The sequence below is a fragment of the Ambystoma mexicanum genome, chromosome 1q (assembly GCF_040938575.1).
Source record: "Ambystoma mexicanum isolate Mex_15411 chromosome 1q, UKY_AmexF1_1, whole genome shotgun sequence".
In the NCBI taxonomy this organism is placed as follows: domain Eukaryota; kingdom Metazoa; phylum Chordata; class Amphibia; order Caudata; family Ambystomatidae; genus Ambystoma; species Ambystoma mexicanum.
Window position 1 is genome coordinate 950,114,936 of NC_090922.1, and position 144,179 is coordinate 950,259,114.

The window sequence follows — 144,179 nt, forward strand, 5'->3', positions numbered from 1 at the left end:
AATGGCCGCCGGAAAGCATGCGGCTGGCTAGAAATCACCAATAATGCGCAGTGAAAACCTGACAGATAGGCCAACATCCACTTTGCCTCTGTCAGTGTTAATAAAGGAGACCATTGCCAGACCCTTTTTTTTGGCTGCACACAGAGCAAAATCAGTGCAAATTAATATAGTGCTGGTCAAAATCCGTTTTAATTGATGTCAAAAATTGCCAAAATCATGGCTCACAGAACCACTAAAAAGGTCCACCTCCTTGTTGGGGGGTCATCATCAATCTCCTGCAATAATCTACATTAATCTGAGGTCCACAGAAGTGCACCTATATTTGAACAAAGTATAATTTGAGGACTGCTTACTGGTAAGGCAGTTGTCAAAAATGGCTGCAATACCGGTGCTTGACACTAACCGGCGCTAGCGATCTAAATTCTGACAGGAGACTTGTATTTCAGAAGCTAAACAGCATCCTAAGTTAGCTGAGACTTCAAAAGGCTTGCTGGTCAATGAGAATTCTTAACACCTACTCTTCTCAGGCCCTACACCAACAGCACAGGATATCACAGGGTCCTGTTGATTAAAAAGGGAGGAGAGTTCCCTGCAGCCTGGAAGAAAGAGACAATGGATGCCTTCAGCTGAATAGAATATGCTGATTTTGGGTGTGAACTGTCAACAGTTGCTCTGGCAGGAAGACATCTGATCTCTCTGACTCACCAAGTTCCCGGGGGCGGGGACAACCAAATGGGTGTACTGCAGGAAAAGCAAATGTATGTTTTATTAAATTGCTTATAAAATATTGTATTAAGCGACTAAAATGTACAATTTGGAGATTCTTTATATGAAAAATGTACCCACAATTTTAGACTAAGCTCAACTCTGTGTGACGTTCTGAGACCAAACCCCGCGATTTATTCATATTGTAGACACTGGGTTTATGCTAGAAACATCATAACTTATAGTAATATGCTCAGGTCTGTGTAAAATCTGATGCAGAACCGACCATGGCAAAACCCATGAAAAGCGCAAAATGTTGTTGTTTCTGAACTCAAGCTCTTGGAAAGATCAGGGTTGGACAGAGACCTGTCTTAATTCATCTGTGATGTGTACATGTATTATGAACCACGTGTGTATCTGGGAAACCTGTTTGTTATGAAAAATGAATTTTCTAAGTGAAACCAAAGGGGCGTTTCTTCAATAGATTGTAAAATAGTAGCATCACTCTGACTCATAGCTCAGTTCTCCAGTCAGGCGACAGAGAATCCTCTAACCTATCAGGATCCTTAGTGTGTTGGGCATAGAAAGTCAGCCTTCCCACCCACTTTCAAAAGACATTAAAAGAAACACTGAAAGCCAGATAGGGACTGCTCTTTCCACTTTCTTGTGCAGCACTTTGCCGGACCAGACAATATCCAGAAGGACCATAGACTCCAGATAGAGTCCAGAACTTAAAGCAGAGGGGCCTGAACCACAAGCTGGATCCTTTTCAGTAGGCCTCAAAATCTTTTGCAAACTGATTCTCAACAGCCGGGCGAGCTGTTTTGCTTCTGGCTAGAACTCTGTGCTAGAACCAGACCCAGAAAGCAGAGCTGTATCCAGAACCCGTCAGACCCAGACCAGACCGCTGTGCAGCGCCGATAGCAGACCAGACCAGACCGCTGTGCAGTGCCAATAGCAGACCAGACCAGACCGCTGTGCAGTGCCAAGAACTTTTGCCAGACCAGAGTTCCAGACCAGCAGAGCAGAACTGACACAGATAGCTGTGACTTCAGAACCACTCTCCAGAAGTCCAGTCTAAACCTGTTGACCAGATCTTGACGGCCTATTTCAGATTTATAGTGTGAGTATCCAGACAGATCTGTACAGAACCAATCTCTTAGTTTAAAATAATATTATTTAAACCGTTTTAACCTGTCCAGAACTGCACCATAGAATTGTGTGTCCATTCTGTGATTTCAAAATCTGTCAAAGCGCAATTGTCATTCTGAAATCTTGATTTTATTTCTGAAAGTCTACCTCCACAAAAACGTCGTATCTTTTGAACCGTATGCGAGATTTAACTTTCATTTTAAAGCTAAGAACCTAAACTTTCCAATGAACCTAATACGACATCCCAACTCCTTGTAGTTTTTCCGTAATCGCGATCGACGCACTCAGAAAAAAAGCAGCAAATTGCAAACTAGCTCAATTTCACCACTTGTCAAAATAGCTGCTTCTTGCTTTCCACTGCTGAAATTCGTTTTCACTCTGATAATCATTCCTGAATCATTGTTAGTGTTGACCTGAACTAATTCAAAGTAGCTATCACCTACCCTGAATCTCCTATAGGAAATTAAAATCATTTTTAGCATATTTTTCACTTCATTGCAAATCACATGTCAAAGTATTTTTGACTGTTTAAAAGCATACCGGTTGCTCTAAGCTTGCAAGGGGGGAACTGAACTGCTTTTGATTGTATTCCTGAAAACCTGTGTGCCCTCATTTCCATCTCTTCATATTGCATAGGGGGGGAGTGAGTTGTCATAAAGAAAAAAGTGATCATCTTATCTATTGTTGAAACCCTATCAGTTTATTTCTGTGCTGCATTCTTTCCATCATTGCTTTTCCTTGAAACCACAAAAGTATTCTCTGCTACCTTATCCTTTCTATACCAACTCCTAAGTAATTAAAGCATTGTGCTACTGTAATATTACCCATTGTTGATCAACATTATATTCATAAGTGTGCTATCAAATATTAATTTATTCATAAAAGTGATATATATATATATTGTTTAATTTTTCAAATAAATCTTTTAATTTGCAAATCAAACCTACTTCTTGGCTCAGTGAGGTCAGGGAGATTCAAATAGAGGGGCGTTATGTAAGGGTTCATCATCCAGATTTATGAACTAGTCATAAAAATATATAAATAAGTGCTTCCATTGGGCATCCCAGACCAGGCATTGACTTAGTTGGATTGCTAGATTGGAGTCACTTACAGGCCAACTCTGTATCTGGTTAAGAACTTTGCATTGCAGCACTCACACCCCCACCCCACATCTCCCATCTTCAGCCTCTCACTTCCTCCTCTCGATCGAAGGTGGCATTATCCATCTCCCCAATCTTCTCCAACTGCTACTTATCCTCCCTCTCTCACAAAATCTGGATGGGAAAAAGCCTAGAAAAGACATCCTTGCTGCAAACCCCGGCCTCCCAATTGCAGGCACCTATTTCAGTGCTTTCTCAAGAGAAATCTTAACTGACATCCACTTTTTTGTCGCATCTCCTGACCTATGGACCATTCACCTCACTGCCACTCTCCCACCTTACTCTTCCACATCCATTATTGCTGGCACAAAATGGGAAGTCATCCTTTCAGGCTTCTTCTCATCCCACTGCTGCATCAATGTTTATCTCACAGGCACAGTCCTGGTTCAATGCCCTCAGGCCAACCTCCTTCTCTTTGACCGGATCCTGCCATCTCTCATCAATTTCCTTCCTGCCCCGGCCTCCCCCCTTCTATCCCCTCTGCCCCACCACTTCAGACTGAAGCCCCATGAACCTACACTCTGCATCAAAAAACCTTCAAATGCTGCCATCGTCTCCACCTTGCGAACCTCAACTCATGCTCTGCTGTCAAACACTCTGCTGACATCTGCCTTCTCCTTGAAGATACTGATCTGGACATACTTGCACTTACTGAAACCTGGTTCAATAACAGCTCAGTTACCTCCTTTAATTCACTCATACCTGACAGCTTTAAGATCACCTCAAAGCCTCAAACCCACCTTGCTGGCGGAGGAGTTGCCTTAATCTTTCCGGAGTGGTTTAATTCTTCCATCCTACCCACTCAGCCTTATTCATCCTTTGAGAGCCTAGCATGAAAATTGGTAATCTTTCCTACCACCGCTTGACCATTGCTACCATCTACTGGTCACCAGACACCTCTGCTCTCTTCCTTTCAGAGTGGGCAAACTTCTGTTCCTCCCCACTCTCTTCTACCTCCAACCTGTAACTACTAGGTGAAATCAACTTCCACCTAGAATCACTTTGCACAGCAATCACCCTATCCATTGACCTCTGTTCCTCTCTATGCCTCTCCTTTCTTTACTCTGGCCCTACCCATTCTGTTGGACACACCGTAGATGCCATCATCCACTCTAACCTCACTCTCTCTTCTCCTCTGGTCACCACTCTCTACTGGTCTGACTACTCTCTCCTCTCCCCACATCTAGGTAAATATGGCCTTGTGGCAACTCCTCATAAAGCTCTGCCAACCTTGTTCATGAACATCTGTCCAAGAAACAAGTGTCATCTGTTGCCTTCTCTTCCACGTTCATTCCTCCAAGCACACCCAACACAGACTCTACCACTGATTCTGCCCTCAGCAAACTCTATGTATCCATTACCAACACCCATGACATTCTTGCCCTAGTCATGAGGATCTGCCTGAAATCTGCCTATAAGTGTAACACCTGGTGCGACTTTGAACTTGCAGACCAACTGCCGCCTGACCCAGAGGCACTACAGACTCTCCATCCATGCCAGAAAAAAGAGCTCACATTCAGGCCTGAGTGTCCCATGCCTCCAACAACAGGGCTTCAAGATCTGCAGGGAACTTGCCAACCCGTCTGCATTATCTTCTGCCCCTACTCCTTCCCAGGCCCTATGCAATTCACTCGCCTCTCAATATATTTCCAAAACCCAAGACATACTGAACAGCCTTGTCAAACACACTTCAAACACAACCCTCCCCCTCTCCTTCCTTACCACCCACCCTCCTCCTTCTCATCCTTCGCTCCTGTCTCCTCTGAAGAAGTCACCATAGTTGTCAACCACATGAAGATCTCTTCCAAACAGGTTGCCCCCTGCTTTTCCAAAACCATCAAGGACACCATATCCTCTCTTTCCCATGCTCTTGCTGATCTCTGCAGCCACTCCTTTGATACTGTTTCCTCCCTCAAGCACTCCCTTGTGCCCCCTCCTTAAAAAAATCCTCTGTAGACCCTTCCTGCCAAGCCAACTATCGACCCATTTCCATCACCCCCTTCCTGGGGAAATTGCTTGAGAAGCTGGCCCTTCCTAAACTCAACTCTCATACCGAAATTGTTGGCGGTCTATACGACCACCAGTCTGGATTTGGAGCATCCAGAGGCACAGAAACTGCTCTTCTGAACAACTGTGAAGAACTACTTGCATTCCTTGACTCCAACTCCTCTGTTGTCCTCATCCGCCTTGATCTCTCTTAGGCATTTGACACAGTGAACCATTCCATCCTAATAAAAAGGAACCATGATACCCTTGGAATCTCAGATCGGGCACTGGACTGGCTCACCTCCTTCCTTACTGACCATTCCTCCAACACCATTCTGGGTGCTTTCTTCCCCCCTACTTCCTCAAACACCTGTGGCACACCCCAAGGGCTTCATTCTCTTGCGCTGGCTCTTTAACATATACCTTTCTCTGCTGGCACGCATCATTTCCTCCTTCTGCCCCAACTTCCAGTGCTATGCTGAAGCCACACAATTCTTATTCAAACTTTTCTGATGCCCTTGCACCTTCCTTCATCCCTGACTGCCTCTCTGCCATCCAGGCCTGGAGCACTGCTAATTGTAAAGACTTCAGGGGGGTATCTGTACTCCTGATCCTATATGGCAGAGCAGAGGCACAGAGCACCCCAGCCAAGATTCTCTGGGCCTGATCACGACTTTGGCGGTAACGCCGGTGGTATTACCGCTAGCGGTATTAGCCCTACCGCCGAACTCCCCGGCGCTAATACGCTAATAGCGCTGGATCACGAGTTCGGCGGTAATGTAATTCCCCATTTCCCCATTGGGCTCAATGGGGAAAATTCACGCTCTTACTGCCGGCGGATTTACCGCCGGTGGTAATAGCGCACATTTTCGGTGGATTTCCCCCCAACCAAGAGCTGGGGCAAAATCTGCCGAATTCCTGATTTGGCGGACCCTTAAATCCGGCGGTAATAGCGCGACCGCCGGATTTAAGGGTTACTGCCAAAGTCGTTATGAGGCCCTCTATCTGGTAAACATGAACGAGCAATCAAGGCTTAAGCTCTCATGAGGTCATGCAGGCTGGTTCTTAAGTACAATGTAGTCCTCAAGCACCCACAAAGGAATGGCCACACACTATGTTAGTGAAAACACAGTTCTTTATATAAATAAGGTGTTGATTATGTACACATACAATAACACACTTTGCACTCAGGCAATTCTAAAATGATAAATATATACAGGGCCTCATTACACGTTGTGCGGTAAGGGAATAACGGTACCGGTAAGCGATTACCGGTACCGCTAAATTCCCTAGCTAATTACGACCCGGACTTGCCGCTATTAGCGGAACCGGTGAGTACGGTGCCACTAATAACGACAAGTCCGTGGGCGAGCGCGCCCCAGACCGGAAATAGCAGCATGGCGCTAATTGCACGGCACCACAAGCCATGCGGACATGGCAATAGCGGACCAGCATAGCGCTAATACCGGCATCGCGAACCACCCGTTAAGAGACCTGAGCAGTGTTCACACCTGCCACAGGTGGACACATCCAGCACAGGTGGAGGCAATGGAGACTTACAGCACAAAACAGCACACCACACCCCTTCCCACACACCTTCCCACACCAAAATGGTTCCAATACTGGCAGCATTACATGGGCTGGAGGACACGATTGCAGTGTGGCAGCACCAACAACAGGCAGCACAGAGGAGATGCAGGAGGAGGAGGAGGAGGGTAAGACAGGCGCAGCAAGCACCACCAGGGCACCCAGAAATACCACAGAGCCAGCCACCAATACCCAGGATCCAAGTCAGTCCATTTAACCAAACACCTGAGCACATACATACCCCGTACCATCTGCACCGGGATACCATCACCAGCAAGGTGGATAAGATACATGATGACAGCGTGAGCCTCATAGACATCAGAACTGCAATCCCCCATCTACTGAAGGTGGTGACTGTGCACCACTTCCTGGCCACAGGCTCCTAGCAGCATACTGTGTGGCAGATGCATGGCATCTCACAACCAGTATTCCCATGCACGCCGAACCAGGCACACAATGCCCTCCTGAAGCTTGCACATAAACACATATTCCTGCCACGGACTGTCCAGGAGATTGCAAATACCAAAGTTGCCTTCTATTCACTTGCAACCATCCCAAGCAGCATCGGGGCCATCAACTGTACCCATGTGGAATTGGTGGTCCCACATCACAATGAAGTAGTCCAACGAAACAGAAAACAATTCCACTCCATCATTGTTTGAATGGCATGTGACGCAAACAAGATAATCACACATTGTTGCTCCAGACATCCCGGCTCAACCCATGATTCAATGGTCCTGTAGAACTCAACCACACCACGCAACATGGAGCGACAAGCCGGCCAACGATCGTGGCAACTTGGTGATTAGCAGGGCATGTACATGGCGGTGTGATTTGGGGGGGAGAGAAACATACACCAACTGGGAGTTGACTGTCGTGCGTGGGACAAATGGTCATACAGATGTACGCCAATGTCCATCGGGGAACGCCACAATGTACTTGAGAAGATCCCACATGAAATGTGAAGCTGCACAACATTGAAAACAATCCAACTTTCGAAAGATTACACATCTATCCACACCCACATTTCACATCATGCAACACCACATAATACACAAATCAGCAACATGCCGTCAAGACAGTCATACAGAATTTGGGCAGCACACCATCAATACAGCAATGTGCCCTAGAATGCATGCAAAGGGATCACCCCTAGCCATAGCATCTGACCACAAACCCATAGCACCACTGAAGTGATGCTTCACAGCATAGCAACATGGATGTTGGAATGGCAGTACACTGGCATTGCGGTACTAAATTTGCCTGGGCCCAAGGACACCTGAGACCTGGCCTCACCCAGGACATATCTATTACTGTTGAAGACATGATTCGGGCATGTCGACTTGCATGGTCAAGCTCAGCTTTGCACATTGCAGTCACACAGATCGTCTGCATGCATGCTGTCAGTTGTGATTTCCAATCACAATGCAAAGACGATTTGTGTGACATGTACATGCCGCACCAGAGGTGGCCGGTAACAGGTACCCATTCTTCGCCCCATACAGGCAAAGCCGGCTATCCACTGAAGAGGTGGCTCCTAACCCCTGTATGGAACCCACAGAACCAGCAGGAAGAGGACAACAATATTGCACATACCCATACCCGCGTCGTCATGGAGCAGACATTTGGCCTTTCAAACACACAGCTCTGGTGCCTAAGCGTGCCGGGTGAGGCTCTCCTGTACGGCCATGACAAAGTGCCGAAGATAACCATGACATGTGTGACGCAGCAAAAAATGTGCATCAGACGGAATATGCCTATGCCACCTGACATGCAACCACCAGATGAGGATGATGTGGATGGTGATGAGGATGGTTGAAATGGCCCGCCAGGACTTGTATCAGATTCCATGAGATACAAGGGAAAACTATTATGGATGGAGATGGGTATTGTTGCCCTGATGCATGTGGTGACTCCCACAAAGAACCATCTCCCCAATACAGTACACATACACAATGATGAAGACCAAGCCTGTATTTCAAATTCTCAACAGTGTATTGTGAACAAAATTCAAACAAAAAGTGCATGGCCCCAACTGTGCAAACGACCTCCCCCTCCTCCCCCCAAAACACTCCCAAGAACACCCTTACCCCCCTCCCCCCACAACACTCCCAAGAACACCATTACCCCCCCTCCCCCCACAACACTCCCAAGAACACCCTTACCCCCTCCCCCCACAACACTCCCAAGAACACCCTTACCCCCCTCCCCCCACAACACCCCCATGTGAGCCTCATAGTGTGTACGTGTCCTTCTCCACATGTGCAACCTAGTCCTTGCTGGCCCTAATTCTCAGTGCCTCCTCCGCCATTGGGTGGTTGGAATGTGGTGCGCCTCAGGTTGCGCAGAGAGTGGCTCAGGGGGCTTGTTTGCCGGGAACTCCCAGAGGAGGAGGTGCCCGGTTGATCCGGTGTTGTGGGTGGGGATTGGCGCTCAATTGCGTCCGCTATACGGATCACGGCCGGCCTGAGTTGGGCCATTTCATTGCAAATCCTGTTTGTGCAGACCTCCATGCCCTCCCTTGTCTGCCTTGCATACATGCAGAGGTCCTCCCTCAGACGGGTTGCCTCGGCCACATGCTGCCCTACCAGGCCAGTGATCTCTGCCTGCCTCTGGCTGATGGATGCAAGGTCATGTTGCGTGCTACGAGCAGGAGGGATGACTGCTGCGCCTTGGTCCATGCCTCTGGCATCAGGTGAGGACACCTGGGGGCTCCATGCCCCTTCCACGGTGTGGGTGGCTGATCCTCCATGGCTACCTGACCCTGATGACAACCTTGGGCTTGCCTCAATGGAGCATGTTGGGCTGGGGGTCTGGCTTCGCTCCACAATGTCAAGTGCTTCCTACTCGTCCGAAAGTGGAGCAGTGGCTGCTGCCTCATAGTTGAACTGGTGGCAGCAGAGTGTGTGCCCTCCGTGCTGATTTCACATGCAACGGGACACACTGCCGTGGGTACAACAATGGCAGCAGCCATGGCCTCAGGCTGCGTGGAACTTGTGCTCCTGCTGCCTTTGTCCCTCTGCTGCTGGACACTCCTCCCGGTTACCCTTGAGGTGGTGGCGGTGTCCCCTGTCTCATCTCTCCTGGGCTTTTTTGTAGATGGGGGAGCAGGTGTCGCAGTGCATGGGTCCTCAGTTTCTGTCTGTGATCCTGTAGGTGTGAGAAATGGGGAATATCATCGTTTATGGTTCTACCTGCCTTATGCTGAATGTTTACGTCATGCCGCTCTATGCATTGGGGCATCTTTATTGTGGATTCCGGTAATGGGGATGTCGGGTGGGTCATACATGAATGGGTCTGTGTTGCACGTGTATGTGGTGATGCATGCATGTATGTTTGTGGCTGGATCCATGGCCTGAATATGGACACATATTTGGGGGGCCCCTCACACTTCACTGCGCATTTTTTGATGTATACACTCACCTCCATCGGATGAAGTGGCCACACCATGCTCCATTTCTCCAACACCCTCTATCGATTCCACTCCAATTGTGGATGCACAGGTCTCCTCCCACTCACAGAGTTTCAGAGGTGAATCGCTGCCACCTCCTGTGCCCATTGCCAGCTTGCGGTTCACTGACAGTATATTTCTGACACAGAGTCGGAGGTCGTCCCACCTCTTACGGCAGTCCTTGACTGTGTGGGTGTTGGTGCCCACCGCACTGACTTTGTGGGCAACCTCTGCCCAGATGGCCTTCTTCTTGAGGATTGTCTCCCGCCGCATGTCATTGCTGAAGACTACATCTGCATTTGCCGATATTGTCTCTGTGAGCATGATCAGCTCCTCATCGCTGAATTTTTCCTTACGTTGGCGATCAGCAGTTTTTTTTACGGCCTTGGGCATCTTTGGGCTATCCGGGAGGGATTTGTGTCGTAATTTCCTTGAAAGGGGTCCTGGATGTGGAGGATGGCAATGGATTGTGTTTTTAAAGATGGCCGCCGTGCTCTTTCCCGTTCCTGTGCGATGACGCTATTTCCGGTTCCGATTTTTAACGGTGACCGCTAATAGCGGTGACCGCTAATGTCAGTGACCACTAATAGCTTTGACCGCAATTTACATGCAGCGTGAAGGCAGAGGTGCTATTAGCACTTTAGTCGAAACCGGTAAAGGACTTTTGGGGGACTTTTACGGCATGGCGGTAGGGCCATTACCGGCATGGCGCTATGCTCGTGTCTGTGTACTCGTAATAGTACGCAATTAGCGGCCTCTTGCGAGGGCGGAGACGGAAATAACGCCATGCCAGTAAATGGCTTTATTTACCGCACAACGTGTAATGAGGCCCATAGTCTCTATGAGGTACCACAATTACTCCTTTGATTCAATTAAAATACATCAACTGTAGATAGTTTTAAAATGGCATACACATCAACTAATAAAGTGAACCAACGATAGACTTGAGGAGGAAAACATGTTAGTTAAACTTTTGGCAGAATTCTGGCCCCTACCTGTAGACACAGTTCTGTGTGAGGATCCCCCCACCTGGACAACCTGAAAATAAATATATTAAACAAGCCCAGTCCATACATTGTTTGTAAGGTTCTTATTTCCTTCTACAAAGTTCTACCACCCTAATGTACCTGGTTTGGCAGAGTTCGATGTTGGTTCATCGACAGTTCCTTCTGGAGTGAACTCCCTTTAAGGCAGGAGCCACGTATCGTAGAGATCCCTTGAAGAAAAGGTGAACAACGGTGTTGAGGCAGCAGCTACGGTCCTGGTGGTGCTCATCGACAATCTGTCATGGACGTCCTGTGAAGATGAGGCGGGCGGTGCACCTCGACGATGATAGTTGTTGCCGCAAAGAGTCAATGAAGGACTGTGGCCCACCAAGGGTCTCAGGTCGTCGGTGTCTTTGTGGTCTTTGGGTGGCGGGAAACCCACCGGCGGATTCTCCTCGGTTCATTGTCGACCTTGACTTTCTCTGGCGGGACAAAGTAGTCGATGTTGATGATCAATGGAGTCCTGGATTCAAAGTCAATCAGGCTCACAGTGCATTCAGGCCATTCACTTCCCTCCAGACACTCACACAGGGAATGTGTATCAGGACAAGTACCCAGCCATTCAGCACTTCACACTGCATTCATACCATTTTCGGGCAGGACTGTCTCATTCATTGTGTTACATACCAAAAACCAGATACCCATAAAATGAAGTGCATAGTGATCACACACTCCATTCACCCGGTCCCACCCCAATGGTGTACCCACAGCATACAGTCATTGGGAAGGCTCCAGCGAGTCTGGCCTAGACTTCCACACAATACCACTTATGGAATTTCCACCCAACAGCCAGTCAGGGGAAGGGAGAGTGTCAGGGCTTCCCAGGACTTTGGGAACACAAGGTAACAGGCAATAGGAAGCAAGAGGCCACAGGCACCATCCTGTCTTCTATCAGGAATCAACTGATTCCAATGGCAGGGCTTGGGCATCCATAAATGGAGGATACTCAGAGCACCTGTCAAATTCAGCATGGAGCTGCCACCAGCTGATACCCTGCTCTGTGGGCCACAAACATGTGCCCAAAAACATACATTAGGGGTACAGTGGTGTACCCCCACCCATAGGTGCCATAAGGGTATCCCAAGGGTCTGTTCACCAAACCAAAAAGAGGAAGGGCTGCACTGCCAGGAGTCCCACATGGACTTCTGTGCAGATAATAACACATAACACACATGATAAAAGACTACAGGACAAGGATATGGAGGCCCTGTCCTTCCAATGCATTTCTATTATCACAGTCGCCCCCCCCCCCAGAGTGTGCTTAGGGTGGTCTAATATCCCACATGATTGACACCCTCATCCAGACAGTCAGCATACCTTCTGGAAAGGCCATCTGCATTATCATTGTATTGTATTGTGTTTTGTTTATATAGCGCACCGCGCCCTGAGACAACTGGGCATATTTCTTGGGTACATATGCAGATACATTAATACATTATTTACAGTTACAGTCATATCATACAGTGGAATATACAATTATGTACATAGGTTATACAGTTTACAGATGGTACTGTGTGACACAGGAAATTTACATAGTGGGAACAGAAGTAGGAGACATGAACTATTTTTCATTCACAGTGAGCTAAGTTCTGGCATCTATTCTGAATTTGTGGAGAGACGGTTCTAGTCTGATGTTGGGTGGTAGGGCATTCCATGTTTTAGCTGCGAGGACTGGGGAGCTTTTTCCTCCTGCTTTTTGCAACTTGTACATAAGTATGATGAGGTAGATGGATAGCGATGATATGGTTTGTCTAGTTGTGGAGGTTGAATTTATCGCTGAGGTATTTAGGTGTTTGGTTGTGTATATATTTGTGTGTGAGGGAAAGGGTCTTAAGCTTGATTCTTTGGTTGATTGAGAGCCAACGAACACTGCGTCTCTTTTCTGATATGTGCAATTTCCTAGGGAAGTTAGTTGCTGCTCTGATTGCATTGTTTTGATAAGTCTGAAGTTTGCATAGATTGTGCTGACTGGTGCCTAGGTATAATGTGTTGCAGTAATCTAGTTTGGCTAGTACAAGAGCCCTGGCCAGAGTGATAAAGTTGGCAGGTGTTAAGAAGGATCTGCAAGCGTTACTGAGCTTACAAGTGTAGGCCGTAGGAGATGATGTGGCATTGATATGTCTTCCCAATGCAAGAGTGGAGTCGATGTACATAGCTAGCGTTTTGACATCTTTGGAGACTTTAATGTTATTGCCGTCAATGATGAAGGTGTTAAATTTGTCATCAAGTTTGTTAATTCTAGCTTGGGTACCTACAAGGAGAAGCTCAGTCTTGTCGTCGTTGAGACAGAGGCCGTGTTGTGCTATCCATGCTTGGATGATGAGATAAATGTCGTTGAGTTGTTGAGAGTCTGTGTCATGATTGCCTGTGATGTGAATGAGGATTTGTGTGTCATCAGCGTAGTTTGTGTAAGAAATGTCTAGGCTGTCAAGTTTGTCGAATAGTGGTTTTGTAAATATATTGTAAAGTGTAGGGGAGACACAGTATCCTTGTGGTATGCCGCAGGTGACATTTGATGGGGATGCAGAAGCTGCAGGTGCTAACACTCTAATTGTTCTTTTGTTCAGAAAAGATTGCATCCAGGCAATGGCGTCATTGAAGAAGTGTGCTGCAGTGGACAGATGATTGCAAAGGGTTTTGTGGTCGACAAGGTCAAATTCCGCTGAGAGATCTAGAAAGAGCAAGAGGGCGAGGTTGCCTAAGTATTTAATGTATTCCATTTCGGTTACTAAGTCTACCAGGGCATATTCCATACCATGTCTTGGTCGGAATCCATTTTCTTAGCCCAAGCAGGTTGTTATCTTCCAGATGGTGCTGGATCTGCAAATAGGCTGCTCTGTCGATGATTTTCAGGAGGAAGGGTACTGTGGTGATTGGCCTATAATTCAAAGGGTTGTTAGGGTCTAGTGTTGGTTTCTTATGGAGTGGCATGACCCATGCGTCCTTAGGTTGGCCGGGATTGTGTTGGTCTTGAAGGTGGCGTTGATTAGGGTGGTGATAAATGGTGCAATCTCATTTGCTGTCTCTTTTATGATGGGTGCAGGGCAGGTGTCACCCATGCATCTGGATGTTTTAAGCTTAGGATAATATCTTCCACTTCTCTGACACTAAGTGAAGTGAATTTGAATAATATACCTTGGTCAGGAGGTTGTGAGGGCGTATCAGGAATAGGAGGGGTTATAGGCAGGCTGGCCTATTTGGACTTGATTTTTCTTTGTAACAACTCAATTTTGTCTGACAGTGCTTTTTGGATGTTCTGACACGAGGTAGAGTCCTTGGTGCAGTTTGGTGGGGAGGATGGAGACTCCAGCTCGCTAAGTATAGTAAATATTTCTTTAGTGTTGGATTTGGCATTGAGGATACAGTCGCTGTATGAGTCGGATTTAGCTAGGAAGATTGCAGATGTGTATGTAGCTAAGGCTGCTTGGAAGTTTTCCTTTTTGAGATCTAAAGGGAGCGTGTTCCACCTCGATTGAGCTGCTCTTTTTGTTTTTCACAGCGATCTCAGGTGTGGGGTAAACCACATATTTAAATGGGCGTGTGGTTTGGTTTTTTTGAAGCTTTTGTGGTGCCATTTTGTCAATAGCTTTAAGGATGGTGGTATTGTGTAGATTAACCAGCTCTACAGGGTCATGATTGGTTGTGGTGTCCACCTGCGAGAGTGGCTGCAGGAGTGGGAGTAGTTTAAGGACTGTTATATTCCTGGGGTTTCAAGCCAGTCTAGGTGGGGGCTATTGTTTTCTCTTGGGAGGGGGAACTTCTCGGAAGGGAGAAGAGGATGGAGTGATGGTCGGTCCAGGCAGGCGAGTGGTTAGCGGTGATGTGGTGTTGCAGTTGCAGTCAGCTATCCAATCTACTTGTCTCCCTTTAGAATGCATGGGTTGTGAGAGTCGTTGAGTAAGGCCTAGTTCAGCGATGCTGTTGCTGATTATTAGTTCATTTTTGTCATTGTTATTGTTGAGGCCAAGGTTAAAGTCCCTGAGGAGGAAAGTTTGTGAGCTCGGTTTAACATTGTTAGTTAGGAGTAATGTGATGTCATCTTCGAAGGAAGAGAGAGGGCCTGTGGGTCTGTAAATTAGGTGGGTTGTGATGGTTAGTGAGGGTGATAGAGGCAGTTTAAATGTTAGATGTTCTGTGGATAGGAGTGTTTGGCTAGGAACATGTCTAAGGCCTGGGGAGGTTTTGGCGATAATGGCAATGCCGCCGCCTTTAGAGGAGGTTCTGTCTTGTCTGTTAATTGTGTACTGGTCTGGGATGGCTAGTAATAATAAAGGGCCAGAGGCAGTGTGGAGCCAAGTCTATGTGATGGCTAGGAGGTCTAGGTCATTGGACGAAATGAGGTCATTGGTATCAAGTGCATGCGCTGTTAGTGATCTTGCATTAATGAGGCCTCCTCTTAGGGTTGCTGAGGTGTTAGTTAGTTTTAGTTGGTGGCTAGTGTTTTTTGTTGGAGTGTTGGTTGAGCTGTGTGGGCTACTTGGGATGTGGGCTATGTTGTAGTCAGCGTTGAGAGACTGTATCACGGCGTGGTTTAGGAGTGCCTTGGGGTGTCTTTTCAGGATATCTGTGACCTAGCCTTGAGTTCCTAATTGAGGTGGAGCACGATATGTTTGGAGTAGGTTTCCGGGCAAAGAGGTTAATCCATTGTTCTTTTGTGAGGTGTTTGTGAAGGGAAATGGGAGTATGTTTTACACTGGTTTGCTCAGCGATTGGTAGGAAGGTGGTAGGTTTGATGTTGGCTGAGCATGGTAGTGTTGTAGCTATAGACATAGTTTGGTTGCAAACTGCCTTGCCTAATGGGCAGAGGAATTTGGATTGATTCCTTAGTGGGCTGTTGACGGTTTGGAAATCCAGACCATTTAGTTGGGGTCTGCAGGTGTGTGTGTAGGCCGGTAGAATGAGAGTTAGTAGGATTGTCAGGCTTAGTAGAGTCCTGGCTGCTATAGTATGTGGCAATAGGGCCATGAGTATGTTGTCGCTGGCATAGGAGGCAACTGAGGTACTGCTGTTGGGCAGTAGATGTGGGCAGTAAGTGGGTTTTTGGTGTCAGGTGATTTGCTGTGAATGTGTGCTATGTTATGTGGTTGAGGCAGCCCTTATCAAGGAAGGTCAACTGGTGACTGAGTGGGCTAGAAGACTCTTGAAGCAGGGAGGTAAGAGTTTGTTTTCAGTGTTTTGGTAGTTTTGGCACAGTTAAAACATGTTTAGGCATACATTCTAGAGCCTGACACGTTGTTGAGCATTTGATTAAAACGTGCGCACATGCATATAGGGAATCGTAATACATCAGATGTAGTATTTAGCTAAGTACAGTAGGCAACGCGGATAGTTATGCAGGGCAAGGTTGTGCATGAACAAAGCTGAGGTATACGATTGAATCAGTAATTACTATCCATTGAACGTTAATATGGCATAGCTAGTTAGCATCAGCTTGTTAGTTGATAAGCGATAGAAAGCATTGTAATAGTATAGTAGTAGTTTTAGGTGCCCAATGCAATGATATCGACTTAATTAGATGATTAGAGAGCATGGGTCTAACAGGCAATAGAGTCTTTGTATTTGATACACTATTCAGTACCTGCTCAATCTCGATGCCGGTTTCAGTCTTGGTAGCGTCCTAGGCTGCACGTAGATAGTGAGTGTTCAGTGGCAGCATGGTCTCTCTGTAGGCGTACGTGTTCCCAGGCTGGAGTGAGCTAAAGCAAGAGAGTATGAACATAGGAACAATGGGGTAGGAGTGTGGGGAACAGGGGTGCAGGAACAAATAGTCTTCCCAGTGTCCTGCGCCGTACTGCCGGTGCGGACAGGTGCAGACAGGAGGGGCCTTGGTCTGCGTGGGCTTTAAGCGAGGTGGGCCGGCTTCCACCTCTGGCTCACCTTATAGCCTATGGGCACAATGAGGAAGGTGGCTAGGCAACCAATGTAATCACCAGCCGTGTGATTCGAACAGTGGCCATTTTAGGAGCAGGTAAGGCAGAGCAACGGCTCCTCGTGGCAAGTGGCTGGTACTGGCTGGTCCGTACCTTATAGTAGGGGTAATGGGCCTTCTCAGGGTTCCGCAATGCTGTAGATCCCGGCAGTGGAATATCAGGATCAGCTTGGCTGGATTGTGCATCAGGCACAGTTCGGGTGAAGTCTAGCTGCCCCTGCAGCATGACAACTTCACCGGAGGGCAGCGCAGCTCAGCGCAGCAGCTGCTAGGTGTTGCAGGCTCCGGCCCTGGGGAAGAGTGGGCTCATGTGCAGACAAGAGGGGCCTTGGTCTGCGTGGGCCTTAGGCGAGGTGGGCCGGCTTCCGCCTCCGGCTCACCTTACAGCCAGTGGGCACAAACGAGGAAGGTTCCTAGGCAACCAATGTAAACAACCGCCGTGTGATTCGAACGGCGGTCATCTTAGGAGCAGGTAAGGCAGAGCAACGGATCCTCGTGGCAAGTGGCTTGTAGTGTCTGGTCCGTACCTTAGAGTAGGGGTAATGGGCCTTCTCAGAGTGCCGTAATGCTGTAGATGCTAGCAGTGGAATGTCAGGATCAGCTGGGCTGGATTGTGTGTCGTGCACAGTTTGGGTGACGTCTAGCTTCCCCTTCCCTGGCCTATGCTCAATTGTTAAGTCTAGGCCTTGCAGGCTAATAGACAACCTGAGCAGTTTGGGGTTTTCACCCTTCATCTGCATAAGCCATTTTAAGGCCTTATGGTCTGTTTGGACCTTGAAGGTAGATCCCGTAAGGTAGGGCATAAAACGCCTAAGGCTCCAATCTATGCTAAAACATTCCTTTTCAACAGTAGCCCACTTAAGTTCTCTACCCTTGAGTTGTCTACTGATAAATATGATAGGATGTTCTCTCCCTTTGTCATCTAACTGGGACAAGACAGCTCCAATTCCAGTGTCGCAGGCATCAGTCTGAACAATAAAGGGTTTGCTGTAATCAGGTGCGCACAACACAGCTGCCCTACACAAACTATCCTTCAAGCCAGTAAAGGCCTTCTGACAGTCTTCCATCCAATGAACCTCCCTCTGTTGTTTGGGCAATGTCAGAGCTGTCAGAGGGGCAGCTATGGTTCCATAGTCCACCATGAAGTTACGATAATACCAGTGAGGCCCAAAAAGGCTCTCACCTGGGTTTGAGCAGTGGGAGTCTCCCAGTCATGTACATCCTGTACTAGCTGGGGAGAAGTTGGATTCGACCCCCCCTCCCACATCATGACCAAGATGACTTTCCATTGAGCTATATGGCACTTGGAAGTCTAGATAGTGAGGTTAGCCCTTTTCAAGGCCTGAAAAACCTTATTCAAATGAGTGAAATACTCTTCTCAGGTGGAACTGCAGATAGCAATGTCATCTAGGTAGGCCACACAAAAGACCTCCAGCCCACTGAGTGCATGGTTGAATAATCTTTGGAAGGTGGCAGTTGCATTCTTCAACCCAAAAGGCATGATTCTAAACTGGTAGAGCCCCTCAGGTGTTGGAAATGCAGTCTATTCCTTGACATGGTCCATCAGAGCTATTTGCTAATAGCATGAGGTGAGGTCAAAGGTGCTCACAAATCTGGCAGCACCTATGGTGTACACAAGCTCATCATCCCTGGGCAATGGGTGCGTATCAGTTTTGGTGACGGCATTGACCCCTCTGTAGTCCACACAGAACCACCAATCCTTGGTACCTGCCTGGGAACTTGCCTTGGGGACAAGTACCACTGGACTGGGGTTTCAATAACAACCAGCTCCAACATCTTGATGACCTCAACCTGGATGTGGTTCTTCACAGTGTCCGACATCCTGTAGTATCTGCTTTTGACAGGTACGATGTCACCAGCCTCAATTTCGTGCCTGTAACACGGGGTGAGGCCTGGCGTCAGCGAGAACAGAGGGGCATACTGCTGGAGCAAAGCACTGCAGGCTCTCTGCTCCTGTGGTGTCAGATCCGGTGAGAGATGCACTCCCTCCACTGAGGTTGCAATGAAGCAAATCAGGAAGGGGCTCATGCTTGTCCTCTTCTTGCTCTGAAGCTAGCAAGAGACATGAGACTTCTGCTCGCCTATGGAAAGGCTTGAGCTTGTTCACGTGGAATACCTGAGGGACTTCACCGGGAACTCCCATGCCAACCAGATCATTGAATTTGCCCATATTGCAGATGATCCTGAAGGGTCCAGAAGACTTATCTGCCAAAGCTCTAGGGTTGATAGGCTCTATCACAAGGATCTCCTGTCCTGGAGTCCGTTCCACTTGTGATACTTTAAGGTCATGCCAGTATTTGTTCAATTCTTGGCTTGCCTTAAGATTCGCTGTTGCTTGGCCCATCATCTGTGTCATCCTGCGTCTGAGGCCAAACACATAGTCCCCCACTTGCTTGGCAGGACCTGGAGGCGTGGCATCTGACCCTTCTCTGATCAAGGCAAGGGGCCCCCTCATGGGATGTCCAAAGTGTAACTCAAAGGGGCTGAAACCAACACTCTCTTGAGGTACCTCTCTGTAAGCGAACAGCAGGCATGGCACAAGGAGATCACAATTCCTCCTTAGGTGCTCTTCCAAATCACCCAGTATGGCCTTGTGAGTTTTATTAAATCTCTCAGCTAGACAATTGGTCTGGGGATGGTAGGAGGTGGAGAACTTGTTGTTAACTCTGCACTCTTTCCTCATCGTTTTCATGTAACGCGACATGAAGTTGGATGCTCTGTCAGAGACTACCTCTTTAGGGAATCCAACTCCGACTGAAAATGCCCAGGAGAGCCCTGGCAACCACCTTGGCAGTAACAGTCCCAAGGGGTATAGCCTCAGTGTACCTGGTGGCATGATCTACCAAGACCAGGATAAACAGATTTCCATCTGAAGTGGGAGGGTCAAGGGGACTGACAATGTCAATGCAAACCCTCTCAAATGGTGTGCCAACCACTGGAAATGGCTGCAGTGGGGGCAATGACTCTGACTCCAGTCTTGCCAGACAACTGACAAGTGGGGCAGGTCCTGCAGTGGGACCCTACTTCCACTCCTATCCGGGGCCAGTAGAAATATGCTGAGAGCCTCTGCCTAGTCTTCTTGGCACCAAGATGACCAGCTAAGGGCACCTCATGCGCCAACTGCAACAGGAAGAGCCTGTACACCTGGGGAACCACCAACGTCTTGAGGGCATCAGGTTCAGGCTTAGTGGGCTCACTACAAAGGAGCTCACTCTCCCTATAAATCTGGAATGATCAGGCACAATGTGCGAGGGCCTGTTTCCTTCCTCAGACCCTCAAGAGAGTGGCGTTCCCTCTGCCCCTTACGGAAGTTGCCCTTAGAGAGCCCCCCTTCAGCCAGCATGCATTCAAGGTCGGGGGGTTCCTCTGGGTTGAGCACCTCTCCTGCAGGAGGGTCTTCTGTCTCTTCTCCCTCTGGAGTTGAGCTTGGTTTTACCACTGGAACCAGTCAGTCTGGAGCATGAATCCCAGTGGGTGCAGCTGAAGCAGCAGGAAGAGAAAGTGCCACCTTCACAGAGGTGGCCTTCTTGCTCTTCTTTCTTGCCTTGGTTTTCCCCTTTGGCTTGGGAACCTGACTCAAAGTCATACCCGGTGTTACCTGTACCCTAGTGACTGCAGCAGCAGTCCGGGGGAGACCTTCAGAGATCAACCCCAACTCCACTAGATCATTGCCTAACAAAATGTTAGCAGGTACATTGTCCTGAACCAGGACAGGAAGCTTTGCTGTCTTGTCTCCAAGCATTATTGTGACTAGGGCTACAGGAGATAATTTGGGATGCCCACCAGCTAACCTGGTAGTTCTCAGAGAAGCATCTACATGGTCCTCTGGCATGATCAGGGTCCTGTCCACCACTGTCATACTTGCCCCAGTGTCTCTCAAACCAAACCAGTAGAAGGCTGGCCATTCAAAAGGATACTTCTCAAAAACGTACGGGTGTTCTGTGGGATTGTAGCCACTACTTCTGCGTACTGGTCCCAGGCCCCAAGGGACACTAGGGAGATCTCTGCAGGAGCAGCAAATGTGATTCCTGCAGAGGAGGCGAGGACAGTGGCCTCCACCTCAAGCATGGGGTAGTGGTGGGTCAGGTTGACAGTCTGGACTCCAAGTGCTTTACCTTTACACTTGGGGTCACCCTTCTTGTGGTCCAGGGCCCCACAATCGCATCAAGTGCCAGCAATGAGGGGTACGGTACTGGAGCCACTGGGAGCCTGCTTTGCAGCAGGAGGACCACTACTCTTACTCCCACCCACATAGGACTTATCCCCACTAGATTGTTGGGCCTTAGAAGAGGGAGGTTTTGGTTTACCCGACAGTGAGTGCTTCTGGGACTCCTCAGACTTCTGAGAGGTCCCCTTTTCTTTGTCCTTGTCCTTCCCACTGGGTTCCTTAGGGAGACCCACTTGTCAGCCAGCCTGTCCAGCTTAAAGGGATCTAAAATGGTCTGTTCCGCAATGTACGACACGGCGCTGGTGAACAGGCTTCAGAAAAATGCTCAAAAAGCAAAAAGTGGGACAATTCAACAAAAGTTTTCACTTTGTAACCATCAATCCACCCCATCATGTTCATATGTGCAACACTCACCCAGTCAATCAAAGACACATTCTCTTTTTTCTTATATTCCCTGAACATTTTAAGGTATTGGATAGGTTTCTTGCCAAACTTGGCAATCAAAGCAGATTTCATGCACTCATACTGATCCCTTTCTTCCACACTCAATTTCAGAAGACATTCATACCCAGTCTGAGGCACTCTGCTTATCAAACACTTAGCTCAATCTCTTTTATCAACATCATGGATTTCACAAACCATTTCAAATTCTTCAATCCACTGGAGGATATCAGAACCCTCCACATACACACCAACACAATCTTTAATGAGCTTTGTGGCAGGGGACCTGACATTCTCAACTGGTTTTGCCGAAATCTCCAGCTTTCGCCAACTGGATTCTTTGACATTCAGTGTCCCTATCTTTCAGTATCACTTGCTGTGCCAACTCCTATTTCTTAAGATCAGCTTCTGTTTCCAACTTTTTATATTCAAAGGCCAATGTCATCCTTAATATTTCAAGTTCCAAGGGATTCCCTGACGAAACATTGGTGGGGTTCGGAATATAGGCAGCAGGAGTGGTGGCACTCCCAGAAACAGATTTGGTAACAACCCTAGGGGCAGGGGCCTCAATGGTTGCACCCCCCCTTCATTAGGAGTACCACCATCATTCTTGTAGTCCACCAGGGCAGCTATCAGCTCAGCCCTAGACTTATCCTCAAAGTCTAACTGCCTGGCTTCACAAGCACTCTGGAGAGCCTCTAAGCTCATCCTAGTCAATTTTCTATTTGCAATAGATTCCATTGTTTGTAATGTAGTTATCTACTACACAAGTTCTCAGTTTAACAAAGTGTAGATATTTTGTAAGTGGCAAGGTTACACCCTGATTCTTAAAACCATTAGCATCCCACCGCTGCCACCAGTGTAAAGACTTGAGGGGAGTATCTGTTTCTCTGCTTCCTACATGGCAGAGCAGAGGCACAGAGCAGCTTAGCCAAGATTCTCTTTTTGGTAAACGTGGACAAGCAATCCAGGCTTAAGCTCTCAGGAGGTGATGCAGGCTTGTTCAGAAGTACACTGTAGTCCCTAAGCACCCACAAAGGAATGCCCACACACTGTTAGTGAAAACACAGTTCTTTATATAAATAAGGCTTTGATTACGTACACATACAATACCACACTTTGTGCTCAGGCAATTCTAAAATGATAAATATATACTGTCTCTATGTGGTACCACAATTACTCCTTTGATTCCATTAAAATGCCTCTACTGTAGACAGTTTCAAAATGGCATAAAAATCAATCATTAAAGTGAAATAACAGTAGACTTGAGGAGGAAAACAAGTTAGATAAACAATTGGCAGAATTTGGGTCCCTACCACTAGACACAGTTCTGTGTGAGGATCCCCACACCTGGGTAACTTGTAAATAAAGATATTCAACTAGCCCAGTCCATATATTGTTTATAAGAGTTTAATTTCCTTGGTACCTGGTTTAGCAGAGTTCGATGTCAGGCCGTCGACATATCCTTCTCGAGTGAACTCCCTTTAAGACACGAGCCACCCACAGATCATCGAAATCCCTTGAAGAAAATGTGAACAATGGATCCGAGGCAGCAGCTCCAGTCCTGGCGGTGCTCGTCAATGATCGGTCATGAACTTCCTGCTAAGATGAGGCATTTGGTGAACCTCGACGACGATAGTTTGTTGCTGCAAAGAGTCAATGAAGAACTTTGGCAGAGCAAAGGCATCGGGTCGTCGGCGTCTTTGTGATCTTCGTGTGGCTGGAAACTTACCGGTGGATTCTCCTCTGTTTGTCGACGACCTTGACTTTCTCCGGCGGGACAAAGTGGTTGACATTGATGAGCAAGGGAGTCATGGATTTAAAGTGTTCTTGAGCAATGGAGCGTTGCAGCTCCAGTCATCAGTGGCACAGTGTTAAGCTGTCCCTGCTTCTGGGAAACACACTTTGATGACCGTCCAGCGGTTACAGCGGTCCTCCGAACCCTGGGTGACGACGGTGGACGGATGTCCGGTTGCTTCTCTTCAGTTTCCTAGGCAGTCCCGATCCCTGGTCGGCAGCCTTTCGAGGACTGACTTGTAGGGAGCCTTGGTGAAGGTTAGCTGGTGCAAGACGGTCCCTTGTAACTCAGGAAGAGGTCCCCTAGCCAGGCCCTCTCTTAGATCAGTTTCTTGAAGACACAGCAGCTTTCAGATTGCATCGAAGGCAAACAATAGTTAACCTTTTTCTTGCGGCTCGGCATTCAGAATAGCATCAAGTTTCGTCTTCAGCTTCTGAACGATTTCCATCAGTGAGAGGTCCCCAGATATACTGTTTGGTCTCTCATGCCCTCTGCTGGGTCACACTCGGGCAACCAATCATTCAGAAGGGCATTCATGCAGGCAGGCAGCCAATCAGACTCACAGTCCATTTAAGCCATTCACTTCCTTCCAGACACTCACAACAAGGAATGTGTATCGGGATAAGTACCCAGCCATTCAGCACTCCACACTGCATGCATACCAGTTTTGGGCAGGGCTGTCTCATTCATTGTGTTACATACCAGAAACCAGACACCCATAACATGAAGTGCATATTGGTCGCAAAATCCATCTACCCAGGTCCCACCCAAAGGGCGTACCCAAACCATACATTCATTGGGAAGGCTCCAGCCAGTCTGGCCTGGACTTCCCCACAACACCATATATGGAACTTCTACCCACAGCCAGTCAGGCGAAGGGACAGAGTCAGGGCTTCCCAGGACTTTGGGAAAACAAGGTAACAGGCAATAGAAAGCAAGAGGCCACAGAGGTCATCTTGTCTTCTATCAGGAATCAATTGATTCCAATGGCAGGGCCTGGGTATCCCCAAATGGAGGATGCTCAGAGCACCTGTCAAATTCAGCATGGAGCTGCCACCAGCCCATACACTGCTCTGTGGGCCACACACAGGTGCCCAAAAACCTGCACTAGGGGTAGAGGGTTGTACCCAAACCCATGGGTGCCATAAGGGTATCCCAAGGGTATGTTCACCAAACCAAAAAGATGAAGAGCTGCACTGCCAGTAGTCACACATGGACTCCTGTGCAGAAAATAACACAGAGCACACATGATAAAAGTACTACAGGACAAGGACATGGAGGCCCTGTCCCACCAATGCATTTTCAGCATCACACTAATGACCTCTGCCTCAATGCCAGCAAAACATATATTCTCCCTAGTGGGTCCCCTGCACCCTATTTCTTCCCCTCACTCTTCCTCCATGGGCTCCTCCCTGCCCCCTCCTCTCTAGCTAGGAATCTCGGAGTCATCTTTGATCCCTCATATTCAGGGCATTGTCAAGAAGTCCAACTTTCAACTCTTCCTTCTCAAAGGAACTCTACCCTTCCTCACCTTTAGAAACTTTTATGATGTTGCCATCAATGACAAAAGATTGATATATGGGGTCGAGTTAATTGAGACGGGCCTGTGATCCAACTATCAGCAGTTCCGTCTTGTCATCATTTAAGCAGAGGCTATTTGGTGGCCATCCATGCTTGGATTTCAAGGTAGATCTCATTTAGCTTTGTAACATCCTCATCATAGCATCCTGAGAGCGCGATGAGGACCTGAGTATCCTCAGCATAGTTAGTATATGTGACTCGCAGGTCGTCAAGGTGGTCAAAGCTTAGTGAAGATGTTGTAAAGTGTAGGGGAGATGCAAAAACCTTGAGGGACTCCACATTGGATCGGGACAGGGTCCGCCGCGGCACCACCTGAAGGGCGAAGACCCTGGTTGTTCTGTACGAGAGGAAGGATCGAATCCACTTGGTGGCATCCTGGGAGAATGCAGCAGCTGAGGAGAGGTGTTTGGTGAATATTTGGTGGTCGAATAAGTCGAAGACCGCAGACAAATCTAACAGGAGCAAGATGGCCAGATTGCCCTTGTCTTTGGCTTTGTCCATTTGGATTTTTAGGTCCAAGAGAGCATTTCAGTCCCGTGCCTGGGTCTAAAGCCAGATTGTCGTAGGCCTAGAAGGTTGTTGTCTTCCAAATGTTGTTGTATTTGGAGGTAGGCTACTTTGTCTATTATTTTTAGAAGAAAGGGGACAGTCGTGATGGGTCTGTAGTTCGTAGGTGTATTGGGGTCATGGTTAGGCTTTTTTGAGTAAAGGTAGGACCCAGGCCTCTTTGAGGTTGTGTAGGACTACCAAATTTTTGAAGGAGGAGTTGATCAAGGCAGTGCTAAATGGGGCTAGTTCTTTAGCATAGGTCGCTTAGACAGTTAGCTAGGTTGCCTAGACAGTTAGATGGCTTTAGGCTGGCAATTATATTAATGACTTTGTCCTCTGTGACTGGCGAGAAGTGGAAGAGAGGGCAGTTAGTATGGTGTGAGCTAAGTGTGTGGTTTGTATGGTCTTTGGTGGCGAAATTGGCTTTTTTGAATTCTATTTTGGTTTGCAGGAGGGCTATATGATACAAAAGAGCTAGTTGGATGTTATTGAACCAGGTTTTGTCCTTGATGTAATCCTCAGTGGTGGGCACGGGAGATTCTAATTCTTTTAGGATGGAGAATAACTCTTTTTTGTTGGATTTGGCATTGTGGATTCTAGTATTAAAGATCTCTTTTTTGGCATTTGTGATAGCGGCTTTGTATGTAGCTGTTGTTGAAGAGAATTTTTCTTGAGTGGCCAATAAAGGGGCTTTTCTACAGATAAATTCATCTGTTCTCTTGAGGTTGCGGAGTGCTTTTAGTTCTGCTGAGAACCATTTATTCACATGGGCAGTTGGCTTGATCTGTCTTAGTCTTAGTGGTGCTATTTGGTTCAAGGCTAGTTCTATTGTGTCATTGTAGAGTTTGACTAGGGATGTGGTATCAGAGTTGGGGGTGGTAAGAGCAGCCGCTGTGATTGGGTGCAGTAGTGTTCTGAGGCACTCAATGGTGATTATGTGTTTGTTTCTGGCTAATGATTGCAGTGTGATGGAGAGGGGTGGACTTTTTTGTGTCGTTATAGGTATAGTAAGGCTGATAAAATGGTGGTCTGACCATGCGCATGGTGTGATGTTGGTCAGAGAAATGTTGCAGTTGACGTCAGTGAACCAGTCAAGTGTTCTGCCTTTGGCATGTGTTGGCATGTTAATGCGTTGTGTCAGGACTAATTGTGTGATGGTGTAATTGATCAGGGACGCATTAGTATCATTAGGGTCATGAAGGCCAAAGTTGAGGTGCCCAATAATATAATTTGTGATCCTGGTTTTGTATTGGAGGTCAATAGGTGAGAGATGTCCTCCTCAAAAGAGGAGATTGCGCCTGAGGGTCTGTACACAAGATGAGAAAGTATAGTTTTGACACTGTACAATGGGATTTTAAAGGATAGAAGTTCAGCAGAAGAAATGTCAGGGTTAGTGACTTCGCGGATATTGAGATTGGTTTTAGAAATGACGGCCATCCCAAGCTATCCCAAGAGTTCTGTCTGCTCTGATAATGGAGTAGTTTTCTGGGGTGGCAATTTAAATAGATGGTCCGGCAGAGGCATGTAACCACGTTTCTGTTACAGCAAGGAAGTCTAAATTGTTAGCTGTGATCACATCTGCGATATTCAGAGTATTGGCTATTAGAGAACGTGCGTTGATGAGTGCACCTTTGATAGTTGTGGTAGCGGGGGCCGCTGAGTTGTCATGTCAGAGATCACAAGGTGATGATGGCTAATTGTATAAGTGCCTAACAAATAACCAATAAATACATAAATACACAAATAGATATTTCCCTTCTGGCTATAAGCCTCTTAAAAGATGTGTGTTCATGGGATTCCTCTTTTTGTTATTGTAAATTGTATCTTTATCGATTTTGTCTTTGTGTTTTGTATTATGGATTGTTTGTATGCATTCATTTTGTCAACTAGATGTGCCAAGGACAAGTCAAAATGAAAATAAATACAACATAAGAAACAAGTATCTTTTCAGGATTTTAGTTGTGTTAGTTATACGATTTTAAACCTTTCACATTGTGATCACTTCAGGACATCAGTGTGCCTGTTTAGCAGCATGCACTTTTCTGCTGTAGAGAAACCACCTTCAGTTTCCACAGCCAAAATGAACTGTACTTTTGGAAGAGCTTTTTTTTTTTCATTGCACAATTGAGACATACATTTTAAACTATGTGACTCTCACAGCTGTGAGAACCCTTAAATCTCATGTTCTCATATGGTATGGGACTTTAGTATTTGATGCATTGTTCTAGATTACACACCTTCCCCTAACATGATCCGAAGTACGTTCAAATCGTTTGTAAATTATGCTTTCATATCATGAACTGTAAACTCTTCCATGTATTTGGGAAGCATATGGCCTCTAATGATTGATGAATCCATCATTCTTTTTCTTTCCACTTCTGCATCCTGACAGACATATCCATCATGGTATACAACAGATTCTCTTGAGCTATTCTGCAGGGTTTACGATTACAGTTACATCTGATAGGAGGAGGCAGGTTGCAATGAGTTAAACTGTTTTGTAATAGAGCTCGTTCGGCTTGTGTGCAACACAGTTACTGTAACCCTCGGGCTCTCTGCAGTGCGTTAGTAGGTTGCTTGATACACACAGGTCTCGATGTTCCCATGGAGTTTGAAATGAATGCTATCATTGAACAGAATAATGATCACAGAAGAGAAAAGTGCTCTCAGGCAATATGCTAAATAAAGCTGTTTGAATATGTCAAGTGCTGCTCCAAGAATAATTTAATAAAGCCAGAAAATGTTCAAATCAATTTAAAAAATGTGTATGTGCTGTGTTGACTAACAATCGTTCTGCGGGTTTTAAACATATGTTAGGAATATTACATTTTCTGAGAACGTGTATATTGACATTTTGCAGAGAAATGTTTCACTTTAAGGATTGACACTTGTCTAAATGTATTATTTGGACATTCTTAGACTCCATGAAAAGCCTCTGCTGTGCATAATATTTCGATGCATTCTAGGTACTAAATTGATGTGGGCTCTTCTCAGAATTAAGTATATATCCACATGTTCCGATTCCTTCTCCATATTTTTTAGGCATAATGGGACGTAACTGATGGAAAACATGCACTCATCTGATCATGCAAGAACTGTCAGCGCAGAACAGTACTTTTGACGCATGCACCATATTTACATCAGCAGCGTGCATGCTTTGCATGTGTTGGCTGATTTAGCACCCTTGTCATATAAAGTGCACAATCTGTTTGTACCATAGAGGCTCAAATTAAAATCATACCAACCATATACCTAGAGACCTTTAATGTAAGGTAGAGGAACACACTCTAGCAATCACTTTCCTAATCGTGTTGTGCCGAATTGAATATCTGCCATTGTTAGAGACACTGCTTGTATTCAGCGTGCTTGTATACCTGCATCCAAAAAAATGTCAATTACTGCGATTCAGACTCGGGCCAGTGAAGACCAGTTATTCTGTTTTAATCAGGGGTGGGTGGCATGGAGCATTTGGCCCCAACTGCAAACACAAAAAAAAAAATGGAATCCATGCAGTGCTTTGGTTGTTGAACCTCTTAGATACATCACAAAATAGCCTGCAGAATGACCGAGTAACGTGTACAACTTAAACACTTCAGGCACTGGGATACGTAAGCAATGGCAGACGAATTCCTAATCCAGGTCAAATATCACAGAGCAACAGTCAGGAGCTAGAGGGTCTGACGATAAAGAAAGTGATTATTTGCCTTCATAAATGATTGAATGTCCTCTGAGACTCATTGTACCACAACGTCTATCTCTTGGGTATAGCTTCTCACTTTTCAGAGATAAGTGCCATAAAAAACCAAATCAAAAAGCTGCATTTCAGAATAATGTTTTAAATAAAAAAAATAGATTATTGAAGAAGTTGGTCATGACAAAAAATAAAAATAAAACGTACATATCATTAGACAATGATTACACGTATACAGTTCCACATCAGGATAACTTCGGGTTAAAACGTTTCAGCATGGTGTAAAGAGCTTCCATTGTGAATGTTGCCATTGCAAAACATATCGACATAGGACAATGACAAAGATAGAAAAGAGACAGGTGGCATTTTAAAACTCCTGAAGATAAATGTCCTTGCCCTGGATTTAGAGAATGCCAATAGTTTTGGCGTTTACTGCCGTTCTTTGCATTATGCGTTTATAGGCATCAGGGTACAAGGAAGAGAGTGCAACGTTTCAAAGGAGGATGCGATAAGGAGTTCAGCTGTGCACTAGAATGAGAAGGGGAGTATAGCAAGGGAGGAAGCCATTGATGGTGCACTCGATGATGTGCAAGAGGAAATATGAGTGAGAAAGGGTGAGAGTGTGAGAAATAAAGCAAGACTAAGAGAGGAAGGATGAACGTAGAGGGGGTAAGGTGGGTGGATGAATGGAGGGAGTAGAGCAGGTGGGGGAACAAGTGGGTGTGACTAGAGGGAGGGAGTAGGGTGTATGGTGGGATAAATAGAGAGGGGGTATGGTTTGATTAGAGAAAGAGGGGTTAGGATGGGTTGTGGTAGAGAGAGTGGGGTAGGGTTGTTGGGGTAGAGAGAGTGATGGTACTATGCCTTGGGGTAGAGAAAGTGGGGGTAAGGCAGGAGAGGGTAGAGAGAGTGAGGTAGGGTGTGTGGTGGTAGAGTGGAGTGGGTGAATGTAGACAAAGTGAGGGTAGGTTGGGTGTGTACCGCTATAGAGAGTGGGGGCGGAGGGATTGCTGGGGGTAGAGAAAGTAGAGAAGCGTGCGTGGGTGTGGTTGGAGCAATTGGGTTGAGGTGGGTTTCCGTGGGTTGAGCGAGTGGAGGTATGGTGGGTGGGGGTTGAGAGAGTGGGAGTAGAATTGGTGGGTGGGTTTAGAGACAGTTGGTGTATGTAGAGCGAGTGCGGATAGGGTGGGTGGGTACGGATAGAGTCGGGCTAGGGTGGCAGGGAGTGGGGGTAGAGTGAGTTGGAGTAGAGTGGGTGGAAGTAGAGAGAGGGGGTTAGGGTGGATGGGAGGTGGTAGAAAGAGAAGGGGTATGGTGGGTGTTCTTGGGTAGAGCGAAAAGGGGTAGGGTGGGTGGCGATAGAGAATATTAGGATGCAGTTCCAACACCCTAAACGTGGAGGGAAGTACAAGCTGTGGAAATTCTATTAGCATCAGGATTCCGTCATTTTTAGTGTCAGTGTTTCTGTCATTTGTCTCAGCATTTCAGACCATTTTTGAATTGTATTTGTTTTGCCACATTCTAGAGAGCACTAGGCTACAGAGTATGTGGTGGTATGATGGGCATCAAAAGATATTGTTACTGGTTTCCAATAGCACAAACGCCTCTTCCTCCCATGTTGAATTAGGCCCCATCAGAGTTGTATATTTCTGCTGTTCAGGGCACTAGGCAGCAGAGGTCCTTCCATTTAATTAAACTTTATTCCTGCTTCCTACAGCGAGCGTTCAGCGTGCCAAGGTCCTTGGATGAAGGGTGAGGTGATGCACACACATTAGTTATTGCTGCAGGGTGTTATAGTGTTGTCCTTGTGTTGTGGAGCAAGGCACCTGAATGTTTCAGCGTGCCTGTCGTGTCAGTGTGGAATGTATGTTGTGATGGAGTATTTGAGTGACCTGGAGGTTCCAGGGTGGATGGTTGGTAATGGCAGTTGGGGGGAAGGTACTGCCTGGAAGGGTGTTGGAAAACCAGAGTCTCTGCTATCTACTTATATCTACAATGTCCCAGTGTGTGTTTTGTCTTGTGTACCTATGTACCCACCTATGACTATCCTGTGTTTATGGTGAACCAAGGAACAATAACACCTCTACTACAGTTACACTTACCATGTACTGTGTCTTCAGTGCACCGAACCACCTATCCTAACATTGGTGAGGAGTTGGTCTCAGCACTGGTACAGAGAGGGACTCCAGGACTGCAGTGGGGGTAGAAGTGGCGCAGAGACAGACATTGCCCCTCAAGGCTATCGCCACATCCAGGCAACAGGAGCAGTTTTAGGCATCGTAGCAGCCAGCATCAGGTTTCCTGCCCACACCGGGTCCTTCTAGGCTTGCCGGGGTGGTGCAGGAGGAATGGGGATGGCTGCGGGGATGGTGGGGATGGTGCAGGAGGGTGTCATTTTTGAGGCTGGCCCAGTGTGGTGGCCTATGAGCGCTGGGACGGGGCGCAGGCCAGCAAAGTAAAACTTAGGCAGCAGGTACCGCGCCTGTGTCCTGTGCTGTTCCGGGTAGGTTAGCGCATGGTATGGTGGGTGTGAAGAGGTGTCAGTGGCTCCGCAGAGGGCCATGCTGACAGACAGAGGACTGGTATTCGGAGGCTGGAGGAGGTCCACTGTCCTCCACCCCTGGAAGCGGAATGATGATGTCACAAAGTGAGGCCATAGCTGTGCCGTACCATGGGGTGGAACATCAGCCTGCTTGCATTCGCAGCACCTCCGAGGACGTGGATGGCGGAATTTCTTCAGCCAAGTCGAGATTCTGTAAAAGGGCCTCAATAGCAAAGAGGTGGCTTTTGGAGAGCGTGTCAGGTGTCCGTGGCAAATGGGTTACCAGTGAACAGGAAGTTGCGGAGCAGTCGTTGCCCCGCAACATGTGGACTATGCTTGGAGGGAGACTGGCTTGCTGACTTCCCTGTTCACACACACTACAGTATTGGGTCATTTTGGCAGGACTGCACATCAGAAGTTGCATGCATTTGTTTAGACCAATGAGGGTCTTCTGTTTTAGTAAACGTTACATGTATAACTTTAGCCAATCAGGATGGAATATTTTTTGCTGACTGCACAATTAAGTAATACATAGGGGGCTGTACTTAGAATGGTCACAGGTAATATACTAAGCAATAGTGTATGATAGTGTAAGTGTGATTAACTTGTACTTGATACTTGCAATGTATTAAAATGTTATGGTTTTTGTCTTTAAATACTGTAACTCAATGTGAGCGGGTCGAGTGCATTTTCAGCTTTCAGTTCTAAGGAGCTGATGGGCCCTCCCGGACGTAATTTGCATTTATTAAAGAGTTTTACTTGGAAATCATGCATCCCATTAGTGCTTCCCTGGATTTATTTTTCTGATCATTTTTTGGGCCTATGGTACAAGAGAGTGGGGTACGGTGGGTGGGTAGAGATAGAGAGTGGTGGTGGGGTGGGTGTGTGATGATATCAAGAGTCAGGGTTTGGTTGGTGGGGATAGTGACAATGGGGGTAAGGTGGGTGGGGAGGGTGGATGGGGCAGGGTGGTTGAGATAGAAAGAGTGGCAGTAGGGTGGGTGGATGGATGTAGAAGAGTGGGGATAGGGTGTATGAGTGGGGGTAGAGAGAGTGGGGGTAGGTAGAGGTAGCGAGAGTTGGGGTAGGGAAGATGAGGTAGAGAGAGTGGGGCTAGGGTGGGTGGAAGGGGTAGAGAGAGTGTGGGTAGGGGGTGTGGGAGTGGGGTGCAGAGTGTGGAGGTAGGGTGAGTAGGGGTGGAGTTGAAAGAGTGGGGGTAAGGTGGGTAGGGTTGAGATAGTGGGGTGCGTGAGAGTTTTCCATGCTCCCTGTGGCACAGAAGGAAGAGGAAGTATGGAGACCTTTGCTGCACCACCACCACAGCAGTACCTTTGACAAAACCTTGGCTCTGAGGATGGCTTTCACTGGATTGCAGTGAGGTAGCTGCTCTGCTACATTTGAAACCCTGACCCAGATTCAGGTAGTCTATGAATGATTTTGCACCACATTCACCACAAACATGTGGTACACAGGCAAGAGAGGTGGCACCCTTCTGTCAACAGTTGAGTCCTGAGGCAAATGGCTCTATGCACCTGCCCAGAGGTTGGCTATCGTGGGCCAACTGAGGCTCCACAGCACTGCAGTAGCGTTATGGTTTAAGGGGAGTCTGACTTAGAGGCATTTTGTCATAACCCACAGATGGTAGCTTTGCACCAATGGCTCCTCATAAAGCACATACATCAAGTGTCTGAACCTGCGGTTCCTCTTGTGCTGAGTTGGATTACTATTGTAGCAACATATCATCAGTAAAGTAAAACTAACCTGTGTATGCTCTAATGGTCTAACCCCAGCTCACATTACATATTAGTTTGTGAACAATCAAACATTTGGTGAACTCTGTTTCACAATAATAAAAAGAGCCAACATGGAAGGATCAAAATGTGATGTCACTATGAACGCCTGGTTGCCACAAGACTGTTATCCCTGTGGTAATTTACTGACACCTCATGCTTGAAACCCAAAACCTACAAAGTCTGAATGATTGTGAGGCCCCTCTTTCATAGTCTGTAGTCATACTGAAAATTAAGCTCCAGCGAGCTTTTACCCTTCTGCTCCACGAGAGGTTTCTTTCCTCCCTGAGCTTGCCTTAGGACATCTATGTTATTGTTTGACAGGTGTACTGCCCCAGTCAAACTCCTTACCTGACGCTGTCCCTGAAGTTGGTTGCGCCCGGCTGGAGCTGTGCGTTTTGAGCCATAAGCAACAGCCCCATGGGGCTTACACCCGCCTCACCGGGTAAGTGAAAAATCAATAAGAGTAGTGGTATTTCACTGCTTGGCCTGAGGGCCTTACTCTTATCATACACCTCTCATGTCTCTTAACAGTGCCAGACTACAGTCAAGCTGAACAAGGTCTTATTTTCCAGCTGGTTCTGCCAAGACTGTTCCCTTGGCTTTCGTTTTGCTAGATAGTAGGTAGGGACAGTGGGAATCATGTACATCCATTCATGCGTGTCACTAATTAGATGACAAGGAATTGGCAAATTTTGTACCACTGGAGTGACTCTTTCCAGGTTAATGGCTGCCCATCAGCTGTCATTTATTGTTTTTTTAAGCTAATAGCATAATCATAAACAACACCTAAACCCACTATAGGCTTCCCTGGTGCAGTACATACAACAGATGAACATACCTGCAACAATAAGTCACTTGAGACACTTCTTAAAAATATTATCTAAGAATATATATTCATTTATGACATTTACAAAAGTCTATAATATTGGAGGGTAGGCACCTCATTGGAGTGATGGTCCCAACACAAACATTGACTTGAAAGTTTAAGGTCTGAATCCAGATCCCTCCACAGAATCAATTTAGGAGTCGGTCTTGAAAGAGCATGATTTACAGGAAGAGTTATCCCTCCATGGCTATGACCTTCATTAACCATCCATACTCTGGAGCTCTTCACAGGCCTATGCCCGGCAGGCATCCTAGAGTGCTCTTTCTGATTCATGAATGTTGGCAGTCTTCCATCAATTTGTAGTCCATCTCTATTATAACTCCCTCGATCTCTTCGTGCCTTAATGATGAGATCTTGACGCCTTGCAGGTTACCAATTAGACTGGGCGGTCTTGCAATCAATTTACGATGCCTATCTACGTCTACCTTCTCTCCCGGCTCAATCTTATCCATCACACCCAGTGTGTGGGGTTTGGATTTGTGAGAGGAAGCAACCCCAACTTCCTAACAAGGGTTTGTTGATCCAGGAAATACCTCATCTGGAAATGGTTGGTTTCGATTCATCATTTCTCTTGGCACACCTAGCTACCAGACCATGGTCAGCATAGGTGGAGATGTTATACCCTTTTTGCTCATCCTCAAACAGACTACTATTACACAGGACTCATCCAACAGGGATAGTTACCAGCGGGACCATGCAGAGGTAAGGAACACAATGACGAGAAAGGTTAAGAGAGTCAAAGTTACTCCTGCTGTTTACTCACACTTCATTGAATTTCTTCACTTTGAAATTCATAGCACTGGACAGAAATCACATCCCGCCACAAGCTTTGCAATGTTTTGTTTTAATTGAATGGTTGGATTCCCCTGGTCGGCACCAGTTCTAAGTCAGCTACTATGCATCGGCCGAGTCTGAATGCCGGCCCTAAACTCCGGGAAGAGAACAGAGAGAGCCGATCACCTGAGCTGGGGTGATCCACAGGGAGGGCTGGCTTGCATCCAGAGTGGGCAGGCTCCCGGGTGGGACACCTCGACCAGCCACAGTGCATCCCTACCTACCAACCCCAACCCTACTTTGCAACCAAGTCTGACTGACCCAGCCCTTAGAGCCAATCCTTAACCCAAAGTTATGGATCTGACTTGTCGACTTCCCTTGCTTACATTGCTCCAACATGCCAGAGTCTGTCTACCTTGGAGACCTGCTGTGGAAATGGGCACACCCAATCCACAATATTTACACCATCTACCTTGGATTTTCAAGGACCAGGGTGAGCTCACCAGACACCGGCAGAACCACAAAGCTTTCCAATACTTGGGTGCCCCTTTCAGGGCAAACCCATTCCAGGTTGCCATGCCCTTCATGAAGAAAATAGAACTCTCTCCAGGGAGACCACCAGATTCTCTGGGAATGTTTACAATGAATGCCGCCAGGGTGCCTGTCTCTCCCACTCTGTGTTCGGGATATGAGCCTGACTCCCTCTCAATCATCTGAGGTTAACAGAGGCCATCGCCCATCCCTTCCAAACAATTCTTGCACATCTCTTAGGAATAACTGATCCATGTTCAACCACTTTTTCACATGGAATGCACCTCTACTTTGGCCTTCAAAGTTCTTATTTCAATATTTGTTACTACCACCAAGATCAGCACCTGTGGGGACTCCACTTTGGCACTCACCCTGGGCTAAGGTGCGCATTGAAGCAGCCCACCTATTTGTTGCAGCTTAGTCCCTGTGGCTCTGAGTGCTGGCAGTAGCTGGATATGGGTTTGATGCTCCAGCGCCATCTATTGTAAGGGCTTGTTGATTCGGCAGGTGAGTTGCTACACACTCCTTACCAGATTCCAACTTCCATGGCTACCGTTCTGCTATCTATATCAACCAACACCTCTTCAGGGGTCTGATGAGAGTTGCAATTGTGCGCCTTAACCTGATGTTTTGTTCATCCCAAAGCTCCAGTTCAGCTTATCAAGGGTAGGCACACTGGGCACAGGCTTTCAATGCCCAGATCCTTCTCTGGTGCATGACTGGGGATGTTCTGGCAGGATAAACCAACCCTGCTGGACATCCCCAGCCTCCCTCTTGATCACAGAGCCCTCCAGTGGAACGGGTCCCACTCCCCAGTGCCTTGCACCCCATAAACTGTGGCCTCGGACCACTCCACTGGCCGGACCGCAGTGCAAGAAGCACCCCGGGCTGTGGGTGTGTGTGTCTGGTACACAACCGAGTTTGAAACAGCAGTTCTCCCTCCACCTGGGCCACCTTTAATAACCCTTCTGCAGGTTCACCTACGGATACCTTGTTACAACTTTTAGTTCTTTTAGATAGTCAAGTTTGATGATATTCTTGGTGCTCTGCCAGGGACATTGCTGACCCCGGCGGTGCTGATCCGAGGCAATGAAACATCCAACCGGAAGTTGCGATGGGCAGTGTGTACAAAGTGCAGGCCCTTAATCAATGTGAGTTCATGGCCCACACTTACTGGGAATTCCTCTTTCATGGAAAATAATTGCAATCCCCATCCCTATAATCAGGTGTAGGGTAGGGTCAGATAGCGCAGAGAGTAGAACGCTCGCTTTGATATCCGTGCAGAGCCTGCCGACTCAGGTTCAGGTTCGAATCGCTGTAGGGCCACACCGAGGCTTTCATCCTTCAGAGGTGGATAAACGAGCACCACACACCATGGATAAGCAGCGCTCATATGCCTGAGGTTTCATAGCGCTATATAAATGCAAATTACTATTATTATTATCATGAATGGGGTTCAGCGGGTTACCCACACCTGTCGGCATAGGCTAGACACACACTGATATGTTCAATATAGTACACATGCAGCCCGACACATCTAAGGCCATGACAGACCTATTATTGTACGATCTGGTGTGGCTGAATGCCACTTGTCCCCCTAAGAAATTCAATGGCAACCGTTGGGGGTTGTGCAACTAGGTAGCATGGAGGAGATTTGTTTGTCATCAGAATCAACTAAACAAATAGCTCCACCAACTAAGAACGGCCATGCACCTTGTAGGGGAGGATAGGCCAATAGGACCCCCTCTCCCACTGCATCTCCCACCCTGGTAAAGACTCATGACTCGTCAGCAGCCCACCTGCCCCCGGGCCCAGGTGGTAGGGCAGCTGTAGACTGACACGTGTGGCTGCACCACCACGTTATGTGGCAGAGCACAGACGCCATCTTGTACTAAGCCAACTCCATTTTGCTAGAAACGTTCAGATCTAACCCAGGCGGAGCCAACGTGCACACTGAAAGCTGCAGCTTGACCCGCACTCGACCACGCTCACAAAGGCCCATGCTTCCCCCCACACCCCACCGCATGGCAGATCCGCTGAGGAATCGTTCTCACGAGCCACCAGACACGAACAAACAACAAAATAAAACACTGTAGCTGTTAACCTTCCGCAGTACATCATTTCCCCAGCCATGAACGTGAACATTAGGAAGTAACTGAAACCAGCCCAAAAACCTGCATGCGCTGACCCTGTACCAAGCCCCCAGCGTTAGACGGTGTGGCGCCCTACACCCCTACCTACCCCGAAAACTCTTGTAATGTGTATAAACCATTTATATAATATATGTCATGTTGACTAACGTCCGCTGCTAATGTGAAGAAGAATGGGTAAAGAGTAATATGCAACAGATATTGTTTATAATGTAAAGATGTACGAAGGCTGGCTAGCTGATGACAATACGCAATAACATGTGTTGCCCTCTTTATACATACACCTGCCTAACACTACCTCATGTTCGTATGTCAACTATAGATGTTAATTGTTGTGCTAAAGGGTATGGTCCCCAGTTAGTATCCCTTCTAATTCAAATGCATACGAGTCCTCTTAGAGACCCCACGTGTTGTTATTCGCCCCTCACCCACAGGACAGTCTACCGCCTTGTGCAGGATGCCGCGCACAGAGCTGCAAGGCCATCTCCCCCTCATCCCACCCAGGTCCTCCAGAGATAGCTGGTGTTCAAACAGCACAGCCTCGCCTCCCCTCCTGACCCTGCTGGACCCATTTCAAGCATCCGCCTCCCCCATGTCAGAGGCTGCCACAGCCTGACTCCATGACTTACGAGCTACCTGGTCCTAAGGCACTAGTCACATGCCCCCATGAGTGGTATCTCCGTCGACCCCAAGTTAATGGCCCTTAAAAGGGGGGCGCCCACACGTGTACGAACAGATCGTAATATCATCCCTCACCTAATCTACCAAGACAGGGTGGTCAAGTGACCCCTCCCATGCCCCTGACTATGCACATGGGACCAGATTGTTTGAACCTAAGGTATCCTCGAAACTGATGTATTGGGACACTTCAGATTGCATATCAATGTTCCTGTCTGCATATTGATCTAAGGTCAGCGCTTACAAGAGTTGCAAACCAACGGAATGCATAAAGTGTGATGAATGGGTGTGAATGTGTGGCCAAAAGGGCAAATGTTAGTTTAGTTACCAATCATCGTTACAAGGCATGTCCGGCCCGGCACTCCACCCCAATGAGCCCATCTGACCTTCCAACCCCACGTGGCGCAGCACCAACGTCAGCCAATCCTGGGGGAGCAGCTACCTACTGTGTATACCCCCTAGACATCATTACCCAATCCCCACGATTATGTGTCCCCTATAGCTTGTGTCACCCATGACGTGTTCTGGAAATAAGTAGGCCTGTCTTTGCTATTGTCAGACAGAGCGCTCTCAGAGTTTGCAGAGTCCTTTGCATGCCCTATATTGATCTATATAAAGCTCTTTTGATCTCACCAGCACTTGTTCCAGGTCTCATTCCCCTTCTGAGCTGTGTCCTGCATTGCTTCTCACTAAGGGGGGTGCGTTTCTGGGGACGCTTACATTCACCCTCCACCCACACAATTGGAGAAGAGCTATCAAATGTCAATACTTTCTGTTTTCGGGCCGGGTGAGGTTTCCCTTTCTGAGTCAAATTAAGCCGCAGTCTCCACTCCTGGTGGTGACCTTCCATTAATTCCTTTGAGTTTCATCTTTGCAACCATATCCACCCCACCCAAAACCTAAAGACTTTGGACTCCCAAAAGCTGGCCAGTGGGTCATGGGAATAACGCTGCCAAATCGCTACTTGGCATCGGTCCAAGAATGTCACCTCTTTGGCACAATTTCAAATGCCCCCAACAATCCCTCTTAATTAATGCACCAGTTCGGAAAGCCAACAAAATAGAACAAGAGTCCTATTGCATCATTCCTAGCTGAAGTATTTAGGTGATCGGCCTGCTTTGAACACTCTATGTTTTCAAAGCAAACACTTCAGACCCCATGACACTCAGTCAAGAGCATCCAGGGGGTGCCGAGAGGCAGGGGCTGGGACAGGTGTTAGCTCGCCTCACACCGGACCACCAGCTCCAGATCCAAATACAAGCTTTTTAACTGCAGCAACTTCAATATACGCTATTGCAGCTGGAATTACCATGGCTGCTGCCACTAGACTTGCCCTCCAATAGATCCTTATTAAAGGATTTAAAGTGAATTAATTTCAATTACAGGTCCTCGAAAGAGTCCAGTATTGCTATTTTCTGTTACTGACTCCCCAAGTCAGGCGTGTGCAATTTGCGTGCCTTCATTAGATGTTTCAGCTGTTTATTGGGCTCCCTCTCTGGAATCAAAGCCTGATTTCCCATTACCCATGGTCACCATGGTAGGCACAGAAAGTACCATTGGATGTTGATAGGGCAGACATCCGAACGTATTGTCGCTGTCACAGGGATATGCCATTTTCTCAGGTTAGATAGGATTGGTTTTAGTTCGATAAATGCATGAATCCCAAAAGGTCAGCATTTGTTGGCATGTATTCACTGTAGAATTACCATGGTTAACCTATCAAAGGAACCATAACTAATTCAATGAACAATTTGCAGTGTCACTGTACCAGCAGTGTGTACGTACACATGCATGGCTCACTCTTTGAGACAAGCATATGCTACTGGCAGCAGCAACCAGGTAGCTGCACCTGCTGGTGGGTGGCATTGGGGGGAGATGTGCGCCCTCCCTGGGCCGACCTTCACACGCTCAGGGCTGTCTGCGGGACCCAAGCATCAGAGTGTGCCCACCACCAACACTTGGGAGGGGCTGGACAGGTCAACACAGGTACCGGTGGCCCACGCTGCTCCCAGGCCGGGGGGGTACAAGGGTTGAGATTGGGCCCAGGTAAAACTTAAAGTGGGAGGGGTTTATCCCTGCACCACCGTCGCTGCGGTGACAAGGGGGTTTAGCACCCCATGGAAAGATTATTCAAAACTGCTGCAGGTATGTGCTTGTGGAGACGGGGCAACATTATAGCTTAAATGGCCCACACTGGGGCTAACAATACCCGACACTGTCCACTCTGTTCTGAAAACTAGTGAGTTGCCAGGCTTATCAGCCTTCACTCTGCTTGGAGGGGGAGCCACCCACATAAAGGTGCCCTCTGTGAGGGGGCATACACATGACATGTTTCAAAGGCGGGTGGAACTGAATTGCTTGAAACAAAAGCTGAGGCCGGCCAACCAGTCCAACCCAAGTCCAAGTTCTAAAAATATGTATATATTTATGACCATATAACACTATGAAAAATGACTACTGGCATGTAATTTTATCACACAATACTAAATAAAAGATACATATATTCAACATACATAAAAAAAGCCCTGCAAAGGAAATTAGTCATTAGTATGCAGCACTACAGGTCCACAGAGATATAACACTAACTATAAAAGTCCATGCCTAAGATGTATGGAACCCTGTGCCCAAAAGTTCACCAAAATTCCACACAGTTTTGCGAGACAGGAAAGGTTTAGTAGAGGGGTTCTGGGATCCAACAAATAGTTACTCCAAAGGATAGAGAACAAGTTATTTTAGCTAACAAATGTGTCCCCCACTTTTGTAGTCCTTGCACGAACAAGCAATGGTAATGCCAAACTGTTATAAAGTTTCTAAAAGTTACCAAACCTTTAAAAGGGAGTTAGGGGTTCAGGCAATGACTGTTACAACTCACCTCCCATACTCTGATTCTTCTTCAGACTTGGTCTCGTTTCCCACCTTCAGCTCCAGTCCCTGATACTCATTTGTTGCAGGTAAGAGCACTTCTCCGATTGGTGACAAATCTGTGCAAGCTCAACAGATTGGAGAATGCAGGGCCCCAGCATAGGACTGGATACAGAAAAGATGTTTCAGACAGCCACCGATGCACAGCAATGTGGGGGGACACACTTACCACAGTCAGACTTTGCCTCGTATCTCGGGTGCCCTTGATGCCGGAACCATGCAGTTTGTGCAGTTTGGCAGAGATGAGTCATGTAGCAACAGCTGTCGATCCCCAAAGTTCCAGCCCTCAAAATGGAATGGTGACGTCTGTGGAACGGTAGCCCAAACTCTGAGCTGGGCAGGCACTATATCATCCAGGGGCACTTCCGAGGGCTCTTCTTAACAGGACTCCAAGCTGATGTTGAGAATGGATGTTCCCGACACTCCAAGGGTTGCAGGTCCTTTGCAGAACTGCTGAAGTTCATCGACAATACATGGCCCTTCCGGGATAGCAGAGGTTGGTCGCCAGGCCTTCACCCAATGGGTCTACAGTCTGCTTACATGTCTTGCAGCAGGAGAGGATACTTTGCTCCTTCAGGTTTCTTCCAGGATCTCTGAAGAGTATGTACAGGTGTCCTCTACTTATCCAAAAAGCAGGTAAGAGCAGACACTCACTCTAGCCAATCAATCAAAGATCTAGCCCACACACACACACCCCAGCAGTGGTCCAATCAGGACCACTGGTTGCACAGCTCATGCATACCATTCAGACACACTCAAACCAGTTTGTGGATTGGGACCAGGTAATCAGTGAGAATTGTTAGCTCCTCATCTGAAAAGCGTGTCTTCCTTTGCGGCCCCTTCTCCTTGACCTGTGCCTCTTCATGGGGTCTGCCGCTTCCTGCTCTGCAGGCTGACCCTCTTGCCCCTAGTGGAACTTGGTGGTGTAGAGTCACCTGTAAGCTCACCACCATGTGTAGCAGATGGACGCTTCTTCTGCCCTCTTCCCTATCCTCATCCTCCCCCTCTCGGCAGAGCCCTCCACACATGGGACGGTTAGGGCAAGCTACCTGTAAATCTGGGTGCAGAATCCACGCGGCACACCCCAGAAAATACCAGTGTTGTATCCCTTACAATGTCTGTCTCCACACATGACAGGAAATGATTGTTGCACCCCTTACAATTTCCATCTCTGCATGACAGGAAATGCAAATTGCACCCCCTAACTATCTCCGTCTCTTCACATGACAGGAAATTAACTACTCATTGCTCCTCCTAAATGTTTCCATTTCCGTGCATGACAGGAAATGTGTGTTGCACCCCCTAAATGTCTCTGGCACTGTGCAGACAAAGGAGCATATGTCATATACAGTGTTATGTGCATAGGCACTCTGCAGCGCATTAATTACACATTTAAGCCCCTTCCTCTGATCTTCACACTGCTCCCTCGTTAATTTATTTGGAGACACCTGTTCCTCCTGCCTCATTCCATATCTTGCCTCCTCCTACCCTAGATAGCCTCCAAACCTTACCATCTCCTACTTCCTGGTCGAGTGTGATTGGCTGCTGACCACCAGCACTGCCTGGGAATGTCTGGCATTCACTTATAGTCTGTTCTCTAGTGGCTCGCCAGTCAGTCTCTGTGACCACCACCACAGAGCCACAGCATGCGTTGCCAGGGCACAGCTCCACCCCACTAACCTCAAGGGGAGCAATTCTGGAACATCGACTAACACCCCCAAGGCAAGGCTAAGGGCTGTCAACTTCAGTACAGCAGAAGTTGGGATCCTAGGTGAGCAGTTCCTGGCCTATTGCGGTGCCCTCTTCAGCCTGCAGCAACAGGTTGGGATGTGTGGGCATCTGAAGATCTGTGCATACATCACGGCTGCTATCAATGCAGAGAGGGTGGCAGTCCATACTGTGGACCATACCGAGAAGTGCTGGACAACCTCAGGATCCACAGCCAAGTGAAGGTGAAGGCGGACCTCCTGGCAATGCCACCATGGAGGTGCACCATGCAGGCCGCCATCAGGTGTCAACCCTTCCCCTGCGGGTCCTGGAGAGGGTTATCCTAGACTTCCACGCCCAGGGTCTGGACCTCTAGGCACCTATCCAAGCTGATGGTGAGTAGCCACATTCAACGCAGTTCATGTATCCTGTATGAGTATGCATGATGTGAGAAAGTCTGTTGTTTACACTGCATGTGTGTTACATTATTCTTAACTGCCATGCAGCCTAATGTCGATGCTTGGCAGATGTGATGGCACACTACTATGAAGTATAGAGGGGTAGTGATCTGTGTTAATGGCAATTTAGTGCATTTGACTATCTGGGACAGCATTGTGATCTTTCAGGCCACAAAATGAGGGGTCATATCTGGCATGTCATCGTGGAATTTGTAGTGGTTGGAAGCAACAGCATTGCTGCTTGATCCTCAGCAATGGGTACATTTACATATTGCATGCTTTAATATAGGAATGTCAGGGGTGCATGTAGCTAGATGTAGTTGGATGGAGATGTGCCTATGGTGCTATGGACACATTTGGCCAGGTGCCCTTCCCATGGCCCTGTCTGCAGGATACTCTTGAGCTACTGCAACATTTTAATTGTGATCTGGAATGAAATTTTGCCATGTGTATCTTGCCACACATCAATGTGCCCAGTTCACATGTGCATGTCTCATCATTCTGACTCTTCATTTTTTCGTAGTCTTTTCTGACTGTATTCGTTCTGATTGCAGGACATGGGCCTGTGTGTGTGTGTGGCAGTTGCTGGTTGACTCATGCTGACTGCATGCTACTTAAACTATTGTGTAGCCTACACATGCATTGGCACTATTGATTGATGACAATGTTCTTTGTTCCATTTTCCACAGTTGCTGCAGCTGACAAAGAGGGTGCAAGCAGTGCTGTGGATCAGAAACCCAGGGACAAGGCCTCCAAACACAGACACAGACCCCAGCCACACCCAGTTGGGTCAACCTCTTCTGAGAGTGATGTCGCTAGGGGAGTGTCACATACATTGGACAATGCTGATGAGGGTTAGTCACAGAAAATCATTGGCAATTGTGGGACAGTGTGGCAGTGATGTTGTCACTCATAGCCCCAGACCATTGATACCTCTCTGGAGGTATCTGGGTTGATGGAGGAGGAGGCCATTGCAGCCCTGCCCACGGTGTCAGGTGGGGATACCGAAGGGTGTGTGCAGGCTGCATACCTGGCCCTGAGGCAGGAAGATGTACAGTCCAGCATGGAGGTGTCAGCACAACCTCCTTTCCCAGAGCCAACTGCTGCAGCGCTACCCATCTTCAACGATGCCTGCACCCAGATCGAGGCCACACTTATAGCTGATATAGCCATCCGGAATCAGGTGCTGCCCCTGCTCATGGGTGCCTTGAGGCGGCCGCCTTTTATGCATGATGCTGTGCAAGCATCTTGTGAGATGCTTGTAGAGTATCACATGCAGGTGGGTCGCTATTTGGCACAAATGGCAACAGCATTTCTTTCTGGTGGTCTCTCTAGGCTGGCCACTGCAATGCCCTCCTCCACCTCCTCACCAGTGCCCCAGCCATCCTCCGGTGAGGCCTCCATACCAGCTACCACCATGGCCCACTGTGCAGCAGTCCGACCATTGCCCTGTCTGCATGTGTCAGTGTCTCTGGTGGAGGTGTACGTCCATACAATGGCAGATGAGGTGGAAAATGAGCATGCCTAGGAGCCTACAGGGGAACAGGCTATGGAGGTACACCAGGTGCTGTACTTTCCTGACCCAGACTGTCATCCAATCAGAGGGAGTACCTGCGCTGCACATGCAATGCCCGGCAGCAGGGGATGGAGACAGCGAGGAGGCAATTCCTGGAAAGCATTGCCAGTAGGAGTAAGCAACAAGACACTAACATGGCAGAAGTGAGGTAGGAGACATGACAGTGCCTGTGGGCTCTAGTGCTGGCCCAGGTGGACTATGTGAGGCAGCAGGAAGTGGAGAGGCAGGAGGCACGTGATGTAGCAATTTCCAGGACCAGGGCCACGATGGAGGAGAGGTTGGTGCAGGTGCATGTTGCCCTCCTGGGGGAGACTTCCATGGCAGCAGAGGATTTCGAGTTTCAAATGAGGGAAGCCCTGCAAGCCCGCCTGGCCGAAAAAGGAGGGCCCGTTTGTAGGCGGCAGAGGTGGAGGGGGATAGGCCTTTGCAGAGACATTGTCAGAAATCACAACAGAATAGCCCGCTGACTCGTGTACATATGTATTTAGTTGTAGGTTTCCTTTTTTATGTATTTATTTTTTCATGTACAATTTTTGTACATTTTATTATCATGATTCCACCACAACGCTGGCTGTCTTCTTTGTCCATGTGCACCTTTGGTTTGGCCATGTTCTCCAAGTGAGTGTTTCCTATGGCTGTCATGTGGGTGGGGGGCACACTCTGTGGGTCATCTTGTAACTGTGCTGTTTTCTGGGGGACATGTGTGCAGGCTTTGTGTGTGTGGAATGTTTATTATGTTGCCTCCATGTTCGATGAACTCATGTGGTCATGTGGTCTATTGTAAATGTGGGGAGATGACATGTTTTAGGATTCATGTGTTTCACATCTTTGACATGCACATCTGTTTCTTGCCCACTTCGGTATTTTGCAGTACAGCCATATTGGCCATTTGTGTACCTGGTGTGTGTGAGTGCGTGATACACGTATGCTCTGGTTGACATGGCACTTCTTTGGCGAATATGTTCATGGGTGTTGAGTGATGTTGTGGGTTGTTTTTTGGTTTCCATGGTGGCATTACTTTGATTGACTTGGACATGTGGACATATGTCTCACATGCAAGGAAGTGACCATCAGTTGACTGGAGTTGGCAAGGGCTGGTTATCTGATACCATTCCTTGTGCAAGGGCACTGCATGTTTGTTGTCCATGTATCAGTGTTGGTTAAGTTAGTTATTGATTGTGTGCCTCATGGTATCAATGTGTGGACGCATTTGGTGATAAGTGAGATGTTTCATGATGGTGTTTGGGGTCTCTCATTGGGGATGGATGCTAATTTATTCATGTGTCTTGCCACACAGTCAACAAGGTTTAGATCTGTGTTGTATCAGGTGACAGATGATTTACCTCTACCCATTTTGTACTCAAGGTTCTTTTCATTGTACTTTGTGTTCCATTCAGGTCCACTAGTGTCTTTTGGACACTTGCTTGCTCACACTTCATTCACAGGTTTGGTCCACTGGCAATGAGGAAGTTGAGGTGGGATGTGGCCTCACTGTGGATCACTGGGCTACGCACACCATTTGTGCACTATGCAACATGTACATCGAGGGACCACAGTGTAGCTGCTGTAACTGTCTGGTTGGCTGTTGACATGCAGCTGAGTGTGAGCCAAAAGGGAGCCATGGAAGAGGCTACGGTCCTGGAATCACCGGCACTGATCCTAGGTGTTCATGTTGGGGAAGGATGTCTGTTAGGTGTGCTTCATAGCGGGCCAGGTCAGAAGAGTTGAGGTAAAGGGGCAGTTCCGTCATGGTATGCAGTTGCTGCTTTAAGTTAGGGGGTTGTGGTGCAGTTTTATCTGGGTATGCGGGTGCTGTTTTAAGTTAGGGGGGCAAAGGCTCAGTTTTGTCAGGGTACACGGGTGCTGCTTTAAGTTAAGGGGCTGAGGTGCACTTTCCTCAGGGTACGTGGGTGCTGCTTTAAGTTATGGTGCCTAAACACAGTTTTGGCAGGTATGCATGTGCTGCTTTCTTCACGTGTGTATTTCTACCTCGACCATATTCCTGATTGGAACACATTCACTGCTAATCAGTTTGATGGGACATTTCAGACATTGTAGGAAATATTTCACATTTTTGAAGAAATCCTCTGTGCACCACGGGACTACTGGGTTCCGATGAGCTTGCACTTAGCAAGAAGGGCTTCACACTTAATCAGATAAACAAATAACAGGCAGCTAGCTAAACTGGCGGGGCTCCCCCTCCCCTTGCTCCTTGACATTCTTCCATGACATTCTTCCATGAGAAGGGTAGGCTGCCTCTGCCTAATACATTTACGATCATTGGCAGTTTGGGAGACTGTGAATGAGCTATTGTGTCACAGCCTTAAGAAGCTTATATTCAATTATCTAACATCTATACACAGCATCATTTTTGCCTCCCGATGCTCCAGCATGGGTGAGCCTTTTGGGTGCCTCTTATGCAGGTCTGGTGCGCTCTTACACACCCTTCATTGTTGTATGCAACATTTTGGCCTCATAAGTCATGAGTAAACATGATGTGATATTTTATATGTATCGCGCTCATGCACAAGTGTTTGCGACGAGGCAATGGAGGGGAACAGGGGAGAACAAACCACGATCTTACTAGGCCCAGTGACATTGAGAACGGGGAAGGTGCAGGGGGGAGGGGAGAAATGGAAAGTGCTGAGCAAAGGATAAAAAACAACAAAAAGTGGTAGTGCAGCCAGCAAGGTGGCAAGTGCTAGGTTTAAAGAACAGACAGGGGGTGTCTGATAAGGGCAGGAAAGGGGACTGTGGGGTTACATATACAGACCCAATTGAAGGGTTGCCCGTAGGCAGTGTGGGTGCGTGGCAGGGTGGGCATGAACCTGGGCCTGAAATCAGATGGTAACCAGGTGCAACCGTGCCAAAGCAGATAGATCTGCAGGAGAGAGGAGGGTTTAAGGCAGAGGCAAAAAGGAAGGTCTTGGGGTGCTTCCGGAACCCGAGATGGTTCTCCTAAAGTTTCAGAGTGGCAGGGAGGCTGTTCCAGAGGGAGGCCCCAGCTGTAGACAGAGATCTACTGCCAACTCATTGCTTGGAGAAATGACTGATCCTGGGGGAGTTGGAGATGGAGGAGCGAAGAGCTCGAGTGGGAAGGTAATTACGGAGGGAGAGTTGAAGGTATTTTGTACCCAGGCCCCAGAAAGCCTTGTGGACAATGCACAGGGACTTGAATTTAATCCTTGCAGCCACTGGGAGCCAATGAAGAGATTTCAGGGCTGGAGACATACGACCCCAGGGCTTGAGGCCAAGGAAAGTCCCTCAGTCCTGTTCAGGATGGGCTGCTAAGGGCCAAGAGTAGAAGCAGGTGGATATAGAAAGAGGCTTTTGTAGTAATCCATCCTAGAGAGAACCAGGGCTTGAGAGACATTAAGCTTCTGGGGGAAGGAGAGGAAAGGCAGAATACCTCTGAGGAGGTGCAGTTGGAAGTTTGACTTCTTAGAGACATCAGAGATGTGGGCAGAAAGGGAAAGTGTGGAGTCGAAGATGACTCTGAGGTTCTTAGCCTTGCAGGTGGGGGAAGGAAGAGGGCCAAGGAGGGCTGGCCAGAGAGTGACAGGAAAGGAGGGTGAAGGTGTGCCGATGAGGAGGACCTCTGTTTTACTGGCATTAAGGCAGAAATCATTGGCAGCACACCACTCCTGGATAGCAGACAGACAGTCTGAGATGAGAGAAGGAAAAGAGGTGGCAGAGGGAAGCCTGAAAATGAGTTGAAAGTCATCCACATAGCAGAATTGGAGCAGAAAACAGCAATGCAGAGGTTGAAAAGCCAGGCAGAGAGTTTAGACACTTGGGGAACACCAGAGGGGGGGGGAGAGAGAGAGAGAGAGAGAGAGAGAGAAGAGAGAGAGAGAGAGAGAGAGAGAGAGAGAGAGAGAGAGAGAGAGGAAAGGAAGGATCCAAGTAGGACCTGGGAGGGTCAAGTAAACCAGGCCAGAGCCTGATCAGTGATATGCAGGTTCTCACAGAGACAGTTGAGCAAGATGGCATGGTTGACTGTGTCGAAGGCAGAAGAGAGTTTGAGTCGGATGAGGACAGAAGGGATGTTGGAGTCAAGGTTGATGAGCAGGTCTTCGCAGATATTCAGGAGAGCAGTTTCTGTGCTTCTGGCAGCTCTTAATCCAGACTGATGGTCATGGAGATAACCAACAGTATCAATGTGAAGGTTAAGCTGTGAGATCACGCCCAAAGGCATCATGGCGCTGGAAGGAAGCTACCCAGTCGGAGAAGACCAGTGGAGTGGTCAGGCTTAGAACAGGTTAGTTTTCAAAGCTCTTCTGAATCCGAGATGGTTAACAGTGGCCTTAAGAGGTTCAGGGAGGCTGTTCCAAAGTATGGTCGCAGTAACAGAGAAGGCTCTACCACCGAGCCTTGCCCGGTTAAACCTGGGGACAGGAAGCAGGTTAGAAGTAGCAGAGCGGAGGTGCCGGTCCGGACAATATCGGGTGAATTTAAGCTGCAAAAATTCAGCACCCTGACCGTGAACAATACACAGAGATTTAAACTGAATTCGTTGGTTCACTGGGAGCCAATGCAGTTGGCGAAGCACTGGTGTAATGTGGGCACCATAAGGAGAGCCAGGTGCAAGCCTAGCAGCCAGGTTCTGCATACGCTGAAGGCGATGGATAAGGCCGATAGGTTGAGACAGATAGAGCGAATTGCAATAGTCCAGTCGTGTGAGGACTAACGCGGCTACCACAGGGGGGCGGAGGGCTACCGGGATCAAGGGCATGACCCTCTTAAGGATTCTGATCTGGTGGTGAGTGGACTGGCACACGGCCGCAACCTGGTTAGACATTGACAAAGAAGCGGAGAGGATAACTCCTAAATTCTTGACTTTGCTAACTGGGTTGAGTAGCGGGCCCAAGGCAGCGGGCCAGAAAGCAGGGGTCCACAGGGAGAGGTTGGGGGGGGGGGCAGCCTACCAGCAGTACATCTGTTTTATCACCATTTAACTTTAGCCAATTCTGGTCCATCCAGATCCCGACTGCCCTAAGGCAGTCGTGGAGGCATACAGAGGTCTCTGATTGATCCTGGTCCAGACGGATCAGGGTTTGGGTATCATCTGCATATAAGTAGCAGTTTAACCCATAGGAGCGGATGAGACAAATCAGGGCCCAGATGTAGATGTTAAACAGAATTGGCGATAGAGAGGATCCCTGAGGGACACCACAAGTGAGAAAGCAAGAGGGGGAGAGAAACGGTGGCATAGCGAGGGTCTGAGTGCGATCCGAATGAAACAAAGTAAACCAGGCAAGGACAGCACCGGATATCCCAATCTGTGAGAGACGAGAGAGAAGGATGGAGTGGTCTACCGTGTCAAATTGTAAGTGATATTCAATCAACACTACAGCTAAGTCAATGCCTAGTCTGGGATGCTGAGGAAAACCCTTATTGATGTATTTTTATGTACAGTTCAGTACTCTGGATGACAACCCTTGTATAACACCCCCCTCTTAGAATCCCCCTGACCCCACTGAGCCAAGAAGTAGGTTTGTTTTCCAAATTAAAAGGTTTATATGAAAAATTAACAATATATATATATATATATCACACTTTATAATAAATTAATATCTGATAGTACACTTAGACATATGATGTTGATCAACAATGGGTAATCTGGCACTAGCACACTTCTTTACGATCAATGAGGAGTTAGTATAGGATGGATAAAGTAGCAAAAATACTTTAATGGTTTCAAGGGAAAAGCAATGAGGAATAAAATGCAGTACAGAAATACTTGATATGATTTTAGCAAAAGATAAGATAATCACTTTTTCTCTGGCAATTCACCCCCCTCCCCTATGCAATGTAAGAAATGGAAGGCGTTGGAAAGAGGAGCACACAGTTCTCAGGAATGCAATCAAATACAATACGAAATTCAGTTCCCCCCCAGCAAGCTTAGAGGAAACAGGTAGGAGTTTGAAACACAGGCCCCAAAATGCTTTTTAAATGTGATGGCAATGGATGGGAAAATGTGCCAACTGATTTTAATTCCCTCTAGAGATTCAGGGTGAGTGGGAGATGCGTGTTGGTATTAGTTCAGGCTCACTTTAGCAATGCTCTATGAGTTATTACCAAGTTGCAAACGGATTTGAACAAAAGAAAGAATGGAGCTGCTATTTTGACAAGTGGAGAAATTGAGCAAAAATCGCAAATCGCGGTAAATTTCGCAAGTGCGTAAATCGTGATTGCGGAAAAAGTATAAGGAGTAGGAAGTCGGTTCTAGGTTCCTTGGAAAGCCTAGAATCACAGCTTTTTCCTAGCCCAAACGGTTCCAGAGATACGGACGATTTAATAAAGGTAGATTTTCGGATTTAAAGTAAAACTCAAAATGACAGGTGACAGCTTGCAGCTGCAGAATTGACAGGTGACAGTTGTGCAGCTTTAAAAATGACAGATGACACGATTTCTAGGAGGCTGTTCTACTTAGCTTAAAATAGTTTGGATTAGATTATTTTAACTAAGAGATTGCTTCTGAACACTTCTGCTAGGTACTCACAATATCAATTTGAAATAGGCCTCGTCACGGTTGGTCAGGTTGGACGGGACTTCCGGCGGGTGGTTCTGAAGTCCCGGCTATCTGGGTCAGCTCTGCTCTCTGGGTCTGCCAAGCACCTGATCTGCTCACAACGGTCTGGTTTGTGGTTCTCTCGGGTTCCAGATACAGCACTGCTTTCTGGATACTGCTACAGGTTCTTGCAAAAATTCTTGGCAAAAATTCAAACAGCTCGCCCGGCTGTTGAATAGTTTGGTTGGTTTTGAGGCCTGCTGAAGAGGATTCAGCTGGTGGATTCAGGCCTCACTGCTACAAATTCTGGAGTTAATTTCTGCTACAGGTTCTGGAGATTGATGGATTTGAAGTCTGGATCTCTGGATGTGAAGTCGTCGGTCAGCATGCTCCGCAGCAAATGGAATTGAATGTCTCTACCTGTCCCAGCAGTCTCTTTTTATGTGTTTTGAAAATGGGTGTGTGCCTGGGCCTAGCTAAGCCTGCCCTTCTCTACTTGTCATTGGCCTAGCTTTCCTCTCTCCCTTGATTGGGGGGAAGAAATGGAGTGTCAGAGTGATGCTGTAGGTTTTATGGTCAGAGGAACCTCCCCTTGTCAAATTGCACACAAATCTATTTCTGATCCAAATACATATTTATCTATGTACCATTTCTCTCATATTATAGGTCCAGTTAACATATTTTCTGTAGCACCAAACCATCCGATCCCTGTCTTTGTACGATGTTGTGTCCACTGATGACAGAATTCTCCCCTTCTCATCCAGATAACGACCTCTAAACCTTTCCAGATTTTACACAAATGTGCACCAGGGATATGGGTTTCAGATGATAAAGTGTCAGATTTTTAACATGCAGCCATTTGGAGTAAGACCCTATTTTCCGCTAGCAACCCCCCAGAATAAACCACAGAGTCCTAACACCTCTTAAAACGTGCACAGAAAAATCACAAGAATAATAATATTACTTATATAATTCTGAAAAGTCTATACTATGAATTATCCATCTTTTTTAAAATTATGCCCTGGTCAAAAAGGGGTGTGGCTTCCCACATCACAGGGTGAAATAACTGGTTTATCCACTTCCCCCAAGCTCAGCTTCTAGCAGAGGCACAGCCCCACCCAGTTCTCCCAAGAGGAAGCCACTTTACGGCCCCCCCCAATATAACATTTGCCTGAGTCCAGGACAAGGCTTTGTTCAACCTCCTGCAGTCTGCAGGTCCCCTCCCTTAATTCAATCAGGGAGGTGTGATCTCTTTTTGGCGGGGAAGCGGGAGGCAGCCAGGCCTGGGAATGCAGTTTGATCAAGTTTCAACTCCTGTCGGGGGTAGTTGTCAGGCAGAATTCAGCTAAATGTCACTTTAGTTCCCAGTTTAAATCAAAACTTACAATTTTTACATATAAATTACATAATTACTTCCTTCAAGTCATTTCAGAATATAGTTTTACATTGTGTCCACCTCTTAGCAAGTCTTTCCTTGGCCTGGTTTTGGTTCCTCTGTTCAGTTTTACACAAAGGTCTGGTGGTTTTAAAACGCCGGCTTTCTGATAGTGGTGAGTACCGGTATTGCAACCATTTTTGGGATTAAGAAAATGAATTCGCCACAGTTCTGGGTTGCTTTTGGCAATCAGCATTGCCATTCCCAATGGTTTCAGGCTACTGTGTGTGTAGCCCAATGTTGGTTTTAGGCAGTGCCCTCCTGTGCTCACAACATAGGCAAACATGGGTGGCAGCCTATTCTTCATGTTTTCCCTATGCACTCTCTGGGGAGTTCTGGCCATCATGATGTTTTCCATGCCAGTACTGCACAGTTTTATGGTAGGGCTTGGATGCATGGGTAAAAACATCCCACAAAATGCGGCGGAGAGATCTAACAGGATCAGGGCCCCAACTCCGCCAGCATCGACAAGTCTGGACATGTCGTCCTGCACCGAGACCAGGACACTTTCCGTACCTCTCCCAGTCCTAAAACCCGTCTGGGCATGATTCCAAAAAAGAGGACAGAAGCGGTATGACCAGTGATTCCAGCAGTTTGGACAGAAACGGAAGTAGAGAAATAGGGCAGAAATTAGCCGGGATAGTGGGGTCAAGAGAAGCCTTTTTAAGGAGGGCATTAACCCTAGCAGATTTCAGTTCTGGGGGAACAAATCCCGACTGACACGAGTTGTTTATTGCCAATGTGATCTCAGTCAGAATATCAGGAGCAATAACCTTCATAATAGAGGCTGGGATGGAGTCCTCGGGAGATGATGATTTAATCTTCAAAATGGCTGTCAAGACCTCTGCCTCGGTGAATGGAGGGAAAGAGGACCAACTAGCCAAGGTATCAGTAGAGGGCACAAAGCTGGGGGTTTCAGGAGGCAATATCGCAAGAGATTTAGCAATGTTGCTCGTATAGCATCAATTTTGGTGGTAAAAAAGGAGGCCAGGTCATTGCACAGTTCCTGAGAGGGCTTAACCATAGAGGTCAGCGTCTCCGAAGAGGATAACAAATGCACAATGGAAAAGAGAGTTTTTGGTTTGCACAGAGCGTGTTCAATTTTCTGGGCAAAGAAGGAGGATTTAGCCAGTTTAACGCTTGCCAGGTATGTGGACAGATTGCGTTTATATATATCTCTGAGCTCTGGGTTATAACCAGAACGCCATTTCCGTTTACCTTGTCTAAGATGGAGGCGAGCCGTTTTAAGCTGGTCAGTAAATCAGGGTTGGGAGGGAAGTCTACGGCCTTGAATCAGTTTCAGTGGGGCGAAAAGGTCGGCCACGGTGGTTAAAGAGTGGGACAGTTAGGATAAAGATAGTTGCTTCAAGGGGGCACAGTTAGATACAATCTGATCAGTTAGAGCCTTTAGGTCAACTGAGCGCCAGGAACGCAAAGGCATCTTAGGAGGGCGAGCTTTACAGGAGGAGCCGGTAGGAAAAAGAGCATGAGACTAGATAATGATCTGACCATGTCACTGGCTCGATAGGACCAGCACATAACAGCGAGTCATTCGCAAACACTAAGTCCAAGGTATTACCACGTACGTGAGTAGGAGCCTGGACTAGTTGATGCAGTTGCAGATCTAACAGACTGTCAGAGAGAGATGTAATTTCAGCCGAACTAGACAAATTAGAATGCAAGTTGAAATCACCCAGGATTACAAGATTGGAAAAACGCAAGTTCAAATTTGCTATAAGATCAGCCAGCCCTTTGCAAAAGGATCCTAATGGACCCGGGGGGCGATAAAGGAGCAGGAGATGAAAAATCCTGGAACGAGGGATAGAACAATGGATAAACAGTGCTTCCATACTGAGTGTGTGGGGACATGGTAATTTAACCACGGTGCATTTCTCATTAAAACGTTTGGCATGGTATAAACACAAAATGTTCACTACATGATTGCAACATGGCAAAGTGTGGCCTAGTAGTAATACAGAATGTTATTAGCACCAGGATAAACTTTGCCCCAGTGAAAAAAATGCATTGAATGTATCTTTTTGGCACTACTCGATGGGACCCCTGAGGATGGATCCCCCTTGCAGGAAGGTGTCGCTGGGATGCTGAGGCCAAGAGAAAAAGAGGACTCAAGCACTTTGGGAAAGTCATGAGTTTCAGTCTTCGCTGGGGTCTCCTTTGGTCAGTGGTTACTCTGTGCGTAGAAGTCCTAGGAAGGTGAACCTTGCTGAGGACTCCAAAAAGTCTGGCTGAAGAAGGTACAACCCATTGGAATCTTGGATGCCTTTCGGTGGCAACGGGTGCAGTGGCAGAAGTAGCTATCGGGTTTCTAAATTTCACTGTTCACCGACTCTCAAATCTTTGGTGCTGCAGCCGCAGCACAGACTTATCGATGGCCTCCGATAACCAGGACCCGACCATTGGATTGAACTATGGACCCTCACAAAAGCTGGATCTTCGGGACATCTTCTTCAGACTTTGGGTTCAGGAAACCCACTGATGGACCTTCCTCTGCACACAGCAAACTGGAATATTCTTTGGTGGGAAAAAGTGGTTGGATGTCATATCAGGGATGTCCGTTGAAGGATTATTTAATTAGGTGGAACATTCACAGCTCTGAGTGTCAAGCAGCACGATGCCGGGTACCCCCTCTTCTGGGTGGTTTGACAGCAATCTGGCTTCCAGTGGTCACAAACACTATTCTGGACCCTGGGTGACACAGCTGAACTTCTTCGACTCAAGATGTCCAAGCACTCCTCTTCTGGACTCAGGAAGACCCCTTATCTGGATGACATTCGCTCAGGACTAGCTTCCAGGGTACTTTGGATGAAGAGTAGCAGGTACACCATGGACCCTCATAGCTCGGAATAGGTCTTCTATCTGGGTCCTCTCCTGGATCAGTCCTTGGAAGAACACAGCGGCTTTTGGATCTTTTGAAGAAAATTCTGCAGCAGATGTCTTCCTCCAGCTGGGCTCCAGGGAACAGCTTCTTCTTGCTTCAGCTTCGACTTCAGTTTCAAGGTTTGCTTATGAACAATACACAGTGGTTCCCCAGTCACTCAGGCTCAGCCAGGATTAGCAGCCATTCATTGGCGAGTGCATTCATGCAGGCAGGCAGCCACTCAGGTTTACATGCTTCAGGCCATTCACTCTACCCAGACACCCATAACAAAGAATGTGGATTGGGGTAAGCACCCAGCCTTTCAGCACACTTCACTGCATTTACTCCAGTTTCAGTCATGACTGTTTCAGGCATTGTGTCACACACACCACACACAGGGACAGACAACACAGAATGTGAGTTCACTTCAGACTACATTCACCAAGTCCTACTCCAAGGGTGTACCCACCACACACAGCCCCTAGGAAGGCTCCAGTCTGCCTGACAGAAGGCAGCCCCAGAGCTGTGTATCTTATTTTCACCCAACAGCCTGCCAGGAGTAAATTGGCAGAGGCAGGTCTTCACAGGACTTTGAGAAACAAGGTAAAAGGCAATACAATCCGATATGCTACAGTGGCCATATTACCTTTCATCAGAAATCCATTAGTTCAAATGGTAGGGCCTAGGTGTCCCAAAAATGAAGCCACTGAGAGCCAGCGCAAAGTCAGCATTTAGCTACCTCCAGCCCATACTCTGCTCTGTGGGTAACACACAGGTGCCCAGAAAAAAACACATATGGTGTACAAGTGTGTACCCCCACCCATGGGTGCCATAAGGGTATCCAATGGGTGTTGTTCACCAAAAGGAACGTACAGTATGAATGATTCCAAAGCTGCTGTTGATTTAGGATCTAATCCTCTTTTTTTCAATGAGTGTATCCAAAAAACAGATATCACTTTACACTTTTTCCCACTAAGGATCAAAATGTAAACATCAACTTTGTCAAACAAAGATTTTTTGGCCCTGATTCATGGATTATTTGCACCAAAAAAAAACAGGATTTGTGCGCCATTCTGCCCGCAAATCCATGTTTAACAAATGGGGATTTGCGTGCAGAATGGCGCACAAATCCCGTTTTTTTCGGCTCAAATAATGCATGAATCAGGGTCTTTATTTTTAGAGTTGAATTGTAAAACATAAACGTTTATAGTGAATACACAAACAAAAACAAAGTTATTGTCAAATACACATGAATAAAGTTAGGAAAAAACAAGTTGCAATAAAAAACACAGAATGTTTTAAAAACTTTTTAAGTAAGTATCTAACTTGTTCACATAGTTTACTGATTTCTTTTCTCACAGCAGGTCTGCCTACGTATGTGAGAACATCATCACTGTGGGATGTTTTAACTCATGCATACAAGCCCTACAATAGTACTGTGCATTGCTGGCAGTAGAAACATCAGAATGGCCACTGGAAAGCATGCTGCTCACTCAAAACCATCAAAAAATGTGCTGCCACCCACTTTTGCCTATATTAGTGAGCAAAGGAGGTCACTGCCTAAAACCACCATTGGGCTACACACACAGTAGCCTGAAAACACTTGGAAATAGCAATAATGATTGCCAAAAGCAACCCAGTGCTGTTTGGGAATTCATTTTCTTGATTGTCAAAATTTGCTAAAATCATGGCTCACAAATCACCAAAAAGATCCAACCTCCTTGTTGGGTGGTCCACATCATTATACTGCAAGAATCTACAGAAACACAATGTCAGCAAGAATCATATGCTATCAAGCTAAATCTCATTTTAAAGATATTGATGTAAGGACAGCTGTCAAAAATGGGTGTCGTACCATTGCTCACCTCTACCAGAAAGCCGGCGTTTTAAAACAATTCCTTGTAAATACTGAACAACTGAACCCAAACTATGCCAAAGAAATACTGGCTATCAGAAGCCTAAGGGGTGGAGACAATGTAAAACTATATTCTGAAATGACTTGAAGGAAGCAATTGTTTAATGTAGGTATTAAAAATGTGGGTTATATTGTAAGAAAAGACAAATTGTAACATGGGTGTCAGAGTTAAAAAGTGTTCCACACTGGGATCAGACAGATTCCACACCTCCCCCCGAACAAAATAAGCTTCCTTCTGCCCCAAGCCAAGAGATTGACAAGTTGGTGTGAAAGGAACTGGGGAGTGGCACCCTGGACTGGGGCTCTGCTGGCAGGAAAAAGAGACAATGTATTCTTTCAGCTGAATAGAATATGCTGATTTGGGTGTGACTTGTCAACAGCTGCTCTAGCAGGAAAGCAGGCCATGTGACCATCTGACTCACCAAGATTCTGGGGGGCGGACCAGACTAAGATGTGAATTGAATTACAGGCAAATATATGTTTTATGAAATTGCAATTTACAAAGTTTACCAAGCTGACAGAAGTGTCAAACTTGGAGATTCTTAAAATGACAAATTCACTCACAGTTCAAGACTAAGCTGGACGCCGTGTGATGTTCTGAGACCAAACCCCATAATTATTAATATTGTAGCTGCAGTGTTTATGCTAGAAACATGAAAACGTACAGTAATATGCTCAGAGAGGTTGTGTATGTCTGTGTAAAATTGGGTGCAGAACCAATCTTGGCAAATTCATCAAAAACGAAAATAAGTAGACATTTCTGAACCCAAACTTGTAGGAACATGGGGTTTGAACAGAGACATGCCTTAATTCATCTGTGAGGTGTACATGTATTCTTAACAACTTGTGTATCTGGGAAATATGTTTTTGGGAAAAATTGGTTTTCTAAGTAAAAGCAAAGGAGGAGTTTCTTCACTAGATTGTAAAACACAGCATCACTCTGGCTCATTCTGACACGCTAATCCTTTCTCCAGTCAGGTCACAGGGAATTCTCTAACCTATCAAATCCTTAGGGGGTTGGGCATGTAGAATCAGCCTTCCCACCCACTTTGAAAACACATAAAAAGAGACTGCTTAGGACAGGCGAGGTCACACTCATTTTTCCACTTCAACTGATTCCTGCGCAGCACTCTGCCGGACCAGATCCAGACAATATCCAGACTCCAGATAGATCCAGAGACCAGACTCTAGAACCAAGCTCTAGTACCCAAAGCAGAGGCCTAACCCAAAATCTGAACTCTTCTCAGCAGGCCTGTAGAATCTAGAAACTTGATTCTCACATTCAACAGCCAGGCTGAGCTGTTCTATTCTAGCCAAGAACCCTGTGCTGGGACCGAGGTCCAGACCCATAAAGCAGCACTGTATCCTGAACCCGTCAGACCCCAACCAGAGGCTGTGCTGTGAGCAGAACCAGTGCCTGAGACCGTCCAGCGGCGAGTGAAGTCCAAACGTGACCAGATCGGTGACAAGGCCCATTTCCATTCCATTCCAAAACTAGGAGTGAGTATCTAGTCTAGAACTTTACTGAACCAATCTCTTAGTTTAAATTAATCCTCTTCCATTCATTTCGACCGATCCAGAACTGCATTATAGAATTTTGTGTCTATCCTGTTGTTGGTAAATCTCTAAGGCGCATCTGTCATTCTGAAATCTTGACTTTATTTCTGTAAATCTACATCCACTAAAACGTCCATATCCTTTGAACCATATGTCCTAGAAGTGGACTTTAACTGTCATTTTAAAGCTACGATCTTCAGCTTTCCAACACACCTAAAACGACATTCCTATTCTTTACAGTTTTTCCGTAATCGCGATTTATGCACACAGAAAAAGTGCTGCAAATTGCAATTTAGCTCAATTTCATCTTCTGTCAAAATAACTGCTCCTTGTTCTCAATTGCTGAATTTCGTTTTCAACCTGGTAATCACTCATGAATCATTGCTAGTGTTGACCTGAACCAATCTGAAGTAACTATCACTTATTCTGAATATCCCTTAGTGAATTGAAATCATTTTAGCATATTCTCCCATCCATTGCAATCACATTCCACAGCGTTTTGACCTATGTTTTAAAATCATTCCTGTGTCTCTCTAAGCTTACTGGGGGGAACTGGAATTGAACTGCATTATTGATTGTATTCTTGAAACCTGTGTACCCTCCTTCCCATTTATTCATACTGCATAGTGGAGGGGAGTGAGTAGTCACAGGGGAAAAAGTGACCATATTATCTTTTGATTGAAATCATATCAAGTCTATTTCTGTGTTGCATTCTTTCCCATTATTGCATTTCCTTGAATTACATAAAGTATTCTCTGCTACAGTATCTTTCATATTCATACTCCTAAGTGATTAAAGAGATTCTCATTTTGTAATATTACCTATTGTTGATTACCGTCCATATTCATAAGTGTGCTATTCAAATATTATTTTATTAATAAAAGTGTGATGTATATATATTGTTTAATTATTCAAATAAACCTTTTAATTTGCAAAACAAACCTACTTCTTGGCTCAGTGAGGTCAGGGGGTTTCAAAGAGAGGGGTGTTATATAAGGGTTCATCATCCAGATTTAGAAACTTTGACATAAAAAATATATATAAATAAGGGCTTCCATTGGGCATCCCAGACTAGGCATTGACTTAGTTGGAGTGCTGAATTGAAGTCACTTACATCACAATAGTTCATTATTTTGTAATTTATAGGGTTGTTGTTAATCAAATATGTAGACACCCAAATATGTTTCGGCAAAGCTAGCCACCTGCTGGGCATGATGTCAACAGTCTTCCTCAAGGCTGATTTGTCACATGACCCTAGGGTGAAGCAGACAACAAATTTTGGAAGAAATTCTTCTTTAAGAATGTTGGAGTAAAAGAATATGAAGAAAATGTTTACATGCAGTAGGGGACTGTTTTAATAATTGCAATACGTTACAAATGACTGTCTTTAATCATTTGTCCTGTAAGAAAACTTACCCAATCATTATAATGGGTAATCAAAAAGTAGAGCAAGCAGGTAGTAACCCTTGCTAGTGCGAGGCATGCAGTGCAGATCGAAAGGAAATCCAACCAGTGATCAATCTAACAAATCTGTGGGAAAAAAAAACAAATGCTTGTTGTTTATCGGTGGCAAACCTTTTGAAACTTTGAAACACCATTAGGGGTGTTTATGTAATAGAATTCTAAAGCTTCTCTCTATTTGCTGCCTTGACTACACTTTTGTACTCATTCAAATTACGTTTGTTTTGTCATACCTGGTCGATTTTATGCTTCAAAATCAGTTCTGCCAGAAAAATCGCTGAATGCAGAGTTAGTACAGTTACCTTATTGTAAAAGAAAACTAGATTTTTGCAAAGGTATTCTAAATTCTTGATGGATGTGCAATATTCAGTGCTAGTTTTGTCAAAATATTCAAATTATGACTGTCCACTGGAACCTACCTTGTGGAAAAAGGGGCGAAAAAGTAGGTTGAACGTTCTAACTTCCTTGGTTGGAATGCGCTTTTTTTCAGTCACACGAAAGCCAATATGTTTGGTAGTTTTTAGTGCCGTAGTTGGATCGCCAGGGATGCCTGCCTACATGAAAAAATATATTTCCTCTAGTTAATTATTTGTTGTGGTTTAGTCATCATATTTTCTCTTAATGACAAAGGCTTGCTGCGTAGCAGAGATAGACGTTTTTGTAGTTTGTTAACTTGAGCGTCCCAGCTTGATGCTTAAATGGCTGCCTTTCTTCTACAGAACTCCACGTTGCAGACCGACAGTCAGCGAGTGCCTAACTAGACTAAGTGCCTCATTACGACCTGTGCAGAATGCGTTTAACGGCACCGGTAATGGTGCCAGTGCCATTAAACGCATTCCACTCTATTACGAGGTTCCCTCGCGGGACCCGATGTGGATGTCTGGTTTTACCAGATGTCCAGAGCGGGTTCCGCGAGGGGACCAGGGAGCTAACAATGGGCCGGTCATAATCGGCCCGTTGTTAGTTCCCGCACCCATTCCCATTAAACCCTAGGGGGGATGAAATGGGAAGGTGGAAGGTCCGGGTTCCCTGAAGGAGGAATTACCGGGCCCTCCAAACTTGGAATAGCCTGGTAATTCCCCATTCAGGGAACGCAGACCTGATTTTGGAGGCAGCCATGCTCTTATTAAGGGGATGGCTACCTCCAAAGTCGTAATGAGGCCCTAAGTTTTCTTTCTAACAAACAGAGTTCCTTTCCTAGTGGTCAGGGGGTGCATGCCTCCTACTCTCATATGAGTCCTGCATTCTGATTGGACCTTAGGAACCAAGCTTCACAAGGACGCTAGAGTCGTTGTCATCTTAACATAGTTTGGAATGTTTGCATGGGATATTCCAAACCCGGCATCCAACTACTTTCAAGACATAGCTATGCCTGCACTGATACAGCATTGAATTTGGTGCTTGCCATTGTGTTTATTAAAATGTTGGATTTCACAAAGCCATTGTTGCCATGATCGGATGACTCGATGTTAGCATGAAAGGTTCATCAAAAGGAAAACATGCAGAGCTACACCTCCAGACGTCCAGGCTGGAGCTCGGTGGCAGAAAACATAGAGAAAACACAAACAGAGAAGGTGTGGGAAGGGAATTAACTCATCCCACCCCCTATGCGCTTTAGGTTAAGGCGAGTCCCACTAGGAGACTTGTACTAGGCTGCGGGTTAACAGGCATACTAATGAGCCCTGCAAAATCATAATATTATGCACATTTTAGATCTTTAGACTTAGTGTGCGCATATAAACAGATGCCATTTTGTAGCCATGGCGGAAGTATAGGTCCTGCATAGCAGCCTGTTAGACACAGGCCGCAAACTTGATGAAGAAATCTGTATAGGCGCAAGCACTGATGAGAGAGAGACCTGCGCTGCTAATTTCCACAAAAAACGTCCTTTTTTCTAAAACTGTTGCCAATACATTTATCCCGATAAATAATTAATCCAGCAAGGCCATGAGGCAGTGCTAGGTGCTTTGCTGCATGTTTTATCACAAACAGGCCAGAGCAAGCCTCTGACCCCCTCCCACCCAACTATGAGTTATAGCCCCTAAACTGTTCTAGTCCCAAGACCCCTGAATTCCGAGATCCCAACTGACCCCAGGCCACTCACTATAAACCAGTCAACCATAAATGATCTAAGAGAATGGTTATCTTATTTTTTACTTTATACTTACATGATTTGGAATGCGAGGTACAGGGAGGGATACATTATAGTTCAAATGCAAGGGTGGAAGCTTTGTAAGCTGAAAGACCAACTGGAATGAGTGAAATGTGTGCTCGTCAGAGTGACCTCGAGACTCACCCTGTGCCAGATAACGATCATTCCAGGTGCCCTTTCTAATGATAGAGTAGCACTGTGAGTGTAATGTAGCTAATTTACTTTTTCGACTTTGGTTCCCTTGTGATGATGAGCCCAGCTGATCCCACACGATGGAAGACAGACAGATGGTGCTAGGGTCAATGGCCTGGTATCCCCTATGGAGTAGGCTGACCATTTATAGGATCACACCAACCAGCCGCATGGATTTTTACTATATATGAATGACACTGTATCCCCTTTTAAGCTTTTGCTTGCACCCTTTTTGCTCATCACATTCCTGGGCAGCAGAATTATTTGATGACGCACCTATTCTTTGTATAATTAAAACGTGTTATCCTTATAAGAATCTCTTGGCCTTTTCTCCCTAGCGAGCTGTATTAATTCTGGTGTGAGTGTTTTGAGGTCGTGCCTTCAATTAATTAGGACAAGGACTAGGAGGCCCTGTCCCTCCAAAAGGCATTTCCAGCATCGCAGTCACACCTTGCTTTCTGATTTAAAATATGTATGTGTGATTAAATGCAGCTTTATGCAATTCCTTGGATCAATGCAGCTGCTGCTTAGGAAGATACTTAATACGTCTAATTATTGAGGTTCCTTTTCAAATGGGTCTGTAAATTGGAATGTGGCAGCTGAGGAACTCTACCAGGCCCCGTGTAGGCATGGTTTTGTGGATGATTATTTTAATATCACATTGGGCCCTGCAAATGGAAGGCAACCTCAGGGAGCTTAAGCCAGCAGGTGCAAAAAACTTGACAATAGATATGACATCCCTCATTGAGGACAACTAAGTATGAAAATACAGGGAAGGTGGGAAGACAGGCATGGGGAAGATTGTGAATCTGGTCTGCTTCGTTGAACATCTGTATAGGATTCTTCTAAGTACAGGGATATGACTTGAATTTCTTTTAGGTGGGGAAGGAAATGTTTGCTCCAGCACAAATGGAGTGGAACCTTTCACATCAAATGTTTACTGTAAATAGAACCATGATCACCCTTGGGTTCTCTACCATAAACTAAAACATACTGCTCGAGGGCATATAACTGGCACTAATAAGCACATGCAGGGATTTTGAATATTCTCTTTCTTTACAGAGATGTATGTCAATTTCAGAATCAGAAAGGTCGTGGGATTTACCCAGATTTTGACCAGTACTGTCAAGTCACACTCAAAGGCAAGCCCTACAGATAATCAGCGTACCAGACCATTTTACTCCTTAAAACATTAACATACTCTGAAAAATAAATAGGGTGTAAATCTAGTGTACACCAAAAAGAAAAGAGTTGCATCAGACTGTGTGCCTACTTTCAGACACACCGCTTCATTTATATTTTTGGATCACTAGTACCAGCGTGCCAGTGCCACAGTAAGACATTCCAATATTATTGAACATGATCTGAAGAGGAACTTTAAGGTCAAAATTGAGCTTTTACTTTGCATGAATTGCTATACGCAAACATGTATGGAATCCAAACAAAAATCTCTTTAAGGGATTAAATATGTTTGTTGTTCACCCTTAAAATAACCCCATTAGCATTCAGAATTACACACTTACTCCCTACAAATCCTTTTACTCCCAACTTTAAAATCAGATATTAATACAGCAAACACCTTATCTGGAAACCTGATACTGGGAATATATTTATATTAGTGAGCTATGCGCTAGCTATGATGGCTATCCAATATGACCTTTAGGTGACAGATTCGAGTCCCAGGAGAGCTCTCCAAAAACTTGTGTTCTGGTGAACCCTGCATTTATGATGATTATGATGTGTGTGTTGGCTGTTGAAACTGGTTTGCTGTCATGAATTGGGTACTGGTAAATGCACAAGACCCTAAATAGAATGGTCCTCCACCACCATCCCCAAACATAATAATTGACAAAGGTTGCTCTTTTGCCAGTCCATACAAGGACATGGAACCCTCAGTTTAGGGGGAAAAAAGAAAAACAGTCAGACCACATACATTTAAAAAAAAACACACAAATGTTAAAATGCATGCGTGTCGCAGCTTCAAACTTCACAGAAAAACATATATGGAATGATTTTGCTTTCAGATAAAATGAAAGTATATCTTTTGCAATTAAATAATAAACTTATCATTTACACTCTGGGGGTCATTACAAGGTGGGCAGTAAGGGATACCGGGCACCGGTAAGGAGACCAGTGGCGGTAATCCCTTACCGCCCTATTCCAAGGTCCCTTGGCGGGGACCGTAAGGAACGTGTGGTCTGACCACACGTCCCTTATGGGTCCCGCTAAGGGACCAGGGCGCTAATAATAGGCTTGCAAGTCGCGAGCCCGTTATTAGCGCCCTCCGCATTCCCATTGAGCCCTATGGGGGCTCAAATGCGAATGGGGAATGGTCTGTTCAATGGGGACTTACCGGTCCTGCCAGGGTCGGACTATAACGGTAAGTCCCCATTGAACAAGACCAGACACGGGCACAGTATGGGAGGCAGCCATGGAGCTAATTGCGCCATGGCTACCACCCATCTCGTAATGAGGCCCTCTGTTTTTCATGCCTCGCCCTATTCCATCTAGGATAGCCCACCGTTCCTTTCCTCAGGTAGTCTGCTATTTCTCCCCACGATTCCAATCTATGTTCCCCTCCAATGTCTACAGATGCTTTGTCTGTTTTTCACTTTGGTCTTCTCAATGCCCGTTCAGTCTGCAATAAGTCTCACTTGATTTTTAATCTGTCTTTCTGTCCTAATTTGTATTTTCTTTGTTTACTGAAACTTGAATTACACCTGACAACCCTTTCATGCATGCTTCATTTCATACTGCTTCTACCCTATTCTCTCATAGCCCCTACCCTCTCAGATGTGGCAGGGGTAAAGGGGTTCTCTATAATATATTCTGGACTCTCTTACCATGTTTTTCTGGTCTCCCTGCCTTTAATTCTTTTGAATATCATTTGTCTTCCTTCTCTGGTCCATTTCCCTTCTCTCTTCTTGTGTATCATCCCTTGGGCCCAGCCGGTGATTTTCTGGATCAACATGATCTCCTTCTATCATTTCTTCTTCCTTCTTCGTCACCTTTTTTTCCATTTTGGGTGACTTTAATCTTCCTTCTGCTAATCATTCCAGCTCTCAGTTGATCTCACTTACTGACTCCTATTATCTTCTGTTTTTTCCCATCCCAGCCCTCCCATCTGTCTGGCTTCTCTCTTGACCTAATTTCCATTGTATGTCTCTGATCATGTTTTACTTTCCTTTTCTCTCTCTACCCTTACACTTTCTGCTACTCCTCCTTCTTTACCTATTTGTACTTGTTGTAATCGTTGTTCTTTTGAATTTGTATCTTTTCTCTCTTCTCTACACTCTTCTCTCCCATCTATTCCTATTTTCTCTTCTTTGCCGTCTCCTGATGTGGCTGCCAGTACCCTTCATTCTACATTGCTGTCTGTACTTGATTATGCCTCTTATCTTTGTTCTTTTACTCCCACTCATAAAACTCCTCAACCTTGGCTTACTTCTGATCTTATCTCCCTCCGCTGCCATCAGCTTTAGGCTGAGCAGCACTGGAAATAATCTAGATCACAGCACTTTAATCTTTACACTCTTCTTTTGACTCTGCCCTACTTGCAGCAACAAAATCGTACTATTCTGATCTTACTGTTTCTCTTTTTCACCATCATCGTTGATTTTTCCATCTTCTCCACACCATCCTGTCTCCTAAATCTCCTGACCCGTCCCTGCTTTCATCTCTTTCTTCCTCTCTCTTCCTCTTTCTTCCTCTGACTTTGCTGGTTACTTCACATCTAAAGTTGCTAATCTTCGTTCTCCTTTTGCTTCTTCTCCCACCTCTTCTTCCAGTTTACCTTCATAGTCTTTACGTCATTCTCTCCTCTTACCGATTCTGAAACTACTGCCCTTCTTACCCATGCTCATCCAATGATGTCTCCTTCTGGTCCTCTTACCTCTTCTCTTATTCCACACGTCTATCCTCATCGTATTCCTTATCTTACTTCACTCATCAATTCTTCTCTTTTAAACTGTTAGGACTGATTTTCAACACTCTGGCCTGGTGGACAGATGTATAGAAGACCAACCTATATTGTGACAGGGAAAACTCTGGGAAGCTGTAGCCAAACCAGTTTAGGTAGCAGTGACAGGCGGTCTAGCCTAAGTTCTTCAGAGGTGGTGAGCTTGTAAAGGGTCCACAATGAGGTCACACAATGGGAGTTACAAATTGCAGGATGTACAAAAATATACCAGTTCCAGCATGACCAAATTGATCATATCCTCAAAGGTGGTTACCTGATAAGCTTCTATCCAGCCACTCAAGTTTTTCAGAGAATCTGCAACAAAACTTACATAGGTCATACATTCTTTTTTCTTTTATTCTCTGATGAAATTCCCCAAAAAGTGGGGAAAAGACACTGCTGCCACCAGCTTATATTTTAAGCACATCTAGAGTAACCGAAAATCCTTTGAGGGTTAGCCAAGGGCAAATAAAATTGCACCCCATTGCACTGCAGTGTAAGCTGCTTTGTACAATGAGAAATGGTTACCACAAGTGATACAAAAGTAACCACAAGTAGCAACATAGTAACATAACTAAGGGAACAAGTGTTTCCCAGTACTGATAGCCTGGAGGACATATCAGTTTCCCCATAACATATGAGCAAAGGCCAGTTCAGTGAAGCTTAAGGCTTCACTGTATTGTAAAAAGTACAGGTCAGATTGAAAAATAAAAAGCAAAAAGTTTACCATTCCATAAAGATGGAAGGAAAGGTGCAGTAAAGAGAATCTTTCCTAACACTAACTCATGTGTAGCTGCTACTTTAAGCATGCTCTTAATCTCCCTAGTCTAAAAAAAAGACACCTGCCCTTCTACTCCTGCTATTTTTCACCCAATTGTGCTTCTTCCCTTTCTCTCTAAATGATTGAGCGGGCTACATATGTCCAGTTTGCTAGTTTTCTAAATCTTAATTCTCTTCAAACACCTTTTCAATCTGGATTGTGTCCTTCTCACTCTGCTGAGGCTCTTTTGCTTGTCTCTGACTCTCTTATCTCTGCTTGTCATTCTAAGCTCTCCTCTATACTTATTCGTCTTGATCTATCTGCTGCATTCAATACTGTTGATCACACTCTTCTTATTTCCTCACTTTCTACTTTGGGTATTGCTAGGCCTGACCTTCAGTGGTTTGGTTCCTATCTTTCTCATTGATCCTATTCTGTAACTTGGGCTGGACACACCTCTTCTTCACTTCTTCTTCTCTAGAGCGTCTCTCAAGGTCCTGTACTTAATCCTCTCCTTTTTACTCTCTACACTGCCCCACTCTCTGCTCTTATTTCTTAATATAATATTTTGTTTCATCTGTACGCAGATGATACACAAAGCTCTCCCTCTTTTTTGTCCTTTAACTCTATTCTGTACTCCACTGTATCAGTTTGCCTTTCTGCTGTCCAAAACTGAAGTCTTCTCATTTTCTACACCTCAATCCTTCTACATCTGTGGTTCTGTTTTTTCTGACTTCAGCTATTCCGTAGACTCTTCCTCCATGTCTTTCCTTTTTCCTCCTTCCTTCTCTGCCCTTCTCCTCTCCTGCACACAATTTGGGGGTAATCTATGATCCATCACTTTTCTTTAAACTGCATATCTCTTCTATTGCTCGCTCCTGCCGCTATGCCCTTTTTAATATCTGTTGTGCTCGCCTCTATCTCTCATTTCATGCTACTAACTTGTTCTGTTCTGCCTGGTCTTTTCAAACATCGACTACAGCTCTTTGTAATGATCTCATCTTAATGGTGCAATGGTTAGGATCTCTCAGTGTGTGAGGCAATATGTTTGGAATGTAATCCTAGGTGGAAAGTTGTGTGCTGGGTGTTCTGGTTGTGACCGTTAGAGAGAGAGAGTGCCAGCGTATGAAGGGGCTGGTGGATGTCTTAATGCTCTATCCTGAACTTCTATATTACATCTGCAACTAGCACCAAGAATCAATAAAAGTGCTTGAATCATCTGAGCCTCCGGACCTCTTGTATATGTAACCCACTTCGTTACATTTGGTGACGAGGATGGCTTCCGGATATCGGGCTGCAGCAGTTTGCACAACAGATGCAGGAAGAACCGTCAGAAGTCAGTGCAGGCGGCATCAGCCAGCCATGATAGGACTGTTTGTGCACAACTCTGAAGTTAGTGTAAACAGTGGCAGCAAGAGGATGAGGTGCTGCTCTGTATAAGAGGCTGCTGCTGGCCAGTGTGTGCTGGAAGAGCACTAAGGAGACATCCACCAGCCCCTCCCCGGGGCCCCAGGTGAGCGGGGCTTTGTCCTGCTTTGGATTTGAGTTTGGGCACCGGGAGAACACTGTAGAAGCCAAGAGGGGGGGGGGGGGTCCACGAGGGCTGATAAGGATTGGGGCGCAACAGAGAGACAACTGTGGGGTGTGTGCCCTTTAAGACTCTGGGGGACATCCCCAGAAGATCATTTAAGATGTTGGTATTGACCAGGGTTTCTCTGGCCATACCTACATCATGCTATTAGGAGGGCGAGTATTCACACCTGTCGGTACACATGGCGTGTACGTGAAGTGTGCTTTTATAGTGGAAGCATATCGATAGCCAGATCGGACTATTAGAAAGGCAACAAGTGTTTTTTCAGTACACAGGGTGTGTACCTTGCGCTATTGGCAGTTGGGTTTCGGAGCTCTGTACAGCTGGAGGTCAGAGGTGGAAAGATGACGTCAAGGGGCGTGTCATCTGTTACAGAGTTATCACTGAACACTGGCAAAGTTAGATTGACATCAGGAGGCGTGTCTAAGTCTGCAGAGGTTCTGTTTCCAATCAAGGAAAAGTCGCACTTGGGAAGCGGAAAGAGCCCGGTGGTGCAGTTTTGTTTTGGACGATGCATAGTGGCTTCCAGGGCGATGCTGGTGATGCTGGCCACAAGATTAAGAACAAGATAGCAGGCAACGATCGGCAGCAGACACATGATGTGTTGGAGTATGGCAAAAGAATCAGGTTGGCGTGTGGGGAGGAGGGCGCTGAGGCCTGTTTTTCTTGTATTGACTTGAATATACAGTGAGAGGGAGCCTCTCAACCGCAAGCACATTCTAAGGAGGAGCTGCATTTATCACAATTGGATGTTGGGGGTGCTCAAGGTTTGGGGAAGGCAATGTGTTCTAAGGGCTGCTGGGTTTATCGCGACAGGGGTGTTGCTCTGCGTAATTGCTGCATTGGTGCACTACAGCAGTTGGACACTCATTGAGAGGAAACCTGGGGTCACTGCAGGTCTTGTGGGAGCTCATTGGGGAGCCTGCAGACACATCATTGTTGGTTTTAGAAGACCTTGACCCAGATTTCCTGAAGTTATTTAGGGAGTTGTCTTGTTATAGTAGAGAGTTTAAGGTTGCATTTAGAAGACGTGATGTAAGGCCTTTGGTGTGAGTGTTCCAAGTGGTGTATCTCTGAGTTGCTGGATTGGATGGTAACATGTCGTGGCCTTTGGTAGTTAGTAAGATGAAAATTGTACATGTATATGTGTTGCATTTATTGAAATTTTAGATATTGATTAGAAGATGTTATCCACATGCTTATTTTTGTTTTGTTCACAGGTCACTGGGCAATTTTGGATTCTTTGGATGATGTTATGTACATGTATAATTTCCATCTATTGTTTCAGGTCATCGAGCAATTTATGGACTGTTTTGAGAGAGTTATGCAACTATTTCAATTTTATTGCTGTTATGGTTTACCAGTGTTTCATATGTCTAATTTATGAAAAGCTATGCAACTGTCTGGGTGGTATGATGTTGTGTGAGAGGTTAAAGGTCAAGAGCACACATATTTTCTGAAATGTTAAGTAGTGCAATGTGTAATATGTTTATGGTGGTGTATACAGCGTGATTTTTGGGCAATGTTGGGTAATATTTATGTTTGGTAATTCTTTTGAGGGGGTTTGGAACTCTGGTCAATGTTCTTGGTTGTGAATTTAGAATGTTTGAGGGAATTTGAGTTCCAGTGTTGTTGAAGGGAGTTTGGGAACTCCGGCTTTGGCCAATCTGGTAAAGGTAGAATTGGTCTGGGGAATTTGGCATTCCGGCTTTGCCCATGTGTTTTGGGGGAGTTTATTTAACTCTGGCTTTGTGTTTTGGGAGTGTTAAGAAGGTCAGGATGTTAGTTGTAGTACATTCTGAGGACCACTGGTGAATTTCTCTGGGCACAGGGTGAGTTTGTCGAACGCTGTATGCAGTCTGTATCATTTCTAGTTGTTATGAGGGATCTCGGGTAGCCTCATGGTGTTAAATGTAGTTATAGTTGCAAGGCTATTTGTTTCTCTCTTGCATTTGCAACTGTGTGTGTAGATGAGGCTGGTGTGGTGTTGGTTTCTGATTAACTGATGGTTGGGATGATGGACGTTTGATGCTGGTTTAGTTTTGAGATTGAGGATTATGGAGCTGGTCTCTTTGGTTTTGGTTTACTGCAGGGCCCGCAGTATTGTTGGTTCAGTGTGTTAAGCACTAGGGTTATGGTCTTAATTGAGGGAAAGTGTTTGGCAGTTTTTGACTATAGGTTGTTATGATTCGTAGGTTAGATCTGTTTGGTGTCAATGTCTTAAGGGAGGGAGATAGGTAATTATCATATCCTAATGGTGCAATGGTTAGGATCTCTCAGTGTGTGAGGCAATATGTTTGGAATGTAATCCTAGGTTGAATGTTGTGTGGTGGGTGTTCTGGTGGTGACCGTTAGAGAGAGAGAGTGCCAGTTTATGAAGAGGCTGGTGGATGCCTTAATGCTCTATCCTGAATTTCTATATTACATCTGCAACTAGCACCAAGAATCAATAAAAGTGCTTGAATCATCTGAGCTTCCCGACCACTTGTATATGTAACCCACTTCATTACACTCTTCTCTTCTTTGTGGCCTTCCCAACTCACGTCTTCTTCCTCTCCAATCTGTTCATAATTCTTCAGTTTGTCTTCTCTTCTCTTTACCTTTTCACTCCACTATCAAATCTTCTTTATTATTTCACTCCTTCCCTTTGAATCACATCTCCTCTACCATTTTCTTTCTATTGTTTTTAAATGTACTCATGGCTTGAATCCTCCATATCTTCCTTCATTAGTCTCATTCTATTCTCCCTTTCTGACTCTCTGACCACATAATCTGCTTCTTCTGATTGTCCCCACACCCACCTTTGCTTTTTACCGTTTCCAAACTTTTGCCCTCTTAGCCCCTAAACACTGGAATTCTCTCTCTTCTTTCTACGTAGTGAGTTTCTGTTTCTCTCCCCAACTTCTGTGTTTAGTTTTTTTTTTTACATTATCATGTACATTGTACAATTTTTCAAATGTTTTGTAATAACACTTTTGGCGAAAGGTTCTTTATAAATTCATTAAATTAAATGAAATAGTGTGGTGGATTCAATTGTAATTGATAATGTCATGATTGTGTGGCCTTAGAAATGCTAGGCAACACATGTAAACGCTCCTTAATTATAATAGTGCTGGACAAATAAAATCCCTTCCCTTCCTCCACCAACAGTACTTCTCTACTTGGAGCAATGCTGGCACTCTCCTGTTGTAAAGTGCTCTGCTGCTCTCTAACTAGGTTTGTGCAAAAAGAAATAACATGGATCAAATAAAATAATATGTCACCTGCATACATTATAGAGAGATAGATAGGTATAGAAAGACAGGGAGAGACAGATAGTGATAGACATAGAGGTTTAAATATAGAAATAGATATCGATATATACAAGGAGAGACAGAGAGAGAGAGAGAGAGAGCTATGCAGATATTGACAGAAAGAAACAAAGATATAGGTGTGGCTGTCCAACAGCAAAATTGCCACATAACCGAGGAACTCGCCTCTTGAGCCCCAGAATTGATAACTTAATCAGGACCCCAAGTATGAGGACATTATGTCAGAAGGCGGCTGACAATGCAGAATGGAATGTGGATTAAAGACATCAGGAAAGGACTGACGACTTAAGCACAAAATTAGCTGATCAGAGAACCAGGTCCTAGAGCTGGCATGTAAAATGGCCAGCGACAGAGCACAGCGCTTCAAACCCTAATACTGTATGGCAGACAAGGCTGAAACAAGCAAGCCTAAATAAACATGAACCTGCATTGTGCTGCATGAAGGGGCCGGTAGACGGGTGCTACAGGACCTTTGATGTGAGCAACAGTGAGGACCAGATCCCCCAAGCACAGAGGAGATGGGTTCTTCAAATTGCTAACGTTACTAACAAAGGGGGGAAGTACTCCTGCCTCATGGAGGTGGAGAAAAATGATGCTGTGCCTATAAATCCAGGAAAAGGAAATCTCCATAATGTGTAGTTAAATTATGGCATTTGGCTTCAGAACAGCTAGTGCTGCAAATCGCAGTATACTTGTCTGATCAACAACGGCGGCCATCTTGGAGATGCTCGCTTTTTAATCTATTGCTGATGCTGCAGGCCAGGCTAAGTGAGAAAACAAAGGGAAACATCAAAGTAATCACAGTGAATTCACCAGAACACATGCAACGCTTTGGGTCTTAGTACATTTACGAGAATGCTCACTTTGAAGAAAGGGATTTGACTACAAAAGTCAGCAGAGGTGGAGGAACTGAGAACTTTGAAACCCTAGCTAAAACCCTGAAAACAAACATCACTATAATGCTGACAGACCTGGAAGATATCAAATAACATACTGCAGGAGTGGATAAAAGAACAATGGAAGTTCAAGATGAAATGAGGGGAATACATGCCAAGATGAAAACTATGGCGGGTAGAATATAAGATACAGAAGACTATATGACCATATAAGAGGAAAGAGCAATAGGTATAGAACACCTTCAACTCAGAGTGCAGGAGTTAGAAACCCTTTGCACAGACTTGGAAGATAAAAACAAGTGAGACAGCATTTGCATCTATTGTGTCCCTGAACAACTAGAGGGCAATGATGCAGTCAAGTTCATGGAAGCTTGGATGTCACAGATGTGGAATATTAAGCTAAAAACTCCTTTAGAGCTACAGAAATCTCATTAGATCAGGCTAACAACCCAGACAAGGAGGTCGGCACTAGACACCCATAATCTGTGTACTAAGACATCAATATGCCAGACAGGTCTTGCTAACAGTTAAAAGGGCTGCCTTGGTCATCTATAATGGGCAGAAGATATTTATCCCAGTTTATTTTCCGAGGTAAATTGTCTCCATATGTAAAATATTCTTGGAACTGAGACTTTGCCTATATCAGAGGCAACAAAGAATTGCACTAATAGACCCGGCTAAAATTATTATCACAGACCAACTAGGCAAAACGTGGGTCCTCATGCCCCAACAAAGTGAAGAGTTTCATGCAGTGGCAGACTCCAGAGGACATGGGCAGAGTACATAAAATGGAAGATTCAAAACAAGAAAGACCATGGAGGGACTCGGTCAATACACCATCCAAATCTGACTGTTGGCCTGGTAAAAGAAGACTGCTGGACCATATTTCTTCACCATTCGAACCGCTCAGTAAAAGACAGCCTGGAAACGTAGTGCCTGTGGCGCTGCACCTTGAAGGGATGCGCATGCGGCGGCCTGACATTGCACGCCGCCGCGTGCAGTATAATTAAAAGGGGCGTTCCCGGCCGTGGGAGTGAGACCGGGAAGCCTGAGCAGTACGACCGTGTGTGTGTGAGTCTGTACTGGCTGGGGGGTTTACAGGCATCGCTGGGGGTCAGGACAAACCCCCAACAGCACCCGGATTCCAACGTGAAACTACCTGCTGCTCTGATGGGAACACATTTTTTTAATTGTTCAATGATTATATTCCGAGCAGAGCAGGCCGTGAGTGGGCTGTCCCCTGCTGCAGGGGGCGCTTACTAGCTCACCTCACCTGCAGTCCATAAAACTCCTTGTGGCTCGCTCCATGGATCGGAGCAGGCCTGTAAACAGGCTGTTCCCTGCTGCAGTAGCCCAGAGGAGGGGCACACAGGGCGAGCGTACTCATTCACCTCACTTGCAGTCCATACAGCTCCCTGTGGCTCGCTCTACGCAGCGGAGCAGGCCCGTAAACAGGTGGTTATCCACTGCAGTAGCCCGGAGGAAGGGGCACACAGGGGGAATTTACTCTCTCACCTCACCTCCATTGCATAAAGCTCCCTGTGGCTCAATCCACGGAATGGAGCAGGCATGTAAACAGGTTGTTCCCTAGAGGAGTAGCACACGGGGAAATTGTACTCCCTTACTCACCTGCAGTTCATAAAGCTCCTTGTGACTCGGTCTGCGTAGCATGGATCTAAGTGGGCTGTTTCCCGCTGTTAACTGATGTTGCTGCTGATAGGGTGTAGTGGTTTAGACAAGACTCAACACCGTAAATTTGGGAAGAGGCTTTAATGAATCCGTCCAATGCCAGCATACACTGGCAATGTTAACAAGCAGGTAATGAGACTCTGAACTACATGGGAACAGCAGTTACTTCACTGCTTCATTAGTCCATCGCTGATTGTCAGTTATGCTCTTTGTGCCAGCTCTTCAAGATTGTATGCTTTCCTTAAAGGAGGAACGCCATGGAGCCTCTGCTTGATGCTTTATTTTGTGTCCCTCCTTTGTGCCAAACTCACGCGCATGCGCATTGCATGCACATTGCCGTCTAACAATAGGATCAATAGGAGCAGGTCAGGGGGTCCAGACAGAAGGGAGGCTGGGGAAGATTTTTTTTTTTCATTTTTAAGCCTTTTACTGTTGTTACAGGAATCAGCAACCATTATGTTACCACATGGATGTACACAGTCTATATTATTGTGGGGATAAAAATAGTCCAAAATAGGTGCACAATGAACTGATCCGCTGGTATTTAGCAACAGCTGTAAAACCTGCAGGTTCAATCTGATCTACTAGGCAAGGCGTTAAGGGTATTTTTAATAGCTGGTGCAACATGCAAAGTGGCAATGATTGAAGGCTGGCTCGGCTCGAGTAAACCCTGAAGCCGCCAACCAAGTTCTTCTGTGTTTTTTAATATTTGGGCTACATGGACAGGGGCAAAGCAGAAGGACAAGAACCTACAGTATAAAAAAAAAACTCCTGCAAATGTACTGAAAACCTTTAGTTAAGGGAGAGTTAAGGTTTTATGATTTATCACAACAAAAACCCTTGAAATTCAGTAGGTGTGGGAAGTGATAAGCATGTTAACTCATCAAGGAGGCAGTCAAATCAGGTGTTGCTGGATAGGCCAGGTTTGTAGCCTCAGGTAATTATGGTAGCTGCAGTTCATAAAGGAACCAACTCTCCCCCCGTTACATAATGGAATGCATTGGAGGCTGCACATATACATCAGTGTTGGCGTTTTTAAGGCAATCAAAGGAAGGTGCAACTGTGAGATTTATGGTCACAAGACCAGTGATTCGTCTCTAATTAGTAACAGTGACAATAGGAGACAGTGATAATACGAGGTGCCCAAAATGGCCGCCGTCACATTGATGAATGATGGTAACTTTGGAAGTGCATGAATACCGTAAATCATTTAAGTAAACATTCCCTGACGAATGATTAAGGAAAATCGATTATATTCCAAGCAAACTTAAAATATTTGCCCCCTTGAAAGGCAGACAAGTGGCAAACAGATGCTATCAAAGACGTACCTAAATATGTAATTGAACATTATTTTGAAGATAATGCCTTACCCGCGCATTCCAACGTGCATTATTGGATTGTTTCTGGATCATTCAATCATCCAAGGCGAATCTCAGGAGCATCCAGTTACCAGTATAGCATAATGAGTTGAGTCCAATTAAAACCTGATCAAAGACGCATTAGTGTTGTCATTGTGTGCTTATAAATGATTGAACAGAAATATGATCATAGATACGTAGAACAATAGAGTTTAGGACATTATTCAACAGGAAATGTCCAAATGGCCCCACAGAAGTAACATAGTCTCCTTTAATCAATAAGCTGTTTTTAGCTCGCCTTTTCCAAAAATACTGTGTTGCCATTTTTATATTTAATGAGCTGTCACTTCAGAGTCATTTACTTTTGTGCATCGTTTGCAAAAACATAGTTCAGCACAGAAGCCCAGAACGTCATCAACCTGCGCAGTGTGTAAAAATGCCATTTTATAAAACTAATGATCCAGAAGTGGAAGCGATCATTAAAATGTGTGCACGTAAATGCAATATTGTGCTTGTGATATGTGTGCCTAATATCGTCCCTTGTATCTGAAGGGACCATAATTTGTCAATTGTTTTTGAGTCTTCAAAGTAGGAATATTCTGCTGTAATTATGGGTGTATTTCATAGAATTCGGCACGCAAGTGGCGCACGCGGCTGGTGCACATAGTGCACGTGCGGCAGTCTGCGCCAGCCACGTACGCCAAAACCCATTTCAGCGCACAGCGTATTCATGGATTTCAACATCCATAACCAGCCGTGGCGCAGAGCAGCGCAGCAACCCTGCAGCAGCACCAGTTATGCCCCCAACCCCGCCCTGTGCACCAAAAGCATTGTACAAATCCCCTACATGGCGCAAAGGCCAGTGGACCAGCATACATCCCCCAACCACGAAAACGCGTGTAAAAGTCCACGCGCTCCCCCGGAATACACGTACCCTGCTCATGCTAGTGAAAATGTGTGTAAAAGTCCACACGCACCACCAGAATATATGTACCTCGCTCACGATGATGAAAATGCATGAAAAAGTCCACGCGCACCCCCGGAATATGCCTACCCGACTCGCGCTAGCGAAAACACGTGTAAAAGTCCACGCGCATCCCCGGAATACATGTACCCAACCCACGCTAGCGAAAACACGTGTGAAAGTCCACGCGCACCCCCTTAATACACGTACTGCTTCCCACGAAGAGCACGTACTGAGCGATGGAAACCCACATGGGACCTTCAACCAGTGGTGAGAAAAACGCCCACGCACACGTTACATCACCTACATGCTTACGCGCTAAGGACCTTTCCTCGGAATTTATGCAAACGTGCTGTTTTTCACATGCCAAATCACTCTGTATCAAGCTGGCCACGCGACAACACACCGAAGACCACGCTCCTGCCCAGAAGGCCGAATTACTGCCCCCCAGAACCTCGAGCAGCCTCCCACGAGCCATCTGCTGCTGCCTGCCTGCCTGCTGCCACCGTGCCCTGCCATTTGTTGCCGCAACATCTGCCATCTGCAGGGGTCCAGTTGCTGTGACCACCCCTGCTGGAACAAAAGACTCCCGACTGAAGTTCCATCACTCCACAGCCCAGCCCCAGGAGCCAGGTGCCCACCCACACCTGCCTCGGGGGTTGCCATGTCTGACACAACACCTTCCGGCACCAGTGGCAACCCACCAGCAGAGAGGCAGAGGGCTACCAGCTTCAGTGAAAATTAAGTTGGTATCCTGGTGGAGCAAGTTCTGGGGCATTATGATGCCCTCTTCACACCATTGCGCGCCGACAAGGAAGGACGGAAGAGGATCTGGAAGGACATAATGGGTGACATCAAGGCGGAGGGGGTGGCACCCTGCGACATCAAACACGTCCAGAAGCGCTGGGAGGACTCAATTCCAGGAGCCTCAAGAAGGCCCGGCGCCTCTTGGAAGCAGCGGATGCAGTGGGGCGCCAGGTCAATCTTAAAACCCAGCAGACGAGGGTGCTGGAGCGCATTCGCCCGGTGCTTCACCACCAGATCCTGAGGATGCAGGCCCGACTGGAGTCGAGCTGTAAGTGGCCATGCATTCACGTTTAAAAAAGGGCATGTTGCAGTGCGCTGGTAGTTAGCTACTTGGCTGCATGCGTGACATGGGTCATGTTTGGATGTGTGTGTGCAGGGACATGATGGTGCTGCATGTGAGTCCAGTCAGGCGTGACCCACATGGATGGTGTATGTGTTACAATGCATCTTGCGGGGCAGCATGCAGAACACACACGCATGTATGCATGCCTGTGTCTATACTTTGACATGTTTGGGGTGTGAGAGATGTGTGCTGCTGTCATGGACATGCATGATGTACATGTCTATGTGTCTGAGTAGTGTGTGGGCCATGGATGCATGACATATGTCCGTGACGATGTGTTCATTCACTGATACAGCCTAGTCATCCCTGTACCCAATGTGTCTGGGGGTATACCGGGCCAGATGCATGACCCTCTGGTGATGTGTGTGCATGTGACCAGCATGTCCCATGATGCATGTGAGTATCAGCCCACCATTGGATGCAACTACGGTGCCTTGGACATGGATGCCAATGTATGTTGCATGCGCCATGCTTGTTCCTGCATGTGTGTTGCCTGCACTGACCCATGTGTTGTGGAGGGACATGATGGAAGTGACATTTGACAGTGCCACTCATGAGCTATTTCTTTGCGTCTAGGGGACTATAGTTCAGTACCCTGATGCTTGTGTTCAATGTCTCCCTTTACACAGCGGTGAGTGAAGAAGAGGGCAGAGACAGCGCTGTGGAGGAAAGCGGCAGGGATGCCTCATACAGCCGGCGATGCAAGGCCCAGTCACCCTCCCAAGAAATTCCATCATCCAGGAGCGAGGGGACTGGTGCCGCATCTGCCACTACAGCTGCAGCGGAAGGGGTGGATGAGCCCCCACAGGGGCTTGCAACGACGGATGACAGTGCAGAGCCATCAAGGTTGCTGGTGTGTATAGAGGATGAGGAGGCCACTACAGAGCCGCACATGGGGCCTGGTGGGGGTGGTACCACTGGTGCAAGTGGTGCAGTTCAGGGGCAGGGGCAGGAGACACCACAGGTCACCGCGGAGGTACCTGTGCATGTCTCTGTCCCTGACACTGTGACTGCATCACCATGCACCAGCAGGGATGCCCCGTCCCATGCCCGTCCACAGGTAGGGGGGAGGTCCACGTCATCTGGCACTCCTATACCTACAGACGAGGGGACCCATGACCAGATTGAGTCCGTCCTGATTGGTGTCGCGTTGCACACACGTGACATTCGTGATGACGTGCGTGCTTCCTGGGGGGACCATGCACGTCATCTTGAAGAGCTGTGTGCCAACGTGGCCCAGTTGGGAGGGACCATGGTCGGGGGTTTCGTCCATGTGTCGGCCAGTATTGCAGCCCTCTCCTCCTCAGTGCACACTATACGACAGTCGTTCTCCGTGCCGTCTTCCGGCCCAGATGCCACCAGGACCCCCTGTGGACCTGCCCCAACTAACACAGCCAGCCTGGCGGAGATTCCATCCCTGCCACAGTCGGGAGTCAGAGGTCCAGAATGGGTGGCCACCCCATCAACTGGACCCTAGCGGATGGAGGATGTGCAAGCATCATTGGGCAGGACATGTTCACGACGGCACCGGTGGATTCCCTCATCCCGGATGCCATCGTGGTGGCAGAGGCAGTTGCGTTGGAGGCAGCAGCAGGCTCAGTGTGGGAGGCATCATGGCTCGGGGTCATAAACATCACAGGGGCAGGCATCGGCCAGAGGGCACGAGGACCCTGGATTGGGAGTGTCTTCCATGTGGCAGCGGTTGGGCCAGCAGATAGATGCGGAGTGGCGGCGGGCAGAGGAGGCACGGCTCACTATGGTTAGGGTGGAGAACACCGTGCGCAGGGCATTGAGGCGAGCTGAGTGCCTCAAAGCAACTTGCAGGGGGTTGGAGGAGGGCATGGCTGCATCCCTGCGAGACCTTGAGGCCAGGGAAGAGGCCTGCCATCTCGACGTTGAAGAGGAGTTCGATGATGCCCTGGCCCGGAACATCAAAGAGTGAGCTGTAGGACTTGCCCACCACCTTTGTACATGGTTCTTTAGGGTTAGGTTTCCTTTGTTTAATATTTTAATTTGGGGTTCATGAACATTGCTCCACTTTATGTATATAGTTTTTTATTCATAGGACTTTTTTGTATGTTTCCTTTTGTTTGTGGATCAATGGAATTCCATTGTATATAGCGCAGACTTGTGCATACTTTCTTTCTTTGGACATTCCATGGAGAAATGGTTTTTATGTTTTTTGTTTAATGTACTTTATATGGACAATGGCAATGGACCACTCTTTCTAGTTTCCTGTTGTGGATGTTTGTTTTACATTGGAATTCTTTCATTTTATTTTTTTCCTTTCATTATTTCTTAATTAGCACATTTGATTTTTCATTTTGTTATTTCATTATGTTTTTCAATACATTTCATATTCCTTCATTATTGGTGTGGTGTACTCTCATTGGCTTTGTGCATGTCTCTATGAGCATTGCCTCAGCCATATGTTGCCACTGTGTGGCTCTGTTGTACACTCAGGCATGGCCATGCTGGTTCTTTTGAGACTCTAATGGCATGGCTAATTTGGGAGTGTGTGCAGGGGGGATTTGGGTTGGCATTAGGGCCATTGGTCTGTTTTGTCATGACATGTTGTTTGGTTGGCCATGTGTCGGGGCCCACCATATTGGGGACATGAGTTGAGGCCTGCTGGCAGGTGCCCGTTAATGGTGGATGGGTGATTGGGGGACATGAGTCAGCGCCTGCTGGCAGGTGCCCGTCAATGGTGAGTGGGTGGATGGGGGACATGAGTCGGGCCTGCTGGCAGGTGCCCGTCATGGTGGATGGGTGGCTGGGGGACATGAGTCAGGGCCTGCTGGCAGGTGCCCGTCAATGGTGGGGGGGACCTGTGTTGGGGCTCACAAGTGCATGGTGCCATGTGGGCTGCCTGCAGGGCATGGTCAGGGGTGTAAGGAAGTCTCCTGTGGTGTGTGCTGCCTGTGGGGCCTGCCCAGGGTGGATGGGCTGCCTGCAGGGCATGGTCAGGGGTGTAGGGTAGTCCTCTGTGGTGTGGGCTGCCTGCAGGGCCTGGGGAGGGGGAAAGGGCACACCTGGGAGGCTAGCACGAGCGGGGTACGTGTATTCCGGGGGTGCGCGTGGACTTTTGCATGCGATTTGGAAGTGTGTGCCCTCCTGGTTGTGCCAGCCCTCCCCATGCCCCGCAGGCAGCTCATCACCCCACAACATGCCCCACAGGTAGCCCACATGGCACCATGCACTCGGGAGCACCAACACATGTCCCCCACCCACCCCCATTGACGGACACCTGCCAGCAGTTCCCGATTTATGTCCCCCTACACACCCACCCACCACCATTGACGGGCACCTGCCAGCAGGCCCCGACTCATGTCCCCCCACACACCCACCCACCCCCTTTGACGGGCACCTGCCAGAAGGCCCCGACTCATGTCCCCTCACACTCCCACTCACCCCCATTGACGGGCACCTGCCAGCAGGCCCTGACTCATGTCCTTCCACACCCCCACCCACCCCAATTGATGGGCACCTGCCAGCAGGTCCCAGCTCATGTACCCCCACATCCCCACCCACCCCCATTGACTGGCCCCTGCCAGCAGGCCCCGGCTCATGTCCCCCACACCCCCACCCACCCCATTGACGGGCACCTTCCAGCAGCCCCCGAAACATGGCCCACCAAACAACATGCCCTAACAAAACAGACCCATAGCCCTAATGCCAACCCAAATCCCCCTTGCTCCCCAGTACAAGCATGTAACCACCCACAGCACCCACTCCTAAATTACCCATGCCATGACAGTCTTAAAAGAACCACCATGCCCATGCATAAATGCACAACAGAGCCACAAAGTGGCATCATATGACTGAGGCAATGTTCATTGAGACATGCACAAAACCAATGATAGAACACAAAACCAATCATGAAGTTAGACAAAATGTATTAAAAACATAATGAAGTAACATAGAGGAAATCAAACTTGAAAATCAATATACAATGACAGATATAACCAAAAGAAATGGTAATCCAATGGAAAAGAAAAAGAAACGTCATGTTGAAAAAAACAAGTGGTGCATTGCCAAATTCAATAAGAAATAAATAATCCAAATAAAAGAAGACCATTGATCCATGAGAAAATTGAAAAAGAAATTATGTACAAGTCTTCAACTATGTACAGTCCAAGTCCAAAGGGTCCATGATCCCCAAAACAAATGAAACCTACAAAAAAGTCCTATGAATAAAAAACTATATACATGAAGTGGAGCAAAGTCCATTAACTCCAAAATAAAAGAAAAAACAAAGGAAACCTAACACTAATGAACTATGTACAATAGCGGCGGGCAAGTCCAATGGCTCACTTGTGGATGTTCCGGGCCAGGGCATCATCGAACTCCATGTCGATGTCCCGAAGGCGGGCCTCTCCCCTGGCCTTGAGGTCTCGCAGGGATGCAGTCATGGCATCCTCCAACGCCCTGCGACAGAACACAGGCATCAGGGCACTGAACAATGGTCGGATACACATGTTAAAGTTGCACATGAGTGGCAGTGTCAAACTTCACAGATGCCATCACACTCCCCAACACTCATATCATTTGAACCCACATACATGCAGAATTTGACAGGAATCATGCAGCAGGAAGCACCATCCATACACACACAACAGCATGAACAATCGAAGGTTGGCATGACGTCACAAGCAACATCGGAAGTGCCAAACACTTGCACACGCGCCAACAGGCAGACATGCATCTGTACATCTCCACTACCTGTCACAGTGCAATCATCGGCAACTATGTCACATCTGCCAATCAGGTTCATATATGTCTGTGTCACATGCATCCATGTTGTATCACTGTCGCACATGTGCAACCCACACATGCACATGTATGCCTTGCACATACACAAAGGTGTAACCAGCATCCATGTGTCACACCCCAACCATGCCATAGTACATACACATAAATACCAACATGTGTGCATCTCCACATGCAGTTGTGCATCATGCCTTGGAACACATACACCATTGATGTGCATCACTCATGACAGGACTCACATGCAGCACGGTCACGTCCCTGCACATACACATCCATACATGGACCTTTTCAGACATATGTCCAAGCTGTACACTCCTTGCACACCTCAACATGCACTGCGTCCAATAAGTACGCATGGACACTTACCGCTCGACTCTGGACTGGACTCCCTCTCGAGGACCTGGTGGTGAAGCGCTAGGTTAATACATTCCAGGACCCTCATGTCATTGGTGGCAAGTTGGACCCAGCACCTCACTGCATGCGCTGCTCCCAAGAGGCGTAGGGCCTTCAGGAGGGTCCTGGACCTGAAGTCCTCACAGCGCTTACGGATGTGTTGTATGTCGCGGGTTGCCACCCCCTCCGCGTTGATTGCAACCATGATGTCCAGCCAGATCCTCTCCCATCCATCCTTGTCAGCGCGTCTTCTTCCATAGAGGGCATCATAATGCCCCAGGACTTGCTCCACCAGGATGCCAACCTCTCCTGCTGAGAAGCTGGCAGCCCAATGCCTCTCTGGCTGGGAGTTGCCAGTGGTGTCAGATGATGTTTCCCCTGACATGGCAACCCCCAAGGCAGGTGTGGGTGGACAACTGGGTCCTAGGGCTGGGCTATGGAGCGATGGAACTTCAGTCGGGAGTCTTCTGTTCCAGCAACGGGTGGTCACAGCAACTGGACCCCTGCAGATGGCTGATGTGCAGGCACCAAATGGCAGGGCACGTGGCCAGCAGGCAGGCAGGCAGCAGCAGATGGCAGGTGGGAGTCTGCTCAGGACTCTGGGGGCCAGGAAAATGGCCTTATGGGCCGGAACGTGGTCTTCTGTGTGTTGTCACGTGGCCAGCTTGATACGGAGTGATTTGGCATGTGAAAAAACAGCACGTCAGTGTGTAATTTGAGGAAAGGCTCTTAGCACGTAAACACGTATGTCATGTGAGACGCGCGGGCGTTTCCCTCATCACGGGTGCATAGTGATTCTGCACGTGAAAAAGAAGCATGTCTGGGTGTAATGCGTGTAATTCGAGGAAAGGGCGTAAGTGACGTGACACGCGCAGGCATTTCCCTCAGCACGGATTAAAGGTGAGTGGGGCCAGCAGTTCACTGTACGGGTCTTTCGTGGAGACCGACGTGTGTTGCTACTTCTGGTTGTTTCACGCGCCATCATAACTTCACAGTGGATTAAGGACGTATCTCTTCTTTTGGCGGGGGTATTGGCTACACATGTTTTTCATTATCACGCTAGTCAGACGGTGAGTCACACACACTATTTTTGCTACTGCAGGTCCCTCTGTGTATCGCGTACCCGTTTTCGAGGTCATAGTAGCCTGCGTGTCCCACGCGTATGTGTTTTTCATGTCCCACACGCGTGGGCTACCGGGGGTTGCGTGCACGGTTTTACTGCAGTTTTGGGGTGCCTGAGCATTGCACGACCCATCACATTATCACCAGGGTCACATACAGCCTTGCAGGTGCACAGGGGTTCTGTTATCATCTTGTATCCCACCCCCTTCACCCCAATTGCCCAGGACAATTGTTGTGTACACCTCCCATTGGCACTACTACATCTGTGCCGGCACTACTACATTTGTGCCATGGGTGAGAGGCCACGAAAGGTGAAGGGCACCTCAACTAGGCGTACTCCACATGGCAGGCGTGGTCAGGGATGTGGCTGGGGTGACCAGGGAGTGGGGGGACTCCAGGGTGTCGAGGGTGGCTGCAGAGGGGGAAGAGGCAGGGGTGCGCCACTTCGGCACGATGTTGTGCCACATGTTGGTGCAGTCTTGCCACCACCTCTTGTGGTTCTGGGAAATGCAGCTCTTGCATCTGGCACTGGCGCCCATGTGACCCAGCAGACCGTTTCATCGACTGCCACAGGCCCAAGGGTAGTGGTAGCTGCAGGTGCAGCTGTGGGCACCACCACCCGGGCTCAGGTTCGGCCAGCGCATGTTGCGTAGGCTCCTGAAGAATCCTAGGATGATTTCCAGAAGGTTAGAAGGCGCACAGTAAGTGCACGCAGGGCTGCCCTAACCGAGGCACATGTGCCTGAGGCAGTATTGACATCTGCTGACCCGAGCAGCCGGGTGTTGGCAAGTGCATGGGCAGATGCAGCCAACAGTCCCGGTCAGTAACCTTGGCGCAGCAGATGTTGCTGCACAGGGTCAAGTCAAGGGCACCCAGCAGCCACTGACGCAAGTCAGGGCTTCCATCCTTGTTCCACCTGCCACTCCCTCATTTCAATCCACCAACGGCACAGCCCATACTGATCAGGGCGGCATTTGCCAGTCAGGGTCCGGACCACTGTCCAAGAGGAGGAAGGTTGCATCTGCAGCAGAGGCTGGGACCCCAGACCCAGCAGCAGCCTCCGGTACGTGGAAGAAGAAGCCTTTCTGTAAGCAGGAACGGAACTTCCGAATTGTCACACTATGGCTGCCCAGCATTTGTCACACTGGAAGCATGTGCGGAGGGTGTCCGTGCAATCGGCCATGAGGTGCACACAGCTCAGGTGTGCAAAACGCGTTGGGATGACCTCCGACGCTCGGCTAAGCTAAAGTGTGACTCTAATTACAACATGACTCTGGTGACTGGCAGTGGGCCACCACCTGAGGAGGAAGATCTCACTTCGCACGAGTCAGTCGCTGCAGAGTTCATACCGCCAGAATTACGTACGAAGGAGTGGGAGAGATGCTGGACTTTGATGCCCCGTCCAGTGAGTGTTGTCACGTGTTTGTACAGACCATGTGTGGTTTGCTTGTGTGATGTGTTGTGCTTGACTGCCACTACATGCTATGTGTACATGGTTCTCGTGTGCAAGTCATGCAATGCTTCACTGATGTGTGCCTGCTGTGCAGCATGCTGGACATGTAGAGTAGACAGGGACTGTCCTCATCACCACACCTGCACCCTGCTCACATGCTAGTCACCCGGCAGCCCCTCCGGCAGCCCCTCCGGTCCATTTTCCAGCTCACTGGCCCTTTTGCATGTAGCCTGGGTGTCTTTCCACTCAGCACTGGAACTATGTCATCGCATGACTGACGTGCATGTGGGTTCTGCCTGAATGCGCACTGGTGGGTATCATGTTGGAGTACTGCAATGGGCTGTCCAACGCTCCTGTGTACATGCACACTTCCCCCTGCAAACCTGGCAGACACATACAGGGGGGTACATTCTTTATCCTTTAGGCAAGGTGTCACACTCGGACTGTGCAGATGGCAGATCCTCCGCAGGGACATGAGTGCCCATTCATGCTCCATGTGCATTCTATGCATGCCCCTATGTGTCCTTGCCTGGATGATCATTGTAGTACGTGTACAGGATGACATACATTTAATGGCATTTGATCATCCATTCCATGCCCACTCTGGCTCAGTCCTGCATCACGCACATGTTTAGGGTGTCACAGTCTGTGTGGGGCACAGGCCTCCCCCTGTTTCAGGCCCCCTGACTCTGTTTAACTGGTGTAGTGGCTTCTGCACACATGAGTGTACTACTGAGGGTTCATCATGTGTCCTGCTTACTGTCCCACTCTCATCTGCTGTGTTGTCAGTTGACTCAGATGATGCAATTGACGCTAGTCAACACTGTCTGCCAATACACAGTTCTCTGGTCACCCGTTCGCTGCCATGCAATCCCTCCATGCATTTTCACTAAGGGGAGGGGGTTGCCTGTAGCCATGCAATCCATTGCATGCACATTGCACATGATGCCTGAACTTGCCCTTACACTGCCTTCATGTTTATTGAATGACATCATCATGATGAACTTGATCATGTAGATAGTAGGTATGGTACACATGTTCTGCACTGCGTCAACCCACTTCTGAGCTGTGTTACACTGTTCTACATGCCTACTTACTGCTGCAATGTCAAAGTGACCTGACATGTATGGTCGGATTTTCATCCTTTTACTGTCAGGAATGCCACGGGCACAGGTGCATCCTGTGACACATGTACTCAGTATTGGAACACCCTAGTGCAGTGGTCTTCAAACTTTTTTGGCCTGGGCCCCCCCTGAGCAAAATTTGGGTAGGCCGGGCTGCCCCAAATGTGCCAGATGAACTTTTGCGTGCCATTACCACACCCTACTCCCAGTAAAGGCCCTGACCTCTCCCCACCCTGCTACCACCACTATTGTCCTGCCCATCGTGCTCCCACCACAGTCCCGTAACACAATCATTCACACATCCATACACATATTTAAATAAAAAATAAATCACCATAAACGTACCTTCCTCAGCGACCTGTGCGTGGTTGCTAAAATGCCCCGCTCCAGCTTGCTCTGCCCGTATGTGCAAGGAAGCACAGGAGCACCCTCTCGCACATACATACATGCAGTGCCCCAGCCAACATTTCCAATGAGCTATACAAGGCTGGCAAAGCAAAACACCCCAGCGTTGCATGGCTCAGTGAGCATGTGCAGCTGGGGAACTGAACTATCAAAGGCAAACAGTGTTTCCCTTTGACAGTTCAGCCAGCCCAGGAGCACTCCCTCAGCTGGAAAAAGCAGCTGAGGGAGTGCTCAGTGTTTCACAGGGCTGGCTCCTTGGCTCCTCCATAATGGGTGAGGGGGCCAGAGGGTGGACGCCCCCTGACCCAATATGGATGAGCCGCCAGACTTGGACTGGCCTATAGGGCAATAGGGCGATGAGTGTACCAAAAATGCAAAATGCTAGTGTAGGCCAGTCAAAATGGGCCATTTTTTTTGGCCAATGTGGGCCAGTTTGAGGAGATACTTCACTATGCAGCTAGTAGTTTTGACCATTATTGCTGAATAAACATTCTTTAAATATCACAATTTATTTACATTTGAACAAAAAACACACCCTTGGGTACTATTCAAACAGTCAGTGATTAAAGGACAGAATATCCATTTGCAACATCTGGCCACTTTTTCATTGATGCCTAAGGCCGTTTTATGGTCCAGTCTGACTATGTGAGCTGCCCGTGCCCATTTGCTTCAATCTAAAGAAACTTTTTTTTTTTTACACATTTCATGCTGGGCTCTCACTCCCCCCTGGGATGCGTCCACGCCCCCCTGGGGGGCGCGCCCCACAGTTTGAAGACCTCTGCCCTAGTGGGTATTTAGCAAAGTTGATTGGTCAATCTGCAGCCTATACCAACAGGTTTAGAGCGCAGATTGATTGTAGCCTCCCAATCGGGTTGTAATGACTGTGGAGCTGCCTTCACGTGTGCATGTGTACACTTTCAGATACATCAAAGCAAGTAGCGTTGTAGCTGCTTGCTTTGCTGTATTGGATGCTGTTCAGGTTCACAATACAGGTGTATAGGGAAAGGGTGTTTTTGCACACTTTCACATGTACATATGCAAGCAGCTTCAACGTTGTGTAGTACAACATTACGGCTACTCACTTATGTGTGTGTGAAAGTGCTCATTTACACATGTGTCTTACGCAGCTTTTTGGTTGACTGACTAATATGTAGCTGATTGATGTTAATGCTGGTGAGATTTCAGCATTGCGCCCGTTATGTTCAACTGGCATAATCCGGAAGGATAACTGTTGTGCAGTATGTATACGCCCAGACCCACTTTGATAATATGGTGGGGCATGGCCGTGATGAATTTACACACAGAATAATGGAATAGGGCACATTCATAGCACAATGTGCTCAATCAGGCCCTGAGAAGTGTTCTGGAGGCTTCATGCCCTGCAGCTTGGACTGTACTGGGCGTTATGGTCCCTCACGCCTGGTTGCAGGCCCTCGCTTTGCTCGTGTCATTCACTATGTCTACATGGCCCATGACGCCCGGTACGGGCTGAGCTGCAGATGCATGAAACTATATTGGTGATTATGGTTTAGTGATGCATGTGTACATGCATATTACGTGTGTCATTGTGTGTTTGGATTCACGTGCAGCTGTTGGCATTTAGCAGTTCAGACATGCTTATGGTATGTGCCATCTCGTTGTTGCTATCTGTCATTTCTGCCTGTGACATGTGCCTGACAGAGGTGGTGTGTGATGGAGGTGATATACTACATTTTGTACCTGTGTAGGCTTTGCTATTTAGACACATCCATTTCTGCTTTTGGGATGTGTTTGCATATCAATGCCACTGGATGCATGCCATATTCTCATTTGTGTGTGACATGTCTGCTTCATGTGTTGGCTGTCGATGTGATGCCTATGTGTGTGTGAGTTATGTGCTTCTGACATGTGTACTCATGTTTGTTTTTTCCACTTTGCAGATGACGATGCAATGGAGGCAGAGGATGGTGATGTCATTCCAGACACAGGGTTGCTATCACACCAGCAACCCAGCACAAGTGGGGGTCGTGGGGTGGTAGGCCAAGAGAACCCACTTGTGCTCCAGACCATCGTGTCTAGGGCTGGCAATGAGTCGAGCCCGGATGATCACTCTGACGACAATGTTGAGTTGGATGCGCGTCATGTCCATTCGTCAACGATGAGTGATTTTGATGTGGACGATCCTCTGTCCACGACACCTGCACTGAGGGGCCAGACAGTGGTGGGACCTCCGCCTGTGGTGTAACGGGACGCACGGTCACACTCCACACCAGTTGCTGATGTGCCAGGAGCATCATATCACCGGAGGAATGTAGTCCTGCAGCCGCGGGTGGTGCCAACCCAACAAGGACCACGGCTCTTTGGGACCCGTGGGTGTCAAGCCCAGCAACGTGGTGGCCTTGCGCCACCGGGGTATACTGAGTGGGAGCAAGCCATGGTTGCCAATTCCAAACAACAGGGGGCAGTAATTGATAATATTGCTCAGAGCATGGAATGTGTGGCCCAATCCGTGCTCCCCCTGCTAGGCACGTGGATCTCCAGCAGAGGGCAGCACAGTCCACGGCCCGCTCGCTCAGGCTGGGCATGGCAGCTTCAGACAATGTACGCCGGGCTGAAATGGTGTCTCTGTGTCAAGCACTTGAAGGCTCATGCAGAGGCACATAGGGAGGCCCTGAGGGAAGACCATGCTTGACTACAATCTACTCTGGGTGTGCTCTTGATGTCCCAGAGGCAGCGGACAGAGGAGAGGTTGGAGCAGCTTGAGAATACCATCTCGTCTGAGCTACGTGCTTGCCGGGAGGTGCTCTAGATGTCATGCCAGGCCATGCAGGAAGAACTCTGTGTTACACGTGTTACCTTGCAAGAGGAAGTATGTGTATCACGTGAGGTTCTGCATGCTGACCTATGTGCCATCGCCGCACAGAACCAGGCTCACCGGTCCCAAAGACTTCCTGCCGACGAGGGGCAAGATGCGTATATGCGTGGTCAGGGTACGGTGCCACGTCCACCTTTTGAGTCAGAGGGTGAGGAGGACTACGACTTATCTCCCACATAGGTCGGGCCATGCAGGCGTTGAGCCCATGGAGTTTTTTTTTTAATCTCAACATCATCACATGTGGGTGTTGAGGTTCACCCTGTACCTCTCCCTCCTGGGTTTCCTGCCCTCCCTCTGGGTCATATTTGGCCATTTTTTATTTTTATAGTTAGTTTAATTAGTTAATATAGTTTAAAATTGCTTGTCTATTGTGCATTTATGTGACAGTGTGGTGCTTTGTGGCTTTTGAAAGCATCCACTGTCTGTTCCAGCTGGGCTCTTCAAGCTTGTCTCGTGTATGTATTTGCAGCTTGGGGTCCTGACTCACATATGCCACTCCTGCTTCCCCTGTCCATGGGCTTGCAAGGATTGTTCGGTGTGACAACCATTTACACAAGGGCATTAGACTTTTGTCATATCTGTGGCCTGTCTGGTGCTGTACTACCTGTGTTAACACCCCTAGTGGGGATTATGGATGTTTTCTCCACGGCATGTCTGCAATCAATTTTTGTGACTACATTATTAAAATGTACATTTATTGATGTTGATTGTGATGTATGTTCTTTTCTTGCCAGTAGATGTGCTTGATGCACTTCATGCTGTAGACAGTAGCCTGCACCCTTTGCCTGTCAGAATCACACTGATGGTGGGAGAGGGCCAGATGTTGCCAATGTCAAATTGGTGCATGTTGAGTTCAGCCCCTGGGGATTGTGGCAAAGGAGGATGCATTAGGAATGTGACCCAAGAGGCACAAGTCACCTCCAGTCCTCACCTGAGATGTCCTCCTATACCACTACTACACTCTGTTCCCTTTGGACGACATGTTGTGTCTGTCTTCCCTCTTGGACTTTGATGCTGCCTGAGGGCGCAGTTTTCCTACTGGACTAATGCTCTTTAACTTGTTTTTCACACTCTGGTGCCTTTAGTCCCTGTTCTTCTTCCTGCTACTGTCCTTGATGCAGATCTGTCCGCCTGTCTGTCGGGCTGTTATTTCCACATACTCTTACACTGCCTAGGTTTGCCTATGTAGAATTCTGTTCAACAGCATCTTCCTGTCACTCCTCCTGTCTTTCATCTATTGCATCAATGCCTTTATGTTGGCTGTTGGCTTTTACCAATGCTATTCAACTGTTGTGGCTCTTGACTTGCTGTCAGCTGTTTCCAGCTATCTCACATTCTCTGTTCCTTTCAAGACTTCTGCTGTCTCTGCCTTTCTTTGTTCACACTATCTATGAATGATTGGGTTTCAGGTCAACCATCCTGTTGTGACATCCTCCTTGGTTATTTTCAACTCAAGTTCCAGCTCTACCTGTCAGGGTACAGAACCTGGGGTTGTGTGGGAGGAGGTGGGATGTAGGTCTCAGACATGACCCATTAAGAACCAGCATGAATACACACAAAGTAAACTTTCAATACTTTGTGATTCCTTTTATGCCCTTTCTGCTGGAAAAGGAGCATCCAGCCTAACTTTGCCAGCAGACACCGGTCCAAGAACTACTAAACCCTTGCCACGTTGGGTGGGTGGGGCACACGTGCGCATGCGCGCGCAAGCAGAAGCACAGAGCTTGTGCTCAGACGTCCGACAGAAGCAGACGTGTTTCCAGGAGCTCCAAGCAAGGTGAGCAGTACGAGGTGCAATGCCCCAGCCGACCTTCCTCCAGACCCTTCACACATGCAAGCTAAGTTGCGCCAGTGCTGGGGAGGATGGCCATGCGTTGGGGAAGATGCACACAGTACAGCTAAGCTGCGCTGAGGACAAAATGTCAAGAAGCTTTCCCAGTTATTACGGGCACACGCAAGGGGTATCAGCCATATCCTCAAGTCCATCCTGATCCATAGAAGCTAAGTTATTTGTGCAGTAGCAGAAACTCGAGTGCAGTGCATATCATTAGCATATGCAAATTGCCACGTGCGCTACCTATAGAAATCCATGGCTGGCAGAACGCAACTTGTACTGAAGTTGCACCTTGCCACACGCGTCTAGCAGTTCACCGAAGGATCACTCTATCATGTGTAATTCTTACCACATGTTCTTCCATTTACCGTGGGGCCACGTGTGTCTGCCATAATGTATTAACAGTGTATGAACAATCACAGGGGCGCAAGCAAGAAGATACAAACAAAGCAGCAGGCAAGAATGCTTGTTTGGGGAGGTGTCACTAGGTTTGAGGCATGAATGGTGTTATGTGTGTGGGGAAAACACACACAGAATATTAACTCACGCTCTCTTTGCAGCATTGAACTGCTCCTGTTACTGGACCTGAGAGCGCGCAGGCAGGAGGCCAGCACTCACCCCAGAGATAAGTCTCTCTTTGTCTTGGCTTTGAGCCATTTTGTACAATGTGCATGAGGAACATGGTTTCACTGAGTATGTGTAATTGTCAATAGTAGGATTTTGTCTTTTGCCTACTTTCCCTTGCCCATCCAACTTCCCTCTCCTGACCCTCTTATCCTGAATACTGATGCCTATCCAAACAACGGATCCCTGACCCTCTTTCCCCGCCGGGGTCTCGGAGGCCTGTGTAAGTTTGACCTTGCAGGCGCCCAGACTGCAGAGGGGGTGGTTGGTTTGTGCTACTGCTGCACCTGGAGACCGGAGCTGTGACACTACCCATCATTTGTTGCATCCTCATTGATTATTGTGTACTGAAAATGCTACCCATCCTGTTGTTCCATTGTTCAACTGTGCTACCTTGGTAGTTCTTCTGTCATTCTGCTTGGACATGTGCTTGGCCATATTCAGCCACTTTAAGTCATCTAATGTAGACTCTTCCAGGGTTTTTGTGGGCTACAGGCTTTTTCCCAGGTTTGGGGGTTTGGCTCCTTGGAGTTCTCTGCGATTTGGTATTTTTACTAGTCAAGGTGGCCTCTGAGGGGGCTGGACCCTATTTCCACGCAGGGTAGTGTTAGGAAAGATTTCATAATTGTAGGTAATTTGCCTTCCATGTGGCAACCCCCAAACTTGTGCTGTTGTTTTACACCCTTTTCTAGACTTTGCCAGAGAACCGCAGCCTTCCGCCGCACTCCTCTGGGCTTTCGCTCCAATCTTACGGCGAAACTGACATGCCCTTAAGACCGTCAGTACCGGAAGACTTTGTTTCCGGTTACCAGTCAAATGGTCGAAAACATTTGGTCGACAGACAATTTGGTCGACACCATTTGGTCGAATGCCAAATGGTCGAATTTTTTTTTTTTTTTTTTTTACCCATTTTTTTTTTTTTTTGGGGGGGTCCCCCCCCAACCCCCTTTTTTTATTTTTATTTTTTTTCCCCACACGAAAACCCACAAAACACATATATATATATATATAAAAAAAAAAATTCGACCATTTGGCATTCGACCAAATGGTGTCGACCAAATTGCAGTCGACCAAATTGCAGTCGACCAATTGACAGGACACCTTTGTTTCCCTTAGTCCTTTCCTCATGTTGCAGCTTTTGAGCAACATGAAACAAGAGTGCACCGTAACTTACATTACCGCGCTCTTGGGTCCCTAGTCATTCCAATGGCCCTAGAAGCTCTTGTTGGACTTATCATGAAATGTGCAAGTGTGTCACGGACGGGACTGGTGGCAGCTATCTTTTCTTTGTGTTTTGAACCCATTTTTGCCATGTTAACCGCGCTTCCCGCGTTTGGCCCAAATGGGTGGCCTGGCCTCCAAAATGGCCATGCCACAAGGTTCTCTGTCCTGCCTGCTGACTGTCTTGCCCCTTCACCTTCCCCCAGGTCGAGCCGACCTGCGGCAGTCTTTATTTGTTCATGCACTTTCCCATGAAACACAAGGCTTTCGCGGGCTTCTGCATGCCTTGTGTGTGCCTCCAGGATGTGGGCTGGGATGTCTGTTCCCAATACACATCCTGGGTGCCAGAGAGTCTAAAGTGTCCTGAATGCCTGGGACCACCGTGGTCTGTGATAGGTCCACGTTTGGTGTGAGTGTTTGTGAGCGGATCTCGCATTGGGTCCTCTCCGTTTTGGTGCGAAGGGAACTCTGGATAAGAGGAGGCTGAACACCCCGCTACCATGTTGATCTCCTGAGTACTCACGAACAAAGGATAATGAGCCAAGTATCCTGCAACTAAGAAGCTGAGTCGAGGAATCGCTGGTGACCCGCTGAAGGTTTGGTAGACTGCATTGCTGTCGTCCTGCGAGACCACTCGGCCTCTGATCGAACAAGAAGGTCTGTAAAGGCGCTTCGACCCTTTAGAATAGTGGGAACAACTATTCTCGGCATCTTCACCAAATCCTGTACGTAAGCCTTCAGAAGTGTCCCTGGGCCATCCAGTGGACTGACCAACCTACACAGGAACCTTGCTCTGTCATCGCCGTCTGGCTTACTGCTAATCCCGTGTCCTCGGCACTCTCACACGATTCGTACACTTCGCATTCCCAGGTCTGAAGTGAAACGTGTGCTTTGGGACCGGAATACACGCATTTGCGAGTTGCCCTGCTGTGGTAACGATCTGTGCGTGTTCGCTCCATTTAGGGACACCCTCGACCCTGACTCCTGCTGTCGCGGAATCTACAGGGCGTCCAGACATCCTGCTGATCGCATCTGAACTTGCCAGTACCGAAATGGAACCAGAGAAGCCTGGGTCTGCCTGCATCGGGGACCGGTGATTAGTCAATACCCTAACCGGTCACCCTCCCGCAGGTGCCTGTGGCTTTCCATCGCTGTCGTAAACAGCAACCCTTTTCCGCACTCGCGCCCTGCTTCTGCCCACAAGTGGAGGCCATGCTTGAGTAGCGGAGAACTGTTCATCATTGTTTTGTTCACCTCTCTGAACTGCCTGATTTCCGTGAAGAGACTCCCCTTTGCCCGTTGGCACCCGCATGTGCAGGTACTCTTGAGCACAAGGCTCCACTCTTCGTAGGGCTCGGACTTCTTTCTAGTTAGGTGGCCTCTGATGTCGAACTGGGTCTAACGATTACTTGCACTGCTTGTTTGCCTCCCCGTCTAGGTGGTCTGCATATTTCGTGCTTCTAATTCCTTAGACCCCTTGGTCTTGTATATATATTGTATTGCTTGGGATGTGTTGGTTTATTGGAGTTTCACCGTGATTCTTTACTATGGTCGATGTTACAAAGGCCTTGTAATAAATGTGTCTATATTTTTAATATAACATCTGTCTGGAGTAATTTGTAAGCGTCCTTGCTTTGTGTGCTCATTGCGTGCTTTCAGTCAACCTCACCCCTCTTGAGACCTAGGGCCTCATTACACGGTAGGCGGTAAGGGTTAACGGTCACCGGTAATGGTACCGGTGACCGTTAACTCTTACCGCCTTACTACGAGGTCCCTTAGCGGGTTGGTACTTTAACGCCTGCTTTTAGCAGGCATTAAAAACCAACCCGCTAAAGGACCTTGGTGCTAATTACGGCACCGCAAATTTGCGGTACCGTAATTAGCTCCTTCCCCATTCCCATTAAGCCCTATTGGGCAAAAATGGGAATGGGGAAGGGCACTGGTGGAAGGGGGAATTACCGCCCTGCCAACCTTGGAATAGGGCGGTAATTCCCCTTTCCACCAAGGTGGTGCCGGTATTTTACCGGCATGGACCAAGGTGCTATGAGGCCCCTAGTCTTGACCGCCGCCATTGCTACCCTGATTGGTCTGGCTTGTCCAGAGGTTACCCTGTTCCAAGAAATTAGGCTGGCCTTCTGAAACTCTGCCCCTCCAGGACAGAGTTCAGAAATCCATCTTAACAGGTAGAACAAGGAAACCAAGGGGGGATCCTGAAGCCAGGTAGAGTAGAAGGAAGAAGCCAACGGACCCCAGACACAGTTCTTCTGAAGGTCATGGTGATGAGTAAATGAGGGAGGGGCTTTTGTTGTCAGACAGTACCTTGGGCTACAGTGTTTGGGCACTCTCTGTCATTGTCATTGTGGGGTACTATGTAAATGATGTGTTCTGCTGGTCAATGGCCGTTCCTGTGTTGGATTTAATTTCAGGTGTCAGGGGATTGTTGTGGTTTGACATACTGGGGTGTAGACATGGCCAATGTTCACAGCTGATGTGTACAGGACACTGAGGGTCACTTGATTTCACATGCATGTATTGCGTGCATGTCCCTACTGACACACACACTTACACAATGCTCCACCACATGTACAACCACACTTCCATGCCCACATGTGCACACAGATTGCCTTCACTGGCATGCTGTGTCACTGCAGCGCATGATCACTTACCATTTGGGGATCATGTACATGTGTCAATGGGTTATTTTTGTTGCTTGTCCTTTTTATATGGTGCTCAAGGTGTATCCCCAACAGAATGTCTGCTCACTGTGCTGTGTGCTGAGCGGTGTGTTGCAGGAGACACACACAGTACACAGGTTAGGGATTTGCGGATTTGGCTTGGACAATGTACATGTCAACAGGCATTCTGTCTTTTGTTGATGGTACCGCTGGTGTCAATCATTTGTGTTAGACTTTGTATGTGGGGGGGTTGTTGGTCAGTCAATTGACCTAATTCCATGTCAGGTGTGATTGTCTCAGGCCTGTTTCCATTTATCACATGTCACTACATATCTAATTGGTCATGTGTTGGGCTTTTGGTTTGCTCTTTTGCTGTTGCATGTCATTGTGTGGAAGACAAGGGTGATGTGGGTTGACATACCAGTGATTGTCATGGCCTGTTGTTTTGCAGGGGGGTGGTGTGATGTACACCTTGCATGTGTTCCTTTTGGTCACACAGGATTGGTTATGTTTAAGTAGCTAGGGATGCACACAATGTGTCACTTCCGTGGCAACATTCTCAGGGTGGTAGGGTTGTGACAGATGACTGTCTCTTTGTCATCATCGATTGTCACCTGGTATGTGCCAGGCCTGTGTGCACTCCGTAGGGGTGGGAGTTTAGGTGAAAAATGTGGCCACATGCTGGGTCCGGGCTGCCTCGCCACGTGCCCTTTCCGTGCGCGACGGATTTCGGGCACATTTGTTCCATGATCGGCCCCTCTATATTTGCATTGCAAAATGATTTTGGAACGGAAATACATGTCAATTAAAAAAAATAAAAAAATAAAAAAATAAGAGTTTGTTTGATAAACTATATATGGTCTCTATACATTAACCCCTTAAGTGCCAGGCTATTATTGAAGTCTATGTAAAAAGGACGAGTGCACTCGTCCTTGGCACTTAGCCCTCCCACTTTTAAAGTTTATGCCTTTTGTAAATGAAAGCAACGTTGTAGGTCACTCAGTGGCAAAGAACTAGTTACAACATGGACCAATTCAGAACAGTAAATTAGCCACTTTCTCTTTATTTAAAACGCAACTAGTCTGAGATTCGGGGTCTGCAATACAGATGAGGTATCCTGGGGACCTGATCACGTTTCTATCTGTTTTTAATTAAGACCGGCGTCTGTGTTAAAAATCACGAGTTGACCTTTGATGCGACAAATACAACCTTTTAATCAACGAAGCCTCTATGGAACTAGACAGCTCAAACAAAGAAAGCGAGATGCAAATACCTTCACACGAGCAGAATCACGGGTATTTGCGCTAAAGGATGGCAGGAAATTGGGCTTCCTGAAATGTTTTCTGTCTGGTTTGAATAACTGTTTGGAGTGATGCAGAGAAAAAAAGGGAAAAAAAATAAGAAGAGCATTGCGAAGAAAGCCATTTGAAAGCATAAAATACACACAGTGATTGAGACATAAAAAGGCTCATAATAAGGGTTTCATTAGAACTGCCGCAGAATCCCATGCATAATAATTGACTCCAGCTAGTGCATGAAGCTGCTTCTTGCCCAATGAGGCTCATCCATTGCAAATGCCCCGGCGCTGCACCAGTGGCTATAATCAAATTTGGGACGGATGAGTTCTGCAGAGTGAGGCTATGCCATTCATTTGGCACTCTTTAGTGCTCATGGTAGACGACCTCCTGATATCGCTTCTGACAACACTAAATAAAGCATAATGGAGGAAATAAGATATGTGATGTATTATAAAGATAAATCACGCCACGGACTGGGGTGCGATGAAAGCCCACAGCGGCGACACTTGGCACACTCCATTTGATTCCGATTCGTCAACTTCAGTGCCAGTGGCAGAGAAAGAATGGAGAGGTAAATGAACACACAAATATGATTTACAGGGTGCACTTGAACACAGTCATATGGATATAAATCAGACTTCCTGTCTATTCAGGCAGCAGTTATTATAACATCAGGACTCTATAATGATGCATTGTATGCCAGAAATATAGCTCAGAGCTAAGGAGCCGTGCTTGCCATTCCACTTTCCTTTTTTTAATTATTTTTTTATTTATAGCATATTTTCATCAGGTACAAAAAAAAAGACCTTTTACACACTTCCATTATCAAGCAAGAGGCACGCTGAGCTAACAGCAGACGTTGCCTATTATTGTATGTGCCACTTTCTATGCAAGCCAGAAGGGCACTGCCCAACAGGAGGCTCACTTGGATAAAACTGAGCATTGCACAATTTAAACGTAGGGAACCTTTCTGTATTGCTTCCATCATATGTAGACCAGTAGGCGTAAGTAACTCTGATTGACCTACATTTCGATCCTAGCACATCATGCATGAAGGTTGCAAACAAACGCAATTCTCTTTGACAATGTTTTAGTTTCAATGAACTGCTATGGTGTGCTATTCTAACTACTGCAGGCAATGGTGTGGGTCTGGAAATCAGGGAGAGGCAGACAAACATGGTGGCCCTCATTCCGAGTTCGATGGTGGTTCGGGAGTCATTTTGCCGAACTACTTTTAAAAGGAATTACTGTTACCACCACTTGGTCAGTGGATTTATCGTGGAATAACAATTGGTGGTAGGTGGTATAACTCGATTTTTTTGCTGTCGAAGGAACTCCCTGGGGATTTCAGTGGAATTGTCACCAGTGGTGATTCCATGGATTTTGTAGATTTGGCGGTAAAATGCAGGATTTACCTAAAGCATAATGCTGCCACTTAAACGGCAAACTCAGGATTTGGAGGAGCGGTAACATTGGTGGTTATTCCATTACCACTACTTTTTTTGCCACTCTGCCAAAACCGGAATGAGGCCTTGTATGTGGAAAACCTGGAGGCTGGCTGAAGTAATGGAATTTCGACTCTTCTCTACCTGTAACAAATTTAGACGGCCTTCGGAAGGTGTGAAAAAGCACGTTTTCAAATTGTGTGCATTTCAATCTTGAATGTCAGTACTTCTCTACAATACCATTTTTTGGGTTGTATACCTTTTGGGTCCCAGTTGTTAGATTCACTATGCTCCAGTGTTTGGACACATTGGGCCTGATTCATAGGATATTTTGCGGGATGAAAAGTGACTTTGAACACTTTTCAATTAACAAAACTCCTTTCAGCGATCAACTGATCAGACTTTGCATGTATTTCCGGGACTCTGCCCGGGTCCGTCAAATTTTGTGTACAGTCAACTGATTTGTGCGACACTCCAAGCCAAGCGTGGGACGGGCCTACGCAAAGAAATAAAGAGGGAGCGGAAACAGGCATATTCCCCATTTTGCCAGCAAAATGAGGAATAATGTGGGCATGTTGAGGGATGGGCCATGCAGTGAAATTGCACAGGGAGTGAATTCATAGAACCCAACGCGCAACCTCATGTCGGAAAAAGTTACAGGCAAACCTTGTGGACTTACCACCACATGTTAGGAGGCGCAGAGCACTGCATAGGATTTAGGGGTATTCATATGCAGATTAGCAGGGTGCAGCATTGAATTATGGGGGGTTTGCCCACAGGTTTATCAGCCGCTGCGTTGAGTTACGCAAAATGGTACGCAGATTATTGGGATGCAGTTTTGAGTTATAGGGGTGCTGCCTTGGTTGCAGGGGGATGGCCTGCAATTCTGCAGGGGTGCTTGATGGTGCAGATTAGGTATGCGCAAAGGTCAGTATATGTCACTGGTTTTGCTTTGCAAAGGGGCGTGTCGAAAATGTTCCATGTGCTACTAGTGACTAGGATTACTTTGCGGTTAGAATTCCATGAATATGTGGAACACGCAAAACATGCAGGTAGGCACAAAGTAGTTTTACACGCTGAGTGCTTTGCAAGGGCTGTGCACGTTTTCTTTGAATCCGGCCCAATATATGCAAAGCATTGGATTAATATTGTGCTCCTTCTTAGAATGTAATTTCTGAGCCCTACTGGAACTAGGAAATGCTTTCCAATAGGTACAAGTATGTGTCTGTTCCCAAATGTATTGCCCTGTATATAAAGAGGAAATGCCAGAACTGCCTTCCTTGCATGCCCTTTCGTGCAGCCAATCTAGTTTAAAGTGAAATAGTCTTGCTTTCATTGATTTCCTGTGTAAACGATTTGCTGTTTTATTGTTCATTTTTTCGTGTCTTCACCATCTGGAAAATCATTCTATGGGACTTGCTTATGCACCTACCATCTCAGCAAAATATGTCCTGTTTTTCCTATAAAACATATGAACATGTGGATGCTGTGTGATTTTAAAACTGAACGAACACATTTCACCTTTTCTCTGTACAAACAATAAAAACGGTGATTTTCAATGATGTGTTTATTAGATGAAGTGACAAAACAGAAATAGTGCCAGCAATCATTAAATAAGGTTAATGATAAAAACTACTTTGATGTGAGATGTCAATTCTGAAACTACAACTCTGGTGAGAGGCCTGTGAGGTAATCTGACGGGGGAATTATATTTTTTCCTGTTATCATCCAAGACCTCACCAACAATGAAAATACTACCAGGCCGATTCATGGAATAATTAGCGCGGCGCAAGTGGGCAAAAACGCGCGAATCGCAGTGGAATAGCGAAAATCGCAGTGCAAGTGCGAAAATCGCACGAAAAGCAGCGCATGTCGATTCATGGAAGGCCGTGTGCGAGAAAACCAGCGGATGTGCGATAAAAAAGTGCGCGGCGCACGTTGGCGCACAGGCCATCTAACAGCGTGCGCCAGGTCACAGCGAAAATCGCACAGGCCACAGCGAAATTCGCACATAGCGCGGCGCACGCAACAAAAGTAGGCGGAACACGGGCGTAACACTCGGAATGGGGAACAACTTGCCAAAACGTGGGCGTCACGGGGGAAGTACAGGGCACAAGTGCGCGGAACGCCCACACGCTCGCCTACAACACGTATTCATGGAATAGAATAGGGGAAAAAAGCGCACGCTCAAACCAGCGCACAGGCACAAACACGACCGCCACAAGAAAGCAGGCGGTAGCGTCTCTGCGGCTGTAAGAAATGTGCGCCAAAAGGTGCGCCAACAAATAGCACCTATATACTGCCATGATGAATGTCCTATACTGTGGCCCTCCAGGAAAAATGACGTGCAAAGGGGTACCCACAAACACGGACACCCGCTGACAAAAAATACGTGTGCGTGTATACCGGGGTGCGCGGGAAGTCTCACACGCAATTTCAGCAGGGTACGTGTATCACAGGGGTTCGCGTGAAGTTATTCACGCGATCGGGCCTGGGGGAGCGGGCTACGTGTACGTGTATTTCAGGGGTTCGCGTGAAGTTTCTCACGCGATCGGGCCTGGGGGAGCGTGCTACGTGTATTTCAGGGGTTCGCGTGAAGTTTCTCACGCGATCGGGCCTGGGGGAGCGGGCTACGTGTATTACAGGGGTTCGCGTGAAGTTCCTCACGCGATCGGGCCTGGGGGAGCGGGCTACGTGTATTCCAGGGGTGCGTGAGAAGTTCCACACGCGAATAGCCTGGGCACGTGTATTTCAGGGGTGCGCGGGAAGTTCCACACGCGAATAGCCTGGACGCCTGTATTTCAGGGGTGCGCGGGAAGTTCCACACGCGAATAGCCTGGGCGCGTGTATTTCAGGGGTGCGCGGGAAGTTCCACACGCGAATAGCCTGGGCGCGTGTATTTCAGGGGTGCGCGGGAAGTTCCACACGCGAATAGCCTGGGCGCGTGTATTTCAGGGGTGCGCGGGAAGTTCCACACGCGAATAGCCAGGGCGCGTGTATTTCAGGGGTGCGCGGGAAGTTCCACACGCGAATAGCCTGGGCGCGTGTATTTCAGGGGTGCGCGGGAAGTTCCACACGCGAATAGCCTGGGCGCGTGTATTTCAGGGGTGCGCGGGAAGTTCCACACGCGAATAGCCTAGGCGCGTGTATTTCAGGGGTGCGCGGGAAGTTCCACACGCGAATAGCCTGGGCGCGTGTATTTCAGGGGTGCGCGGGAAGTTTTACACGCGAATAGCCTGGGAGCGTGTATTTCAGGGGTGCGCGGGAAGTTTTACACGCGAATAGCCTGGGCGCGTGTATTTCAGGGGTGCGCGGGAAGTTCCACACGCGAATAGCCTGGGCGCGTGTATTTCAGGGGTGCGCGGGAAGTTCCACACGCGAATAGCCTGGGCGCGTGTATTTCAGGGGTGCGCAGGAAGTTCCACACGCGAATATCCTGGGCGCGTGTATTTCAGGGGTGCGCGGGAAGTTTTACACGCGAATAGCCTGTGCGCGTGTATTTCAGGGGTGCGCGGGAAGTTTTACACGCGATTTCAGCACGGTACGTGTATTTCAGGGGTGCCGGGGAGTCCCACATGTGATTTGACAGTGTGGGTCCTCCCAGGTGTACCCTGTACACCCTCCACGGCCCCTGCAGGCAGCCCACACCACAGGGGACTACCCTGCATCCCTGGTCATGTCCCGCAGGCAGCCCACCCAACATGGGCATGCCCCCCAGCAAAGGCACATGTCTCCTTGAACTAATGAACACCAACTCATGTCCCCCACCACCCCCACCCCCCAGCACTGTGGGGCACCTGCCAGCAGGCCCCCACCCATGTCCAACTCATGTCCCCCACCACCCCCACCCCCCAGCACTGTGGGGCACCTGCCAGCAGGCCCCCACCCATGTCCAACTCATGTCTCCCACCACCCCCACACCCCAGCCACCAGGGTCACCCTCCACCAGGCCCCCACCCATGTCTCCCACCACCCCCACCCCCCAGCCACCAGGGGCACCCTCCACCAGGCCCCCACTCATGTCTACCACCACCCCCACCCCCCCAGCCACCAGGGGCACCCTCCACCAGGCCCCCACCCATGTCTCCCACCACCCCCACCCCCCAGCCACCAGGGGCAGCCTCCACCAGGCCCCCACCCATGTCCAACCCATGTCTCCCACCACCCCCACCCCCCAGCCACCAGGGGCAGCCTCCACCAGGCCCCCACCCATGTCTCCCACCACCCCCAACCCCCCAGCAGTGCAGGGGCAGCCTCCACCAGGCCCCCACTCATGTCCCCTATCACCCCCACCCCCCCGCCACCAGGGGCACCCTCCACCAGGCCCCCACTTATGTCCCCTATCACCCCCACCCCCCCGCCACCAGGGGCACCCTCCACCAGGCCCCCACTCATGTCTCCCACCACCCCCACCCCCCAGCCACCAGGGGCACCCTCCACCAAGCCCCCACTCATGTCCCCTATCACCCCCACCCCCCCACCAGGGGCACCCTCCACCAGGCCCCCACTCATGTCTCCCACCACCCCCACCCCCCAGCCACCAGGGGCACCCTCCACCAGGCCCCCATCCATGTCTCACACCACCCCCACCCCCCAGCAGTGCAGGGGCACCCTCCACCAGGCCCCCACTCATGTACCCTATCACCCCCACCCCCCAGCAGTGCAGGGGCACCCTCCACCAGGCCCCCACTCATGTCTCCCACCACCCCCACTCCCCAGCATCCAGGGGCACCCTCCACCAGGCCCCCACCCATGTCTCCCACCACCCCCACCCCCCAGCCACCAGGGGCACCCTCCACCAGGCCCCCACCCATGTCTCCCACCACCCCCACCCCCCAGCCACCAGGGGCAACCTCCACCAGGCCCCCACCCATGTCTCCCACCACCCCCACCCCCCAGCCACCAGGGTCAGACTCCAGCAGGCCCCCACTCATGTCTCCCACCACCCCCACACCCCAGCCACCAGGGGTAGCCTCCACCAGGCCCCCACCTATGTCCAACCCATGTCTCCCACCACCCCCAACCCCCAGCTACTAGGGGCAGCCTCCACCAGGCCCCCACCCATGTCTCCCACCACCCCCACCCCCCAGCCACCAGGGGCAGCCTCCACCAGGCCCCCACCCATGTCCAACCCATGTCTCCCACCACCCCCACCCCCCAGCCACCAGGGGCAGCCTCCACCAGGCCCCCACCCATGTCTCCCACCACCCCCACCCCCCAGCAGTGCAGGGGCAGCCTCCACCAGGCCCCCACCCATGTCTCCCACCACCCCCACCCCCCAGCCACCAGGGGCAGACTCAAGCAGGCCCCCACTCATGTCACCCACCACCCCCACCCCCCAGCCACCAGGGTCACCCTCCACCAGGCCCCCACTCATGTCTCCCACCACCCCCACACCCCAGCAGTGCAGGGGCAGCCTCCACCAGGCCCCCACCCATGTCCAACCCATGTCTCCCACCACCCCCACCCCCCAGCACTGTGGGGCACCTGCCAGCAGGCCCCCACCCATGTCCAACTCATGTCCCCCACCACCCCCACCCCCCAGCACTGTGGGGCACCTGCCAGCAGGCCCCCACCCATGTCCAACTCATGTCTCCCACCACCCCCACCCCCCAGCCACCAGGGTCACCCTCCACCAGGCCCCCACTCATGTCTCCCAGCACCCTCCACCAGGCCCCCACTCATGTCTACCACCACCCCCACCCCCCCAGCCACCAGGGGCACCCTCCACCAGGCCCCCACCCATGTCTCCCACCACCCCCACCCCCCAGCCACCAGGGGCAGCCTCCACCAGGCCCCCCCCATGTCTCCCACCACCCCACCCCCCAGCAGTGCAGGGGCATCCTCCACCAGGCACCCACACATGTCCCCCTGCCCCCAGGTCCTGACGATACTCAATCATGGCAGTAATGGGCAGCATACCCAGCACAAACACCCAGGCAAGGATTGCATCCACCCACATAGTGAATGCAATTACATGATACAACCCCAATGGCAAGTCTGTAAATGAACACATGTCCGTCACACACACATACACAATGGGTGCAAGTGAATGTCAAAACCCGTATCATGACATGTATGAAACCAATAAGAAAATACCACAAGTGAAAGTTAAAAAAACATGTATTAAAGATGAAAAATAAGTAAACAAATCAAACATACAACAATGGGGATAACAAAAGAAATGGTCCATGTCCGAGAACAAATGTAAAAATAAAAAAAACAAAGTAATCCAAAAACAAATGTTGTCCAAAGCAAAATCATGTGGAAGTAAAATAATGAAAAAACATTTCCTCATGGTGAACACAATAATTAATAAAAAAAATGTTTCTTCAAAAAGCAAACTATATACACGAAAATTCCAGGGTCCATGAGCCCAACACCATAAATGAAACCTACTACTACCTAATGAAAATAATATATACAAAAAAGTGGCCATTGTCCGAGCAGTCCAAAAAAACAAAAATTAATAAAGGAAACCTAACACTAACTAACTAAATAACTATATACAAAGGCAGCGGGCAAGTCCTGCGGCTCACTCGGTGATGTTGCTGGCCAGGGCATCATCGAACTCCATGTCGATGTCCTGGAGGCGGGACTCTGTCCTGGCCCCGAGGTCTCGCAGGGATAACCCCATGTCCAGCTCAAACTCCCTGGGAGCTTCCTCGAGGCACTCAGCCCGCCTCAACGCCCAACGCATGGAGAACTCCGCCCTGACCATGGTGAGCCGCTCCTCTTCCGCCCGCTGCCGCTCCGCACCTATCTGCTGGACCAACTGCTCCCACACGGAAGACACCACCATCCCAGGGTTGCCCTGCCGTCCGGCCGATGCCTGCCCCTCTGATCTTGAAGGCCCCGAGCCATGATGCCTCCCACGTCGAGCCTGCTGCTGCCTCCGACGCCACTGCCTCTGCCAGCACGACGGCATCCAGGCTGATGGAAACCACCGACGCCGTCGTGCACGTGCCCTGCCTGATGATGCTGTCACATCTTCCATCTGCTGGGGTCCAGTTGCTGTGTTGTCCACCCCTGCTGGACCTCCGACTCCCAACTGTGGCAGGGATGGGATCCCCACCGAGCTGGCTGCATTGGTCGGGGCAGGTCCACAGGGGGCCCTGGTGGCATCTGGGCCGGAAGACGGCAAGGAGAACGACTGGTGTATAGCCTGCACAGAGGAGGAGAGGGCAGCCAGATTGGACAACACATGCAGGAAACCCCCGAACATGGCCGATCCCAATTGGGCCACGTCGGCACGGTGCACTTCGTGATGACGTGCGTCCTCCTCCCGGGAAGCACGCACGGCATCACAAATCACAGCCGTGCTCCTCGCGACCCCAATCAGGACCTTCTCCACACGGCCAGGGGTTCCCACGTCCGCAGGTGGAGGGGAGTCAGGTGACATGGACATCCCCTCTACCTGCGGACGGGCCTGGGACGGGGCATCCCTGCTGGTGCATGGTGGTGCACTCACAGGGTCAGGGACAGCGACATGCACAGGCCCCTCCACGGTGACCTGTGCTGCCTCCTGCCCCTGGCCCTGGACTGCACCACTTGCACCAGCAGGGATGCCCCCACCAGGCCCCATGTGTGCCCCAGTGGCGGCCTCCTCCTCCTCTGTGCAAACCACCAACCTGGATGGCTCCTCACCGTCTCCCACCGTAGCAGGCCCCTGTGGGGGCTCACCCACCCCTTCCGCTGCAGCCGTGGGGGCATCCCCGCCGCCTTGCTCCACAGCGCCGTCTCCGCCCGCTTCTTCACTAGCCGCTGCGTAGAGGGAGACAAAGAACACAAGCATCAGGGCACTGTACAATGGTCCCCTAGACAGGAAGCAATAGCAGATGAGCACCACTGTCAAAGTACACTTCCATCATGTCCCTCCACAACACATGGGTCAGTCCAGGCAAAACACACACAGTAACAGGCATGGTGCATGCCATGGACATTTCCATGCATGTCCAATGGACTCTTGAAACATTCAATGATATGTAACTCACATGCATCATGGCTCATGCCTATCACATGCACACACTTCACCTCAGTCACATCCATCTGGCCCCAAACACACCAAACACAGCGGATACAAGGGTAATTTGGCTGCTTCACTGAATCTGTGCATTGTCACACACATGTGTCATGCATCCATGGCATGCACAAGTCACAGACACGCAGGTCAGGCACACAGACATGGCTACCATATATGTACCTGGCATCAGCACCCATCCCTCACCCCCACCCATGTCCAGGTACAGAGACTGGCATGCTCTCATGTTCAAAATCTGCATAGGGCTCCCCATGCGGCATTTGAACACATGCAACAACCATGTGGGTCACACATCACTGGTCGCACATGCATTACCATGATGTCCCTGCACACATACATGCATACATGGCCTATGGCACACATACAGGCAAGTATCATAGAACCAGCACACCGCAACATGCCCTGTCTCACACAGTAATGCTTGGACACTTACCGCTCAACTCCAGACGGGCCTCCCTCTCAAGGATCTGGGCGTGGAGCGCTGGGCGTACGCGTTCCGGGACCCTCATCTGGATGGAACTCATGCGGCCCCGGCCCCCCTCCACGAGGCGCCGGGCCTTCACAAGGGTCCTGGACCTCAAGTCCTCCCAGCGCTTCTTGATCTTCAGGACGTCGCGGGTTGCCACCCCCTCCGCGTTGATGGCAACCACACAGTCGGCCCAGATCCTCTCCTGTCCTTCCTTGCTGGCGCGGGACGATCCAAAGAGGGCATTATACTGCCCCAGGACATGCTCCACCAGGACACCAACTTCGGTGTCAGTGAAGCTGGTGCCCCTCTGCCCCTCTGGCCTGGGGTTGCCACTGGTGCCAGATGTGGAAGTGCCCGACATGGCAACCCCAGAGGCAGGTGTGGGTGGGCAACTGGGTCCTGGGGCTGGGCTGTGGAGCGATGTAATCCCAGTCGGGAGTCTTCAGTTCCAGCAGGGGTGGACACAGCAACTGGACCCCTGCAGATGGCTGATGTGCAGGCACCAAATGGCAGGGCACGGTGGCAGCAGGCAGGCAGGCAGGCAGCAGCAGATGGCACGTGGGAGGCTGCTCGGGGCACTGGGGGGCAGTAACTCGGCCTTCTGGGCAGGAGCGTGGTCTTCCGTGTGTTTTCGCGTGGCCAGCTTGATACGGAGTGATTTGGCACGTGAAAATCCTGCACGTCAGCGTGAAATCCGAGGAAAGGCCCTTAGCGTGTAAGCGCGTCAGCACGCATACGCGATTCTATTGGACCAGAGTCCCTCAGCGCGTAAGCGCGTCTGTGACGTGACCCGCACGGGTGTTCCCCACTCAGCACGTGATGACGGAGCACACGTGGAAATACTGCACGTCAGAGTGTCATCGCGTGTAATTGGACAAAAGTGCGCGTACACGCGATTGGCCTATGTACGTGTATTTCATGGGTGCGCGGTCACTTACACACGCAAGTACGTCAGCGAACCTGTATCCCGTGGTGCGTGTGAATTTCCACACGCTATTGGACTGGGAACTGGATTCCAGGGGTGCGCGGGTCACACGCTCGCCTAGAACACGCGCAAAGCATAAATTTGCGCACTTTAACAATAACAAGCTCAGACGCCAGGATGAACATTCCGTTCCTAGCAGCAGTGGCAGTGGGCTACCAAAGGAGGAGGAGGAGGATAGTCAGGGCCAGAATATTCACACCCAGAACCAGCCTTTTCGGGATGCCTGATGACCAGGTGTATGGGAGGTACAGGTTTCCACCACACATTATACTGGACCTGGTGAGTGAGTGGGAGGATGACCTCACATCACCCACCCTGTGCTCCCAAGCACTCAGCCCCCTGGAGAAGGTCCTCAATGTACTGCACTTCTTAGCCACTGGATCATTTCAGCGGACAAGTGCCATAGTGGGTGGGGTGTCACAGGCCACCCAGTCACGCTGCCTACACCAGGTCTTGAACATCATCACTGCACGCCCATCAGTCCGCAGGCACATATACCTGCCCAGAACACCTGCAGAAAGGCATGCTGCCGCCCTGGATTTTTACGGTGTGGCACGATTCCCCAAAGTGCTAGGTGCCATCGACTGCACCCATGTGGCTCTACGTCCCCCCAGGGCATCTGAGCATATCTATAGGAACCGCAAGCACTGGCATTCCATTAACGTGCAGGTAGCATGTAATGCCAAGGGAATCATCACCTCAGTATATGCCAACTATCCCGGGTCCACCCACGACAGCTTCATTTACCGAATGTCCACCCTAAGCCGGGACCTAGAAGCTGGGCGGCATGGCGATACATGGCTGCTTGGTGAGTATGTATGCCACTGCACATGCATGCATGTTGGATACTGAGCAAGGTCACAACCCCACCAATGATACCAATCACCACCTCCACAGGGGACAGTGCCTACCCTCTCAGCCCCCACATGATGACGCCAATTCGGAACCCCACCACGCCACCCGAGGTAAGATATAACACAGCCCACATTACGACCCGGGTCATAGTGGAGCGCACATTCGGAGTGCTAAAGTCACGCTTTCGCTCCCTTGACCGTTCTGGCGGGCAGCTGTTATACGCTCCCCCAGTAGTGTGCAGGATCATAGTGGCAGCATGTGTCCTGCACAACGTTGCAACACGCCGGGGCCTGGCCGTGGACATGGTGGTGGCCCCACATCCCCAACCACATGCACAGCCGCTGCGCATGGGAGGGGAAAGGGCACGGGGGGAGGCAGCCCGTACACAGCTAGTGGCTAATTACTTCACATAGAAATCACACCCCTGTGGAGTGCAAACTGCCCTGGCACATTCCATCTGACAATCAATGATGACTCAACCTGACACTGATCCTGAATGTCTGGAGAATGAACCGTGAATACCATATCAGCCTGAGATTGTTCACCTGGAAGTGTCACAATGTGTGCATCCCTACCCACACAGACACCACCAATGCAGTTTTGTGAAGTTACACATTCAAGCAGCTAAAATGAATACCCACTTGCAAAATGCAACAAGAGGACAGTGCCATGTCAGCCAACCCAACCCCAGCACCGCCACACGACACACCGTGCCATGTCATGCTAATTGCAGGTAAACAAAGTAATCCCCACAACATGACACTAGTGTCACTATGTACAGTGTCCCTATTAGAAACCTGCAACACCTGAAATGCTCACAGCAATGCCGGACCAACAACATACTTGAGCACGTACTACCATTGACATGACATCACAAATGTTACATATTAGTAGTCTCACCACCTGGAAATGCCTGCACTCCCACCACTACCAACTGTGCAGTGTTGGCACCATGTAGAGTTGTAGGTGCACTGCTGCCAACATGGACCCCATCTCCAGACTAGAGGTCCTTGTGTAGACATGAGGAAGGGACCTGCAAATTGGGAGGTAGACACAGAAGATGAGTTACACATCAATGCAACATGCAGTGTACAACACAACAGCAATATGCACTAGGAATGTATACACAGTATTGACTACAGACTGCCCACACAGCTCATGGGAGTCCAACGTCACTGTGTAATTCACTGTCACTTGGGCACACCCTTTGCAAGCCCATGGAAACGGGAAGCAGGAGGGGTGTGTGTGACTCAAACCCAAGCATCTGAACCAAATACATTACAAGCCTGCATGTGCCCAGCCACAATGCAGCGTATGCCCACAGGAACCACGGAAGCCAACAAATCGTCCCAAAAAAATAGGGAATAAAATAAATCAAAATAAAAATAAAAATAAGAAACAATCAAAAATGGCCATTGATGGGGCCGGAGGGGTTGGGGAGGCCACCCAGGAGGTCCGAGGACAGGATGCACACCAGTACCCACCTGCGTGGATCCTGGGAAAATAAAACACCTCCATGGGCTCATGGCCCACACGGCTACCCTGTTGTGGGAGTATCACTGCTGTCGCTATTATCACCCTGTGCAGCTGCATCCGGAGGTGGTTGCACTATGGGAGGCAGCCCACGCAAGGCCCTAGTCTGCTCCTCCATGGCTGCAAGCATGCGGGTGTGGTAGGTCTGGTTCTGGAGGATGAGTGTTCGGAGGTCCCCATGCAACAACTCACGGGATGCCCGGACCTCCGCCCTCGTTGCCTGCATCTCAGCTGAGAGCGTACGGGTGAGACGCTCCAGCTGCTGTTCTGTCCTTTGGTGTGTTGAAGCCTCAAGCTCAACAAGAGTCGTCCTGAGTTGAAGGAGCTCCTGCCTCAGGGCTTCCCTGTGGCCCTGGGACTCAATGGAGATGGCCTCCTGCAGAGTCGCCAGTGCCGCCCGCCTGTCCCTGTTGGACCCCAACATGTCCTCCCTGTGTGACTGGCAGATGGAGTCGGTTGCCTGCTCTAGTCGCTCCATCAGCCTTTCTGGGGGGACAATGGAAGTGGCCACCCTATCCATGGCCTGAGCCATCATCTCGGATGATGCAGCCTGTTGGGTTGCTATACCGTAAATGGATTGCTCCCATGCGGTATTGCCGGGTGGCGTACGGCCACCACGTCGGCGGGCACCACACCTGTCTGGGGCAAGGCGAATTGCGCCTTGCTGTGCCGGCACTGCCTGAGGCTGCAGGACTGCATTCCCCCTCTGATCTGCTGGCCCAGGAACAGGATCAGATGTCACGGAGTGTGACCCTGCATCCGTAACCACCGAAGGCGTAGCTGCCAACACTGACATCCCCATGGAGGGTTCTGACCCTGGTGCAGGTGGGTGAGACAGAACAGAATCCCTCCCTGGAACACTCACCTGCGACGGCACGTAGGTCTCGTCCGAATCAACACCTGAGTACAGCTCGGGGGAGGTGCAGCCAGAGACACCCCTTGAGAGCACGACCTGCAGCACTTGTGGGTTCTCCCCCACCACCACACCACGTCCCTCACTGGTGGTTGGTCGGCCCTCGGACCCCTCCTGGGTCTGCACCATCTCCACAACCCCACCAGTATCAGGTGCGTCTTCCCCTGCAAAGACATGAAAACAAAGAAATGGAAACAGGCATTAGCACCATGGCACACAATGAGGGCTGAGAAGCAAGAGAACCAGTACTTGATTGACACATGTCCCACATGACTAAAACCCTTCCATGCATGCACCCTCACTGCGTATGAAGTGCAGGCAAATGGCACACACTGATGACACCAAGATGGAAGATGAACACATTTTCTGCATGCTGCCTGGCAGTGGCATCACACATTGGCCTGTGATTGCCAGGTGAAACACACATGCCATCACACAGATGGCATGTACCATTGCTATTGAGTGAAGATGGAGAGGAGGGCAGCACCTATTCATTCAGTCCAGTTCCCGCATGTAATCGCTTTTCTGATTCTAACAGGTCAGATTTATCACCTGGAGCTGCCAGTCTGAAATGGTCCAATTGCACAGGGACATGTGTGTACAAATGATATCCAGGTAACATAGTCACTCCACTTTACCATAGCCATGTCAGACATGTGACTAGTGGACAGCGACATGCCTAGTAAAAGTGGTGGAATGCAAACAATCTGACTGAATGAACAGTGAAAAATAAGCAACTATGTTGTGGCAAGGTGACACTTCAAGGGCAACTGGCGTGCAGTTGGGCTAGATGTCTACGTTTGGTAGAAGGGATACTGCTATGGCCAAATGCAGCTGCGCAGGAAGTATTGCATGAAGCACATGGCTGACCCATACGACTCAGGCGCACACACTCTGACCTGGCACACAAACAGAAGCCCTCACACGCACACCATGCACATGGATGACACACACATGCATGTGCACTCACCGGACAATGCCTCGTAATCAGCCAGATCTCCCACGCCTTGGATCTGTTCCTCCGTGACGTAGGTCCCAGCGACTGACTCATGTGGAGTGAGTTCCATGTCTACTACTGGAGACCCACCTCCAGTCACTAGAGTTGCGGCATGACTTGAGGCCAGCTTACTCTTTGCCCTGCGCTTTAGGTCATTCCAGCGCTTATAGCAATCATTGGCTGTGCGCCTCACGATTCCAAGGGCACTTACGATGTCCGCAACGGTCTGCCAGTGTGCCTGGCGTTGTGCAGGTGTGGTCTTGGATCCTGCAACAATGACCATCTCGTTGTCATGTCCGGACACATACTCGACAAGTGCATTCAGTTCGTCATCCGTGAAGCTGGGCTTCCTGGATGGGCTGGACTGTGTAGCCGTGTCTGGGGCATCAGCCTGTGCCGGACGAGCACTCTTCCTCTTCCGCTTGGAAGGTGGTGGTGATCCTGAGTGTCCTGCGCCGCTCTGGACACTAGGGGCAGGAGCCCTGGTGGACTCTGTATCAGGAGTGTGGGATTGCACACTCAGCATGGGAGTTGGTGCAGGCATTGGCTCTAGTGTGATGGTGTCAGGGGGAATGTCAGCAGCATGGACTAGGACCGACACTGTCCTGGCTGGGTGTGTGAGGGCTGGGGTGGATGGAGCCGCAGCTGCCCCTGCAGCCTCTCCGCCCTGCTCCTTGGTGCAGCAGATGACCTTGCTGGCCCAGATGCACGTGGCATGGTGACATCAACGTGCACCAGCGCACGTGTCATAGGCCTGCTGACCTGGAAGTCAGCCATGGAGTCAGCCAGATCTGGTGCCACAATGGGCTGGTCCAACTAGGGCTGAGCATGGATGGTGTCAGCCACATCAGCCTCAACGGGAGGGGGGGGGGATTATGGGTGCCCTTGACTGGTCCTCCACACATGGGGGGACAGGCTCACCCTGCAAGTAACGACCACGTCCCCTACCGGATCCACCACGGCCACCACTTGTGGCTCTTCCACCTTTGCCACCCTTACGGAATCCTCGCCTCCCAGCCATGGCACTGATGTAAATGTGCGTATGGGAGTGGCTGGAAACTATTGTCCTGGGCAATTGGGGGTCAAAGGGGTTGGGTACCAGATGGTAATTGTACCCTAGTGCTCTTGCAAGGCTGATTGTAACCCCTGGGGAAAGATGACGGGTCACGCTACGCACAGGAGCCCCAAAAAAGGGAGATGACGTGCACGCAACCCCTCCTAGACCACGTGTGCAAAAAGAAAAACCTGCACTACGCTGTGGCACCCAGTAACACAAGAATGAACGTATGCGTGTCACACGCAGCCTAGAATGACCTCTGAAGGGGTAGGCTACACACGGGGCAAGCACAGATGTTAGCTACGTGCGTGACTCACCGTCTGCCTGGTAAACGAGCGTGTAAAAGGAGCACGTTTGGTTGGCAACACCCCCGCCAAAAGAAGATTTGTACGCTGTCTGAGGAGACAGGACAACAGTAGAAGGGAACACTGTTTGAGAGAACAGGCCCAGGTAAACCAGTAAAAGCGAAAAAAGAGAAAAAGCTGTCAGAGGTAACAGGGAATACGAACTTGAAACGCTGTGAAGTAAATCGCGTGTGAAACGACAAGAAGTACAGAATTCACCCACTCGCTCTCCACGAAAAGCACGTACAAGGAAAACGTGTTCTACACATACCTTTTATACAGGGCCACACGTCCAGCGTCACTTACGCGGCGTGTACGCGCTAGGGCCATTTCCACCAATTAAACGCTTTGTCACTTCTGCGTGTAGGGACATTTCCACCAATTACACGCTTTGTCACTTCTGCGTGTAGGGCCATTTCCACCAATTACACGCTTTGTCACTTCTGCGTGTAGGGCCATTTCCACCAATCACACGCGATTACACTCTGACGTGCAGTCTTTCCACGTGTGCTCTGTCATCACGTGCTGTGTGGGAAACACCCGTGCGGGTCACGTCACAGACGCGCTTACGCGCTGAGGGCCTTTCCTCGGTTTTCACGCTGACGTGCAGGATTTTCACATGCCAAATCACTCCGTACCAAGCTGGCCACTGGTACGCACACGGAATACCACGCTCCTGCCCGGAAAGCCGAACTACTGCCCCCCAGAGCCCCGAGCACGCTCCCACCTGCTGCTGCCTGACTGCCTGCTGCCCCTGCACTGCTGGGGGGTGGGGGTGGTGGGAGACATGGGTGGGGGCCTGGTGGAGGGTGCCCCTGGTGGCTGGGGGGTGGGGGTGGTGGGAGACATGGGTGGGGGCCTGGTGGAGGGTGCCCCTGGATGCTGGGGAGTGGGGGTGGTGGGAGACATGAGTGGGGGCCTGGTGGAGGGTGCCCCTGCACTGCTGGGGGGTGGGGGTGATAGGGGACATGAGTGGGGGCCTGGTGGAGGGTGCCCCTGCACTGCTGGGGGTGGGGGTGGTGTGAGACATGGATGGGGGCCTGGTGGAGGGTGCCCCTGGTGGCTGGGGGGTGGGGGTGGTGGGAGACATGAGTGGGGGCCTGGTGGAGGGTGCCCCTGGTGGGGGGGGTGGGGGTGATAGGGGACATGAGTGGGGGCTTGGTGGAGGGTGCCCCTGGTGGCTGGGGGGTGGGGGTGGTGGGAGACATGAGTGGGGGCCTGGTGGAGGGTGCCCCTGGTGGCGGGGGGGTGGGGGTGATAGGGGACATAAGTGGGGGCCTGGTGGAGGGTGCCCCTGGTGGCAGGGGGGTGGGGGTGATAGGGGACATGAGTGGGGGCCTGGTGGAGGCTGCCCCTGCACTGCTGGGGGGTTGGGGGTGGTGGGAGACATGGGTGGGGGCCTGGTGGAGGGTGCCCCTGGTGGCTGGGGGGTGGGGCTGGTGGGAGACATGGGTGGGGGCCTGGTGGAGGGTGCCCCTGGATGCTGGGGGGTGGGGGTGGTGGGAGACATGAGTAGGGGCCTGGTGGAGGGTGCCCCTGCACTGCTGGGGGGTGGGGGTGATAGGGGACATGAGTGGGGGCCTGGTGGAGTGTGCCCCTGCACTGCTGGGGGGTGGGGGTGGTGGGAGACATGGATGGGGGCCTGGTGGAGGGTGCCCCTGGTGGCTGGGGGGTGGGGGTGGTGGGAGACATGAGTGGGGGCCTGGTGGAGGGTGCCCCTGGTGGCGGGGGGGTGGGGGTGATAGGGGACATGAGTGGGGGCCTGGTGGAGGCTGCCCCTGCACTGCTGCGGGGTGGGGGTGGTGGGAGACATGGGTGGGGGCCTGGTGGAGGGTGCCCCTGGTGGCTGGGGGGTGGGGGTGGTGGGAGACATGGGTGGGGGCCTGGTGGAGGGTGCCCCTGGATGCTGGGGGGTGGGGGTGGTGGGAGACATGAGTGGGGGCATGGTGGAGGGTGCCCCTGCACTGCTGGGGGGTGGGGGTGATAGGGGACATGGGTGGGGGCCTGGTGGAGGGTGCCCCTGGATGCTGGGGGGTGGGGGTGGTGGGAGACATGAGTGGGGGCCTGGTGGAGGGTGCCCCTGGATGCTGGGGGGTGGGGGTGGTGGGAGACATGAGTGGGGGCCTGGTGGAGGGTGCCCCTGCACTGCTGGGGGGTGGGGGTGATAGGGGACATGGGTGGGGGCCTGGTGGAGGGTGCCCCTGGTGGCTGGGGGGTGGTGGTGGTGGGAGACATGGGTGGGGGCCTGGTGGAGGGTGCCCCTGGTGGCTGGGGGGTGGGGGTGGTGGGAGACATGGGTGGGGGCCTGGTGGAGGGTGCCCCTGGTGGCTGGGGGGTGGGGGTGGTGGGAGACATGGGTGGGGGCCTGGTGGAGGGTGCCCCTGGATGCTGGGGGGTGGGGGTGGTGGGAGACATGAGTGGGGGCCTGGTGGAGGGTGCCCCTGCACTGCTGGGGGGTGGGGGTGATAGGGGACATGGGTGGGGGCCTGGTGGAGGGTGCCCCTGGTGGCTGGGGGGTGGTGGTGGTGGGAGACATGGGTGGGGGCCTGGTGGAGGGTGCCCCTGGTGGCTGGGGGGTGGGGGTGGTGGGAGACATGGGTGGGGGCCTGGTGGAGGGTGCCCCTGGATGCTGGGGGGTGGGGGTGGTGGGAGACATGAGTGGGGGCCTGGTGGAGGGTGCCCCTGGATGCTGGGGGGTGGGGGTGGTGGGAGACATGAGTGGGGGCCTGGTGGAGGGTGCCCCTGCACTGCTGGGGGGTGGGGGTGATAGGGGACATGGGTGGGGGCCTGGTGGAGGGTGCCCCTGGTGGCTGGGGGGTGGTGGTGGTGGGAGACATGGGTGGGGTCCTGGTGGAGGGTGCCCCTGGTGGCTGGGGGGTGGGGGTGGTGGGAGACATGGGTGGGGGCCTGGTGGAGGGTGCCCCTGGATGCTGGGGGGTGGGGGTAGTGGGAGACATGGGTGGGGGCCTGGTGGAGGCTGCCCCTGCACTGCTGGGGGGTGGGGGTGCAGGGGGACATGAGCAGGTGTGCAGGGTAGTCCCCTGTTTTGTGGGCTGCCTGCAGGGGCCGTGGAGGGTGTACAAGGAACACCTGTGAGGACCCACCCAGCCTAATTGCGTGTGATAATTCCCGCACACCCCTGTAATACACGTACCTGGCCAAATCGCATGTGAGAATTCCCGCGCACCCCTGTAATACACGTACCCTGGCCAATCGCGTGTAGAACTTCCCACGCACCCCTGTAATACACGTACCAGGCCAAATCGCGTGTGATAATTCCCGCGCACCCATGTAATACACGTACCTGGCCAAATCGCATGTGAGAATTCCCGCGCACCCCTGTAATACACGTACCCAGCCGAATCGCGTGTAGAACTTCCCACGCACCCCTGTAATACACGTACCAGGCCAAATCGCGTGTGATAATTCCCGCGCACCCCTGTAATACACGTACCTGGCCAAATCGCATGTGAGAATTCCCGCGCACCCCTGTAATACACGTACCCAGCCGAATCGCGTGTAGAACTTCCCGCACACCCCTGTAATACACGTACCCTGGCCAATCGCGTGTAGAACTTCCCACGCACCCCTGTAATACACGTACCAAGCCAAATCGCGTGTGATAATTCCCGCGCACCCCTGTAATACACGTACCGTGGCCAATCGCGTGTAGAACTTCACGCGTACCCCTGTAATACACGTACCCTGGCTAATCGCGTGTATGACTTCACGCGTACCCCTGATATGCACGTTACCCGCTTTGCGTTCCTTGTTTGGCAGCCCTGTAGACTGGTCCAGGGTTAGCGCAGCCCTTTGCGATGATTTAGCGATTTTGATGGCTTTTCCTTGCGCGAAGGCGTTCTTGGGGGCGTTACTGGCGCTGCTGCAGGGTCGCTGCGATACTCTGCACCACGGCTGGTTTGGGAGCCTGAAATCCATGAATACGCTGTGCGCGGAAATCGGTTTTAGCGCACGTGCCTGGCGCAGACAATCGCACGCGGACACTCTGCGCCAGCCGCTTGCGACACTTTTCTGCGAAATTCTATGAATTACCCTGTACATGTCCCCCTTAGTGTCCGTGAGCCTTTTAAGGTTGGATTACATTGAGGTACCCATTGAAGTATACACCCAATGAGGCTTGTGTGGGCTCCATTGGTTGATTTCAAACGGTCATGGACATGTCTACAAGAGTAAAGCCTGTTCTGCGTCAGGAGTGTCCACACAAGTGACCCCAGTGGGGATAATACATTTTAGGGATGGGTCCTGAAAGAGTGAGTGGGATACACATATTCCCATCTAGAGGCATGGCTTCTGCATGTCTAGGAGAGGGAGGGCCTTATAGCCAGGGCTAGTGTCTACAATCAAATAAGAATACATAACTTAGCTGAAACAGCGGATAATATCTCGAAAGGCTTGAATGGGGCAACTCCTACTAATTGGCTGGCAGCCTAAAGTTTAAATGGCCAATACCATCATAGATGTTTTGGGTCAACACCTCGTACAGTTGTATGGAAAATAATATGTTGTGCCAGCCAAAGTCTGTTGTGAATTCTATAATTACTTTGTATACACAAACTTTCTTTTTTCTGTATTTTAATTTAAGTTATATGGCATTTTTTGTCAATATAGGAGCTCAGGCATCTATCATCAGCGGTGTTACAGGATACTTTTGACAACATTAAAGACGAAGCAATTCAGGATAGAATTACATGCCCATTTTTTGAGGGAAGATCCTTTGTTTGAAGGAAGGTTTGAAGGCTAACATTATTCCAGTTGGGCTACAAGTTTAAAATGCACCATTCCTATTTTTAAATTATGAAGAGTACTAATTCGATGTATGTGATATTGCCACCAAGTAGTTAGATAATTATTGGAGAACTTGCTAATGCGGAGAAACAATGTCTCCTCAACAGTGTGATCACAGAAGTTAAGGAAGAATTGACACAAATACATATAGAGATTGAAAAATTAAAAAACTGAAATCGTAGGACAAAAAACTCTAAATTACTCAGGGACTTTAACTAATTTAACACATATTATACACGTATCTGTCTGCAAAATACATATTTATACTCAAAATTCTGGCTTCAAAATGAATAGAAGGAAGGGATATAGAAAGAAATATATAACGTTTTATAGTCCTCCTCCTGTACATCACCGGCAGAACATGATATAAGTGGAACCAATCAAGCACAAAAGCAAAAACAAACAAGAAAATATTTAGATATGGTCAATAGACGGGCATTCATTTCTGATAAACGGATGCACCAAATCCGGGGGCACAGAGGTGCTTAAGTACCCTGAGAAGAACATTCATGCACTAATAAAAATGTCTATCTTTCATCTGGCAGGAAAGGTACGAGATCAGCCTAAAATATCAGTATTAACCAAAGTGCTTTTATTTGTACTATCCCAGGCTCCATCTAATGTGAATATAGAGACTAAGATGCATCATTTGTTTCCGAAAATTAGGCTGCAGACCTTTTTTTGAAACTAGAGGAACTAACATGTCCTTCCTCCTTGATGCCATCTGACAATATAACTCCAGAAGTTTAGACATTTGAAAAAAAATAACTTGGAGGGTTATTAAAAAAAAATCTGTTCCGGTAAATGAAAAACAATGTGAGGGGTTCCATGTTCTTTCATCCACAGTAAGTACTTAATGGTGATTTACTATGAAGTATTGACTTCTAATTTTTACTTCAAATTATGTTTTTAAATTTTATTTTGGACCCACCATACCACTCTTCCTCGCTACCCCACCTCAAAGCCCTCCTCACCCTCCTTTTTTACCTCATAAACCTTAAATACCTATATTTGTCTAAGTACTTTTGAAGTAATTACTTCATAGCAAATGACAGCAAAGTAATGACCGTTGATGAATGAATGGGATACCATTTGAGTAATCATTTAAGAGCTGAGTGGCATGTAATGAAAGAATGGAAATTGGATCAAACCACAATCATTAAGCCAGGTGATGTTGGCGGTGGGTTTGTGCTGTTGAGCATGGAGCAATATGACAAAGCTTCCATATTTCCTGCATTTCAAATATTTAGAAAAATATATGAAAATTGGAAATCATCCACCAATCATATATAGATGTTGCTAATTATTAGAACTCCTTGTAAATACATTGACTATTTACTGAAGCCATTGGCCTGTCAAACAAGAACCTTTCTACAAGATAAGAGGGATGTTATTAACCTCATTGAATATTTAGATTGTATAGTATCATTTAATGCTGAGTCATTATACACTAGTATTCCCCAGACATTTGTCACAGAAGCAGTGGACGTTTGTTTCAATGGAAGAATTCATCTGCCTCAGGTTACCACTGCAAGTATCTTTGGTTGCCCTATATTCTTATTACAAAAAACCCTTTTCAGCTCTGAGGGTGAATGGCTATAGGCAAATCAATGGAACCGCAATGGGAGCAGGATTTGCACCGGTCCAACCCAACTTATACATGTCAATATTTAAAGCGAATTATATGTATTATGTAAACACCCTTTTTGTATATCATTAGGTTATGGAAACGATTGATTGATGATGTCTGAATGATGTGGATTGGCACTGAATGGTAGTTGACACAAAATCAAAATGAGCAACTTCATTTCCCATGGTATCTGACCAAACAAAACTACCATCCATGGATATTTTGATTAAAAATGAAGAAGGTTAGCTATGAAGTACCTCTTACCATAAAAAGAGGAACAGGAAAACTCTGTTAGAGTTCTCAAGTTAACATCCTTATGAGCTGAAAGACAACCATCCAGTGGAACATTTTTGAGGCTCTGAAGAAAATGAAACAAAATATCTGATTACATCAAGGAGGCCGAATCCCTTAAAAAGAGATTCTTTGAGAGAGGATACACAAAAAACAAAATTTCAAGGTTATTAAAATGAGCTTGTTATAAAGACAGGACTGACTTACTCAGGTCTAGAACCACACATATAAGAATGAACAATGAGCACATAGTTTGTGTAACTATTTTTATTTACCATAATTCAGCCCTCATTAGGCTGATACTTTAAACATGGTGCAATGCTAGAATCCCCTGACAACCTCAAGTAAAATATATATTCTTTGCTTTTCAAACGTGTACAAGTTTAAAATAAATAGTGATTCATTTTTCTCAAAGAAACACAAAGAACAATTATTATATCACATTATGGAGGGGCCTTCTCGAAATCTCAAACCACCACCGAGCTTGCTAATTTACTAACAGAATGGATACATTTCAATGTGGACATATGACTTGGAACCTGTACATTTTTTCAAATTACCAGACAACTAAAATCCATGTAACAAATTATACATTGGAAAAAAATAGCTTTTGTGAATAAAATGATTTGTGAGCACAGATAAAGGATCCATTCAAAAAATGCTGAAGCACTGGTAGTGACACTTTACTTGTCACAAAGCCACTCTGAAAATAACATAGTGGGTCATTCTAGAATGCATAAAGGTACACGGGATGTGGCATCATTTGCAGAATATCCCAGCCAAAAAGGAAATAATGTCAATCTTAAAACTTAACATGTTGGTTTTGCTGGCCGCTGCCGCCAGAGGAACAGAGAGCTGGAAACGGCGATCCGTGATCTGCCACAATCTGTAGTCCTGCAAGCCGCAAATTGTGGAAAAACACGAAGGAAATAAAAGAAGGCAGCGGCAAAACATAGCACACTGAATTGGGTGTTGGTGTTGTTGATCTCTTGGTGGTGCCTTCTAGGAAATCGGACGCAGCCTCCAATCATCCCTATTCATCTAGAGGAGCTGCACTACGTGGGCAATGGGCCACCTGACGAGCGACTCAACAGAGCTGGGAGCGGACATGAGGATTAAAACTAGACAGCAGGTAAGGCAGCGCCTAGCTTCCTACCCCGTTCTCCCTGCCTCCTCATCGCCGTCCTTGGCACAAAGGTCTAACTGATTCTGCCTCTAAGACAATCCCGCCTGACCTTTGTAAACAAAGGACAGGACACTATTGAAAAGGGACGGACATCACCATCCACTTTGGAGGCAGTGGCTGATACATCTTCTGATATTACGGAAAGCAGGAAAGAGGATGTAATATCCACCAATGTCTTCCACACGCCCGGATCTAAGTTGCAACTAGTGTATGGGTGGGAAAGAATTGGTGTACCAACTCAGTCCACACCAATAATCTCTCCTAGGGAGAAAATGGTGGATCTCTGCCAAACCCCTCATTCAAAGGAGACAGGCGATGTGGCCCGCCCATTAACACTGGTTTTGGAAAAGGAAGATCTGCCTGACCCTTGCCACCTTAGGTCTTCCAGAGCGGATAGTAAGCTCTTAGGGGTGATTTGCTTAATGCCAACCTTAAGACAAACCGAGCAAATCTTGGAACTTAGCAACATTCCGGAATCAGGCATCGAAGAGCCCCTCCAAGAAACCCTGATCACTAATAATAGCTTGGAAGCCTCATTGGACCCGCAACAGTTTAAGGCTATACTTTCCCTCCCACAAATATCACCCTTAGAACAGTGCGATGAGGCTAAAGAGGAGGGCAAAACTCGGCTTAAGGAAGTCGTAGATCCTCTAACTCCTCCACCTATACTCCACAAATCTAACGTAACTGAGCCTCTCCAAACAACTCCCTTGCAATTAAATAAATTGTTGGAAATGGAATGCTTAACCCCAGGAAGACACCCTAATATACACCGACGGGGTGATCTAAGTGAAATCGAGATTACGGACTGGCAAGATGAAGACGTCTGGGCAGAAACGAGTGACGTATCAAACCACCCCCAATCACAGAGCCAACTAGGGAAAGCCCAATGGCGCAAGTGGATATGCAAGAGGACTTAAACAGATCAGATGTCAACAATGATAAGGGGGCCACCCAGACTTCCATGATGAGAAAACGGGGGTCGAGCCCGGCAAGCCCCCCATGCTCTGATCCATCTCATGGGCAGACGGCCTCAGGACCAATGAATTTAAGCAATTCAATCCTGGTGAATAAATTAATCCAAGATATTTCTAGTCGTACAGGGAAAATTGTAAGTGAAAAAAGAGAAGCCTATCCTTTATAAAGGAAAATCTTTCCGCGCTTGATGGTGACGTACCACTAGATGCATTCGACCAGAATAGAAAGAAACTCTGGGAAAGGGGTTCATATGCCCCCAGTAATAACCAGGCTGATTCTCTAAGTGGGAACTCTTCAACTAAGCTAAAACAGCAGCAGCAGTTTGTAATTGACGAGATCTCCCTATAGAAAATCAGTGATTTATGCAGCAAGGGTAGAATGGACGACTTTGTCCATACCCAGAATGTGGTGATGGCAGCCTTGAACATCGCGATTTCCCCTTTCCTCAAACTATATGAGACTATCCATGAAGCGCTGCAATAGGTGTATAAACTTAATCTGAAAACAAAGGAGCAGCTAAATGAAATTGAAGGCTTTGCGAAAAGACTAGATGTGAGAATGGAAAAGGAATCGGACTTAACCCATCAATGGCAAAGTTGCCAATGCGATCTGGCGTGCCAGGAAACAAATGATAAACAACTACTTATGATCATAAATGGATAAGGAAGACCAATCAGCAAAACGCCTCCTTGTGCGCTCTGGTTCAAGACAACCATCACGGCCCTTCATGTAATACAGACCCGATAGGAAAGGCAAACAACCGCCTCAAACTAAGAAATCAATGCAGCAAGTAGGGGGCCCCATAGTCCTGGGAAAGGGACTCGGTGTGCCCAGACCGGCAAAAGCTGACTCCATCCTAATATCGGATGGTGAGGAGACAAAACAGAGATATGCAATGTTTCAGGACCCAAATCTCCTAGCCAAGCCAATAACTGTAAGCTCAGAAATGATCTCAGAGAAAGACCCCCCAGTGAAATTACCAAAAAAATACAAAAAACAAGCAACTAAACGAAAAGCAAATGGCTCTAGAGCCTTTTTAAGGAATATTAAAACACCACTTCGTGAAGAGCCAGTGCATCTGGCAAAGAAACTGAGGAGAGAAATGAAGCTAAATAATTCGCCCAAAGAACAGGCCACATCAGAAATTGTTCCAAACAGTGAGACCAATAATGAATCAGCCATTGAAACGGACATGGAATCTAATGCTTGCCTGAGTGATCTTATTGAGATAACTGAACAAAACAAAGAGGAAGAACTGTGGGACAATATCAGCCCGCCCGATTGGCAAATCATTGACAAACAATCGAATCCTCATCCACGGGCCAAAAAGGGAAAAATGGTCATTGAAAGAAAGAAATTGGACAAAACTGAAAAAAGGGTGAAAGAATTTAAAAATTACCCACAGGGGAAACCAGCAGAGAGTAAAGAAGTAAAGATGATGGATTTTCTCAGACACTGGAAGACAGAAGAAGACCGAGATCAAAAGCCTGAGTACAAACTTCAAGGTTGACCACACGGAATGATAAAGAGCACCAAAGGATGACAAAAATCCCAGATCTCGTAACGAGATTGTAAGACAGAAGAAGATCAAGACCGCCAATCCGAGTAGAAACACCATGGGTGACTTCTAGTAACGAGAAAGAAAGACATAGGAACATAAAAAATCAAATGGCTGACGTAAATCGACTGGAGAGTACAGATGGGAAAAAACACATCCGGCAAACCTATAAACTAAAACTGGAAAGATCGTCGAAAGACAACAAGAGGATAATTCTGAACAGAAAGAATCCAATGTCTCTACTTAATCAGCTCTCATCCTCATGGAAGATCTCACCTGAAGATATCGAAATTGTCGAATTTATTGACGAAAAAAGGACTGATGTGATCAGAATCAGTCTAAGATCGCAGAGAGTAAAATACATGGAAATGAGAGCAAAGGACAAGCTGGCAGATTTAGGTTTTAGGCTCAATGATCCAGAGGCCGTAGATGGGAGGTGACGCGAAAATGACCATCTACGATCTAGAAAAGAGCTAATTGAATATAAAACGAAACCAGTAGAGTGAAAATACTCTAAGCACTCACAAAGGGAGCCTTTAAAACCAAGGGCCAGTAATAACCACCGATCCAAGGAAATCTGTCTTGATAGTCCAGGCCCTCAAATCAATAGCAAAGGTCAACTGAAGCCTTGTGACAATGCCTTGTCAAAATTAAGGTTTACTGTTGATAACTCCAGGTTGAATGAGCAACAACCAGGGCTGGGGACAGTAAAACAGCCATATTGTGAAACTGAACTACGAAAACCTAATATCAGGACAAATAAAAGAGACAATAGACTACTACGAATGGAGCCGAAAGAAAATCTCTCCTGGCCTCATTGAATACCAGGGGATTCGGCCACCTCTACTCCGGAGAAAGTAACTTTCTGGAGAACTTTGAATTCATTTGTCTGCAGGAATCCCTGTGTGTGAGGGAAATCAAGTGTTTATGAACCCAGTCAGAAAAGGGCCACAGGGTAGGCCTCGTGCTGGTCTCTTGACCTTGGTGAAAGGTGACTGTGATCTACAGGTGTTGGAACACAAGATTCCTAACCCATATTCCCAGGTGTTAAAATTGGTGAAAATTAAGGGGCTACATTAGATCAAGCTTCTTTTAATTAACACGTACTGGAGTACAAAGGACTGCGAAATAGAAAAGTTCTTATTGGTCATTATGGAGGCTGTTGATATATCTATGCTTGAGGAAAAATATCAACTTATCCTAATCTGTGGTGACCTGAACATAAAGCTCCTGGATAAAAGAGGCCAATTGAAGAGAAGCTGACATCTGGAAAAAAAATGAAAAACAGTGGCTGGATGAAATGGGCATTAGAGAGATGACAATGTTAAACGGTCAGACGAAAGGCGACCTCCCAGGGGCTGGAACCTGGTCTGGTAACTCGTGCAGTGCATGCTTAGACTATTGTTTAGTAGCAGGGAACACCTCAAAATGGATTAACTCCTTTACAGTTAAGAAACAGAAAGCTAGTGACCATGCCCTATTGGAAGTGGAATTCCTTTGGAAGGCCAAATAGGCGAAACAATACACTATACCAGCTCTAGAACTATCGTGGGGAAGGAATAGGCTAAGAATAAAAACACAAGCCATTCCTAAATAGGTGGATTGCCTTGTCGACAATGTTAAAAGCAATCGAGACCCAGTGGAGTATAGATGGCTACTCAAGGAGTTTGAAGTTAAGAGTGATATGAACAAAAACAAAACAATTGCAAGGAAACATGCCTACAATATAGACTTGGTGGTGAAAAGGAAGACATATAGAGCCGAACTGCGATGATTGCGAAGAAGCATCTTCCCTAATAAAGATGAATTGTTGAGGCAATGCAAGCAGTCATATATAAATTGGCTGAATTCCTCAAGGGCCTGGAGAGCACAAGCAGATGCTGAGCTAATGCTGGCAGCAATTAGAACATCCAACGAAAGATCTCTTTGGGAGGTAATAAATAATGGAGATGACTTCCAGTCCGCCCTAACCACAAACCTAATCCCAAGGGAGGAATGTGTGAAATACTATTTGGCCCTCTTCCAGGAGAATGCTGCAGTCGACCTAAGACAAAAGATGAATAAACAATCTCCTTGACTCATTGAATTTGATCGTGAGGACATTTTGTCGAGGGTAAAAAAATTGAGCTCTTCAAGAGCGGCTGGCCCGGATGTATACTTAGAGAAAACGGGGAAGCCTGGACCGATTTCATCATGGCACTCTTCCAACAGATAACCAAAACAAGAACTATACCGCAAACTTAGAAGGAGGCCTTGATAGTACCAATCTTCAAGAAAGGGGATCATACTTAACACAGGAATTACAGGCCAACCGCCCTATTGGACTCCATGCGGAAGATCTTTTCCTCCATTCTCCCAAGGGACCTTAAAAGATGGGCTATTAAGGCATGAATTCTGGATAAACGTCAAACGGCATTTATATGTGGTGTTGGCACCTCCATGAATCTGTTTCTCCTACGTATGTTAAAGTTGCGTGCCCTGGAGACGAAAGGTAACATCTACCTGGGTTTCATTGACCTTGAACAGGCCTTTGATGGAGTCAGTAGAGAACTCCTTTGGGCCAAGCTAAAAAAATGCCACTGTCTGGAAGACCTTTTAGAAGCCATCCAGGCGCTCTACACAAATACATCAATACAAATTATAGTCTCTAAGGGAGGTGACACCACAGATAAGATCATGACCTTTAAGGGCATCAAACAAGGATGTGCCTTGGCTCCCTTCTTGTTTGTTCTCTGATATGAAAGAGTCCTAGAAAAAAATACAAGCTGTTCCACCGATATTCGAAGGAAATGAGTTATCCTGGATCCTATATGCAGACGACGTCGTGTTTATAGACCAAACTGCTATAGGACTCTAGGGACAAATTGCTGAATTTAAGACCTACCTGGACATTAACAAAATGAAAATCAACATAAAAATACAATGATCTTGATTATGCAATCTACCCGACGACTAAAGAAAGAAAAAACATTTTTTGCATGGACAATTGAAAATCAGGTCCCGGAAATAGTAGACTCAACAATCTATCTGGGAGTCAGAATTAACAAGAACATCAATGAACAGGCTCAATATAATCTCATCAGGGAGAGACCAGTGAAGTTCTCAAACCAAAGGAGAGCCTTCCATCTGAGATACAGAACCTATTCAAGGATGCCAATAATTTCATTTTATAAGCAAATGTTTGTGGTCGTCCTGACCTATGGTTCAGAATCATTACTAAACTTGTCATGTGAAACATGGGGAACCCTTAAGGCTTTTTTTTGGTGGAAAGTGCTTAGGCTTCCAAATTGCAACAATAAGACATGAACTCAGACTACAAACCCTTGTTTCAATAGTACTATTGAAGACCAACTCCTTTTATTGCAAATGTATTCTGGATACACCTCCAGTCCCCTCTGAGATTTTGACAAGCACGAATGTGGGGACAGCAACTTTCAGGCCTGGAAGGGCAAATGCCAAAATGTACTATCTTACTATGACATTAAAACGGAGACGCTGAAAACAAACCCTAGCGAGGCAAAGAAAACTTTGCGAGGCGCGCATTCAGAGGAGTGGTTCAGCTGAGCGGAGCTGTCTTGCTGTGGTCTCGCTGTGGTGCCCTGCTCCCTGCCATTTTTCCTTGGCAGTTCGTAGCTCTGTGAACTGCATCAAGCGCCGTGTGGACATTGGACTCTGGCCCACCCCCTTGCTGACTTTGGTCTGCCCCTTTGCTTCCGGTTCCTCCCCTGAACTACATCTGACTCCTTATCTTCATCATGCGTGCGCATTTAGCGCGCGCGTTCAGAGGAGTGGTTCAGCTGAGTGGAGCTGCCTCGCTGTGGTCTCGCTGTGGTGCCCTGCTCCCTGGCATTTTTCCTCGGCAGTTCGTAGCTCCATGAACTGCATCAAGCAACGTGTGGACATTGGACTCTGCCCGACCCCTTGCTGACTTTGGGTAGGCATGCTGCTTTAGGCTGCTTTATTGCAAGATATTAATTGGCGTGCCGCCAAGTTCTGATTGTTGTACTCTCTGTTTCCTTTTGCAACCCGCCCCTTTGCTGCCGGTTCCTCTCCTGAACTCCAGCTGACTCCTTATCTTCATCACACGTGCACGTTCAGCACGTGCGTTTAGAGGAGTGATTCAGCTGAGTGGAGCTGTCTTGCTCTCTAGCTTTCTTGTGAGCTACTCCGCTCTATTTCCATACGCTCTGTTTGTAACATCGAGCAAGTTCCAATTTTCCCCAAGATGCAATACAGGCTTCCGTCTTTAAAAGCAGGTATGCCCGCCACGTTGATACCAGGTGGGATTACATCTTCTGTAAATGTCATATCAACTGCACCCAGAACAAACCAAACTCCCGCATTTTGCTCTACACCTGTAATGGAACATGGCGGACAAAATAGCAGACTTGGTCCTGGGCGGCCTTTTATTTCGGACATTCGTCACTTTTTCCCTAATGCAATGGCTGGCAACACACCTCTATCTTCGCCAGCGGCGAAAGCTCGCCGTCTTGTGCGTCCGATCCGTGCTTGTGATCGCCGCCCTTTTGCTAAAGCTGGAAGTGTATTCCCGAGCCATGTTGTTTCTAACACTTTAAGTGGAAAAGCAGCCACCAACTTTTCTGTGCATTCTCCTGGGTGTAAACCTAATTTCCATATTTCGGTGTCTGATAGCATATACTTGAATAATATGCCGGCATCAGCTCCCACTGAGGTGGAGAGCAGCCCGGAGCGTAGCTCGAGCTCTGATGTAGCCATAATTGACCTAAGCTTGAGCCAATCGGGCTTCCCGCCTCATTTACTTCCCGATGGCCTCCCACAAAATCTCTCATACTCACCGATTATGTTTTCAGATATTGACATACACTGCTCGGCAATTGAAGTGTCTTATCTCGCACCGACTCTGCGTCGTCCCCCTTCCTCTCCAGTAGCATTGTGCACTAGAGGGAATGGGGATGTCGATAAGAATGAAATTAACACAAATCTTACCTCCATGAAATATTGTATTACAAACTTTACTCAAATTGTTTGAATCTGTGATTGACGAATTCCAGATGCAAACTCACCAACTTGATAAAATAATAGCATGGCAGACTGACGCACCTGCTCTATTACAACAAAGAATCTCTTAACCACCCAAGATTGCTTCTGTACCGATACCCACCGTCCCAATATCACTATCTAAATTGCAACCACTCATAGAAACTCCTGTAGTGACCTCGTCCTTGCCTGTGAATTCTGTTATAAGGCCTGTTGTACCGCTGATTTCAGGCATTATTAAATCAGTGCCCGTTCCATCGAGGTAGGTGGTAATCAAGGTGAACAATCCCAAAGCTCCAAACAAAGCAATAACTTTGTCTATCAAAACTCCTTTTACAATATTTACCGAAAATTCCCGAAAAAATAATAATGTATGTGTTGCAGAGAATTCTAGCAAAAAGCAGAACCTTCAAATGGTAAAGAAGAGTCATTCATCTGCAACAAAAAACTTTTTGAAACATCTTAAACCTTCCTTGATGAGTGCACAAATTGCCTCAACTGCTGTGACAAAAAAATATCTTCAAATAGCCAAGCTATGTGCGGCTTCCAATAAAATCTATACCATCTTACGCTCGTCTTGATGAACTGATTGAAGAAGTAGAGGGTGTTAATTCCATCTTTGAACCCTCACCCAAAGCACGCAGTGCGACAAGAAATGTTGACAAACATGTGGGTGATACTGCGGCCTGCCTGATCACTGAATCTCATCGACTGGAAATCAGACGATCTGTAGACGCTTACATGGATAGTCAGCGTTCAACTGAGTCAAAATCTAAGCTTGCCCAGAAGGTTACTGCCCCCAATGCAGTTTTCACCCGTGTGTCTCAAAATCAAGCCATGCAAGTGCCTACTTCCAGTCTGCCAATTGCTCAACAGCCCTCCACTGCAACAGAAGTCCAAGCCAAAGAAGTTTCTTTCCATCAGTCGAAACAAGAATCTTCACAAGAAAAGAAGTGTTTGCTGTTGGAAGAACTTACTCCTGAAATTTTAGAGCTATTACAGGTTGCCTTACAGAATGTACCTAAACAAGTGACTTGCATTACTCCTGCTCCTATTTCAACAGACAAAATTATATTACCCAAATTTAAAAATCAAAAACGTGTGGCCAACTATGCGCAGATTTTTTCATGTCATCCTTTTCCTAGTGCACAATAGGCACTGAATCGTATGTCATCAATGTCCATCTTCTCCGATGTACCACAACTGGAAGACATTAGTTCTGAGGACATCGAATTAGTTGAATTTTGCAATTAAGCAACTTCTCATGTAGTGAGAATCTGGATGAATTCCAGAGTCATTCAGAATATTATCTGGTCGGCCAAAAAAAAAACCTTTTTGATTTGGGCTTTGATTTATCAGTGGATGTGGATCTGAAGAGTGAGCCGGTAATGCACCATACACAATCCAAGTCGACTCACTTAAACATGTACAAAAATATGTTCCAGAAAGTCTCCCAATTTACAGATCAACAGTATAATCGACAATAACTAGTCTTACCTGCTTCCTCTCTAGCATTATCATTACTTAGTTGGAATTCAAGAGGTCACTTTCATTTACTAAATAACAATGACAGCAGTCTTGATAATTTCCATCTTGTAATGCTTCAAGAGACTTGGCTTACGTCCTGCCCTATTTGGGATAACCATGAGGTACATATTATCCCTGCTAAAACAATCCTTCGTGGGAGACCTTCAGCTGGTCTACTTATAGCTATACGAGCAGACCCTAATTTTTCTCTCACTCCATGGGCTTCTCCAAATTCATTTATTCAAATGGCTCGTTTACAAATAAGTACCAGCATTTATGCCATTATAAATTTATACTGGAATCCGGTGGGAATTACGGATGAAGCCTTCCTTAAAGATCTAAGTGAAGTTCTCAATTTAATTACCATGGACTCTAATGTGGAAAAGTTTTTGATTGCAGGTGATTTGAATCTTGACTGTGTATCCAACAGTCCCAAAAACAGTTCAAATAGAGTGAGTAAATGGCTCCAATTTGTGAAACATCACAACTTATACAGACTTAATGGAGTGTTTCAATCTGATATCCCCACCGGTGCGACTTGGCAACAAGGCTCTTCTTCATCTATTATCGATTATGTGTATACTAATGCCAATTTCTTTCCAGATATTGTTGAATTTAAGATTATAAGTTCCACTATGAGCAATCATAAACAATTAACAGCAAAATGGTTACATCATAGTGGTCCACTCATATCAAGAGATAAATATCCCCAAGGGCCGCTTATCTTAAATAATGTGGGGAACAGACTATGATGGACAGAAAAATCATTGATTAACTTTCATTCTTGTATGAATAGTAAATCTGCCAAAATATGCTTAAGTGACGGATTTAACAACATTGCATATTCAGACCTTTCAAACATCTTCGACCCTCTCTACTCGAAAATATGGTATAGATTCTCCTAAACTGCATATGTTTGATGTTGAATTAAAGTCTCAAAAAAGGTTGTATAGAAAGCAACAACGCGAGGCCATGAATCTTCCCATTGAAACTAGGTACAATGTTTTAACTAATATCAAAACTAAATACAAAAACTGGCTCAAATCTAAACGTGCAATGCTTTATCAGGCAGATGGCCAATTCATACTAAACGCTGTACACAACAATAATGTAGCTAGAATGTGGTCGCTGCTCAATCAAGCCACAGTAGGGAGTCAAGTTATCACCCAAGCTAATGAAGTAGCAGAATCCACTTGGATTGCTCATTTTTCAAACCTTTATAAAGTCCCTGATGGGACCACATCTTTAGAACTCATTAAACCGTCATGCAAGTTTTACTTGCATTTTGACTTAGAAGATATCCGCCTATTCATCAACAAAGCTAGCAAATCGGGGGCTTGTGTCCCAGATGGCCTATCTAACAATATGTTAAAAGCGCATCCAGTGATTTGGTCGGAAATCTTTTTTAATATTTTTTCCATCATTAACAGAACCCAAATCCTGCCACCTACATGGACTCATTCCATCATCGTCCCTATTTATAAAAAAGGTGACAGGAAAGATCCTTCGAGTTATAGGCCTACTGCGCTCTTGGACGCTCCAGCAAAAATCTTTTCTCGCCTAATCTTAAAGGAGATAAACAGGTGGATTGCGCAAAGCCATCTTAATGATCCCTTCCAAGCAGGCTTTGTTGCTGGTATGGGTACTATACCCAACATCATGTCCCTGCATATGCTTCAAGGTGATTATGCAGCCAGAAAACAGAACTTGTATCTAACTTTTGTAGACTTTAGAGTCACTTTCGACTCAATTGACCGACTCTTATTGTATAATAAATTGCTTAAATATAAATGCCCTTCATCCCTAGTGGCTCTAATAGTTTTGCTACACACTGACACTTCGATGCAGGTCAGACTTTCCACAGCGGGTGCAATGACTGCAAAATTTGACACATTTAGAGGTTTAAAACAGGGGTGCATTCTTGCATCAACAATTTTTTTATCTTTTCATTTATGATTTCGGAGTGGCCTTAAGCATCATTCAGAGTGACGCACCTTCTTTGGGTTTCCACAAAATTGCATATTTGTTATATGCTGATGATCTCGTGCTCATCTCTCAAACTCCGATAGGCCTGCAGCATTTATTAAATGGCCTAGAAACATACATAAACGAGAATCATCTTGTTATAAACATAAATAAAACACAAACATTGATTTCCACATGGCACTCTAAAGCGAATGTTAAACCATATAAATGGAAATTACATAAAGCTGCACTTGATCAAGTTGTGCAATACAAATATCTGAGTGTAATTTTCTCAGCCTCCTCACTAAATCCCCACAACGATTTAAACTTGCGAGGCTAACTTCGCTCCCTAATTTCCCAGGCTAAAATTCGTATGGGAAAATTTGGTAAATTCACCATAAAACATGTTCTATCTTTTGACCATCAAAAGGTCGTTCCGATTCTGACTTATGGTGCAGAAGCAATGCCTCCGAGAAATGCATTATGGTGGGATAGATTGGAAGCTCTATTTTGAAAACAAGTGTTGCATCTTCGGGCTGAAGCCCCCTCTCTCTAATACGCTTTGAGTTAGGTTCGCTTTCAATTCATTCACATATCATCTGGAAACGTTGTGCTTTTTTGCGAAAATGTTTGTTATCTATATCCCAACCTAATATATCGGGCAAGGTGGCTTTCCACCTTTTGTCCCGTCAGTCTTTGTTCTCAAAAAGTTGGTGTAATTACACTCTAGATGCCATGGCGGATGCTGCAATAGATCTTGACCTGTTACTAACTAATCAGACATGAGCTAAAATCAAGATCCACCAGCATGACTGGTGTATTAATCAATCCAACTGTTTGAGGTATAAAGATTTTGATTGTAGAACATTTGGTCATAAGCCCTACAGATCCACGGCGGATTATTTGCTTAAATTTCCTTCATCAACTTTTCACAATAAGCTCCTCCGCTTTCGATTAAATCTATGGCCAACCTTAGATACTTTGGCCAGGAGAAAAATAATTTCAAATGATGAAAATATCTGTTGTTTTTGTAAAAATTCTAACCAAAAAGAAACTTTGGAGCATTGTCTGGTCTATTGCCCTTATCTAGTTGTGCTACGCAGTGTCCATTTTGGAAATTTCTTTGATGACCTAAATCCGTGTGTGTAGTCTGACATCTAGCCACACATTTTCTCTTCAGCTAGGTTAGCCACAAAAGGTGGCGACTGTTCATTTTTTGGATGCGATTTTTCCCCAAACATAGTCTGGCTAGAATTTTCCATCCCTCTACTGATCCAAGAAAGTACCAAACATTTTTTATAAGTCTAATTAAGTGTTATTATTTTAAATTTTGATTAGACTATTTCAACTCCTTTGCATTGTATATTGTTGTTAAGTTATATACATCTTTGTTAACTTTTCTGCCTGTCGAATTGGTACATTTTTTCAAATTTTTCTTTTTTAATGATAAGATGTAAGTTTTCCCTTTTTGTATTATTTCTCACACATCTTTTAATAATTAATTGAAAAAATATCTTACATTTGTTAAAGGTTATTTTAAATTTGTTATAATGTTGTTGTTGTTGCTGATTGAAGTTGTTTTTCCTTGAAATGAATTATAATATTTTGCATATTTGAAAGGTTGATTTTATCAACTAAACAAATAAAAAAAAATGTAAAAATATTTTGCGAGAGAAAGACTGGGACGAAACAGAAGAGGCAGAAAAAATATTGTCCCAACATCATATGGAAACATAAAACACTAAATGATCCCCCTTTGTATTTGAGAAGGTTCCCATCGTCCCGATATAGGGACATATTGATGCGATGTAGGCTTAACATCTTGCCATCCAGGGAGGTGCAACTTTTAAGAAAACAGATCACAGTTGAAGAAGCCAGATGTTGCTTCCGTGGGAATGTTGAAATTCTAGGGACAACCAGACATCTGATTTTGGCCTGGCCAAAGTTCTCAATCCAAAGAAGAAAGTATTTGGGCCACTGTGTGGGCCAAGTTAATCCTACTACATAGGAGGAATGTTGGGAAAGACTAATGATGGCTGATAAACTTGGGCGGACACTTGACGCCCTTAAATTTGTGGACTTGATCTTCTAACCATTAATGATGGGTGACTATCTATAACAATGGGAGATCTGTAATGATGCATCAAAGAGAGAATGGACTAATACATGTTTGTATGTTAAACGTTGAAATGTCTGTTTAACCAATAAAACAAAAACAAAAAAAAAAACAATTACCACACCAGACAACATAGCTCCCTCAACACCTCCCACCTATACATGTTATTGAAAATGTATTGACTCATATGACTCATGTAAATCTCAAAGACACCACAATTACTCCAATTTTGGGTCTGTTTCTACAGCACTAGTGGATAGGGATGTCCAAATAAAATTAAAAGTGCAATGTTGTGTCAAAAAAAAAGTTCATAAGGGGCATCACAATTAAATCCATTGGTCAAGGAAGGTCCTTGGTTTACCCTCTGTGGTCGCTTGACCTTGGGTACCTTGTTGGGTTCAAGCACGTGATGGCAGTAGAAGTGTGCAGATAAGGGTGTAGCTAGGGTTCTGGAAGCAACACAGCATAGAGGGAGAATGGTGGTTTTCCTCCTCACAAAGTCCAACAGATAGGTGATAGACTGCTCCTGGCTGTGCAGCAGGTGAATCATGGTGATCTGGAAGTAGGCGTGACACTGGTTGGTCCCTGCCATCTGCTGGTAGAAGGTGCTGGTGTAGAAGACCATTTGGTGTAAAACTGCAGAAGAGCCACAGGTAGTATGTTGGTTTTGCTAGGAGGCCTTTTCTGAGCTAGGCAATTATTTTCCGTTGCTCAAGTATAGGACTCTCAATACCTTAGTTGATTATTTATCATAAGGGCTGTTATACAATCCTCCCAACATGCCTTCTGGGTATCTTCAAACAAATCTACCCACAGAATTCTGCTGTCCTGTACCTCTCACTGCACAACCTCCAGGGAAAGGCGGGCATCTTGCAGGATCTACCTCATTAAAGCATCAATGAGTTCCTTCCACTTTTCCTGTATTCATCTATAGCTTGCTCTATTGCTGACTGACACTCTGCAATGCCTGCTTTGACACTGACAGCCATGGGGACAAGGGAGAAGAAGTGGAAGGTTATGTGGATACCTGTGCCAGGGGTGGTACAGATCTCTGTGACCTGGCAGAGCATTAACCTACACGATGGGGGCATGAAAAACCTTCCTAGGGGTGATGTGACGGGGGCTCCACATAATCTGACATGCAAGATGTCCCAAGCTCTCAGCTGTTGTGGGATGAGTCAGAATATATCTGGCCACAATGAAACAGCCTATAGCTGAGATGGAGGGGGTGCCATTCATTTATTTCATTTGTTGTTAGGGCCCAGACCCAGACGTATCACAGCGCTAAGAAGGTTACAATACAGAAAGTGAAGTATCCGTTATTACTTACAGGTAGTAACATTCAAGTGTGATCATTACAATACAGTTATCATGCAACCCTGATGGCAGGTAGACATTTCTGGTGGAGTCATCAAGTACGTTCAGGTGTATCTATTAAACAATGCAGTTTTTACTTTTTTTTCGAAAGATTAGGTAGGATGTTTCATTTTGGATGCAGGGAGGTTGGCAATTCCACAGGGTGGGTGCAATGACGGTGAAGCTAGATCCACAAGCTCTCTTTCTTTTGTTTCTGGGGATGATGAAAGCGGAGGAAGAGGAAATGTGCAGGCTGCTTAGTTTGGGCTTTCTTGAAATGCTATGGGTGAGGTATGGTGGGGCAGTGTTGTGGAAGCAATGATGAGTGATAGACAGGATTTTGAATTCAATATTCACCTTAATTGACAGTCAGTAAGCTTCATGTCTGCTAGCGAGATGTGGTCTGATTGTTTCAGAGCCCACACTGCCCTAAGGGCATTGTTATGGATTAGTTGTAGTTTGTTGATATTTTGTTGAGAGGATCCTGCAAGGGTGGCATTGCAATAGTCGAGTCTACTACCAATGATGGCTCTGGCTAGGGTGAGGCAGTTGCTGGTGGTAAGGATTTTCCTAGAGAGGTTGATAAGTTTAGTGGAATAGACCACAGACGAGGCCATTGTAACCCTATAGCTGGATGGCAGTAGTGATGAAGAGCAAGGGCTTGGTGGTGGTTGTAGATGGTTCGATGATGGGTGGTGGATCTGGAATCGCTTCCCTGATGTGCAAACCAGGCCCTCCTACTGCCCCTATGATTCTTACTGTCACCCTCATCCTGTCCAGAAGACTTCTCATTACTTGCATTGTACACCCCTAGGGTGTTGAGCACAAAGTAAGTTAGCAACATACATGACACAAGTGGACATTGAATCAAATGTGCACCACTTAGACCAGTGTTACTTATGTCTGTACTCTCAATAGTTAAACCAGTGTTACCGATATTGACTTACTAGGATCTACAGCAATGTTGACTTAATAGTGACCACATTGGGAATAATGGATTTCAGTGAATATGGACAGGAGACTGCTCTCACACACCTTCTCATTTTCAATTATTGGTACTGAAAATGAAAATGCTATGTGGGAGACACAGGGTAGTAGATATTGTGTAATTGATGTCAAAATTCCTAATTAATTGTTTTATATTGCCCTTAGAAAGATAGGGGAACCCTGGGAAAACACATGTAAAGTATAATATATGTACCTGACCCAGACCCGGCCACAGCCTCTAAATATATTAAATCGAAACAGGAAGAATTTGCACAGAAAAACAATAATCAAGGCGCAAAAGTTCAATATGAGTGGAACTACATATAACGCCTGTTTCAGTTACACAGAATAGATATTTCAATAGTCCATCAGGGGTCCTTTCGAATGACTTGGATCTAATGATATGTCTTCTATCCCTTCCTGTCCTGGGAGGAGATCACGGTAGATGTTAAATGTGTGGTGTTTTAGAGCATTCTGTAACCATTGGCTCTATATGTTTCTGTTCCTATGATTTGCTTGCTAAACATTCTGCAAGAGCTATTTTCATAATCAGGACATATAAATTAAAACACTATGAACAAAAGTGCATTTAATAAAGTACATATGTTTTTTGCAAACACTGAATCTGTTTATCATTTTTCTTTCTTTCTTTTAAAGCCAAACACCTTAACTTCCGGACACTGCAATACAAACATAAGAAATTAACCATTATTGCTATATATTTGTGAAAGATTTGTCCAACCTTCCTCCCACATCTGTGGTATATTTATTTGCTATAATTATATTGGATTTCAGCACCTTCACACTTGAAACGGTTGCCTGAAATTGGTGAAACATCAATGTGGTTTTAGAAGCACCAGGCTCGACAGGAGGAACAAAATTTGAGGTCTAGGCCCTACGATGAGATTCAGGATGTGCTTCTGGGCACAGTTACTGAGTACAACTCAATCCATATGGTGGTGGATGCCAACGAAGCTGTAAACAATCGTACATCATTTCTCAACTCACTCTGCCCCCGGGGAATGCCACAACATCACCTTTGACTGAAAGTTGGGTCACCCATCATGCTGCTTCGCAATCTCGACCCACCAAGGCTGTGTGGCCCAAGGCTATGGATTAAAAAATTGCTGCCCAACATAATCAAAGGGACAGTGTTCACCAGGAAAGGAAACAAAATATGTTGTTTGTAAACAAGCCTTACAATGAACATGTACTTTAGTAATATTGAACTTTAGGTCATAGTTGTTGACATCGTTGGCATTATGTCACACTTCATACTGCACAGAAATCTCCATGATGTTCTCATGTACAGTTATATGTTTTAGAATGACTTTTTAGTAATAACAATACATTGTGTTGTGTAGTCTTTATGAGAAAATATTTTTAAAATGAAAAATAATTACAAATTGTAGTGCATTTTTCTTTTCAACTGTTTTATGGAGCCTTTCTGAAAACAATAAAGCTACCTTAAGGTATTTCTAACAAATAGTACCTTTAAGAAAATAAAATCCAAGGCAGCGCTGAGCATATCAGCTAGTAATATATATTTTTTAATTAAACATACTATCTACAATAATAATAGAAACATGCTGCACAAAACCCACCCTTGTGGAAAGAACAGAGAATATGAAAGAGGGATCAAATGTGACCTAGCCAGTCACAGAGATGAACCAGTGAACCAAGAGGGACAGTTATCATACAATAATACCTTCCACTGATCTTGGTGGTTCAGCAACGGTGAACCAGGCTCTTCTGGGCTAGAAGGGCAGTTTGGAGCAGACAGGAATGTGGTGGTTGCACTGTTATAGATGGGAACGGATCTCAAGCTGGGATTGAGCAGAAGTTCTTTGCTGTTTGAAGCACCATTCAAAGACGTGTGGAACATGAGGGGCACCAGTGTGTTTCAATGTATTTCAATACAAGCTTGCCACAGTTTGATATCCACCCATCATTAATGCTCAGGGATGAAATGTTTAATTTGAGAGAACAAGAACATTTAATTCCAAGTAATATCTTGGTGAGTTGGCTGTTTAACACAATTTCTTTACACTTACTTCAACCCATTCATCAAAGGTTATCAGTTTTCACAAGTAGTTTCACTATATATCAATATCTTGAAATGGCGCTTTAGGGGGATGCTTCGTAGAACCCACATTCCTGCTCTTTAAACTTTACAGGATATATGTAGAGGTTCATGATTGACCTATTTTGGGATAAGCGATTAATTTATTTTCTAGGTTTTTTAGCTGAATAATAATGGGTTCTTATTAGATATTGCCTACTCCATGATAAATGTGGTCCTGAAGAAGGTGTTGCAGGTGGATATAAACTGAAACAATTTAGGTGTCAGCCATTCAACCCATGAAAGGTGATCATATTGACCATTTTGTCTAAGCATGATGATAACAATATTGTCCGAACAATACCATGCAAAACGGCTACAAAATTACAAAATAATCAGTTTTAAAATAATCTGCTACATATTTTTCTAAATGTTTTTCTTAGCTTATCTGGCTACTTGCATTTTTGCTTCTGATTATTTACTTTGTTTTCTTTATTGTTTGGACAATAATCCATTATGTTTTTTATGGAATTAGAGTATACGTGTCTGGTTTCTTGCTCCTCTCATTTTACAACATATGTTCAATGTATTCAGTCATGGGTTAATTTGATGACAATTAGGTGATGAATGAATTGCTTGCTCAAATTGAAATCCTTGTCTGAGCATGATCATTTTAAATATATTAGCAGCAACAATACATTTGTGAAGTTGTTTATCACTGCATGGATATCCAACAATTACATGTCACGTTTCACAGCTAACTGTCTCGTTTCACAGCTGACTGTCTATGAACAGTTAATTAGTGATAAGTGAGGTTTCTACAGTGAGGACACAGTACATGATTCACTTGGCAAGAACACGTTTTCCGTGCATGCATCTGCCACCTGCTTAGTACATGGTAATTCCCACCTCTAAACTATGCATTTGGAGGCAGTAAGCTTTGGATATTTACATATACAGTAATATGAGGCAGCAGTCCCATTGCTTTCTGTGCATCTTTCCTTGCTGGCGTTTTAGCTGCCGACACTACACATCGGCACTAGGTAAATGCATTTTCTAATCACAGGAAGATAGCGCAGGGGCAACATGATGGTCTTGGAAGCAAGATAACGCAGAGCAGCACATGTTTGATCACCTGTCCGTGCTAAGAAACCTCTGGGTATTAAGTGAGTTATAAATAACCAGTTATATTTATATCATATTATATAATTGTATTCAGACATGGAAGTGGGCTGTGGAGTGCCTATTGACCTGTTAAGAGGCCTGGCGGTAAACCTGCCAGTGCTACCAGCGGGTTGCCTCCGGACCTGTAAAAATGTACCAGAGTCTGGCAGCCCAGGAAGTCAGGTGCCGGTAAATCTGTAAATCCCCATTTCCATGGAGTCCCTTAGGACTCTATGGGAATGGGGAGACGGAAGCACCAATACCATTGTTAACGATGCCAGTGCTTCCATGATGGCTTTTCTTCCCATGACTGCTGCACCCGGCAGGGTCAGACCTGTTGGGTACAGCGGCTCCAGCAGGCAAACCTGTAGTTGCCAGTCTGGAAAAAAGGGTGCAGGTGAGTTCACCGGCGCCCTTATTTCCGGACCGGCAAACTTGACATGAGGTATATGGAGTCATCATCTGGCCATAGTCACAGGGAAGGGTGGAGAACATATGTGTTGAGTGACAGGAGGGAAATTTAGCAGAGCAATAGACAATGGTGATCTCAAATGTTCATTGCAGTTGGCATATGAGCGCATGGATAGTGTTGTGCATGTGCATGATTGTAGCAAATGTGCTTGCCCATTTGCAAGTGTGCTAATTTGCATTGTTGCTCGTGCAGTTATACAATGTACTCCTCTTCAACTCAAGTATCCACCCTTTCAACTCCCTTTATAGGGAAAAGGGCAAAAGAAAAGAAAAGGGAGAGAGCAAGTGATTGAGCGATGTGCTGGTGGTGCAGCTGCTGCACTTGGCATGGTTGGTGATAGAGTGTTGGTTGTGATGCGAATGCTTAGCTACTAATTCTTGCTGCTGCTGGATCTACTGTCCTGACTAAACTCTCCACAATTGGAACAGGCTTGGGGGGTACTGGGAGCGAAGGCTCACTTATTTAGGCAGAGCCACACAAACCTGGCAATTGCTTCATTGGGCCTCATTACGAGATTCGCAGTAATGTAAAAACGATGCCGGTAAGGTAATACTTGCATCATTTACCGGTCTGGCCTATTATGAGTCGACATCCCAGTACTACCGCCACCACTGAGACCGTGCCCCTCCATACCGGCATGTGCGCGGGCACGCACCCTTTATGCCGATAATACCGGGATGCCGCTAACAGGAGGACATTACAAGTCACTCGGACATGCACCTACCGGCATCCAGAAGATGGTAATTAGGGTCACCGCGATGCCGGCATCACCAGCATAACAGAGCACATGTTAATAGCAATCTGCTGTGTTACCAACTGCCACAGGTTCACAAAATCAGCACAGGTGGAGGCAATGGAGTCTGATCCAGCACAAAAAGAGCCCACACACACCAAACCCCTTCCTACACCAAAATGATCGCACTTTATGTTGTGATTTCATGGCTGAAGGACATGCCTGTATTGCCACTCCATGACCAACAACTACAACCGGCACAACAGAGGAGACGCAGGAGGAGAAGGAGGGTGAGACAGGCCCAGCAAGTCCCACCAGTGCAGCCACTGCTTACACGTAGGCATCCACCAATTGCTTGCATCAGGTCCAGTCATTACAACCTAACCCCTGTGCAGATCCACACCCTGTACCGCCTGGATCGGGACACCATCCCCTCATTGTGGACATGATACACAATGACATAGTCAGCCTGATTGAAATCTGCACCGCCATCCCCCCTCTATTGAATGTAGTTACTGTGCTCCACTTTCTGGCCACAGGCATCTATTAGAACACAGTGGGGCAACCCTGTATATCACACATGCTGAATCAAGTGCTGGATGCCCTCCTGAAGCATGCAACTGACTACATATCCCTACCACGGACCGCCAAGGAGGTGAATGGCACAATAATTGGCTTACATGCACTGACAGGCATGTCTCATTTTATTGGTGCCCTCGACATGCACCCATGTTGAACTGGTGGCCCCTCATGCCATGTAGGTGGTGTACCACATTTGTAAGCTATACCACCCAATCAATGTGCAGATGGCATGTGACTCCAGCAATATCATCACACATTGCTGTGCCCGATTT